Source organism: Sitophilus oryzae, unplaced genomic scaffold (assembly GCF_002938485.1).
Source record: "Sitophilus oryzae breed Bouriz unplaced genomic scaffold, Soryzae_2.0 scaffold_172_pilon_pilon, whole genome shotgun sequence".
NCBI lineage: Eukaryota > Metazoa > Arthropoda > Insecta > Coleoptera > Curculionidae > Sitophilus > Sitophilus oryzae.
The window spans coordinates 5061003-5182898 of record NW_022146424.1 but is presented as its reverse complement, the minus strand read 5'-3'; the positions used below and the strand labels follow the sequence as shown (position 1 = coordinate 5182898).

The 121896-nt window shown below is 32.9% G+C and overlaps 3 protein-coding genes across 5 annotated transcripts; 1 reads left to right on the top strand and 2 right to left on the bottom strand.

Moving 5' to 3' along the window:
• The first annotated feature begins 1262 nt into the window (after positions 1 to 1262).
• LOC115881573 (rabphilin-3A) lies at positions 1263 to 93684 on the top strand. Of its 2 annotated transcripts, none has more exons than XM_030899116.1 (13): positions 1263 to 1416; positions 6227 to 6322; positions 28539 to 28689; positions 35499 to 35683; positions 37577 to 37815; positions 63981 to 64029; positions 75032 to 75168; positions 75271 to 75386; positions 83944 to 84176; positions 84905 to 85070; positions 87372 to 87589; positions 91426 to 91634; positions 93292 to 93684. In XM_030899116.1, exons 2-13 carry the CDS (start codon positions 6234 to 6236, stop codon positions 93381 to 93383), a joined length of 1884 nt encoding a protein of 627 aa, XP_030754976.1. In that variant the 5' UTR covers positions 1263 to 1416; positions 6227 to 6233; the 3' UTR covers positions 93384 to 93684. The 2 variants fall into 2 exon arrangements, with proteins under 2 accessions (XP_030754976.1, XP_030754975.1); XM_030899115.1 differs by having other exon boundaries at positions 6222 to 6322.
• On the bottom strand, positions 67989 to 71671 carry LOC115881574 (acylphosphatase-2-like). Its single transcript, XM_030899117.1, has 5 exons — positions 71567 to 71671; positions 69376 to 69517; positions 69294 to 69310; positions 68220 to 68329; positions 67989 to 68152 (listed from the first exon to the last, which is right to left on the bottom strand). The coding sequence occupies exons 2-5, from the start codon at positions 69419 to 69421 to the stop codon at positions 68038 to 68040; spliced, it is 288 nt and encodes a 95-aa protein (XP_030754977.1). The 5' UTR covers positions 69422 to 69517; positions 71567 to 71671; the 3' UTR covers positions 67989 to 68037.
• A 13378-nt stretch (positions 93685 to 107062) lies between the features above and the next one.
• LOC115881683 lies at positions 107063 to 117190 on the bottom strand. Of its 2 annotated transcripts, none has more exons than XM_030899273.1 (15): positions 116930 to 117190; positions 116403 to 116553; positions 115918 to 116234; positions 115538 to 115860; positions 115238 to 115481; positions 114955 to 115183; positions 113963 to 114197; positions 113649 to 113903; positions 113334 to 113596; positions 111455 to 111595; positions 111195 to 111314; positions 110685 to 110933; positions 110322 to 110630; positions 109891 to 110104; positions 107063 to 107756 (listed from the first exon to the last, which is right to left on the bottom strand). In XM_030899273.1, the coding sequence occupies exons 1-15, from the start codon at positions 117140 to 117142 to the stop codon at positions 107474 to 107476; spliced, it is 3546 nt and encodes a 1181-aa protein (XP_030755133.1). In that variant the 5' UTR covers positions 117143 to 117190; the 3' UTR covers positions 107063 to 107473. The 2 variants fall into 2 exon arrangements, with proteins under 2 accessions (XP_030755133.1, XP_030755134.1); XM_030899274.1 differs by having other exon boundaries at positions 113984 to 114197.
• Positions 117191 to 121896: the final 4706 nt, after the last annotated feature.

Below are 121896 nucleotides of genomic sequence, written 5' to 3'. Positions count from 1 at the left end.
AACAAGCCCTATAACATAGGATACAACATTTTAATGAACAGTTCTTTCCATAAAATCAATAAAATGAAAAATATACGAAATAATATACATGTACTGATTTCTTTCGAAAATCGACAACGATGAAACTATGAACCCTTTCCGGACACAAACGGTACATTGTGAGACAGGCAATTGTAGAGAGAAACAAGCCCTATAACATAGGATACATTTTAATGAACAGTGCTTTCCATAAAATCAATAAAATGAAAAATATACGAAGTAATATATATGTACTGATGATTTCTTTCGAAAATCGACAACTATGAAACTATGATCCCTTCCCGGACACAAACAGTACATTGTGAAGCAGGAAATTGTAGAGAGAAACAAGCCCTATAACATAGTATACAACATTTTAATGAACAGTTCTTTCCATAAAATCAATAAAATGAAAAATATACGAAATAATATACATGTACTGATTTCTTTCGAAAATCGACAACGATGAAACTATGAACCCTTCCCGGACACAAACGGTACATTGTGAGACAGGCAATTGTAGAGAGAAACAAGCCCTATAACATAGGATACATTTTAATGAACAGTACTTTCCATAAAATCAATATAATGAAAAATATACGAAATAATATACATGTACTGGTTTCTTTCGAAAATCGACAACTATGAAACTATGAACCCTTCCCGGACACAAACGGTACATTGTGAAACAGGAAATTGTAGAGAGAAACAAGCCCTATAGAGGGGCGTATATACGGGAGGGGTAATGGGTGTAATTACCCCTCCCAGAAAGATATTAATTAATAAGATAAAATTTGGTATAAAATAAAATTGTTACAAAAAAGTTAATAATACAAATTAAAACAGAATATCCAAAGCAATCCAAGTAGATTTTTTCCACATTTACAATACCTTCCAGCAAGAATTTAATTCAAATTTAGTACTTTTTTGAATATTCACACTACCCCTCCCAGACTCAATCTCTAGATGCGCCACTGACTGTTACTAGAAATAATAAATAATTAGGGAATTTTTTAAATAATTTTCTGTATATTTTGTTTATGAGGCGCAATAGTCACTGTTTTATTTTTTTATTATATTATATATCTGTCACAGATAATAAGATTGGAACTATGAGCCAGCTCTTAACCGCAATCTTACTGTAAAACAGCATCCGTTACGGACCTGTGTAATCGTTCCGACGCCCCGCGTCCTTACATTCAACAGGCGTTTCGACGCTGAGCGTCTGTCTGCGTCCGGTTACCACGCTGGATCGCTCGTCGTGTCCGTGGTTTTCCAGCCAACATCTGGAAAGCACGCGTGTTAATCGTTCTTTTTCTCGCCGAAAGCGCCAAAACAGCAACATATTGACCACAGCTTTTTTTATAATTTTGCTGCCCTTTTTTGAAATTGGATAAGGTAAAACTATGTCATAGTTTCTCGATGTTGTATGTTTGGCTTGTTTTTATTAATGTTACGGCAGTTTTTTAACTAAGACATATACTATTGTTTTATTGGATTCAAAAATTATATTTTTTGCTACAAATGTAAATTATTTTTTTCTATATGTAAGGTATAGTGGAGTGCCCAGAGACTTTTACCTCGGAATTCAATTACTGTCAATGTATTAATGTGAAACCTTCTGTATTGTGTTTTATAGATAAAATACTAAAATGTTTACCCATTTTTTTTCGTTGCTTTTAATTTTTTATTTTAGTAATTTTAGTAAATTCTTAATTATTTCCTTCTTAATGTTTTGATTCCTTTAATTCTATTTCCAAGTAAATTTATTGAAGTAAATAAATCTAATGCATAAGCTATACCTTTCTGCTTATATTCTAATCATTGAAATTTTAATTGAAATCGAATTATACAGGGTGGCGCGTCATATACGACGCGGTTTTTGCAAGGAGAACAAAAGTTTGTATTGAAGTGAAATTTTGTGAGCTTATGTAAGTTATTAAAGCATTTTCTAAAATTATGTAGAGTTCTACAGGGTGTCCCCAAAAAAAGTTACACATCAAAGTTATATTTTTTGTAAGGGAACAACCTATACATTAATTGATTTTTGGATTCTAGTAAACAAATAATGGTTTGTTTTATTAGGAAAGTATATGACTAAAATGTATAGTTTTTGAAATACATTCACAGGCACGAAAAATGGGCACCTTAAAACTTTGATGTATTTTAAAGGTTAATATATTTTGTTTTAATGGGCCGATTTTGATAATTTTTTAAGCAGTGTGTAGCCAAATTATTTTACTTTTTAGTATTTTTTTTCTAAATTAAAAATGAAACTGTTCTGTTAATTATACGAGGGAAAACAAGATGTCGATATTTTGGTGAAAGTTTGAAACACTCTGTAGAATATGTTAAAACAGCAAGAAATTTAAAAATTATTTTATCATCTAGAGACATCTTTTCTCCATGGTTTGTTTTTTGGTTCATCTCATCAGCTTTACTTTTGTTGGAAATATTCGCTTTTGAAGAAGACACTAACATTTTTTCGTATTTTTTACATTAAGACCATGCCTTTGCTTTTGGACCTAGTCAACACATCTAGTAAATTCTGGTCCCAAAGCAGGCCTTCTTGACATAAGATTTGCTTCATTTAATCTTTTTCTTATAGTCCGTTAGTTAATATGTACGTTCCTTAAGTGCAATTCATTATCAATTTCAAAAGCTGGCAAACCGCGGTTTCTTAGCGATAAACTTACAATAAGTCGATCGTTAAAGTTAAGTTATCATACGAAGGTTCCTGGACGTCTAAATTGACGTCCTCATGGACTTGGTTATAATTCAAAAACCACTTAATATACTCTATATGGTATTAAGATATTTTTGAACCGGAATTTTATAGCAAATTCACTGAACTAAACAAATATAGATATATATTTGACTCACCCTGTATATCTATAAAATATTTTTGAAATGTGAACTACCATTAAACCCATATTTTGTAAAAAGTTTGAAGTGAAAATCTCAAACAGGAATCCTGATACAGAGCTTTTCCGGAATGTGGAGCCATCTTGTATGTATGCATTTGTATATGTGTGTTTATTTGAATTCTAAAGTGAAAGCAACCAATTTAAATGGGTAAACTTTGTAATATATTTTATTAACAATACAATGCAAAAAGTTTTATAAAAATTCGTTCACAGTAAATGAATTCGGAGGTTTGTATCCCATAAGGGCTTAAAGCACTCCACTAGTAGATTATATGGAGATTTTCATGAATCACTGGTTAATTTCATTATTTTTGGGTCATCTTGGATGTTGTTATAAGTTAAACTTTTTATTATTTTTAGGGTTTGGTTTTGGTACCTTTAAAAATGGAACCCTTATGGGATCACATTGTTGTTCGTCCATCATTTTAAAACAGCAAAAAATATGCAAAAATTTTACGTTAATTAAAATTCTATCAACAGCAATCTATCATGAATCTATCAAAGAATGATAACCAGGGGCGGGAAAGTGAAATAGCAAAAGCGATTCCACCGTTTCCACGGAAATCTCAAATAAAATAGTTCCAGCCCTAGCCACTAGGTGGTAGTGCAATTAATTTTTAGGTTAAGAAGTTGCTACTAGTTATTGCCAGATGGCGTTAAATCAGAATTTTTTTGTAGTTTCCATAGTTTCCAACGGCCATATTATTGTCAAATTCTCAAAAAATATTGTCGCTGTCATAGCGCCAATCATAATATTATCAAATAAATGATTACCAAAACGTTTTTCAAACTATAATTTGTTATATGTGTTTTAATTAGACAATTCCTTAATGATTCCTTTTGTTTGTGGCCCTAAAAATATAATGTAAGTCTTTTATTTTTACCATCATTTAAGTACCTATTTATATTTACTCCATTTACAAAACTTTGGGCGTATTACGTTGGTCGTGTTTTATTATAATAAACGATGTTTAAATATTTGACTTATAAATAAAAACTTTAAATAATAAATAATATTCCACATGTTTGGCTTTAATTTTATTTAATAATTGTATAAATTATAGTGTTAAATCTTATTTTCTACACATCACAACGATACTTGTTATTAGTATTGTTGAATTTGTGTAAAAAATAAGATTTAATAATCAAATTTAATTATTTTAGTCAACATAGTATACATAAGTCAATAAAATGGAGAGATTAGAAAAAAAAGGTCCATTTTCAAAGTAATTATTGCTATTTTGTAAGTTTAATTTAGGTTTTATGTACTCCAACCCGTGATAATTGTGAAAAAGTGCCATTAAAAACTTAAGAAGCTGTGCTGTGACCTGTGAACTGCAAAAACCATCGTGTATCGTGACATAACGTCGGTTTCCAATGTTTCATATTTATTTCATACATGTCCTTATATAAAATAAAGTTTCTTGTATGCAACACACTGTATTTTACTTAGAAAATTAAAAGAAAATAGGGGAAAACATGATAAGCGCCATTTTACTAATTTTGCAGGAGAGCACTGGACGGCTGGTTAGTTATCAGGTTCTTTAAGTGCATATATTATATATTTTTACTAAGCACATATCATAGGATTTATCAACTTATTGCCCTGCAGAGTTTATACATTTTGTAGAGATCAGTTAGATCTACTATAAGATTGTAAAATCCTAAAATTAAGAAATTGCCGCTTATTAAGTTTTGCCCATGGACCCTTCAATTCTAATATCCATGAAATTTTTGGTAATAATAACTTTTTCGATACTAAATTGTTTAAATTTGTTATTTTAAACTTTATTAGTTTTTCTGTTTTTATGATTCAGTATCAGTAGACCTTAAAAAATCTAGACAAAATAGTCCCATACTCACACTTCGCTCCTTCGTCCCTTCGTCGCGTTACTTCACTTCGTCACTTCACTTCGTTCCTTCGTCGATGCTTGGAAATTAGTTGATTATGCAACAACACACCAAAAATATTTTTAATATAACAGCTACATGTTTATTACGAAATATCTAGTAATCTGTAAAAATTTTAAAAAATCCGAAAGGCGCATAATTTTTATTTTATAAAACTGCAATTCTTTGTCGTGTCAAAAATAATAAATCCGAATATTTCAGTATCATGTACAAGGTATATCAGTATGAGTGTACAAGGCGAGTCAACAATAAAGTTTATTATGTCATTTATATGGAAACCATGAAATATGACATACTAATTAAACGTTGATGTCAATCCCCATTTCTTCAGATATTTTTGTAAAGGCATCATGCACACTATTTCTATTTTTTTATTTTTGTCGCTACGATTACATAAATATCGACATGTATTTCTTCACGAATATGAAGACAATATTGTCTTTTCCTTCCATTTTTAAGACTATTGTGTGTGATATCTATTTTTATATCGACTGGTGATTGCCAGATGTACAGGGTGTCCCATTTTTGTGTGTTAATAAAGATGTCGCTTTCACATCATTGTTCTACTTATTATGAAACTAAATATGCTACACACAGATTTATCCTAGCCTTCTTAGTTCAAATTTATTTCTTATTTCTTTCTTTTATACTTTTTATTTTTTAATTAGTAGAAATTTTTACATTTTTCGATAACCTTTGTATTTCGATTATCTTATAACTTATCGAAAAGGTGAAAAGGATCAGTGATGGGCGGTGGGTAAATACCCAATTTGTAGATAAATAAAATCTGGGTTTTGACGACCGCATAGTAAATAACCGGTATAATACCGGGAATAGGAATATACCAAGCTATATTAGGAATATTGTAGATATATTCCTGATATTACTGGTATATTTCTGGTATTATACCGGCTATTTACTATACTGTCGTTAGAAATACCTTTTATAAAATTAGACTGTTCATCTAAATTTACAGGTATACAGGGCGGTGACAATTTTGCATCTCAGAAACTACGAGAGATACGAATTCGGTTAAATGGGACAGAAGTTGTGTAATTAGAAGTTTGACAAACGTAACTGTTATATTAAAAATATTTTGTGGTGTGTTGTTGCATAATTGACTAATTTCCAAGCATCGAATGGATGAAGGAACGAAGTGAAGTGACGAAGTGAAGTAATGCGGCGAAGGGACGAAGGAGCGAAGTGTGAGTGGCTGTAACATATGGGCTTTAAACTTTATTAGTTTTTCTATTTTTATGATTCTGTATCAGTAGACCTTAAAAAATCTAGACAAAAAAGTCGAAAAATACATTTTTGTTTGATGCAATTGAAATAATCTCTTTAACTTTAATGTATTTCTTTCAGAATAGACTGAAAATGGTTGATTTGGGTTCATCCAGCTCATCGTCAGGCTCACCGAACAGATTCGTTTGCCCTAACGACCGCCAGTTAGCTCTAAGGGCCAAGTAAGTCAAACAATGATTGTTAAAGGTTAACAATTAGCGGAAGTTCTCTACCTGAACGGAATATCTAAGTTAATAAGCCGTGTTTAAATTGGTTAAGTGAAAATCAAATATGTTTACGTTAACGAGATCATCAAAGAGACAAGGGTTTCGTTTGACAACAATAATTATTATCCTTTCTTGTTTCAAGATATTTATTAGTTTTGACCTATATACACCTCTCATACACCTCTCATATACATCTCATACACCTCTCATACACCTCTCATACACCTCATACACAAGGAGAACGGCAGTTTGTATTGAAATGAAATTTTGTGAGCATATATAGGTTAATTCAGCACTTTTTAAAAATCTAGAGAGTTCTGCAGGGTGTCCTCAAAAAAAGTTACATATCAAAGTTGTATTTTTTGTAATGGAACACCCTATACAGGGTCTAAAATGTCAATATTCCATGGATATATTGATAAATGAGGTCTAAATTATAAGAAAATGCATTTTCTACGAAAACTTGAAGGGATAGGTAAAAAAATGGTATAATACAATTTGATAGACAATTTAATTGTGCATCTGATTCTCCTAAAATATACAGGGCATTCCATATGAGAGAATATGGAATGGAGATATATTTAATAAAAGAGAATACCATTAATTAAATATATCTCCAGTATTTCCTGTATTAATTGGTTCTCTTTAACAAATATTTAAACAGTTTTTTTTTATTTTTAATGAAATAAACGATCTATATCGACAATATTAGTATCTGTGCTCTTTAAAAATTTGGTACCTCTTTAAAAATAATCTAAAATGTCAGTATTCCATGGGTATATTGATAAATGAGTTCTAAATTACAAGAAAATAATAGATAGGTAAAAAATGGCATAATAATTTGATAGTTAAATTGTGCATCTGATTCTCATAAAATATAAAGGGTGTTCCATTTAAATTAAAGAAGTTATTGCCGTTTGAAGCTAATAATTATTTAAAATAAATTTTTAGACACTCTGTATAAGGTAGTATTATTTGTATTATTGCAACACAATAACTGATCAATAAATAAAGTTCATTAAATATTTAGTATTAAAACATTGATACCCTTGGAGAAATGAAGCTTTAAAATTTTTACTGCAATTTCACAAAATTGAAAATATTTCAAAAACGGTAAGGTTTAAGTATAATAAACCTTAATCAAATTTACCTTTATTTTAATCGTAGAAACTAAAAATGTAATAATATACAGGGTGTTCCATTTAAAAAAATACAATTTTGATATTTTTTATTTATTTGGGACACTCTGTATTTTGTAAAAATATTTTTAAATTGTAGCTCTAATAGTCCTTCAACGAACCCCAAACTTACAATTTGTAAAAATCTCATCGTTTAGCTACAATACTCCGTGTCGTATGTGGTGAACAACCCTGTATAGTCAAAGTAACATTTACTAAAGGTTGCCAGTAAAAGTTATTCTATTGTACAGGGTGAGTTTGGTGAGGAAGAGTATTGGTGGAAGTTAGAACAAATAAAACTTTTAAGAATATTGGATCGCTTCAATATTCAAGCTGATCCACATATCTTAAAATTACAATTTACTTCTTTAGTATATTTATTAAAAATTATAGAAAATATCGATATAACCTTCTAAATATTAAAAGGGAAAACATAGTAAACATTTTAAAGCGTACAAAACAATTAAAAAAACATTCATATTGGTTCAAGGTTTGTTTAATAAAGTTATTCAACGTGGACACTACGAACAATACGTTTAATAAGTTCATAGTCACTAGGTTCCTTAATATCTTTTTCTCCTGCACGCTTAACTTTTGCTGTGCCATTATAGGCACCTATTGCAAAAATGAAAAACAAGCACTATTACATTCTTGCGACTCCCTAGTTTACCTTAATTTTTCACAGGAAATTTCTTCTATAGGGAAAATACCGCACAGCAGTTTTTACAATAATCATAGACAATAACAAAACAATTATACATAACCACAAAAAACAAAGCGAATTTACGCCAGATGTCTGTCAACGTTGCCAACGTTTAGCCCAATTTAATGTTGTCCTTATATTGGCTATTATTCAACTTATCCTTATTTATCCTTATATTTTGCAACATGTGTCAACCGCGCTAAATGAATCTTTCAAACTCAGTACCACAATAGAAATCAACCAGAACGCCGACTCTGCCGAATTTGATGACGTTTCACGAATCGCGACGCCATATTAGCAGCGGGTAACTCTCAGGGCCGGATTAAAACGCTTTCGCAGGCTGTTGTCAGAGTTATATTGAATAAGTATTTTTATTATCTGATATGTGATTACAGACTGAGCGTAATACGTTATTTCGAAAGGTAAAGTTTGTATAGATAACTCAATGGACTCGACGCTACGAACAGCTGCTGTCTTCTGCGATAGTCAGAATTCAACTAAATCCTGACCTGCCCTGACTAAACCGATAACGCCGCTACATTGACAGATGTTACCCGCTCATAATGGAATTTTTAGGTTAGCCACCGTTTCGCGCGCATTTTGGGAGTCAACCTTCTGGTTGATTTCTATTTTGTGCTCAGTACTATCGTCCAGGGAATGCTAGCATACTCTAGTAAAAGTTCAAACATAGCTGGCGGACTTTTACCGGGGATGGCGTGGCGTAATCTTAGCAAATCAGTGAATGTTAGCTTTTACTAGTAATTGTTAACAATCACTGATTTCCAACTTTTATTGTAACATATAATTGGAGTAACGGAACGATGAACGACGCACGGACGCAGATGCATATGAATTCGACTTAAGATTTTACTTTGCAATTTGTCAAACTTTTGTTCACTTAAAGGTTATCAAATATAAATAATTCAAAAATTATAACAACAAATTATTACAAATTATAACTGTTAAATCGGTTGGTATTGTTACGGATTCCGTGGGTCCACTAATTTAAACTCACGATAAAATACTTAACGAATTTATTTTCTCACTTTATACACAATTACTAACTTATAACACACAACAAACTAACTATTTATAAGATTCCTTCACCAAATTGTCCGATTTTCAATTTCCACGCGGTATATTCAAATTTCAAAAACTCTTAAACTTCTCCAACTGTCGTAAGCGCTCCTTTATATAGCTGTGGTGAGTGTTTCGCGAACAATCTAAAATTATCGGGACGGGTCCGCCATCTACTAGTACATTCTATTGTCTGCTTCGCTTACTTGTCGACTTGATTAAGAGATGGCGCTACAACAAAATATTGTCTTCAGGTTTCTGGACACGTTGCGGTTTTAGTTGCTCGCTTCTCCGACAGATGGCGCCACATACACCTTGACATTGCCCCCTTCTCAAATTTGATCGTCCCGATCAAGGTTTCCTGTCTGGTATCTCTTCAATCGATCCAGATGAACTACTTTCATCTTACTTCTAGGGCTGCGTTGAATCCGGTACACTACATCATTTATCCTCTTGATGACTGTATAAGGACCTTCCCATGCTGGAGTTAACTTTGGGGACCTTCCTTTCTTGCGCTGTGGATTATACAACCATACTCTATCGTCCTGTTGAAATCCCGTAGAATTAGCTCTGAGGTCGTAACGAGCTTTCATCCGGTCACTGGCTAGCGTAATCTTACTTCTCACGGCCTTATGAATTCCCAATAATCTTTCCTTCCTAACGACTCTTTCGAACGACCGTCCAACGTTATCTTGTTCCATTTTTCCTCCAGATCGAGTACTTGGTCCTTGTCTAGCTGCGCAAATCTTACAACGTTGACACCATTTCTTAACATCTTCACAATAATCCACCCAGTAAAAACGGTCTCTCAGCTTGCTCAGGGTCTTGTTTACCCCAAGATGGGCTCCAGTTTTACACCATGAATTTCTTCCAATACCTGGGTGACTTTCTTCCTTGGTACCAGTAACTGAGTTGTTACGGTCCTGCCATCCGCACTTTCCCACGTGCGCTTTAACAATCCATTCTCAATCACCAGTGAATTCCACTGAGCCCAGAGAGCTTTGAAAACCAGCCCTCTGTCCGCAATATCCTGCGACGGTGGTCTCTCGCCGTTACCTTCCTTGAGGTAACGGTAGTAGTATTGCTCCGATGCTCCGTAGTATTGCTCCGATGTCTGGATCTTCCATTTGATCTTTCCTCAATTGTAACGTCGTCCATTGTTCGTCAGTTCTCAGTTTAAAATTCTTTACTCTGATAGTGCTTTCGCGATGTTGCATTTTCTTGTCCAAGGTAGCTCGTCGTCGATCTAGGTCGTTGTCGATAATTTGTACCCGTCCTACACGGCACCCAGCGGTTTTCTCTAGTTTCCCGAACATAGTCTTCTTGGTATCACCAGGTATCATCACAATTTTCGATGATCTTTCTTCCATATTTCCTGGTCTCTTCTCTTTAGATACAGAAAATTCCTCATTTCCGATTTTCAGGATGTTTCTATGGTGATCAAACGTTTTCGTCAAACCATGTTGACTGATGAACCAAACCAAACCACATCCATACCCATGATAAAATCATCTTCAATGTCTGCCACTAAAACGCTATGCCGAAACTTCAAATTCCCTAACTCCAATTCCATGGAAGCCTCTCCCCGTACAACGGCCATTTCCCCCGTAACTGTACGTAAATACACTCTTCTTCTAAGAGGCATCATCTTCAATCCTTGCACTGAGTTAGTCCGCACCAACGATACCATAGCGCCTGTGTCCACAGTCATTCGAATTCTTCTACCATTGACCTTCCCGTTGATCACCAAACTGTCAGCGGTTTTTCCTAGACTCCTAACGGAAAACATCCTAGGGGCTCTGTTTTCTTCAGCCAATACTCGCTCATTAGTGTTGATTTCCTGGTGCCTATGTTCTCTCGATGGTAAACGGAATCGCATTTGGACGCGGCAATCCCGTTTGATGTGGCCATTCCTGCCACATCTATAGCACCTTATGTCCTGGGATCTTCCGATGTGCCGATGTTCTCTGGATAGTAAATGGAATCGCATTTGGATGCGACAATCCCGTTTGATGTGGCCATTTCTGCCACATCTATAGCAACTTATGTCCTGGAATCTTCTTTGGTTCTCTGTCTGGGTGTTGTTGACTCCCTTGTTTATTAGTAACTCACATAGTTTGTCGAATTTTCTACACATCTCCTCCAAACTTCTGTGGGTACTCTCGGGCTGTTCCTCTACCGTTACCGGTCTTATCTTCGGTCTAGGGATGGCGCTAAAAGCAGCTTCGATTTCCAGCGCCCTGACCAGTGCTTCGCTGCTGGTAGAAAATCGGGATATTTGCAGCGCCCTCTGTAATTCGTTGTCCCTCAGTCCGCTGATAAAGCACTGAGCAGCGAGTTCCTCCCTAAATCCTTCCGGTGCTTCTGGATATGCCAGGTGTACCAGCCGACGTAAGTCTGCTTCAAATTCCTGCAGACTCTCTCCGGACCTCTGCAGGCGTGTCTTGATTTGGGCCTGGTAAAGTTGACGTCGATGTTGGTCGCCATATCTTCTGTCCAGTGCAGCAACCAATGTTTCGTATTCCTGCTGTTGGGCTGCAGGAATAGTTTGCAGGAGTTCCAGGGCAGGGCCACGCAGCGCGATGACAAGTGCCGCTGCTTTCTCCTGGTCAGTCCATCCATTGGCAGCAGCCGCTGCTTCAAACTGGCGGTGGTACATCGTCCAGGTGGTTTGCCCATCGTAGGTCGGGGCCTTGAGGTTCGCAGTTCCATGAACGCCAGGTGTCCTTACTTGTACCTTGGTCTTCTGTAGGTCCATCTCTAATTTTTCCATTTTCTGCTGAAGGCGTTCCTCCAGATCTTCTACGGCTTCTTGGAAGTGATTCTGCTGTTCCTGGCAACGCATTTCCAACATTGCTTCTTGCTTTTTTTCCATGTCTCCGAAGCTTTTCTGAAGTCGAATTTCCTGATTTTCTAAGATTTTCTGAAGCCGGTCCTGTTCTTCTTGCTTTTCTCTCTGACGTCGCTCCTCCAAACGAATTTCCAAATTACCCAATATTTTCTCAAGCCGGTCCTGTTCTTCTTGTTTCTCTTGTTGTCGTTGGATTTTCAAATCTTCGAAAATTTTGTCTTGATTTTCTAGAATTTTCAGTAAGCGGTCCTGTTCTTCTGCTTTCTCTTTTTCTAGTCGGGCTCGCTCTTCTTCTCGTTCTTTACGGAGTCTTTCTTGATCTTCTGCTTTTTCTTTTCGCAGCCTCTCTTGTTCTTCTGCCTTTTCTCTTCTCATATTCTCCATAAAATCGCCCAATAATTTGCTTACTTCCTCCATTTTCTTCGCTTGCTGTCTCGTACCAACCATAAAAATTCCCAAATTCGGTGTAAAAATCGTCCAATCCACTTAATTTTTCTTAAAATCCTCTTGAATCGCACTTCCGACACCAATTGTTACGGATTCCGTGGGTCCACTAATTTAAACTCACGATAAAATACTTAACGAATTTATTTTCTCACTTTATACACAATTACTAACTTATAACACACAACAAACTAACTATTTATAAGATTCCTTCACCAAATTGTCCGATTTTCAATTTCCACGCGGTATATTCAAATTTCAAAAACTCTTAAACTTCTCCAACTGTCGTAAGCGCTCCTTTTATATAGCTGTGGTGAGTGTTTCGCGAACAATCTAAAATTATCGGGACGGGTCCGCCATCTACTAGTACATTCTATTGTCTGCTTCGCTTACTTGTCGACTTGATTAAGAGATGGCGCTACAACAAAATATTGTCTTCAGGTTTCTGGACACGTTGCGGTTTTAGTTGCTCGCTTCTCCGACAGATGGCGCCACATACATCTTGACAGTATCAATGTCTCAATCATTCCAGACCATTAAATCAATGAGTTATCCTTACCACAAGCTTGCCAAACACTTTTTCCACTATAAGGTGGTACAGGGGCAACGGCCCAGCTACGTCGAAACACTGGTTCCCATTAGAACACCGAAGTTAAGCGACGTAAGGCGATACTAGTAGATGGACCGGTGACCGGTTCGAAACTCTGTATCGTGCTGTTGTCCAATAAAAGCAAAAGTGTAAAATCTATTGACACACACTGCTCATTCACGCCGCACGGTGGGGTATTAGCATGAAAAAGGTGATCGAAATTCGAAAAAGCAAATGTGTTTAAGATTTCCCAAAAAAAGATAAATGATAATTTAAATCATCTCTGCCATGAATGGCGTTGCTATGGGTGTGTTTAGTTGCATTCATTTGTTTCAACGAAACGTCAAAGTTGTTACTTCTCACAGATAAGAGGTAAATGGCTAAATTTTATGTTTAAAATTATAAATTGTTGTTGTTCTTGTGCTCTTTTTACGTCTATATTATTGTTTTGATTGAAAATGGCTCAGCAAGCTGCAGGTATGTATTCTACAAAAACGTATTATTTATTTTGATATTCTCTATACTAACGATTTTTTTTGCAACTAAAAGTTAGGCGTTCAGAAAATTTGATTAAATTTGTGACATTTTTATTATACTTAGAGATTTCAGTTGCGCATTTCGAAGAATTCAGCATATTGTCTATATACGTTTTACTTAGTAAACATTGGGCTTTCATACAGTAAAATAAAATACTGCGACTTTTTGCGATTTTGCTGATAAAATGAGAAAAACATTCTTGGTTTCCTCTAATTTGCAATCAGTGATATACTAATGCGAGGTGTAAACCGCGATGGCATTGTTGTGTACAAAGCGATCGCATTAGTGCCATTAGCAGTATAGCACAATTTGGCATTAGTAGCGACTTTAGTGGTATGGGCATTGCTCGCGGATCAGTCGTAGCATTAGTAGTAGTAGTTGCGATATTACTACTGGCACTGACCATGGAAACACTTGATTTTTCTTTCTTTTTTTAGAATCGACGAATTATCCTTTATTTTGTTCATATTATTTTCTCTTTAATTGAAAATAGCAATAATTTATATAAGGTCTACATAAAAAAAATTCGATCAACTATCAGTGTCAAATACCCCACTGTGCGCCGGTTCGAGGCCGGATGAGATCGGATATCTCGTGAGTAAGAGTCGATTTAGACACTGGCCAAGTCGGTAGGTCATTGACCATGATATGGCCGAGGACCGCGGTTCGGATTCCGCGTAAACAAAGTAGGCCCCGTCCAGATTAGCCCTGGCAGCAAAAAGGAGACGTTAACTGAAATCTTTACTTCTTTTATAAGGTGGTAGGTACGTATTTAGCCGGATCAACTAGTTTAAAATTCTTTCAAATGAAAATAAATAATTTCAGTTAAATTTTTTACTCGTCACTTTGAATCAATTAAAACTTGTATTAAGACAAAGTTTAGATTGAATTTATTGGTTATGTTATAATAATTCCACGAATAAGGAAGGAGCATAATTATAATAGTGCATTCAACTTGTTTAGAACACGCCATGAGCAGAACAAAAGTCTAAAAGCTCTTTATGGAAAAGTTTAAGCTATGAGCGGTCTATTAAATTATTTGAATTCGGTAAGTTTAGTTTGCTAACAAAACTTATATAGTGGCTTAATACAAAACTATTTTTCGAACTTTCAAAAGAATATAGTAAAAATATAAAAGTATGCAAAAGCTGAAAAATGTTGTTTTTAAAGATAATTTAATTTTTTGTATATTTTCGATAGAAAATTCATAAATTTCTTTATTTATGCATCTTAACTTTAATGTTTTTGGCATTATACTGGGTGTTTTTCGAAAGTGACTCACCCCTATCTTTTTTTATTTTTTTAGATAAAAAAAACGAGATTTGGTACAAAAATTAGGATTGATAGACGTATTCAGTTGGTTTCGCTCACTTCCTGTTTTACCAGAAATAACTACAACTTTTGATTTTTAATTGGTACCCTAGGTATTTATTTACTTTTTTTTATAGAAAATGACACAAATGAATAGAATGACATATAAAATTAAAAAATTAAATTCATGATAATATGAAAATCAAAAAACCTGTATAAAACGATTTCGGTACCGGATTTTGTGCAAACCTGATGATCGAAAAAAAGAATGCGTCAGCGATGGATATGAAATAAAGATCGCTGTCATTTTATATCTAAAATTATATGGGGAATGTAATCGATGTTCATTTCCAGGCCAACCGGACGCCGTTTTTTTTCGATCATTCGGTATAATACGGCCAGGAACATGCAATGTAATTTATTTTGATGTATGTTTAAGGCATTGCTAGTCTAGTTTAGTCTAGTAATCTAGTCTTCTTTTTTAGTACATCTAAAATTCAAGTAAAGCATCTTACTCATGGATCACTCATGTACCTATAATATACAGGGTGGTCCGAACTGTATTCCGGAAACTTCGGCAGCATATTCTTCACATTAAAATAAGTAACAAAGTTTGTATAAATGTATGTCCTAAAATGCTTAGTTTCGCAGATACAGGGTGTAGAAGTTTCATTTTTATTTCGATTTTTTTCAAATAATTTCTGAAGTAACGTCAATATTTAGATGAAGATTGATGTCTGAGAGTTTTTTGACATGAGAAATTTGATTTTGATGTCAATATGACTCATAATTGTAGAGGGAGCCACCTACGTATTTTTTAACTGGTTTAAAGAGTAATACATTTTCGTCCGTACCTGTATAAAACAACTGGGTACAAGAATATACATGTATGACGTTTTTTACGTAGAATAGGTCCATAGATAAAAGAAAATAATTTTCTATTAAGATAGATATGAAACTTAATAGTAAAATTTTGGGCCAAAGCGCCCCTCCGTGTTCTTAGTAGAGACTACGTTTAACCCAGCGCCTTCGCCTTTTCTGCTGTAAATATTTTTTATGTTTATATTTGATTTCAAAGGATTTAGTTTTAAAGTTACATTGATATATTAGTATATCAGAGTAACTTTAATAAAACATAAGAATATATATATTTTACAGTTTATTAAATATAAATTTTGACTACAAGGTAGAAAGTAAATCACAATATTTGATAAAAGTTATAAGTATACCATTTTACAGTTAATAAATAATAAAACTATTTCTGACTATGATATTTAAAATTTATAAGATAGATAGAATATTAAAAAACATACCGGTATTTGCAGACGCAGGCCCAAATTCAATAAAAACCAAAATTTTTCCTGCGAAAATCGGGCTTTTTTCACAGAAAAGGTATTTTTTGATTTATCAACAATCATTGTCAAGTTGACATTATACAGGGTGTTTTCTAATTAGTCTAAAAAATTGTGGTGTGATTCCTCATGTCGTGTTCTTAAAACAATTTTTATATAACCATTGGGTCTAAAGTACTTCCTTTCTGATCTACAGGGTGTTAAAAATAAAAAAAAACGATATTTTGCTTAACATAAATGGTACACTACTGTTTTTTTAAAGAAAATATATTTTTTTCTTGACTGACCATCCTTTTTCAACAAAATTGATCTTTTAAGTTTTTCTTGTTCATCAAACGGTTGCCGAGAAAAAAATAAATATACTTATTAAGAGCCGGCCTTAAGCCGTTTTCTAACGATTTTTTATTTTTTAGATTAATTAGGAAACACCCTGTATATGCATATCACAGGCAACCAAATAAACAGTAACCTCTAAAAATTATTTTTCCTACCACTAGCGACATATCGTGTTTTTAGTGAGTACTAAATTATTTTATCAAAATTTTACCATATAAGTTTCCAGGCAATGAATAGGTCCCTTGGAAAAAGTCGTTCCGAGTAATGGTTTTGGAAATATTTGGAATAGAAATTATCAATACCTGTCATCATTGACATAAATTAAACATGTTGACTAAATATTTATTAGACTGAAATCATAAACTTGAAATGTTTTTGTGTCGAAAGTTCCTCAGAAATTTTATTTATGTTTATTTGTTGTTAATAATGGCATGTATTGACTATTTCCATTCTAAATATCTTAAGAACGGTTGCTTGTAGCGATTTTTACCAAAGGACATTGTTTACGTAAAAAGTCACGGATATATATTTTTTCACTCAGTAGTTTTCTACAGGTACGGATGAAAATATATTACTCTTCAAAACAGTTCAAACACATGTAGGTGGCGCCCCCTACAAATGGGACTCATAGTGAGATCAAAATCAAATTTCTCATGTCAAAAAACTCTTAGACACCAATTTTCATCCAAATAGTGACGTTACTTCAAAAATTATTTGGAAAAAGTCGAAATAAAAATGCAATTTCTACACCGTGTATCTCCGAAACTAAGTATTTTAGGACATACATTTATACGAACTTTTTTACTAACTGTTATCTGTAGAATATGCTGCCGAAGTTTCGGAATACAGTTCGGACCACCCTGTATAAATTAAAATAATCACCCTGTATAATAAAATATCCGTAAAATTCACCAAACCGAACCTAACTACTCTATTATTCAAAATATGTAAAGTAGCATTTTATTTCCGCTCCATTTATATCTCCAAGAACAGGAGCTTCAAGTACTTTTTCCAGTTTTCATAAGTAAAGAGAATGTTGGACAAGAAATCAAGAATATGCCGGAAATGTGAACATAAACAATGATAATCTTAAGTTAGATCAGTAAGGTTATAACGGTAACGGATAAATTTAAGATATATTCCGAGAAATCTAATTTATCCCTCAAAATACCGTATTTATGACGTTACCGTATCTACTTAACGTTACAGGCACGAAAACTTGATAACTATTTACATTTTTTAATCATGAGGTATATGCTCACTGGCACAACAACCAAACTGTTTTTCAGTCTTTCCGATATTCCGGTTCATCCGGTTTTCCGGTATTCCGGTCCAACTGGTCTTTCGGTCCAGCCGGTATGCCGGTTCAGTATCGGTCCCACCGATCTAATTGTTGGAACCTGTATACCAGCATATACTGCGGTTTCAACAATATTGATACCGGTAGTGAAATCTTATAGGACCGAACATTCCTCATGCAGATTTTGTGGGGAAAATGGGAAAACACCAGGACACCTCATTCATACCAAAGACTGATATTGGAAATGGAGAACTACCCTCTGTAAAACCGTCCCAGATACGGACTTTTGTCAAAGCTCTGAGACTGTATGATGACTTATAACTTAAGAAAAAGAGACACAATAGATCTATAAGCTTGCGATGATTATCTTTTATCTACATTTGCTGTCTAGCGTTATTATAGTTAATTTTCATAGAAAACGGGGTAATTTTCATAGAAAATAATCGTCCTGAAAATAAAACGCTACGCTCTTGTACCGACGTCGGTCGGCGTCGGGCTAAGCGTCGCGACGACCTCGATTCCTCGGCGACGGCACGACAATAATTAAAAACAATGCCGGCGCCGGACGTCGCCACTCCATGGGGGCGCGACGCCCCAAATTCCGCGGCGCTTGAGGAAATTCCTAATGAGACTCGGGCGTAAACAGAATTATGAAAATGAGGCAGTGTCAATTGATGTTCTTGTTAAACGGATTCTCTCATTTGAAAAAAAAATACCCTGATAATAAAATAATTACACTTAGATCCCGTTCAACAGTATATGAAAAACTTAAAGTACTTGCAGAACAGTCAGGACAATTTGACACTCTATACCTAACATTAGACGAAAAAAAACTGCTACTCAAACAAATTTGTATAGCCTAAATATCAAATTTAGTGATTACCACCGCATTATTGCGGCATATAGAGAGTCACTGCGGCATACTGAGAAGACATGTGTGTATCTATTTCAAATATCCAATTGTTCGAATGTCATATAATATTGGCCGTAGCTGTCATGAAGTTAAGCTATCGATAAATTATCATAAATCATTTGTTTCAAATGGAAACCCATTTTTTATTTCGCTGGCGAAAAGGTTTTTCAATTCGATATTTTTTGATTTGGTTTGGTTAGGTATTTTAAGTATAGGAACATGTATAAATCATTTGTTTCAAATGGAAACCCATTTTTTATTTCGCTGGCGAAGAGGTTTTTCAATTCGATATTTTTTGATTTGGTTTGGTTAGGTATTTTAAGTATAGGAACATGTATAGAGTAGTACTTAAAATAAATCGTTTTTAACTTATTCATACTTTTAAAGAGCATATTTTTCTTGACCTTAACCAGTAGACTTTAAACATCAAGTGACGCGAAACAACAATTTACCTGGCCATGTCATATTGTGACACTTTGTTAAAAAATCAGTTTGTCATCAGTCATCATTTCCAGTTGGCTTGGAAACCAACTTTGCCCTGTTTCTTTTATTTATAGGGTATAACCAAAGAATATACCTAGCTAGAAAAAGAATGGACTATGCCATACTGAAAAATGGTCCTACAGAAGAGGCGCCATCTATTGAGTAGGGCTTGTTTTAAATGGATCGAAGCGCGGGCTTTTTAAATGAGCGTATTTATTGAATTTTACTCTAAAATAATTAAATTTGATTATTAAATCTTAATTTTTACACAAATTCAACAATACTAATAACAAGTATCGTTGTGATGTGTAAAAAATAAGATTTAACAGTATAAATTTATACAATTATTAAATAGAATTAAAGCCAAACATGTGAAATATTATTTATTATTTAAAGTTTTTATTTAAAAGTCAAATATTTAAACATCGTTTATTATAATAAAACAAGACCAACGTAATACGCCCAAAGTTTTGTAAATGGAGTAAATATAAATAGGTACTTAAATGATGGCAAAAATAAAAGACTTACATTATATTTTTAGGGCCACAAACAAAAGGAATTGTCTAATTAAAACACATATAACAAATTATAGTTTGAAAAACATTTTGATAATCATTTATTTGATAATATTATGATTGGACGCTATGACAACGACAATATTTTTTGAGAATTTGACAATAATATGACAATGGCCGTTGGAAATTATGGAAACTACAAAAAAATTCTGATTTAACGCCATCTGGCAATAACTAGTAGCAACTTCTTAACCTAAAAATTAATTGCACTACCACCTAGTGGCTAGGGCTGGAACTATTTTATTTCAGATTTCCGTGGAAACGGTGGAACCGCTTTTGCTATTTCACTTTCCCTCGCCTGAGTATAACCTAAGGGTATAACGGATGCGTCTCAAAAGTTTCTCACCACTGCAACTTTTTAATTTTTTAGATAAAAAAACGAGATTTGGTATGTTAGTATATGACATAAATTAGAATTGATTGACGTATTCAATTGTTTTGGGTCACTACCTGTTTCACCGGAAATTACTACAACTTTTGATTTTTAAACGGTATTTTTTTACTTTATTTGATAGAAAATGTCACTCTGAATATATGTCAACTTTTGACATTTGAGTTTCAAATTTTGTGTTAAAAACACTAATTTTTAATCAAGGAGCCTTGGAAAAATAAATCGTTTAATGTTTTAATGTCTTGTTCTGGCCGGTTAAAACATGCCCGAATCGTATTTTTAATCATATCTCAATTTTTTTCAAATGGAAAGAGGGTGGCTCATTAGCATATTTGGAAAAAGCATTTTTTACGAATAATTTGGTACCACACACTCGGTATTTCGAGTTAAATTGTCGTTATGAACCGCATGTTATAATTTCAAAAAACCACTTCCGAAAATGTCAAAAGTTGACATATGATATGTCATTCTATTCAGAGTGTCATTTTCTATCAAATAAAGCAAAAAAATACCAAGGGTGACATGTAAAAATTAAAATTTGTAGTTATTTCCGATGAAGCAGGAAGTGACCGAAAACAACTGAATACGTCAATCAAACTTAATTTATGTCATGTACTAACACACCATATGTCGCTTTTTTATTTGAAAAAATAAATAAGTTATAAGGGTGAGCCACTCTTGAGACGCCAAAATCTCGATTCATACCATTATCATCGATTGCCATTTTCCAGCCGTCTTTGACGCCGTTTTTTTTTATCTTATTGTATTATTTTCCACCACAATCGCTTTAAGTAACTAATTTCCAAACCTAAGTCAGAGGCTTGGTTAAAACTATTGTAACAAGGGCAAGAACTCGTTCCATTTATTGCAAAATACCTTTTTAACGTTTTGAAAAATTGATCGGTAACATGCAAACTTCTCAAAAGCTTAAATGAAATTAGACTAAGTGCCTCGCTCGCTAAGACATCGTAAAAGTCGTTTCCTGTTTGTTTATAGATACTCAACATTGTCGCGTTTCCAGTAATTTGAAAACCGAAAATGCAATTTTCTTCTTAATGTTTCATGTAATGTCTTTTCTTTCGCTGTAGCTTTTTTATTTGAGACCCATTGGGAAACTGTTTTATTGCGGTTTTATTTCTGGGCTCAAGTTATATTCTTAGGAAATAGATAATACCTACATTGTTTTTAGGTATATTTTCTTGATAGAGTTTTTTTTTATTAATTTCTATAGCTTAATTTTTATTGGAGATATTCGCTTTTGAAGAAGATAGAAAATAATTTAGAGCAATTTTAGCGTTAAAAGCATGCGTTTTCTTTTAATCCACATCAACATACCTATGAAATAGTGGTTACCTACTGTTTTTGCAATGTCACTGTCATTGGAAATTCTTCATAAAATTTTCATGTATTTTAAAGTTTTATATACAGAATGAGTCTTAAATATGTGCAAATATTTTCAGGGCTGATAGATCTCCATAAAAGAAACATATAATTTCTCTTTATCATTTTTCAAATAAATCCAAAATAAGGGAGTTATTTTACTTTCAAAATTTCCAAAAAAAAATTGTTTAAATTTTGAGAACCACTGGATCTTTCCTGGATTTTATTTCTTGTAAATATAATCTATTATAGCCGGAGAGCTGGCGACATATTTAGAGAACATATTTTAGGCAAGTTAGAATAACAAAAAAAAATAAAGTTTAATAACTTGTTAACCCAGAATCCTAAGTCTGACTGGGGGGTTGGGGGTATTTCGCTACTGCGCAACCCATAACATTTGCAAAAAAATAAATCCAAAAAACATTCTTTAGTCAACTTGAAATTTGTTTATTCTTAAATTTTAGCATCTATTTAACCTAGAAATAAGTAAAATAAAAACACTAAATCACCACAATACACCAAAACACTTTTACTTTTACACTGGACGCGCGTTTCGCTAACCATGTTAGCATCATCAGCAGATGATTATAAACTAACTTAAATAACATGGTTAGCAAAACGCGCATCCAGTGTAAAAGTAAAAGTGTTTTGGTCTATTGTGGAGATTTAGTGTTTTTATTTTGCTGTGTAACACCAAAGGTTCCAACCCTCAACTGTAATCTAGAAATAAGTGTGCCAGACTTTTTTTTCGGGTTTAAAGTGTAACCAGACCATTCCAAATATGTTTAAATATTATACCTGGAAAACATACTTTACGCACTCTAAAATTTTTACAGCGTGTTTACTAGATGATATTAAAAAATATGTGTTAATTGCCAGACGAATTCAATGGGATTTAATATTTACCGGACGCGAATGAAGATTTTAAATGAGCGCGACAAAAAAGTCTTATGAGTATCTATAAGCGCGAGAAAGATAGTTTATTGAGACCCGTCGGCAGCTGATGCGGCTGACGTAACAGTATTTTGGAGTACTTCAAATTTTCATAAAAACAATTTTTTTTTCGGTTTCATTTCAATTATTTGCAGGCTTTTAATTCAGAGATTATTTTGTTGGAATTAAGTTACCATGTACAAATATGTATTTATAAATTAAATATTGACGTGCATAGTGCAAATAGTTTAGAATAATTACTGCAAATAATTATTTTAGTAACTACTAATTTAATAACTACTAAATCACCGTTCTCAAGATATTTAGAATGAAAATAGTCAATACATGTCATTATTAAAAAAAAAATAAACACGTTGAGTAGATAGTTATTTGACTGAAATAATAAATTTGGAAAATTTTAATTTTTTTAAATTACTCAAAATTTTCTACGAAAAAATGATGATAAAACAGTTTCTGTTGAACTTTTGGCAGAAAAACATTTCAAATTTATAATTTCAGTTTAAAAATAATTGTTGATAATAACAGTGATGATAGGTCTTGATAATTTCGATTCCAAATATCTCGAGAACCATTCCTTGTAGCGATTTTTACCAAGATTGATCTTGATCTTTTTTACGTAAAAAATGTCGTAAATTTATATTTTTTTACTAGTTAATTTTATACAGGTACGGACGAAAAGTTATTACTCTTCAAACCAGTTAAAAAATATGTAGGTGGCGCCCTCTACAAGTAGGAGTCATATTGACATCAGAATCAAATTTCTCATGTCAAAAAACTCCTAGACACCAATTTTAATCCAAATATTGACGTTACAGAAAATTCAGAAATTATTTGAAAAAAATCGAAATAAAAATGAAACTTCCACATCCTGTATCTCGAAAACTAAGCATTTTCGGACATACATTTATACGAACCTTTTTACTTATTTTTATCTGCAGAATATACTCCTGAAGTTTCCGGAATACAGTTCGGACCACCCTGTATATGACTATAAAAAACGAATATTGGGTGGCATATATTCACTTCAAAAATGATTTCGTAACTCCTTTTTTCAGGAAAAGAGGGGGAAGCTGTTGTACCCTGACCTATATGAAGACGAACGATGTCTAAAAATAAACCGGTATAATAGAGGAAGATGCAATCGGAATCGAAACGACCGAGAAAGAATCTTTTTAAAGGCAAATAAAACGAATTACACTCCAACGAAATTGTATTCCGTTCATTTAAAGCCATGATTGTCGCATAAAACTTGCCTCATAAATATGTATAGAAACTGAAATTGTTTGTTATATGGGGAAGGTGGATAGAGAAGATGATATTTGAAAAGTATTATTAGTTTATTATGTAATAATTCATTTGAATTATAATTAGATTTACTTATCTACAAAGAAGTTTTTAACTAACTTGGTAGTAGAATGTAGAATGTTTAGGAGGGGAGTTAATCACCGCAACCTTACAGCTCTATTGTGTGTTCCTCTTTCTTGAGACATAACGAGTTATTACTCATCATAGAGTATCAAGGCTTTAACAAAAGCCAGTATCTGAGACGGCTCCACAGAGCTCAAGTTCATCCATCAAAGTTCATGGCACGAATTGTCGTCGTCTCGGCGCACTCAGTAATAAAGTGTTCTGGTGTTTCCCCATCTTCTCCACGGAATCTGCATTCGCCGTTGTTTCTCAGCTTCAGTCTACTTAGGTGTTCGTTGAGGAGACAGTGTCCTGTTAGAAACCCCGTGACAATCCGGAGATTGTTTTTACTTAAATCAAGGAAAACCTTTGATTTTTCTCGGTCGTAAGTTCTGAGGAACTTTTTCGAGTGTCTTAGACCGTTGGAGGATACCCAGTCCAAGTTACGGATGGAGTCTTCCAGATTCTTCAGTTCGGTTGGTTCCCGTTTGGAAAACAGAACGGTTCTGGTTCAGTTAGTGGAGTGTTCGGTCCTTTTCTAGGTAGATTATTTGATTTTTCATTGCCTTTTATCCCTTGGTGAGCAGGCATCCAGAGTAGGAGGACTTTATTTTCTTTGCCTAACTTGTTGAGCTTCTCTAGGCATTCTTTGACCAACTTCGAATTGATGGTTACTGAGTCGATCGCGTTTAGTGCTGCTTGACCATCAGATAGGATGGCAATTTCCTGTTTTCGATGGTTCCTAGCTAAGATAAATTGTACGCATCTTTCGATACCGTAAATTTCTGCCTGAAGGATACTGGGGTGCTCATTGGTTCGGAGTATTTGGTTTTCGGCTCAAATACCCCTATCCCTGTCCCTGCTTTGGTTTTGGAAGCATCAGTATACCACGTTATGGTACGGTCTTTTATATGCTGAGTAAGCGTTTCTTTCCTTCCAATACTTTTTATTACTCAATACTACAGTGAGGGGTTTCTCAAAGTTGTAAATTCTTGGTATGTCATCCACTGGGAGTTGGAGAAGTGGAATTTTCTTTTTGGGGGTGTTCCAAGCCCCTGACCTGAAAATTCTCCCAGTACTGTTACCGTCAATGACCATTCTAATCATTGTCGCATTGGCATAACTACCGACGACTATATGCAGTGGTGTTAGGTCAAAAAAGACCTCCATTGCTGCTGTTGGACATGTTCTCATGGCACCTGTGATACATGCCAGTCTCTGTACTTTGCACAGGTTTTGCCTTGCTGTACGTTGCTCTAGTTTTGTATACCAAGCAACTGCTCCATAGGTAATCCTGGGTCTTACTATCATGGCATACATCCAGCGCAGAATGTTAGGGGCGCAGCCCCACCTATTTCCTGCCAGTTTTCTGCATATCATGAGAGCCTTTGTGGCTTTGCTGGTAATGTTCTTAATATGCTTGTTCCAGAAAAGTTTACTATCCAGAGTTATTCCCTGCAGATATTTTACTTCTTGTGATGGCAGTATTTCCTTTCCATCTAGATGGATTCTTTTCAAGTTTTTCAAACTTCGCTTTCTGGTGAATGCGAGGGTGAATGGCACTACCGCGGTTTTATCTGAGTTGATACTCAGCCCGACAGTCCTGCACCATCTCTCAGCGATGCGGAGTCCTCTTTGGATAATATCACACAGGGTTTTTGGTAAGCCGAGGACGCACCTGACGAATGTGACTTCTGACCAATCGTTCGCAGTTTTCATCTTTTCAACATACCGTATGGTGCATCGGAACACGATAGAAAATCCCATGTAAATGTTGAAAAGGTTAAATATTATCTCTTCAGATGATTTTAGGCAAAAATTTTATTTGACTTTTTGAAGAGGCGTTAAAGTTGTACTTTCGTCTAGAATTTTCTTATTATTTGGAATATGCATCTAAAAGTTATTTGTAAAAATCTGCCTTCAAATTACTAAAAATATAGAGGGTGTTTCAAAAAACAAATGCCAAGATTTCTTACGTAAAAATAAGACTTATTTTTCATAGCAACATAGGTCCGATTCTGCTTTGTTTCGTAGCTACAGGGTGTTAAAGTTTTAATATTTTTTCGATTTATTATAATTTTTGTCAAAGTACTTTTAGCGTTTCGAATGAAATTTTGAGGGTAAAAGTTACTATAAACGCGACATATTTTAAAGCTAAAAAAGTGTCGACATATTCACCAGGGACGTGCATATGGGTTATCACTGGAATATTTTTCTAAAAAAAGCATGCACGCCACTGACTTTTTTCTCATGTTAGCGAAATAGTGTAAGCAGTTCAATGTCGATTCAAAGTTGACTCTTGATATTTTGTGAATTTCGGCCTCCTTGATGAGATAAACGCAATTTTATTAATTTTCCTTGATCCAATTCTAAAAGCAACTTTTAAAAAAAATTAATAGGTATCATTAACTTGCGAAAGTTTTAAATAAGTACTCATTGATTCCTCATCAAAAATATGAAAAAAATTTCCTATAAACATGGGTATGGAAATGCATAATTTTAGAATTACAGGATGTTAAAACTTTATAAAATTAGTTTTTTTGTTATTACCTTAAATACCATTATTTTTTTATTTGAAATTGCTGTAGGATGGACTAATAGTAATAGTAACTAATACTAATAATATTTATTAATAAATTAGGTAAAATATGTGTATAAAATATTAATTTTACTTTTATTTTAATTTTATTAACTGTAATTAATAAAATTACGTTTATCTCATCAAGGAGGCTGAATTTGACAAAATAACAAGAGATAACTATTAATTGGCATTAAACGGCCTACACAATTCTGATATTGAAAGAAAAAGTCTTGACCAAACCAAACCAAACCAAACTAACATAATCCCCCATTCACAGTCAAACAATACCCCAAATGATTGTAAAATTCACGACTCACATTACAAAATAGTTAAGGGGAGAATCTTTAGCATTCCACAGAGATGTTTTTAGTAATATAATATAATTTCGATTTCATTCTTTGATAGATGGCTATTATTAATTTTGATTAACGTCATATTTTTTGCTATTGTTGAAGTATAACATTTTCCGATAGAACGGAAACGAAATTATATTACCATAGAAACGCGTTTTGGTTTTTGGAAAATGCAACTATATTTTCATGTTTTTTTTATTACCTTAAAACGGTATGGAAATTTGGGAAAATATAAAAGGGAACAAAAAATTTTATATGAAGAATGCATTTTTCTTAATAAATATCACCAATAAAAAACATAATCGGGGGACATACTGTATATTTTTACTAAAAATTAAAAGACAGTACGACATTCTGTATACATTTTCATTGCATTGATATACATATACAGGGTCGCTGATATGTATAGGAGCGGTCGATTATTAGGTAAAATATAAGATGTACCGCAAAAAGTTAAATATAAAAGTTATAGGGTTGTTAAATATCTATTAGCGGGAAATAAATTTAAGTATACAGGGTCGGTCATAATGTCGTGGAACGTCAAAGTTTCATTTTTTTAAATGGAACCACCTGCATATTATTGAATATATCGGTTCCTCCTTCAATTCTAAGCAAAAATCGAGATACACACAACGTACCTCAAACCAACCGTTTCCGAGTTTTGACAATGGCATGCTGCGGAAACTATCATACTAAATAATATTTGACATTAGTTTTCAAGTTAGCATTTATAGATATATAAAATGAGATTATAATATCTGTCCAAGATTATATTAAGTTTGAAGATTACAAAACTTTAGTTTAATATTTCAAAACCAAGACTTGGTGAATTTTGGTACAATAAAATTGTTAAATTTAGGCATATAATCGTAATACACATAATGTACCTAAATTCAACAATTTCCGACATTATTGTAAACGGTGCTATCTGCACGCTGTGGAATTTCTAACAGAACAAGCTAGAATACGACATATCGCGTTGTGCTCGGATGTAGTTTGTATATTAAATTTGGTTTATTGTTATTAATATTTGGAGTTTTTATTACTAGTTTAAAAACAAAGCTACTTAATGAGATGGAGGACGGGTTTACTAGAAAGCGATAACAAACAACACTTGGTTTTTGACAATACAAAATTATTGAATTTTTGAGCTGTCAGAGGCCCGTATTTAGGAGGAGGGGGCCAAATTTTAAATTTTAATTATCATATTAAACTGAAAATTTACATGCGTATATAGAAGCTAAGACAATGTAAAATTATCGTATTGTTGATCTGATACAGGGCCGTATTAAAGAGAATGAACCAAATCTTGAAAATTTTCCCTAATAATCTACCGTTCTCATATATAACAGCGACCCTGTATATTTATAATCTTTTAATCACTAAAACAATACATCAAAACAACAACAACTAGGAATAATTTATAACTACAAACGGCCCGTTTGTCTTGCTTCAGGTTGAGAACTGGATGGAGCGTCAAAACCGACAGTTTGAGTGGTTTCAGCTCCGCACCTACCGTCAACGAACCGCTCGCAGAACAGGAACAGAGAGCTATAGTTCAAGTTATCCAGAGGGCAGAGAAAATAGACGTGACAGAACAGGAACGGGTAGGTGAAATAGTAAAGCCTTTACAATTTTGCTTTGATATGGAATAGAACTTGTTAATTTACATTTTTTAGGTATAAAGTTTCATTCAGAACCGCGCAATTAGTGGAATAAATAGTGGTTTCCATTAGCATAGGAGTTTAGCATTCAGATTTAAATGCTCTTTCAAACTATATTAGAGTTTCCTATACCTACCAGGCTCAGATTTTGAATAAAAAGCGATTTTTCAATAAAATTGCAATCAAGATGGCTGGTGTTGCCATGGCAATTTGTTAGTGTCAGTTAGTAGCTATTTTCAAAATCGACATTAGTTTATGGACTTTATTTAAATTTATAGTAGTTTATTTTTATTTAATTTACCTACAATAGTGTAACGTTTTTAGTTCGTTACAGGTCTTTTTTATATATAATATATGATGTCTGGCCTATCATCACCGGATTCCCTCTCGTTCAGGCCGGATAGTTATTTGGCACGCTTGGTGTAATTTTTACGTTCCCTAGTCGCCAACCCTGCTATCGTTTCACTGTTCTGTGGAGGCGCGATCTGTCAAGATCCTTGTCACATGCCAATGCGCCTCTCTGCGTTTTAACCTCACTTTGTTTTTGGCCACGGTTGCAAATCCTGCTTTTAGAAATGGCAATTTAAATCTTGCTGCAAAATCTGAATCAGCTGCCATTTCGAAGCAACAGGTAAAGATGAGATATTATCTTTATTAGATTCGTTATTATTATTGAATATTTTTAGGGTAGAGTTTTGGATTGACCCACCTTAACTCGTATTTGTATTTTGCTGGCACATTGTTGTTCTTTTGCTTTTGTCCTCCTGAATGTTACATGGAAGAAAGGACAGTTTCTTTGTTTATTATTGAGCCCTCGGAAGTAATTCGAGGTAGGTTTATTTTGTTTATTAGACCTTGTTTAGTTTTGAACAAGAGTTTTATATTTTTAGGGTCCAAAGTACGGGCATTATCCAAGGTCCCAGTAGTATCCAAGGTACGGGTAGTGTTCCCCTGTACCGTTATCTTATGGACGGACTGTGTCCAAGGTATGGGCAGGTGTCCAATATCTATGTATTGATTCCAAGGTTCGGGCAGTATCCAAGGTCCTAGTAGTGTTCCAAGGTACGGGTAGTGTCCCCATATTACCACAGTATGGATGTAGCGTAAGCCCCATGCTGCTTCGTTCCCATCCATAAGCTAGTTAGTAGTTACGGCTGTTCCAATTCATGGTGTCCTCATTCTGGCCCCTTTTGTTGTATTGGATGGCTGAGTACAGAGATGCGAGACCACCTCACGCTGTTACTGTTTTAAGCAAGATTACATAAAGAACAGCTAAGTGTAGATTTAAGTTCTAGTTTTACATTTAACATCTAAAACATTTTCAGTCTTAAACAATAACGTACATCTTAAGTAATATCGTACAGACTATGTTTAGTGGTTAGATTGTTACGAACATTCATGTCGATTTAATATTTAAAATATGATTTAGATCTTAGGTTTCATTACATTACGTCTTGTAATGGTATTGTTTCTATAGATATTTAGTACAATTCTTAACACTACTTTCGTTGATAACCACTATAATAATTATTAAAATTGTACAATGCTATTTACCATCACAGTCCATCTTGAATAAATATAGCCATTAGTTTTAAGTAATATACAACTGTGTTTTCTTTCTCTGTACATGCCTGGCGCCCAATATCTATTTTTTTTTTTGTTTATTGTTATTAATTAGTTTTCTTTCCAGTGAAATACCTTATTCACGACTGCTCTCCGATGAAAAGCTGCCGTTCGCAGTGGTAATGTTTATAAAAAACGCTACACTTTATTTGGCGCCCAACGTGGGGCCTTGAGAAATTTTTACTCGTAACATTTCACTGGAGTCTGACAATTTTTCTAAGTAATTTTCTGACATTAATTTTTGTAGTTTTATCTTTTTTGGCATGATACAGAGGAGGAAACAGTTGCAGTTTTTCTTGGTACGATTTAAGACTGAAATTTTTATTTTATTATTTTTGATACATATTTCTATTTATTATTATTTGGGTCTATAGAATTTAGACAATTTCATATAACGGAGATATATCAGCTGTGTGTTTTGATATTTTTGATATTTTGATATATTTTTGAACCTGGTATACAGGGTGGCCAAGATTTAATGCTTGGACCTGATTTTTATTTTGAGGTTAAAATTTTTAATAGTTTAAAATTTTTATCTTGGTAGATAAACTTGAAAGATTATCTATTGTTGGAACTTCCTTATACAGGGTGGTCAATACCTTTTTGTGACTTTGAATTTTTTTTAATTTCAAGGTGTTTGACATTTGATAAAGTTTGAAACTTTATATTTACAGACATTTTGGTTTGTATTTTCCCCTATACAGGGTGGACAAGCATTAAATTTTTGACTTTGATTTTTTTATATCAAATTTCAAATTTTTTGTTTATTAATAAGTATTTATTATTTTATCAAAAGAAGTAGTTCTTTTAGAAAAATAAAAAGTAGTTCTTTGATTTATATTACGATGACTTTTAGATATATTGGATTCTCTATAAAAGAACCAATTAAGGCCAATAAAATCTTAACCAATTAAATCTTCTTCACTTCCAACAACAGGTTTCTGCCTAATAAGTTTTTCATATACCACAGTATCAGCTCTGCGGAATAGGAAAAGTAGTATTTCAAAGGAACTCTTATCAAAAAAAATCCTATTCGGATATATTTGCGCATAAACCCTTCAGCAGCCAACAAGCAATTGTCCTCATAAAATAACTAGTAACATATCCATTCCTTCCGCCAGCAGATACTGCTTCATTTTTCTTGATAAAATAATAAATACTTACTTATTAACCTTATTGTAGGTAAATTAAATAAAAGTAACCTCTTATAAATTTAAATAAAGTCCACAAACTATGTCGACCTCGAAAATAGCTACTAAGTGTCACTAGAAAGTTGCCATGGCCACACCAGCCATCTTGATTACAATTTTATTGAAAAAACGATTTTTATTCAAAATCTGAGCCAGAGCAGCATATGAGACCCTAATATAGTTTGAAAGAGCATTTAAATCTGCTTCGATTTATTTAAAAAAATACATAGTATTGCATTTAAAATAACGAAGTTTTTATGTAAAATAAATACTTAAAATAGACCAGCAATTTTTGATACCCCTGTATACATTTAAGAAAGCAATCAATTTTTTTTATTAAAGTCCGGCTTGAAAGTCAGCACAAGAATTAAATCCGAAAAGTAATGTACGAGGTGATGACAAACTTTTTTTTTATATCATGCATATTTAAATATCTTTAAATATCTCAAAAACCGAAGCTTTTAAACATATTAAACCCTTATTATAAATGTCTTATTTTATGTTCAAGAATCCAAAAATGAAATAAAATACCGGGTGCTCCATAAGAAAAGACATAACTTTGGTATGGATCTTAGTTCAGACACACCCTGTACATTTCAAAATAGTTTAAATTATGCACATTGCCTTCCCACATATACACATAAAATATTTTGTTTCTATATCTTTTCGTTTTCGTATAATCAACCGAGGCGAATGAGGTGCGCCACCCTGTATAAACCTACTATATCCATTAAACGATTAAACAGCCTTATACATTTTTAGATTGTAAACATCAATCTATAAGTATGTTTTCATTTCAGTGTTACTTAAAGAAACTTTTATATTTTTCGATCCAAATTTAAATAAGAATATCGCTGAAGATCAAAACATGTATTTTCCGATAGACAGGAATGCAATAAAAATTGGAATAAACCAACTCTTCTCTCTGTATCAAAAGGTCACATCGTGGAACAGAGAGTTTCGTCCAAATAACGATCCAGTAGAATATGTTAAAGATTCGTTTATAGAAAACTAGTGTGTACTAGTATATCCGACGCGACTTCGTTCGCGTCGGATTAATCATTTGTAATGGTGATGATCAAGCAAAGCAAGAATTTCCATTAACATACAAACTAAGATAAAATTTTCTTACATTTATGTCAGCATGAGAAAAAACAATATGGCGATATTATTATATAACTTGGTATAATATTTGAGGGGTAGTTTCATCTCGTTGGAATTTGACTTTCGAAAATCCGTTTGCCAAAAATAAGCTTTTTACGTCAAGCAGTTTAAGCAGAATCGTGATTAATCAATTACCCAACTTTTGGAACACCTGTATGATTTTTTAAAAATTTTAAAATATGTAAAAAAACAAAATCAATTATGCGTGTCCAAGTGTTTTCCCGAAAGGCTCGCCGTATTTAAATAACATATATTGTAATATTTGTGGGTCGTTTTCATCCGCTTGGAATTTGAAATTCGAAAAACCCCTCCTTATCGAACCTCTACACCCCACAGTAAATCCGTTTGCCAAAAATCAGCTTTAAAAGTCAAACAGTTTAAGTAGAATCGTGATTACTCAATGGTTATATTTTATGAAACACCCTGTATAAATTTTTAAAAAATCTTAAAATATGTAAAACAACGAAATAAAATATACATGTTTAAGAATTTTTCCGAAAAACTCACCGGTTTTTAAATAAAAAATATTCTAATATTTGAGGGGTGGTTTCACACCCTCAGAATTCGAGTTTCGAAAAATCCCTTCTTATCGAACCTCTACACCCTAAAGTCAATCCGTTTTCCAAAAATCAGCTTTTTACGTCAAGCGCTTTAAGCAGGATCGTGATTAATCAATGACCAATTAATCAATTTTTCGAAACACCCTGTATACATTTTTAAAAAATCTTAAAATATGTAAAAAAAGAAAATAAAATATACGTGTTCAAGCGTTTTTTCGAAAGCTTGACCGTTTTTTAAATAAAAATATTCTAATATTTGAGGGGCGGTTTCACCCCCTTAGAATTCGAGTTTCGAAAAATCCCTTCTTATCGAACCTCTACACCCTAAAGTCAATCCGTTTTCCAAAAATCAGCTTTTTACGTCAAGCGCTTTAAGCAGGATCGTGATTAATCAATGACCAGATTTTTCGAAACACCCTGTATACATTTTTAAAAAATCTTAAAATATGTAAAAAAAGAAAATAAAATATACGTGTTTAAGCGTTTTTTTCGGAAACTTGACCGTTTTTTAAATAAAAAATATTCTAATATTTGAGGGGCGGTTTCACCCCCTTAGAATTCGAGTTTCGAAAAATCCCTTCTTATCGAACCTCTACACCCTAAAGTCAATCCGTTTTCCAAAAATCAGCTTTTTACGTCAAGCGCTTTAAGCAGGATCGTGATTAATCAATGACCAGATTTTTCGAAACACCCTGTATACATTTTTAAAAATCTGAAAATATGTAAAAAAAGAAAATAAAATATGCGTGTTTCAGCGTTTTTCGGAAACTTGACCGTTTTTAAATAAAAAATATTGTAATATTCCACCCCCCTTTTTACCCCCTTAGGGGATGAATTTTTAAAAATCCTTTCTTATCTTACGTAAACATCATAAAAGGAACCCCTGTGCAAAATTTCAGCTTTCTAGGGTCAAGGGTTTGGTCTGGGCGTTGATGAGTCAGTATCAGTCAGGACAGTCAGATTTATATATATAGATATTCAAAATATCCAATGCCTTTATAGTCTAAATTAGAAAATGTTTTAGAGATAAGGGAAATGCCATTCGTTTCTTTTGTTTGAACTGTTTACTTATTACTACTTATATACTGTGTTGTTTACTTATATTTACTTATATACTATTACTGTTATTTTATTATGTTGTATTAAACATTTAATAACTTATAATAAATGCATATCTGTATGCATATAATAATTATAATGCATATATTTAAGAAGCAAACTATATTAAGTCACAAAACATTGTTTTGAGAAAAACGAATTTAAAGTTATTTCTTAATTACTCTGTATATTTTTAAACCTATGATTGTAATATTTGGTGGTTGGTTGTAATTGTTTTGAAGAAGTGTAAAAATGTGTTATTAATATTTATAATAATTAGTAGTAGGAATTTGTATCAAAAATTAATATATTTAGGTGATCGTAGTTGTTTTTTATTATAAAAACTAGTTGTGTTATAGATTCATAACACTACTATAATAGTTGTGTTATAAATCTCATAACGTAACTGAAATACTAAAAAATAGTGATGTAAAAACGTTATAACTAAACGGTTGTAGATAAAATAGATTACCAATACTATTACAAATAATACCAACAATTTTTTGAGTGACTTAAAAAAATTTGTATAGGTACTAGTAAGTCGGAGAGAGCAAAAATTTGAAGTATTTAGTACATAACCACTTAATTCGACGCTACATTTCATGCGCTTGGAAAAATACTTGCTCTTCTGTCTTTGTTCAGTATTAATTAAGATTAACTTATATTAAGATTAACTTATAAGTCATCATTTATACCAAAATGAATAAAGCTAAATCACTTTAAGTCCAAATAAAAGTATATTAATGGTATAATAAAAAAGCATTTAACAGAAAATTGTAAAACAGGTATGTATGTTGCAACTTGGAACCAATGTACTATCTTTATTAAGTTTAAATTAACTACCCTATTGTAGCAAAACAGTCCAAATCAATTTTCGTCACTGTGGACCCGTGGACATAACATACTAAACTAACCAAAGATGTTTGTGTCAAACTGCGTTTACGTGATTTAAACTCATTTAGTCCAGGGCCAACATTACCCAACATTAGGCTGACAAGTCACTGGTTTTAAAAGTAAAAATGCGTATACATAAACATGCCGCGTAAAACTACTATTTGTACTTCTAGTATTTACATGTTATCATGTATTAATATAAATTCTTGTTTTTCTTTTGAAGGTGGGAAAATTAGTGGATAGGCTGGAACATATGCGAAGAAACGCTTTGGGAAGAGGGCCTAACCAATGCTTGTTATGTGGTGAAAATTTTAGACTTTTGGGACCCCAAAGAATCAGATGCATAGACTGCTTACGATGGGCTTGCCAAAAATGTGCCATAGATACGAATAATGCTAAAAATATAAGGTATAATAATATTTATATTATTTTTTTAATATACAATATATACAGGGTTTCTCACCGTAGCCGTTCGTTAGAAGTTTTTGAGGTCAGGAAAAACTTAGAAGTTTGAAATTTTGAAACTTAGGGTTATTTAAAATTTCCTTTCATTTAAAAACATTTTCAAGGTCACACCACTTCCGGTTACACCGGAAGTCGCCATTAACTTCCTTATTTTAAATGGAACACCGTATATATTATTTTATTTTTGGATTTCTAAGAAAATTTTATGACGAGTTTCATTAGGTTTCCCTATACCTATTTTCAACTGTTTCTCAGATATCTTGATTTATTTGAAAATTTTTACAGATTACCCTATTTTTAATAGTGCGTCTTTTACTAATTTTGAATCGGAGATAAAAGCTTCTGCGGTAAACGGAAGCAGAGGACTAATATTTACATTCGATGTCCATATTGACAACTAATTTATTACATACAGGGTGTCCAAAATTTGATAACCGATTAGATTATTTTCAAACTCAAAAAAGTTCATTTTTTCAAATGAGACACCCTGTATATTTTTCGATAGTTGGATGCAGAATTCAATTCTGCATCGATTTGCTATAACTTTCCCTATACCCATTTTCAACGGTTTTCTTGTTAATCCGTATTTTTTACTTTAATTCAATTTTTGGCAGAATTGACAATATGCACAAGCAGTTGACATTAATGTTTCAAGATCGCTGGACTGGTCCACAAGGACCCTGGAACTGGCCGCCACGGTCACCCGATTTAACGCCCCTCGATTTTTACCTCTGGAGGCGTATAAAAGAGTTGGTGTATTCTACGCCTGTACGTACTAGGGATGAGTTATTAAACCGTGTTAACCATGCGTTTACTTAATCTATGCCCAAAAAAAATCCGGAGTAGAGCTTTCAATGTTTCAACCAAAATAGCAGTCACTTCGAACAATAATTTTTGTAATTATTATGTTTACTTTTTTATGACGGTAGGGATACACTAATGTCTAGTGTTAATAATTAATGCCTCACCGTTACTGTTATACGATTGTTTTGTTATGTTCTATTATATTTTATATGATTTCACTTTTGTTTTGTTCCTGTTTTGTTCGTATGTTCTAATTACATTCAATTTTGTTACTTTAACATAACTATTTTTTTAAAAAAACACAAACGATATTGTCGATTCCGCCAAAAATTGAATTAAAATAAAAAATAAGGATTAACAAGAAAACCGCTGAAAGGGGGTATAGGCAAAGTTATAGCAAATCAATGCAGAATTGAATTCTGCATCCAACTATCGAAAATATACAGGGTGTCTCATTTAAAAAAATGAACTTTTTTGAGTTTGAAAATAATCTAATCAGTTATAAAATTTTGGATACCCTGTATGCGATAAATTAGTTGTCAATATGGACTTCGAAAGTATTAGTCCTCTGCTTCAGTTTCCCGCAGAAGCGTTTATCACCAATTCAAAATGAGTAAAATACCCACTGTTAAAAATAGGGGTAAATCTGTAAAAATTTTCAAATAAATCAAGATATCTGAGAAACAGTTGAAAATAGGTATAGGGAAATCTAATAAAACTCATCATTAAATTCCCTTAGAAATCCAAAAATAAAAGAATATACAGGGTGTTCCATTTAAAATAAGGAAGTTAATGGCGACTTCCGGTGTAACCGGAAGTGGTATGACCTTGAAAGTATTTTTAAATAAAAGGAAATTTTAAAATACCCAAACTCTCAAAATTTCAAACTTCCAAGTTTTTCCTAACCTCAAAAACTTCTAACGAACGGTTACGGTGAGAAACCCTGTATTTTCCCGTACCACAAGAGTGATCATAATAAATAAAAATGACATCATAATTTTAATTGATTAATTTTTCCTTCTTTATTAATAGTACTGCGTCCAGAGAACACTACTTGTGCATGATTTGTGCCGAAACAAGGGAGATCTGGAAGAAATCAGGAGCGTGGTTCTTCAAAAGCATGCCCAAGTATATCTTACCGGGCGATTCCAAGTTCAAAAGGAACAAGAGCATGCGAATGTCCAGGAAGTACCGGGACGAGGACAGCAGTTCCGATGAAGATCGGAAATGGAACAGGCAGCGGAGGAATTCTGGAACAGAGAGCACATTCGGTAAGACATTTGATGGGATCAGTAAATGTCCATGATACAAAGAATACAAGGTATGATATTGCGCAGGTTGGTCACTACGTCACAGGTGATAAACGGCACCATTGGTCGGCAAGCTCTGCGCGCCAATTTCAAATTGTCAAACAGATTGTGTCATCTGTGAAATTTGATTGTGTCAAAATGTGAAAATAATTTTTCAAATGTCAAGCTCGATGTCAAAACATAACTTTTGGGGTTATGTCCTAATTCTTCCCTATTTTAGGTCTTTTTTTATTAGTGGCAATGGAACAATATGGATATTTTTTTGTATGGCGTATGACGTCACAGGTGGTATGCGTAAACTTAACGAAAGTAGAGCCGCTATCGATCATACCTTGTTTTCTTTGTACCATGGTAAATGTCATACCTAATTTGTTACATTTTTTCAATAACAGTCAGTGTCATGTAGTACGAGAGCTAGCAACGTCGGAAAAACAAGTATTTTAACGTCTGGCTCTTTGATATGTATATCTTTTACTATGCTCTTCTAGAACAGCATGCGGCCCGTCTGGCTGCCGGTAAACGTTGCGTTCCCTACTGCGCATTGAAAGAAGATTCTATATTTTTATTAGTGCTTTAAATTAAAGTATTGAATATAAACCGACCTAGTCTCCATAGCTCAGCGCGTAGAGGTTTCGCCTATCAAGCGAGGAGTCAGAGTTCGAATCCGGGTGCAGGGCAAAACCTTTTTTATTTTATTTTTGTTTATATTCTGATAGTAAAGTATTAAATTATTTATTTGTTTTTTTTTGAATCACCAGAATTATTTAATACTTTACTATCAGACTATTACTACCACTCAGACAAAGATTTTCCTAGATATTTTAATTTTTATGATTTTGCGTCAATAGATCTTTATTATTTGGAACAATCTAGGAGGGGGGGATGACTGTGATATACCTTTTGTTAATTTAACAAAAGTTAAAGATTGTGGAGTAAAATACTCAATGGTAATAAAAAGATACATGTTTAAAACATATTTTAATTATTACACAGAATTAAAAATAGATATAAACATATAATCATGTGACAAAAATTATCTAAATGAAATCAAATGCTCAAAATACTTCCTTTCCTGTTAACTGCATAAAATGATTGTCTTTTCAAAAGGATCTTTCCATTTTAAAAGGCATGTAAAGTTCTACCTCGAAAAACCGCTACAATAATTTCTCTCATGTTGTCTCTTCTAGTTTGCCCAACATATTTCTGATTACAATCTTTACAAGAAATTTCATAAATACCCGACCTTTCCAGTGGAGGTGTTTTATCTTTTGGATTACCTAATAATTGTTGTAATTTATTATTAGCACTATACACAAGTTTATAATTGACATTCTTAAAAATTCCTTTTAGACCACGGGATAATTCTCTATCAAACGGCATTGAAAAATATTTAGACGTATCTTTCTTCACTTGAAAAGTCGAATTTTCAGAAATCATTAACCTATACCTACGTTTTCTAATTAATTTATCAACTAGTGAAGGAGAATATCCATTGCACTCAGCTACATTCCTAATGTAATCTCTTTCTATTTTATATCTTTCGTTGGAAAGTGGGAAACTAAGTAATCTATGAACTAAGAAATTTAAACTAGCCATTTTATGTTCAACACTATGATGTGATTCATTAGGAATATATCTGCGTGTGGTGGTATTTTTCCTATAGATATCAAATTCCAGGCAATTATTTGTATTTCTAATAACTAATACATCTAGAAATGGTAATCTGTCGTTGTTCTCAATTTCATGCGTAAATTTAATGGAAGGAAAACGATTATTTAACTGTCCAATTTAATTATCCAATTCCTTCAAGTTCTTTGTTACTACTACTCTAGTGGCGGAAATTAACTGTTACGCTCAGTTGGCTCTGACTCTTTATAATGTCTTTGGCTCTGACTCGGTTGGCTAGATTTTGCCACGCCCACTCGGTACCTACTGGGGAGTATATAAACGCTCAACTTGTAGATTGTACTTGAGTTTATAATCATCTGCTGATGATGCTAACATGGTTAGCAAAACGCGCGTCCAGTGTAAAAGTAAAAGTGTTTTGGTGTATTGTGGTGATTTAGTGTAATTTTATTTTGCAGTGTTTGTAATTTTGGACATGTAGAATTTTTTACTTTTTTTAACCTAATATTTTTGAAAAAACTTTTTAAATGAGTTTTATTATTTTACAAAAAACTTTTCCACAGTTTTTTTACATACATCTATCTGATCATATCTTGCTATCTTACAGTTTATGTTGATATGCATTAAAATAATATTGAAATCGTGGCTTTGTGATTTAAGCTCAGATTTAAGTATTTTAGTTTTTGCTAGTGCAGTTATTGAAACTATAAAACACTTTTAATAAAAAATCAATTTTTTTCAAAGGGGTATATCTCGACAATCGAAATCTTTCAAATTAAATATCTCGGAAACTGTGCATTTTTGAAACACAGTTTAAATGGGGCGAATATAGAGCTCCACTCATCCGTAGAGGCCTCACTGGTCGTTTAGCTACTTATTACCGCGTTTCCGAGAGGATACATCTTATTTTTATTTACACCTTTTTTTTTTTTTGCTGGTATAATTTAATATAGTGATCAAACGCCAAAATTTTCGAAGTGACTTCCACGCTTAATATCAACGTTAACACCTTAACAATAATATCTTAACCAGACTATATTGTCATGTTTTTTTTTATTTCCTCCTGTTGAGGTTGCGATTTCACTAGAGCGCGTCACTCAGTCAGAGCTAAGGGCGGAGGGGGCGATAGCCCCCCCGTGCCCCCTGTATTTAAAAACAATGTAGCTGAATCTATTGATTAAGTTTCCAGATCCCTTTTTTATGGGTTAGTCAACTTTTAAAAACAACAAAAAAAATATTCCTACATACAATTTTACGAGGATTAAATTCTAAATCCTATTTTTAATAACTCTGTCAAGTCCTGTTCAGCTATGCTGGAAATGTTTTGTGTAGAAGTCCTTTTCTGGAAATGTGTCGATATTTATTAATCGAGAACGAAAACTGCCAATAAAACACAGTTTTAAAATTAAAATTGTTCGTTCCAGAAAATATTCGAAAATTTCAAATAATTTGAAATAAAATTACTGCTAAATACGTTCGACATTTAATAAAGCATAAAGCCTGGGCAGAGAAAAAGTTATTTCAAAAATGTATTTTATTATTCATTAATTAAATATTTCGTGCTATAACAAAAATACACTTTCAATAAAATCTTTTGTTTGATTTTAATTTTTTTAATCGTTTTTTTTAAACCATTTCTATTACAAAATGTTGATTTTAAAATATATGTATTTATGTTTTTTTTGAGGAATTGCATTACTAATTTTTAGATATTAAAAAAATAAAGGTTTCTTCATAATGTGAGATCAGAAAGAAAACAGAAACATCTGTGATGGCTTTTAATTCGTTTTGGTTTGAATTAAAATTATTAGAATGAATGAAGAATTAATTATATTAATTAATAGAATATCCTAGCAACAGCTTGCGTTAGTCAGTTGTATCCATAGAGAAAGCCTAATATTTAGATTATAAAACAAATAAACTTTTGATTTCTAACCACGATCTTGATGGAAGATAATAGGTTTGTTCCAACCAGAATTTCGGAATCGTTTCTAGAGGTGGGTTGTGAAATCGCAGTCCGCTACTTTGTCACAGCTCCACCAACGTCGCAGTATGTGACTGCTCCAGTTCCAAGAAAATCGCAGTGACATTTCGGAGCAGTTTACCAGTTTAGGACATCTGCGCTCGTGAGTAGCAATAGGAGCAATAGCAGGCAATAGTGTAAATTCTGAAAATGCTCCTAGCCCCGTCGCCCGGTCAGACTGTTCCAGTCACAGTCGTCGCAGGTCGCAGTCGACTGGAGCTTAGTATATTGAGTATATTCTGTGTACTGGAGCTGTTGGGAGTTTGGGAACGGGAAACGTAGCAGCGTTCGCTTTTTGAAGAGTTTTTTGACAAAGATGTACAGATGTTTTTGACAAAGGTAATTTTTAACTTGTTAGTATGTTTATTTGTTAGTTAATTTTGTATCTGTGTTTTGTTGTATATCCTAAATCTTTTATTTGATCTTATACATTCATATAAGTTTTATTATTTATATCTATTTTTAAGGTCTGATGATGGCTAAATAGCCGAAACCGGTCACTAATAAACCTTTTTTTGAGAGTTTCGACTTTGAATTGAATATAACATTAAGTTTTTACCATGGGCCACCACTCTGTGAAAATGAACAGACTCTTTAAGATATTTATAGCAAAGTGCTTGGTACTTAGAAACACTCAAATTCTTCTGAATAGACAAAAAATATAGCAACATCTATCAAACTAAGACATCAGTATAGTACCGTACAGCCGCGATTTTAAGAGCTCTAGGGGCCCGTAGTTCGGAAAAGTTCGAATCTTGTACGTAAGGGCCCGGGAGGCTTGGGGCCCGTCGGTGACTTACCCCGATTGCACAGACGTTAAAATCGCCACTACTGATCGAAATAAAAAACGGCGTCCAGTTGGCTTGGAAATGACAATCGATAACATTCCCCATAAATTTTACATATAAAATGCCAGCAATCTTCATTTCATAGCTATCGCTGACGCCGTTTTTTCGATCATACGATATAAATAAATAAAAACTAGACGATGATGTTGCCTATCATAATCACACCTATAGTCCTGTACTTTTTTAGTAATGCAACGAACGGTGCCAACACCGAGTGTGATTTTTCGGAGCAATTAATTAAAATAAAACTACATTTTTAATTTATAGGTTAATTGTATCCATAAAATCGCCTAATATTTAGATCACAGTGCTTTTATTGGAGCAGTCGCAGAGCGTAGCAGCTCCACAAAAATCGCAGACTGGCCCACCTCTAATCGTTTCGAAATCGTACTCGAATCGGTTTTCTTGCACTTTGTCAGCATGCGCGGATTTCGAATAGTTTCGTGACGGTGCAAAAAGTATCAACGTTGGAACGCTTCGTAGATTGTTGTCGGGACTGTCAAAAGTGTATCGATCGGTTTTTTGTTTTTGTTTAGAATTTCATAACATAACCCTATTATTTTTGTTTGCAATTTGCAATAATAATAATTATTATTCTTGAAATGGAGAATCAGAATCCAGTAATTGTTGGTAAGTGTTGTTTCAACTGTTTACACACTAAATCACTTACCTATCCTCTCTTTTATGATCCTGTTATGCGTAGTTTCCTGTTATTTCATTGCAGTGGTAGAATCTTTGAACATTATTCTATAAATAAAAAATTATTTAAAATTTCTGAACGATTTACTCCACACAAACTCACAAGCAAAAGTATTACGCATACGTATTCGAATTTGTAAAAAATAACCAAGTCAGAAGCATCAGCCGGACGCCGGACGCCGGACCAGAATCAGCTGTTAAAAATCGATAATCCCTGCCAATATCCTTTTATGCGCAAGTCAACCCAAACAGTTCTCAATAGCTTTTTTCGTTTTCCTGTTATTACCGATTCTGAACCGTCCTAGAATTGTGATGCGTATGCGCAGAAGGAAATATGAAGACATTATTTCATTTGCGCATGCGCTGGAGAGTTCTAGGACGATTCAGAATCGATAATAACAGGAAAACGAATAGACCTAATACTTGCATCTATATCTAAACGTGACTCCGCATACTACGCAAGCGCTATCCCGCACGTCGTTTTACGATTTCGTCTTGGCGCCTTCTGATTATAGTTTAATGAACGAAAATAATAACAATATTCCACCTAATGAGCATGAAATAATTTCCGAATCATTTATTGGACCGGAAGGCTTTAAGGGACTCAAAGGAACTTGAAAAATAATATATGTATACTCTAATGATGTATGTATGCCCTTCGTTTTTGTTTAAACATAATATTATTAAAAAAGAGTTTTATTTCATTTTCTTAGTCTATTAGACAAAAATATATATATTTTATTATTTATTTGTTATGTTTTATTTGTGATACTAAAAGTTATAACTACATTGCTCAACAATTGCTGAGGATCAACATTAGGATTTTTCCGGGTTTTCGGTCATTTCAGGATTCAGGCTTAACTTAAAAACGTTTAAAACTATTATTCAAGCACGTGTAATAAAGTGAAATGTGTGTTGAATGTCACTTGGAAATGCATCACAAAGACATAACAATGCATTTCATATGCAACAAATTATTCATTAAAAAAAAAAATTGATTTAACTGGAAATAGGTGAACATTTTGATTTTTCATACATTTTTTTTAAATAAATTCGTTTTTTTTTCCCGGACTAGTTTTTAACCCGACTATTTCTAAAAAAATCAAACGTTACACATTTAAAAAAATGGAACTAAAAATATAACGCGATATAAGTTTGTGATCCTTATCAATTGTTGATCAGTGTATTTACAAATGACACATTTTGATTTTTATGTATTATGTCCAATGTTCCTTAATATTAACGTGAATATAATAATTGAGTTAATGAAATAATTACCTATTATGTGTCTTATTTAATAGAGAATTTTAATTCACATCAAAATGTACATACATATTGTATTTCAGCCACAAAACACAAGAAGTATGATTCACAACTAAAATAATACCCACTACATAACAAAACTTTAATTCATAACTTGCGCGAAAATATATTGGCGCTTGCGTGGTATGCGGAGTCACGTTAAGATATAGATGCAAGTGTTCTCAATTTGGACCATGTGCCGAAATTACCGTTCTGAAATCGTAACTAAACGATCCCAAGGTAGGTTGGTACGCAAACAGGATCGTCCGATAACCGTCAAATTTCGGTTGGAACACATTTGAATTACTGCGCACAATCGTGATCGTTTGGTGACGGTTCTGCGGCGGGTTGGAACAAACCTAATGAAAGGCCAAAATATCATTTCTCGCAAATTTTGAAGTATATATAATTAGTGGAAAAGTTTGATAACTTTTTCTACTAATTGAAAATGTCTTCCACTAATTTTAACGTTCTGAATGCTTACATTAAAATTAAAGGAATAAACTTCTACGCTAATTGAAACCACTAATTTATTCCACTAATTACGTGTCTACGGATAGTGATATTTAGAGTCATCTTTTCATGGCCAATCTGGGTTTTGCCCGATAATTTCTTTTTTCTTTTCTTTTATACTAAAAGAAATAGAGCCCCAACATTCAATTAAAGTCAGTCAAATAATTAGTGAATTTAGTTTTTATTAATTATAATATATATGTAAGAAACAGTACAAAAGAACAATCATTTCAGGCAAAAACTAAAAATATAAAAAGGACGAAAAAATATATAAAATTATATTTTTCTCTTCTTTAAATGTTCTTTATACATTTTACGTCTTCTTATTTACATTTTAAAGCCATCTAAATATATTTTTTTTCTCGTTTTACCAATTTTTTCCCCATTTTTCTTATAACACGCAATTTATAAATAACAAATTTACTTCCAGTAAACATCCCTCACAAAACAGACCTTGCCTCGTTTTTATACGCAGGAAAATCATAGATGTGCTGAAAAAGTTTACGTATATAGTCTTTCCCCTCAACAATGTCCTCTCTTTGTTCTTTTGTATAAAGTTTTTTTTGTTTCCTACCGTGATCAAAGAAAGTCTGTTGTTGATTTTGGTTTCGGGCGACTCCTAAAGGTTGATGGAATTATAACGAACCATTTATCCAAGATGTAATAATATAGATAATACATTATTCTATATAAATGTTATTCTATATAAATGTTTTTTACTCAGGCCAGTTCTCTAAATGTAAATAAATAATATAATAATATAAATAATATCTGAGTTTTCAAGATAAAAAAATAAAATTGACAAAAACATGATCCTGAATAATCAATGGTTAAATCATAAGCATTTAGCCTAAGAGCTGACGACATATTTAGAGAACATATTTTAGGCAAGCTAGAATAACTAAAAATGTATAGTTTATTAACTGGTGAACCCAGAATCCTAAGTCGGGCAGAGGAGTTGCGGGTATTTCGCTACTGCGCAACCCATGACATTTGCAAAAAAATAAATCCAAAAAAACATTCCTTTAGGCAACTTTCTCAAATTTTAGCATCTATTTAACTCAGAAATAAGTACGCCAGCCTTTTTTCGGGTTTAAAGTATAACCCGACCATCGCAAATATGTTTAATACTAATTATACCTACACTGAGAGAAAAAACGTTGTAAAATCAAAAATAATGCTAATGAATCAAATAAAATCAAACATGTTTTGGCCTCATTAATGGTCATAATTGAATTAATAAGATATCTATTGATTTTATGCATATACTCGTATATAAAACATACATGATCATTGTCATTGTTAGTGGTATATCAGATTTAGAATAAAAATGCTGCCTATTTGATTTAAAGAAATATATATTTGTTTATTAGTGTTTTCCTTTTGTTTTTCAAATACATTCCTTTTATTTCAAGCTTTTCTCTTTATATTTTCAAATGCAATGCTTAATGATTTATTAATATGTCACTTTGTTTAAAACTTGAGTTGATTTTAATCGAACAGGATCAGTACTAACAATTTAAATGAAATAAATATCAAATTTATTAGGAAAATAATTTTATTTCGGAATTAATCTTGTGGTGATAAGTAGGTAAATACAATTGTATTGAATGTCTTCCAAAATCAAAAAAAAAATAATAGATATAAGGGTATCCTGGTGAATTTTGTCTAGTGACGAATGGTTTTTGTAATGTCCTGGAATTGATATGTCTTTATTAGATTCCTTCAAAGGTCACAGAGATTCTAAAAAAGAAAGCAACGTTTAGTTAAATATATGATATAATTTTCTCCATCTTAAAACTGGAGTTAACCTGAAACAGAAATGTTTATATACAGGGTATAGAGGATTTGCAGGTTTTCTGAATCATATAATTGCAAAAAACAGTATTTTTTAGGTTCCTAACGCCACTATAGATGATAAAACCGCGCTATGTTGAATTTAAAAAGTGGTGTTCTTAAATTTCTTGAAAAAGAAAATTCTTCATTCTTTCGCGAAAAGATATTGTCGTTACCACCCTGTACAAATTTCTGTTCTGTACAGGATGAGGCAACGATAGAGTAGTCCATTATCTCAATAATTGTTTGGAGGTTTACAAATAAATGTTAAATACAAAAGTTATAGGGAAGGTTAAGATACACGTTTTAAATTATTGTAGAATATATTTGTATTGTATATCTTTTTGTATTATTGTATATTTTTTTGTATTGTATATTATTTGTATTGTTATATTGTAGAATATACTGGGTGCTTCATAAAGTAAAAAAAAATAAGGAAGGTTGGAAAAAATATATTTTTTATTTATTTATTAATATCTCTGATATTATCGAAATATATTTACTCATATATAATATATTATGTAAAGTGGTCCAAAAGGAAGCCAAAAATGCAATAATATACAGGGTGTTCCATTTAAAAAAAACATACCGATCCACTTACACATTTTTGAGCCACCCTATAGAAGTCGAAATATTTTCCTGAAATACATCCTCGTACATACTTTAGGTTTGAACTTAAACAAAATTGTGAAGTTTATTATTCTAGGAGCTACAGATGCCCGACGCACTACTGCCGAACCCTGTATATTATAAAAAAATATTATTAGATAAAAAAGTTATAGAATTTTACGTAGAATTTAAAAAATAAAATAAAAAATAGGGTGTTGCATTTAACAAGTTATATCCGCAACACTTTTTTGAAGCACTCTGTATATTCTGCAATAATTTTAAAATGTGTATCCTAACCCTCCCTATAACTTTTTAATTTAACATTTTTTGTAAATCTCAAAACAAAGGAGATATTGACCTTACTCTATCGTTGACTCACCCTGTACATTCTGTAATGTTCATCAATATATTTTTTTACTTTTTATACTGGTACGAGCTGTAGTAAGTTCCACCTTTTTAACAATTTTGCTAGCTTGACTTCGTATTCCTTTACGTCTGAATTTTCATCATCTAGTGAAATATTACTTTGCAAATTTGAATTGTTGAATTCGTCCAGCGTTAAATTCAAAATCACAATGCATCATTTCGGCCGGCGTCGGTCGTTTCCATCACTTTTCAAGAAAACCTTTGGCCGCCATAATGCTACTGAAATAATATTAACGTTTGATCATTCTAAACAACTACTTAAACAACACATTACCTGTGAACGGTACAATTCTCCTTTTTGTCACTAACAACTGTCAAATACAATAAATATCATTGTACTATTCAAAATCATGGAACGCGACAAAAATCATACAACAACGTGTGGCCTAATCGAGCTTATCCCGTCAATACCGCCAAACACTAGAGATGGGCGAAAGTAACCGGTTTTTTGAATAACCGGTATTTTCCTCTAAAATAACCGGTTATTTAAAGGTAGTTTTTTTTCACCAGTTAACCTAATAACCTTGCATTACGTCCAATAACCTATAGCCGGTTATTTGTAAAAAAAATCGTACTTGTTTAAAACAAGTAACAATTAAATATTAGCTGTTTGAATCGTAAATTTCGAAGAAGCGAACGGCACGGATCTTCCCGATATTTTGACGATAATGGGAGATCCCGCTCCCGCTCCCAAAACGAAAATATATGACATCAAACATCAAATGTCAAAATTAAATCAGGCATCAGGCGAACCCTGATAATAATCAAAACAACGGCCAAATGGCCCTGACAGGTCAGGCCGTAAAACAAAGTACTAATGGCATAGACTACTACTAGCCACCAGCTAGCCAAGTGATACGAACCTAACTTCAAATAGATTCTCTAAATTCTATATTTAAATTTTAACCGACTTTAACGGATTTTCAACGGTTCTTCAAAAGTTTTCCATGGTTTCGCCCAGTTTCACCCACGTTTCACCGTAAATATATTTTATTTGTAGTTTGAAGTCTCTCTTGAAGCTTAGACTAAGAATACAAAATTGAAGTTCAAGTAATGAATGAAGATAATCTTTCATTATTTATTCATTTTAATCTCTTTATTTTTCTTTGGTATTTGATTAAAATAAATTGGTTGTAGATTGTAGAACTTGTGAGTTGTGTGGTTTATTTGAACGTTAAGTAATTACTAGTTTTAATATCATATCCATGTCTAGTCAAAAAAGTGAGGTTAGCATTTTTATTTAAACTCATTTTGTACATATACATACTTACATTGCTACAATCTCTATTTAATCATGCGATTTAACTAAGTTTATTATCTAAATTTGAAGTAGACCTATGGAGTGTAGAGGTAAGTAAACCTATAGGAAAACTAAATATTTAGTTTTGCTAGGTTAGGTTATTTGAATAACCGGTTAATTTGTGTCGGTTAATTTTGTCAAGTTATTATTTTTTAAAGATAATTCCGGTTAACCTGTAACCGGTTTTTTACCAATAACCGCCCATCTCTACCAAACACCATCTTTCGATGTCCACCTCAAATGCATGACTTTCTATTGGCAAATATTAATCACGTGGCAAAAGCCTAACAGAAATGTTAGCAATTCTTATAGAAATAAAATACTCTCGTGCTTAAAATACATTTATTATAAGGATGTCTTATTGGAATGAATAGACAAGCAACACTTTTCAAAAATAATAAGGCAATGCCAGTTTATTTTAAACGTGGTTCTTTTGAAACATATAGAGTAATAATTACTTTAAAAGGACTAAATATTAGATATCCGATAAAACAGTATTCACTTTATTTCGAATGCTTTAATTTTTATTATGTATATAAAACAATATTATATTATCAGGAATCGTTATTAAAACAAATAATTAGGTAAATCGAATTCCATACAACGAGTTAATTATTTTAACGTGATTTATTGTGCATTTTAAAATACATTTTTTTTCTGCGTGTAGAAAATGTACTTTAGGCATTTTAAATTTTTTACAGCATGTTTATTAGATAATATTAAAGAATATGTGTTAATTGCCAGATGAATTCAACGGTTTTTAATACTTGCCTGACGCGAATAAAGATTTTAAATGAGCGCGACAAAAAATGAGTATCTATATAAGCGCGAGAAAGATAGTTTATTGAGACTGGCGGAATGACTAGTGATTTTATTTTGTGAGGAAAACTGCTTTTTGGCCTCAGGGGCTTATGTTCAAAGATATCCAAATAGGAATGCTGATAAGCGTTGGAAATGAAGAAAATGAATTTGCCGTAATGGCTCTTTTATAGGAAATCGATATATCTACAAGTCATCGTAAAATAAGTCTAAGAACTATTTCTCCGTTTTTCTTGATAAACTAATAAATACATATTTAATAAATATTATTTATTAAACTAGTGTGGGTAAATTAAATAAAAGTACAAATTTTAAAAAAGTCCATAAACTAAATTTAGATTTTGAAAATAGCTACCAACTGTTACTAGAAACTTGCCATGATGACACTAGCCCTCTTGGTTGCCACCACGGATGTGTCACTTGTATGGGAAAACAGGCAACAGTCAAATTTAAACGTGCCAGGACCAACGACAAAGAAAGCAACATCTGCCAGGCATTGGCTTTCTTTGTCACTCACATTGCTTAAATCATGATACCGCGGCCATTTTGCCAACAAAGAAGCTGACCGGGCTGTCCTGGCAAGTGATTTAAAACAATTTTGCTTTTTACAATATTAAATTACCATTTGGATGTATTTAATGCGATTATTCAATTAACTGGTAAGTCAGAAATTACACACAAATACTTTATTCGTAAATACAACTAAGATGTAAACGTAGTTTTGTATTTTTAGATTTCAACTTTTGCAAAGACCCGCCGATAGAACTTGCCTGGCAGCGTACCTGTTTAACTAAACGTATTATTTCCTGATAATAATATCAAAACACGTAAGTACCTCTATAATTTATGATGACAAATGATTTTGATTATGTTTTATGTTATTTAAATACTTTCTAACCTCAAATAATAGTAAGATCCTTGTTTATATCGCACAGCCCGTTCAAAACTGTATTGTCTTCAAAAAATGTTTACAAAACAAACAATTATTACAAAAACAATGTCCTTTTAATCTGATTTATACCTCAGAAGGATGCCAGTAAAATTTTATTAAATCAACATTATATTATTTGGCCATTAATATCCAAAAAGGAGCATATTGCCTTAACTTAAATTTTCTTTTACTTCTCTTGACAATGTTCTCTATATTCTCTATTTTGAGTTAGTAAACTTTTGAACGGGATGTGCGATATATAAAATACATAATATATCCAAGGGTATGATCTGATAAAAGTATTTTTTGATGCATTTTTTGGTTGTTTATGCACGTTGGCTTGGTTTATGTTTTATTCAGCTTATATTTATTTGGTATAACAGTTTTTTTGCCTTTGGAATGGCATGCATTGAGGCTAGATAGTAGATAGTGTTTCATTAGATCATTAAAGGAATTTAAATTAGCATATATTTTTTGTGATTGTGTGTTATCATGATACAGGTAGTTGTATCATAGTGCCTTATGCATGTTATTTACCTATTATATACTTATGTATTATCAGTAAATAGATGATAACATAGTACTAAAATGTCTTTTTAATAGTATGTTTATCTTTCCAATTCACTAGGTATTTGCAAAATGTATTTTGAACTAATTTAAGTCATTAATTGATCATCTTTCTTTTTCAGGTTCCGGGATATTCTTTTCATTGTTAAAAAAAAAATATATATATTTCAATATTATTGTAATATAAATCGCAGCTCTAAAAATAAATGATATTGATTACTAATGTGTAATTTATTTACTATGAATTTTCTCTGAAAATAATAAGTCTTTAATAATATCATTGATTTGCTGTGTAAAGTTAATAGACATATTTTTTAATACATTAAATTATATTAAAGTAATAAAAAATATGTTTATTAACTTTAAACAGTAAGTCAGTGAGACTTATAAAAATATTTTTCTTAAAATTTCCCCTCTTTTAAGCCCCGCCCCTCCAATTCCCCTCAATTTAGCTAGTACTGTCAGGCGACACCAGGTGGCGTCTGTTTCCATTTTTTAACATGAAGTTAGCATTTCTTTAATGTACCTATTCCCTGGTTGCCACTTTATTGAAAAATTGCTCTTTATTCAAAATCTAAGCTAGATAGATATAGAATAGACCAGCAATTTTTGATGCCCCTGTATACAATAAACAAAGCAATCAAATTTTTTAGTAAAGTTTATTTCTTTGGCATAAAAGTCAGCACAAGTATTAATTCTGAAAAGCAATTGACAGGGTGTTGACAATCTTTTTTATTATAGCATGCATGTTTAAATATCTTTAAATATCTCAAAAACCAAAGCTTATAAACATATTTAACCCTTATAATAAATGCCTTATTTTGTGTCCAAGGATCCAAATATGTCATAAAATACCGGGTGTTCCATAAGAAAAATATAACTTTGGTGTGGATCTTAGTTCTGACATACCCTGTACATTTCAAAATAATTTTAAATTATGCACATTGCCTTCCCACTTATACCCATAAAAATCCCCTTTTAATCCCCTTTTAAATTAAGCCCATAAAAATCCCCTTTTAAATTATAACATTGCCTAAATTATAACATTTCGTATAATCAACCAAGGTGAATGAAGCGCACCACCGTGTGAATAATATAGGATGCAATATAGGGTTAGGTGAATAAAAACAAGGAAATACTTACAAGAGTTTACTCTCGACTAAAGTATCTGCTCGCCCAACATGCGCATAAGAGAGTGCTTTTACTTCTGAGAGTTTACTTTTGTTGCCGCGACTTTACTCGCAAGTATTTACTCGTTACATCGTTATTCACGTGGAATGTTTATGTTTACGGTCAAACGATTTATCAAGTCCGTTTGCAGAGTTAGTTTGAAACCCTTCAAATTCTTTTGTCAGATATTTTTATTCTTCTCAAGAACAAAATATATGATAATGACGATGATTGCACAAACAAAGTGAGTAGCGATAGTAGAGCGGTCTTAGCAAATATAATAAAAACCAATACAGTTGTCCTAGACAAGTCTGTGATACCACAAGTGGTGAAACGCAAAGAAAAAGCCATGGATAGCTATAAAAAAAGAATACATACAACATACTGGAAAGGAAATAACTGTCAGTCAACTGAAAAAGTTATTAAATAACATGAAGTCATCCGTAAAAAAAAAGACTGATATACAAGCAACTGGGAATAAACCAATTAAATTACTGGATTGGGAAAAAGCATTTCTTCGTCTGATGAGAATCCTGTTTTTGTAAAAGTACCCGGTAGTGTTAACATTGGAACAGAATGTTTTAAAGGCAATCGAGATTCCGTGGAAAATACAGTTCAATCCGTGCCTGTTACTCCTGACGCAACCAAAAATTGGTCAAAAAGCACACAGAAAAAAAGAAAATTACAGAATGAAACTGAAGAAACAGCACAGCTATCAACATCCGAGTTACAGCGCTTAGTTTTAGTGGAGAAGTTACGACTGACTCGTCTCCAAATTATGCGTGAAGAATTATTGTTGAAAAGGCTTAGGGAATCAGACACTAGCACCAGTAGCACGCAAAAAGAACGGGTAACATTTGCTGATACTGATGGTGCTTTAAAGGAGTTTTTGATTTTGAATTAAACGAATTTCTAGATTTCTTATTTGTACTGGTGAATCGTAATAACTTTTTACAAGCATTGTGGCTTATATTTTTACATTCTCTATAAGTTTTTCTCGCACGTACATGCATAAAAGCAGCCATTATGCTTAAAATTCATATGTCAAGTATGGCACGGACCTACCTTACATAAAAACAAGAACTTGCTTACAAGTGGGGGCCTTTACTTTATTTTATTCACCGAATTTTAAGTATTTACTTGCTATTAACGTGAGCTAGAGTATTTACTTTCGAGCATGAGTAAGTACTTTTATTATTCAATTCCCAACGAGTAATAACTTAAAAACTTTAAAGTAAAAGCGTTTACTTGACTTTATTCACCTGACCATAATATGTAGAGTATTTTAGTAGAATTTGTATTGAAAATAGACGCCATATATTTCATACAGCACCAATGCTGATTAATGCTATTCATAGGTCCAGACCCTTCTGCGGTACTGCAAATGTTATTACAGTACGTCTGTCCGTTCTATAGCTACGGGCAATCCGTGAAAGGGGAAACGATATTCTCTCGATGTTTTTCGTAAAAAATTAGACGACGCGTCTCATCAATACAAATTCGACAAATTTGCAAGTAGCCAATAAAATGAGTGGGCGGAGCGATTTGCGGTGACGAACTCGTCAAGTCGACGAATAAAATATATTGTTGTTTATTTAAATGTTTTTTGTCCGCATTCCTTTCATAGACACAGATCCAGCAGACGCACTTTACAAATATATGTCTATCAAACTCTTCCCTGACTCATTGAATAGACTCTAGTTTTGTAGATATACTACCTAATGCAAGCTCAGCTCAGAATACCCTGTATATCTACTACTATTTTATTACAATATATCAATTATCAACATGCGTCAAATATACATTGTAAGGGTGTTCAAAGTAATGTTTCTTTTATTAGGAAATGCGTCAGAGAGAGAAAAAACGATGGTATATTATTACCTCCTACCGATTTAATGTTTTCAATTTCCTGTTTCTGTCAACGTAAGAATTCCCTTTTATTATGTAGGAGTTCCTCAGTCTCCGGACCTTGTTATTTTCACATTTATTTTTACTTCGTTGACAGTGCACAAAATAATTGTCTTTATTGTATAGGAAGGGCCATTTTCACTTAATTATGAGGCAAATACAGTTTATTTATTTATTATAATTCGTCCAAGGAAATTTGTGGCATCTTTGGATAGGCTTACGGGAAAAGCCCCGTGATGTACACGTGTTTCACTTGTGTACATTTTCTTGACAGTCACTGGCAGTCGTTGGCATCAGTCGACTATAATAATTACAGTACGTCTATCCGTTCTGTAGCTACGGGGCATCCGTAAGGGGGGAAACGATATTCTCTATTAGCCGGTAATTCATGGGCGTGCTATAAATATTTTAGATATCATTACTTACTTATACAAAAGTTTAAAAAATACCCAATCAGTTTTATTTTTTTATTTTTTTTCAAATAAATGAGACACTATCTTTATAAAAATTAAAATATTAAGAAGAATAAATTTTAAGAAAAAAAAACAAGTTTTTAAATACACTAAGAAAAAAATAAACTTTTTCTTTAAAACTTTTGTTATGAACTTATAACGTCATTACACAATTTTAAAATATTATATACAAGCTTGTCGCGAGATTTGAGTGTACAGTTGCACTCATAAAAATCTGGTACGACAACTTTATCTTGTAATTCCTGGCCTAGTGGTCTATCATAACACAAACTTTCAAAATGAGACAGGGTAGACACAGGTTTTAGATTGTCATTGTATACTGTATACCCAAGCAGCATTTGGACGTCGGGACAAAGTTGTGTCACGCGACCAAACGTCGGGGCGCAATGTCGGCACAACCTCGTGCCAACTCTAGTCTGCACTAGTTTGGAGAATAATTTTTAGGTCGAAACGCGACGTTGGAAACCTACGTTGGCTAGAAGCCTAATTTAGTACAAACTGCAACGTTGTTTAAAATCCTAATTCACAGAAATACAAAACTAATATGGCGTATAAGTCGCCTTTTATCCTAAATTGGGATAATAATAGTAAAAATATTATTTTTATGATTTAGTTAGAGACATATGTCAGATGGCAGTGAAGGAAAACAAAACAAAAGTATTTAAGTGTGGGGGATGTTTAAAAATCATAATTATTGAAACACTTTAACCGACTCTGTAACTCGTTATCCAAGGTAAAAAAGTTAAACGCAAACAACTTTATTGATAAATGTATTGTTTCTACTTTGAAAAATACTAATGGGCCTTAAAATTAAAGAAGTTTTAAAAATTTTCTTGAATTTTTTTTTAGTAAAATGAGAATAATTTATTCGCAGTCGAAAAAATTGTTTCCGCGTGTTTTTTAGGGTCAAATATTTCAAGTTAATGTATTCAAAAAGCAGGAATTGCTATTTTAGAAACGAAACATTTTCTTATTTAACAACGTGGCGGCTTTCACTTTGTTGTTTTGGAGATTAAGATGGAGTAGTTTGAGTAGTCGCATACTGGACTAATAAAGTCGCAGTTCGGTAGGTAGTATACTAGTCGCAAGATTGCCTAATTTAGTCATCCTAGAGTCTAGCTTGTGCCGGCCTCTATAATCTAAATAAACGAGGGAGTGGATAACCTATCGGTAATATATATCGATGTATATTTAAATTTAGTTTTATATGTACCTTTCTTATGTCCCATTTTTATTACGTTTTTTTTTATAAAAATAAAAACACCACTGAACTGTCTGACTGAACAGAACAATGAAGTGGAAATTTAAGATTTAGAGTTATGGTTCAATATAGTTGCAAAAAGGTAGTGACTCGACGTCCTACCAACGTAAGAATAAGGAAATCTAAACTACGTTGGAATTAGTAAAACAGACGACGTTTGCATAACGTTAGAATAGGTTCTGAAACTGACGTCGGAAAACTCTATATTGTCCAACGTTGTAACTACGTTGTCCGAATCACCTAAAGATCACTCAAGCAAAAAAGTTTACAAGACAACGTTGATTCGACGTCGCAGAAGCTTCTACTTTGCTGTAGTACTAGTCCAACGTCGGCACAACGTTATAAAAACGTTTAAATTTATGTTAATATCCAAGGTAGGGAGCTAACTATTTTTTGTAACTAATCCAACGTTGTGTTTAGTAAACATGTGGTCGCAAGTCGTGAAAATGCTACTTGGGTATACTTCAGGTATATTATTTATGTCACACATCAATCAAAACACATCTAAGAGATGAGTATTTTTTAGCTTTGTACACTGACAAGCATTAATAACTCAGACAATTTGTGGATGTAAACGTACCAAAATTGTTGTTAGTTTTAATGCATTTAAAATATGGTATGTCAAAATTGTGTACTTACTCGTATGTATTTATTTAGTTTGAAAAGTTTCCAATTAACATCAAATAGATCCAGTAATTTAATTTACTTGTTTATCGATGTAGAGAAATCTCGCGACAAGCTTTTCTATAATATTAAAATTGTGTAATGACGTTATAAGTTCATAATAAAAGTTTTAAAGAAAAAGTTTATTTTTTTTAGTGTATTTAGATAAAAGCTTGTTTTTAAAAAAGTTTTTTTTCTTAAAATTTATTTTTTACTTTTTAGTTATGCTTGTTTCTCAGTATCTAGCACACATATTAAAAAAAAATAATTAAAATGGGACGTAAGAAAGGTAAATATAAAACTAAATTTAAATATACATCGACATATTACCGATACTTTATCCACTCCCTCGTTTATTTAGAATATAGAGGGCGGCACAAGCTAGACTCTAGGATGACTAAATTAGGCAATCTTGCGACTAGTATACTACCTGTTAAGGCTGAACTGCGACTTTATTAGTCCAGTAGGCGACTACTCGAACTACTCTATCTTAATCTCCAAAACAACAAAGTGAAAGCCGCCATGTTGTTGATAAGAAAATGTTTCGTTCCTAAAATAGCAATTCCTGCTTTTTGAATACATTAACTTGAAATATTTGACCCTAAACAACACGCAGAAACAATTTTTTTTTCGACTGCGAATAAATTATTCTCATTTTACTAAAAAAAAATTCAATAAATCTTTTAAAAATTCTTTAATTTTAAAGCCCATTAGTATTTTTTAAAGTAGAAACAATACATTTATCAATAAAGTTGTTTGCGTTTAACTTTTTTGCCTTGGGTAACGAGTTACAGAGTTGGTTAAGTGTTATGATCTTCAAACATGCTCCACACTTAAATACTATTGTTTTGTTTTCCTTTACTGCCATCTGGCATATGTCTCTAACTTAATCATAAAAATAATATGTTTGCTATAATTATCCCAATTTAGGATAAAACGCGACTTAGACGCCATATTATTATAGTTTTGTATTCCTGTGAATTAGGATTTTAAACAACGTTGCAGTTTGTACTAAATTAGGCTGCTAGCCAACGTAGGTATCCAACGTCGTTTCGACCCAAAAATTATTCTCCAAACTTGTGCAGACTAGGGTTGGCACGAGGTTGTGCCGACGTTGCGCCCTGACGTTTGGTCGCGTGACACAACGTTGTCCCGACGTCCAAATGCTGCTTGGGTAGCATAGGCTAGACAAGAAATTTCTTGCTGCGGAGCTTACAGAATCCCACTGCAGCTTTCTTAAAATTCTCTCTCTAAAACGTTGCTATAGTCTGTCCAACGAGAAGATCCTTGACAGTGATAGATGTGTCTGTCATTTTAATTTCAAAGTAGTGTATTTTATTTTACAAAGAAATAAGTTGGTACAACTGGAACGCATTGTAGCTTCATTGCAGGATATATTTAAAATTTGATTGACAAGATGACAAGTGATTACTTCAAAATATTGTGAAAAAAACTGTATAAAACTGAAAAAATGTAATCGAGTTATTTTATTTAATAAAAACGGTATGTGTTAAATACAAAACAAACAAGAACAAGACACTACATACTAAAAAAATATAAAAAAGAACTATTATTTACTTTCAAGCTTTATGAAACTACCCGCATTTATGATTATATTTATCAATATAACTTATGTACAAATACAAATTTGTAATATTCCACAGGAATAAATAAAACAACATAGGTAAATAAAACAAACTATTTTATTAATAATAACACCTACCAAATTTTATACCTTAAAGGTTGAATAATTAACTTTAATCTTAATTTTTTTAAACCAGTACCTTTTGACATTATTTTTCTGCAGTACTAAAATCCATTATTTACCTATCGTGTGATGTCGATATTTTACAGCTACTCCAGTTTTTAGTATGTGTTTGGTTTGATCCTTCTACCATATACGAGATGCACTTATCTACGACGAAATGGTATACAAACTTTATCGATGGCAACTTCATTGGTGTATAAGACAAGACTTTCTGCCTGGGCAGCGAATATTAACCATAAACTGTGCTCTGGGTCTACAGTTAATTTTCACTCGATTTATCCTCCACTTGACTTCAAAAGACACAAAACACACCTAATAATACGAATCAAAATGCATCATCTTCCAAAACACAGGGTATTTAACAAAAGTTGACACAAAATTATAACCTATAATTTGGCAAGACTTTGACAAGCGTCAAAAATGACAAAAATCTAAAGGCGAGTTCATACGCATCGGCGTCCGTTTGTCGTTCATCGTTGCGTCAAACCAATAAAATTGAAATACGTTCTGTCATTTTTTAAGTAAACCAATAAAACTGGTTAAAAACAACAAGACACGACGCATGACGGATTTATATTTAAACCCATCCATAGATAACTTAAAAATTATTAGAAACTTTTTTTAGTAAAATAAATAGATTGGTATGGGACGTCATCTGCTTTTCTTTTGTCATCGTCTGTCGAAATCTTACCTGAGAAGAAAAAACAGAGTATAGCTCTTAGACTATAAGTAAAACAGCGAAATCGTTATGGAGTCATGAAAATGCAATAAATTTAAAAACTGCGTAATTTTCTAAACAACCGAAATCTTTAAATTCAACCAATAGAAGGTAAAAGGTAAGTATCTTGTATCATCGTATCGCCGGATAACAGATGTATGAAAATCAAGCTTAACTCTTGAAATTATGTCCACGTTAATTCTGATAAACAGCCGTTTAAATTTTATAATTAGATTATTATCGACATTTGTTGACATAATTGTCATTATTACCTGATATTCAGTTATAGCACATAAACCAAAGCTCCGGAAATAATTCGTTATTAATTATATTTGTGTGAAAACACGTAGGCACAGTCAAAATAGAGACAACTCTGTATATCGATTTTATTTCGGCCCCTTCAGGACTTTGTTCTGCTTTGTTTCATCCCTTTACGGGATTTATTTAATATTTTATTAGTCAAAAAGGATGGTCTTAGAGATTTACTTGGCATAGGGTGAAACGTTTTTGAAAGGTTTTGTTAAAAGTTTCAAAGAATTTTGAATTTTACAACATTTAATTTAATTTTTTACTTGGGAAAGATTAAAATAATACTGTCAAAGTAGCGTATTTAAATTTGAATTATGAACCGAAATAACAGTATAATCGAAAAAAACGGCGTCAGCGACAAGGGCGGTTTTATAAAAAAGTTAAAAACTTCTAGATGGGGGGTTTAATTTTAAACAAAAATATGTGTGTGCACTACTTGCGTATATTTGAAATGAAACGTCTTACTAACAGCTATTAAATTAAAGGATTTGAAGAACATGTTTAAAAAATGTAGTTTAAAATGCTGAAAAAGTAATAAATTAAGAAATATTTTTTTTGCGCGTAAAAAAATAGTTATAACAAACATATCTTTGCGTGTAACAGTATTTGTTACACATAAAAAACTATTTTTTACGGGTTAAAAACTTATTTTTTTGAAGTTTGATCTGTTCGGGGGGGGGGGGGTAATTACCCCCATTGCCCCTCCCCTAAAACTGCGCATTGTCAGCGATGGCTATGAAATGAAATCGCTGTCATTTTATATGTAAAATTATATGGGGAATGTGTGTCATATAGATCGTCATTTCCAAGCCAACTGGACACCGTTTTCTTTTCGATCATACGGTATTTGTAATTACTCTTCACAAATTCGATTCGTGAAGAATTCGATATAATAGATCTCACAAGGCAGCTGCTTTAACATAGAAACGGTTTGAACTCTACTTAAATAATTTATTGGCTCTAGAGCAAGTGTGGCGTTTCCCAAAGCCAATTTTAATGAGACAAGAATAAAATATAAGGCTGATTAGAGGACACGACATACTGATACATCAGTATATAGCAAGACTTCGCCGTATTCACAAGATACACTATTGTTTTAATTGTGGTAAAATAATTAATTTTAACTTAGTAGTTACACCGCACTTTATCAAAAAAATGATATTCAATAAAATGTTTAGTCACTATTATACTTCATGATTGATTGGTTTACTACACGTATGTACTTAATGTATATTGTATAGTTACTTACCACAAAACTTATAAAATACCTCATGAACACTGTACAGGGTGAGTCAACGATAGAGTAAAGTCCATTATCTCATTTGTTTCGAGGTTTACAAAAAAATGTTAAATACAAAAGTTATAGGGAAGGTTAAGATACATATTTTAAGATTATTATAGAGTATACAGGGTCCTTGAAAAATGTGTGGCGGATATAACATATGTTTTTTTTAAATGTAACACCCTATTTTTCATTTTATTTTTAGATTCTGCGTAAAATTCTATAACTTTTTTATATATAATGTTATATACCTAAAATTAATGGTTTTTGTAATATTTAAATTTGTTTATACAAATGTTAAATTGCAGTGTGGTAAAAAATTGTCAGTTGTACCATTGTTTCTGAAGTACATATTAATACCAAAATTTGGTATGATAGTTCTATAGAGATTAAAAAGAAGATATATGTTAAGATAATTTAGTTAAATGCTACAGGGTGTTTAAAATATATTTATGAATTTCAACTACTTAAAATTAAAAAATCTCAAATTTTTTAAATGGTACAGCCTATATATTTTCATTTTTTCTGAGAGATTTTGCAAAGCTCATCAACTTTTATTAAGTATGTCATATACCTATTTTTAATAGTTTGTGATTTATTCCAATTTTTTTCTATTTTTACCTTAATTTTTAATACAATTACGCTATAACATCATAGTTGCCGTGACAAAACAAACATATTTATTACTTATTTTTAACAAGTAGTTTAATAATTAGTTACAATTGTTATTATTAGTCAAAATTAACTAACTTTACTCAAATAAACTAAAATCCTAGTCGTGAATTTCTTGGTGTATTTCTATATTAAAAAAAGAAAGATGACATTTGGATTTTCCGTCGGGCCGAATAGCCGCAGATTAGGGTAATACTAACTAGATTACCTAATTATTGACGACGACTGATATTGAAATTTTCTCCGACATACAGTAATTTTTTTTTTCTCGTAGTAATTCTGGTTTATAATTCATTTCGTAAACCCAATATTACTACTGCCACAAAACCGTCCCATTACACACTGAAAATATTATAATATAATATAATATGAAAATGTTTTCTAGATAATCTACATCTATATTCTTATAGTACTTAGCAAAGTACTATATAATATATAGTACTGAACCAAAACATATGTTTATTTTGGCTTGTTCGTGTATATCAGTCACATTGACTAATCCATTTTTAGGAAAATCTGAAACTATTACCTCTCCCTCTACCATTTATACAAATTAAACTAAAATTCACTTTTTGTTCTTAACTTGCTTAACAGACATATGAAATTTTGATAATATTTTTTTTTTGTCATGGTAACTATGATGTTATAGCGTAATTGTATTAAAGATATGGGTAAAAATAGAAAAAATTGGAATAAATCGCAAATTATTAAAAATAGGTATATGGCATACTTAATAAAAGTTGAAGAGCTTTAAGAAATAATTTTTTTTAAGAAATATGAAAGGTTTGAGGTGAGGTAAAAGATAAGTAAAAGCTTTAGAAAATACATAGGTATAAATATATTTGAGAAAACAGAAGAAATATAGCTTTAAATATAATATTCACATCTTATTATTAGACCCCTCATAAAACGGAAAATTATTAAACTGATGACCATATTATAAATCAGGTTGAAAAATACCATATGATTGAAAAAAAACGGCGTCTAGTTGGCTTGGAAATGATGATCGATAACATTCCCCATATAATTTTACATAAAAAATGACAGCGATCTTCATTTCATAGCCATCATTGACGCCGTTTTTTTTTTCGATCATATTGTACTTTCTACAAAGTCTTGACAAAGATTACTAACTAGGTGATTATCTTATAGATATTAAAATGTTTTGAGTTTTCATATTTTATAATAATTTTAATATATTATGTTAACCATTATATTCTGTTTTTTTATGAATGTATAAACAATTCTTTACTTAAATAAAAAGCCATATGCATTACATTATTTCTATCAAAATTAACCTACAGGATATTTTTTTCGTAATATCAATACGTAGTTTATTAAAGTAGTTTTTATGTAGTTAACGAACGGGAAAAAGGCAGTTTTTGAAGAAGAACTACACGTACTTAATCAGGTAAATTACGTCTTAATTAACTACTTCCGAACCCTGATTACTATTAGCTTTGTAAAATAAGTGAATCAAGTAATAAACTATCAATTTCATTTATAATAAATCTTTCAAATGGTGTTTTTAGTTCATTTACGTGGACTGTAGTATTTTGGCCATATAAATAAATTTCTAATTTCAGATCTAAATGTATGTATGTAATAATTAAAAAAAGCCGGATTTTTCATCTGTATATGTGATAAACCAAAGTATACTTTCCTTTTATATTATTGTGAACTTAAAATAAATATTCCTTTATTAAATTTGATTGCTAAAAAGTGAGAGATAAACATTTATTGACTGGTATGATTTTTTCCGTATTCTATTAAAACTATTTTTATATATTATAATATTTTTAAAAACTCGGAAAAAGACATTTTAAAACTTCGAAATATATCTGGTGAGTGAAAAAAGATCCACAATTTGAACTTTTATCGGGTAATTATCAACGCTGCTAAATAGAGTTGGGCCTCCAGTTGGTGACGTCACGAGATTTTTACGTCACAGCAGTCGGGCCTTGTTATTACGCTGGTTACGGTAGGATGCATCGCGGCTACCATCCTGGCGAGCAGCGCGGCCAGCATCTTGGCGAGCATCGCATCGAGATGCCTCACTATGTTAGTGCCCTTACATATGTACCTATGTTGTTTAATATTTTTTCGAGTATCTTTTATATTTTTAAAGGAATGACATCGTTTAAATCATGTCTGGATTTTGATTTACGAATATGTATATTACCACATAAAGATTATATCAAATTATTTTCTGTTTTATAAAAGTTTCCATGACGTTTTTCTTTAAATATGTTATTTGCTTGACATTTTCTACTTTTCTTTGAAGATATCAGATATCTGCGCGTATTCATAAACCTTGCAAAACTTTCCAAATAACATTTTATGTTTTTAAAAATGAAAATACATACCTACTTATTCGATAATTATTTTATTTCTTTGTTTCAGATATCACAGATCAGGAATCATGCAACAATTCCATGACATATAATTTCAGGTAAGGTACTCATCTTTATTATCTATACTTGCGCTTATTATGTAAATAACTCTACAAAGCTAATTTTCATGCCAGATTTGACGTACCATATAATATTTTTATTAATAATTATTTTTATCTTTTAGCCGAGCATAAGCCGATAAAATTTCTCGTATAATCTTTTAATAAACTAGCTAAATTACCGCCGGTAGACAATTTGCGAGAGAAATACCGCCGGTAGGCGGTATAATTGTTAAAAAAAGTTTTTCATTTTTAAAATCAAAAAAGCGTGTTTTTATTGCTTCGGTTTCATTCTTCTATATATACAGGGTGGCGCGAATTTAAAGGTAGAGAAATAAACTTTACAGAAAAATGTTATTTCTTCCTTAAATATATACAGGGGTATCAAAAATTGCTGGTTTATTTTAAACATTTATTTTACATAAAAACTTCGTTATTTCCAATATAACACTATGTATTTTTTTAAACAAGTCGAAGCAGATTTAAATGCTCTTTCAAACTATATTAGGGTTTCCTATACCTATCTGGCTCAGATTTTGAATAAAAAGCGATTTTTCAATAAAACTGTAATCAAGATGGCTAGTGTTGTCATGGCAAGCTTTTAGTGACAGTTAGTAGTTATTTTCAAAATCGAAATTAGTTTATGGACTTATTTAAATTTATACCAGTATACTTTTATTTAATTTACCTAAAATAGTTTAATAAATAATATTTATTAAATATGTGTTTATTATTCTATCTAGAAAAACGAAGAAGTAGTTCTTTGAATTATTTTACGATGACTTGTAGAGATATGGATTTTCTATAAAAGAGCCAATTACGGCAAATTCATTTTCTTCACTTCCAACGACAGGTTTCTGCCTAATAGGTTTTTTATAAACCACACTACCAGCTCTGTGAAATAGGACACGAAGTTTAGCAAAGAAACATAGCTTATCAGGAAGATTCTTATTTGGATATCTTTGAGCATAAGCCCTTGGGGCCAAGAAGCAATTTCCCTCACAAAATAATATCACTAGCAACATATCTATTCGTTCCGCCAGGAGATACTGCTTTATTTTGATAAAGTAATGAATATAAGTAAGTATTCATTAAACTCTTGTAGGTAAATTTAAGTAAACTGTTATAAATTATAAATAATAATGTCCATAAACTAATGTCGACTTTAAAAATAGTTACTAACTGTCACTAGAAAATTGCCATTGCGACACCAGCCATCTTGACTACAATTTTATTTGAAAATCGCTTTTTGTTCAAAATCTGGGCTAGATAGGTATAGGAAAGCCTAATATAGTTTGAAAGAGCATTTGAATCTACTTCGATTTATTTTAAAAAATATAGGGTGTTGCATTTGAAATAACGCAGTTTTTATATAAAATATATCCTTAAAATAGATCAGCAACTTTTGATAGCCCTGTATAAATTTAAGGAACCAATACCATTTTTCAGTAAAGTTTATTTCTCTATCTTTAAACTCAGCATAAGAATTAATTCTGAAAAGTAATGTACAGGGTGTTAATAGTTTATTCTATTGTAGCATGCAAATATAAATATCTTTAAATATCTCAAAAACTGAAGATTTTAAAAATATTTAACCCCTATAATAAATACCTTTTTTGGGCCCAAGAACCCAAAAATAAAATAAAATACCGGGTGTTCCATAAGAAAAAATATAACTTATGGATCTTAGTTCTGAAACACCCTGTATATTTCAAAATAATTTTAAATTGTGCACATTGTCTCCCCACATATACCCATAAAATATTTTGTTTCTACATCTTTCCGTTTTTGTATAATCAACCGAGGCGAATGAGGTGCGCCGTATATTTTATTTTCTTTTTTTACATATTTTAAGATTTTTTAAAAATGTATACAGGGTGTTTCGAAAAATCTGGTCATCAAAAAAAAATCACGATCCTGCTTAAAGCGCTTGACGTAAAAAGCTGATTTTTGGAAAACAGATTGACTTTAGGGTGTAGAGGTTCGATGAGAAGGGATTTTTCGAAACTCGAGTTCTAAGGGGGTGACACCACCTCTCAAATATTAGAATACTTTTTATTTAAAAACCGGTGAGTTTTTCGGAAAAACTCTTAAACACGAATATTTTATTTTGTTGCTTTACATATTTTAAGATTTTTTAAAAATGTATACAGGGTGTTTCGAAAAATCTGGTCATTGATTAATCACGATCCTGCTTAAAGCGCTTGACGTAAAAAGCTGATTTTTGGAAAACGGATTTCCTTTAGGGTATAGAGGTTCGATAAGAAGGGATATTTCGAAACTGAAATTCTAAGGGGGTGACACCACCTCTCAAATATTAGAATACTTTTTATTTAAAAAACGGTCAAGTTTCCGAAAAACGCTTAAACACCTATATTTTATTTTCTTTTTTACATATTTTAAGATTTTTAAAAATGTATACAGGGTGTTTCGAAAAATCTGGTCATTGATTAATCACGATCCTGCTTAAAGCGCTTGACGTAAAAAAGCTGATTTTTGGAAAACGGATTGACTTTTAGGGTGTAGAGGTTCGATAAGAAGGGATTTTTCGAAACTCGAATTCTAAGGGGTGAAACCGCCCCTCAAATATATTAGAATATTTTTATTTAAAAAACGGTCAAGTTTCCGAAAAAACGCTTGAACACGTATATTTTATTTTCTTTTTTACATATTTTAAGATTTTTTAAAAATGTATACAGGGTGTTTCGAAAAATTGATTAATTGGTCATTGATTAATCACGATCCTGCTTAAAGCGCTTGACGTAAAAAAAGCTGATTTTTGGAAAACGGATTGACTTTAGGGTGTAGAGGTTCGATAAGAAGGGATTTTTCGAAACTCGAATTCTAAGGGGGTGAAACCACCCCTCAAATATTAGAATATTTTTTATTTAAAAACCGGTGAGTTTTTCGGAAAAACTCTTAAACATGTATATTTTATTTTGTTGTTTTATATATTTTAAGGTTTTTTAAAAATTTATACAGGGTGTTTCATAAAATATAACCATTGAGTTTTGGCAAACGGATTGACTGTGGGGTGTAGAGGTTCGATAAAGAGGGGGTTTTCGAATTTCAAATTCCAAGCGGGTGAAAACGACCCACAAATATTACAATATTTGTTTTTTAAATACGGCGAGCCTTTCGGGAAAACACTTGGACACGCATAATTGATTTTGTTTTTTTACATATTTTGAAATTTTTAAAAAATCATACAGGGTGTTTCAAAAAGTTGGGTAATTGATTAATCACGATTCTGCTTAAACTGCTTGACGTAAAAAGCTTATTTTTGGCAAACGGATTTTCGAAAGTCAAATTCCAACGAGATGAAACTACCCCTCAAATATTATACCAAGTTATATAATAATATCGCCATATTGTTTTTCTCATGCTGACATAAATGTAAGAAAATTTTATCTTAGTTTGTATGTTAATGGAAATTCTTGCTTTGCTTTGATCATCACCATTACAAATGATTAATCCGACGCGAACGAAGTCTATATATATATATATATATATACTATATATATATATATATATATATATTTTATTTTTCTCTGATTAATGCGCCATCTTATTACTTTTGATTTTAGAATTAATTAATTTGTTACAATAATTCTTTACAATTATAAAATATCAACGCCAGCTCAATGCAAGTCTTGTTTTATGATGGCTCTGCTACAAGGCAATCGCCAAAAATAGCAAGTCAAAAAATGAAAATGCAAAGATATTAGGTTATATCACAAACTAAATTAGATTAGTTCAGCGGTATTTGGTGTTTAAACTACCGTATGCCACTGTTGGACGTCTTTTGCCTGATGCCAGGTTAAGACGTCAAATATCATACCGCCGGATGACGGTATTTTTTTGTATACCGCCGGCGGCTGTTTGGCTAATTAGCTATGTGTTAAACCTCTGAAATAAGGAAAATTTAAATAACTTGGTAACAAAAAAAACAATTAATACTATTTGTTTAATAAAAATACTGCTTGATACATTAATTACTACAATTTATTATCGTTTAATTGAAAAGTCATAATACGTGTGTTCGGGTATTTCATGTTCGTTTTGGAAAGCAGCTTTTGAAATCTCACTACTAGGACTTCCTACTTTCTCTAACCAATCTTTCCTGAAAAAATAGTACAGGATATTAAATTATTATTTATTTATTGTAGGAAAAAATACCCAGCACATACATTTTATTAATTGATTCCGGTTCACCTTCCAATACACCCTTCACAGTGAGATCTTTAGTGTTCATGCACCATCCTTTTAATCCTAACTTAGTAGCTTCTTTTTGAGTATACTACAACATAATACATCACATACAAGCCTTATAAAATAGCAGAAATAAAATACTTGATTGTTATAAGTATATGCAGATAAAAATCTTACTAACTTTTGTCTAAGTTTTGTCTAATATACAGGGTGAGTTTAAAAAAGTGCAAATATTTTCAGGGCTGGTAGATCTCGATAAAAGGAACATATTTTCTCTTTACCGTTTTTCAATTAAGGCGAAAATATACGATATAGTTTACTTTGCAAATTAAAAAAATGGGTGTGCACTATGTGCGCATATTTGAAGTGAAACTTCTTAATTTCGTCTTTCTGTCTGTCTGTCCGTCTGAGGACGCCATTCGGGTACCTCTATCCACGTGTCAAGATTGGTTCCAATCGACCCATAATTAAGAAAAATCCTGATCATTTGGTCCATTTAGAGGCATCGGTTCGAAACGTCGACGGCGTTATCCTATAGTTCGTCTCCAAGTATGCTGAAATCGACCCACATTTTTCTTCAATATCAAATCGTTAGTCCCACCTTGATGAAGATGTAAACGAAACGTCGTATCAAATTTTGCAGGGTGAAACCGTGTGGACCGTCGCTCATATAACCTACCCACATAATTTGGTCGCGATCGGACATCAACTTTTGACGTTTCTTACGTCAAAACTGTCACAGTGACACGTGTCATACACGGTCAAGTTGGTCCAATCTATCGACATACCAAATTTTTTGCTTAAATTTTGAGAACCACAGGATTTTTTCTGGGTTCTATTTCTTGTAAATTTAAGCTGCTGTCTATGTTGCCATTTAAAAAAATTACCTATGTTTTTAACTAAAACTTTTTCAAAAAATTTCAAATTTTCAAATTGTTTTTCTTCGCGAAAAAAACCTCATAATCACTTATTGAAGATTCGCTCATACACTTATTGAAGATTCGCCCTGTATATTTATTTAGCTTTTTTTGTCCAGTCAAACCTTTAATTACCTTTCTGAAAAAGACTCCTGCAAAATAAAAAGGATTTAATTTAATTTAAAAATAAACTAATGTAAAAATTAATTTATTTTACCTTGTACACGACCCCAAACTTCAAAATCTACCGACCGTAGCGGCATACCAAAAATCCAGAATTCAGTGATAAAATTAGAAAATTTGCAAAATGACTGACAAGCTTTCAAGGAAGACTACTGTGACAGTTTTGATTGGTTACTCTAGAAACGAGAATATTGATAAAATATTAATAAGTATCCATGGCTCTGAAAAAATACAAGATGTAATAATATGAAGAATTACGAAAAATATTACGCATTAATACAATATTAGACAATGAACAATTAGTCATTATCTTTTAGTCCTACCATCAGTTCAGTGAATTTGCTATAAAATTTCGGTTCCAAAAATACATTAATACCATAGAGTATACTAAATGGTCTTTGAATTATGACCACGTCCACGAGGACGTCAATCTAGACGTCGAGGAACCTTCATATGACAACTTCTAATCGAGACGATCGACTTATTGTTAAGTTTGTTTCTAAGAAACCGCCGTTTGCCAGCTTTTCAAATTGATACTGAATTGCACTTAAGGACCGTACATATTAACTAACAGACTACAAGAAGAAGATTAAATGAAGCAAATCTTATGTGAAGAAAGCCTGCTTCGGGACCAGAACTTACTAGATGTGTTGACTAGGCCCAAAAACAAAGACATGGTGTTAATGTAAAAATTACGAAAAAATGTTAGTGTCTTCTTTAAAACCGAATATTTCCAACAAAAATAAAGCTAATGAGATTAAACAAAAAACAAACCATTGAGAAAGGGTGTATCTAGATGATAAAATGATTTTTAAATTTCTTGCTGTTTTAACATATTTCACAGGGTGTTTCAAACTTTCACCAAAATATCAACATTTTGTTTTCCCTCGTATAATTAACAGATGGGGAGTTTCATTTTTAATTTAGAAAAAGATACTGAAAAGTCAGATAATTTGGCAACACACTGCTTAAAAAATCATCAAAATCGGTCCATCAAAATAAAATATATTAACGTTTAAAATACATCAAAGTTTTAAGGTGCCCATTTTTCGTACCGGTGAATGTATTTCAAAAACTATACATTTTAGTGATATACTTTTCTAATAAACAAACTTTTATTTTTTTACAAGAATCCAAAAATCAATTAATATATAGGGTGTTCCATTATAAAAAACATAACATTGATCTGTAACTTTTTTTGGGGACACCCTGTAGAACTCTACATAATTTTAGAAAATGCTTTAAATTGACTTACATCAGCTCTCAAAATTTCACTTCAATACAAACTTTTGTTCTCCTTGCAAAAACCGCGTCGTATATGACGCGCCACCCTGTATAATTCGATTTCAATCAAAATTTCAATGATTAGAATATAAGCAGAATAGGTATATTTTATGTATTAGATTTATTTATTTCAATAAATTTACTTAGAAAAAGAATAAAAAAAATCAAAATATTAAGAAGGAAATAATTACTAAGAATTTAATAAAATTAATGGGTAAACAATAAAAGGTAATAAAAAAATGGGTAAACATTTTAGTATTTCACCTATAAAACACAATACAGAAGGTTTCACTTTAATACATTCACAGTAATTATAATAATTTAGGAATTTATTTTATAATATAGTAAATTATAAAATAAATTCCGAGATAAAAGTCTCTGGGCACTCCACTACAGTAAATCTGGAGATATCTAAATATACTGATACTATATTATACTACCCTGTATTACGTAAACATAATGTGGTGTATAATTACCACGTATTTTTGGAATTAAAATAAGTTAATTTTATTTCTATTTTTTATTATTTGTTTAGAGGTAAATTGTGCCAAATTAACTTATCTAGGTTTTAAAAATATTCTTCTATATTCACGGGATAGTTGGACACCCTGTATAAGCTGTGGTATAAGGAACTGACTTTATTTTCAAATCATCCTAATTTTTGGCAATATTTTTAAATCCTAAATCCTGAATCCTATCAATTATAAATTATTATTTTTTTTATTTTCTTAGAAAGGTATATTTTACTCAAAATCCTTGAGAGTTTTAGAATTGTATCAATATTTTAATACATAAAGTTAGTTGGCCAAAACGGACAATAACAAATAGAACTATTCCTAACCTAAGATATTTTATTTATTTTAAATTGCTGTATTTATAGCAGTTGAAATGCACTATTAGTTATTATTAAAATTTAAGCTTAGGACTTGTTAAATACTTACATTAATCAAGTTTTATTCGATGATTTAACTGGTTTAATAATATCTCTTCGTCAATAATATCTCATCGTCAAAATAATTCTGCAAGGCCGCAGGACGCACATTATAGATTGTATTGGTTGTATTGAGTTAAAGTGTATTACTGGTTACCTAAGTTTTGTTGTAGGAATTGATAAAATTTAAAATAAAATATTGTGTATATTTTTTGGTTTGAGCATTTTATTTTTTGCATCGTAATCATAAATAGAAGAGATAATTTTTAAGTATAAAATAAAGGACCTAAAATCCAATAGCTGGCTTTGCTTTTGTTTTGAGCTAAGGTTCGTTTTGAGCTTTGATATTTTTTAAAACGTAACTCGCTATGGAAAAAACGATTCAGAAATTATTATTTCAAGGAATTTATTAGGAGTAGAAAAAATATTGTGCTGTGTTGGCGTTGGTTTCCATGTAATTTGACAAATAAATAAAGCTGTCTCTTTAGTTGTCAGTTTTGAGTCAATATTTTTTAATTCTCTTTCCTGTCGATTGCTGATTGAATTGGAGCCAGAAATGGCTCAAAACGAAATAAGTAAATTACCAACAGATATTCAGGCTGAGGCGACAAACGCCATATCCAAACTACTTCCATTTAAATCCCGAATAACTTATGAAAAGGAATACAAAAAATTTCAAAATTGGAAGCAATTAAAAAACGTGCGAGAAGAAATAAAGTTTTTAACCTATCCTTGCTGTTAAAGTCCTGTTAAAGTATCATTTAATCTACTCTTGCGGTTAAAGTACTATTTTATCTACTATTTTTGATAGATATAAGGCAATTTTAACATTTGCTATGGGAAAAAAATAAAAAACATAATTATAAGCTCTACAACGAGAGAATACATGACGTTGACAAATAATGTGTTTGTCTCAGTTCACAAATATATAATATTTTCTGTCAGTTTTTTTATGTCTTCTGTCGAAATCTTCTCTGACTCGTTGGGCAGACCCTAGTTAACTTTAAATATATTTTATAATTGACTGGTTTACACTATGTTTACACTACTTGTAACATAAATTATTATAGTACGTCCTGTGATATATTTAAATTATAGCCAAATAAACTTTTATGTTTTTTGTATATAGGTATAGGATTGATAAATATTTCTTATAGTTGTACAGTGTAAAATAAACAGCTTTCAGAGCAACATAGTGTTCGTTTGATTCTTCCTAAAGTATTTAAATTAATAATTTACTGGACAGAACATTTGGCGACGAGGATGGGATAGCGAGAGACAGATATATTCGATTTTCTTTCATACTTTTGATATCGTCTGTCCAAATCTTCTCTCTGGCTCTTTGGATAGGGTTTGGATACGATAACTCTCCAACACTAATTGAATAATTTTATCTTTGAGGCTCAATAATTTAAAGTTAAATAATTATTTGTGTAACTAGTGCAAAAAGGCCATATTGTTGCACGACACATTATAGTTTGGTGAGTGCAACAAATATGCTTTTTGTACATGTTGCACACAACATTTTTTCTACGATCAAATTGAAATTCTTATTTAAATGTTTATTAAAAAGTTTTTACAGTAATTCACAGGATAATATTACCACTATTTTTTTCAATTCATTTCAATTTTAATATCGCAGTTTGAAAAATTCACTATGGTAATTGAATTGATGGATAAATTTAATTTTCAGTAGTCTTTTGAATTTTATTTTGATTTCTGCTCGTGGAGGTCTCGGGTTCTTGTTCTTTACTTAAAACTCTTTTCCGGAATATTGCTGCGAGGTGTCCAGCACTGGTACTTGGTTTATTTTCCTGGATTTGACAATTTTTTACAAAAATTTACAAATTCTTTCTCTTTAGTTAAAATCGTCATTAATAATGCCAAAGTGTTTTTTTGCGCCAGCGCAAATAATAGGTTATTTTTTGCACTAGTGTAAAAAATTTGACTTTTAAGTAGATAGTGTAAAAATACTTTTCGCACCGATCGCGATCGTAGAAAAAAAGTTTTTGTACTATTATTGTGGTTGATTTGTATAATATCAAATCGTTTACCTATCTACAGGGTGTCCCAGGCTGAGCATTAGACTGTCCCGTGCATTAGAAGTTTCTGGAGAACTACAATATCTAGATCGGAGATTTTTTGTACATCATTGTTTCACAACGAGATCTATCGATTAAAAATATTTTCAATATGGCGGCACTTCCGGAAATACCGGAAGTTGACAGCAACTTTGATATTAATACTCTATACCTAACGTTAACCATTTTTGAGGAAAACAAAATATTTTAAATTTTTGGACGAAAAAAAACCGCCTGTCAAAAATATGTGTATAGCCTATACGTCAAATTTAGTGATTACCACAGCCACTGTGACATAAAAGAAGATATGTGGCTAGCTATTTCAAAAATTAAATTGTTCAAATGTCATAATAGAATAATGGCGGTATATAGCTGTCATGGAATTGGACAAGCCATTAAAAATTATCATAAATAATTTTTTTCAAATGGAGAAACCCACTTTTTTTATTTCACTAGTAAAAAGGCTTTTCAATTCGTTACTTTTTGACTATACATGTTCCTATACCTAAATCGTTTTTAAATTATTTCAGATTTAGTTTGAAAACGTATATTTTTTTTATATTTTATATCTAACTTTCTTTGACATTAAGTGTCAAACAGTCAGACGATTTATTTCCATCTGCCAGAAACGAATCATTTGAGTTTCCTATATTATAAATACAGCCTGCCTTAAGAGTTTAAAAAGTGTATTTATAAAAATATATCTCGTATTTTTGCTCTTTAGTGATATCGTGATGTCTAATAATTGATATTACTCATAATATACCGTATGATCGAATTTTTAATCGCTCAATTCCATGACAGCTACCGCCATTATTATATGACATTTAAACAATTTAATTTTTGAAATAGATAGCCACATATGTCTACTCTTTATGTCACACTCGCTGTGGTAATCACTAAATTTGACGTTTAGGCTATACACATATTTCTAACAGGCGGTTTCTTTGCCCAAAAATGTTTTTTTTCTCAAAAAAGGTTAATGTTAGGGATAGAGTGTTTAATATTAATATTCCTAAAACTTTACAGTGAATTTAAGTATGTAATAAAAATATTTTTAATCGATAGATCTCGTCGTGAAACAATAATGTGCAAAAAATCTCCAATCTAGATATTGTAGTTCTCTAGAAACTTCTAATGCACGATCACCCTGGGACACCCTGTATATTATGTACTATTTTCGAAGATATATTGATTTCAAACAGAATAACACAAATCAGAGTTAAAACGACTTTGTACTATTTTTGCTTTTAATCTATTTAATATTTAATTGTATCGATTTTTTTTTCTTATACCATGTATATTGATTTTGAGACAAACCTAAACAAAACAACATGACCCGTATATTTTATTCATTAACTTCTATTAATAACAACAATTTTCTTATATTTTAGTCGTCAACAGAGTTGTAGCGATTCTCAGCTCTCCAAAGAACTAGAGCCTCTCCGAAATTATATGGGATCGATGAATCTAACGAGCGAATCGAAAAATTGGGAAGAATCATCTTCTGGAGATAACAAAGCTGATATAGGTAAAATTTAAAAACAGTAATAAATTGTTAGACGCAATTGACTATAACTAGAAGTAAATGTATATTAATTTCATAATAAATTGATAGGTTTTTATGTTGCAGATAGTCTAGAAGCTTCTAGAAGAGAGTCGATGGCTTCTAAATCTGTCACAGATTGGACTTGGAGCGATTCTAGGAGTCTGGACGAGAAGCTTTCGCCTAGTACTTGTAGCGTCAAGGTAAGAAAATTATTAATTGTGAATTTAGAATCGTTATTGTGATCGCTTTTAATTATTCGCTTTAACTGAAAGTTACAGCTGGATATATTTTTTAATTCCCATAAACGCAGTCAGCAAGGATTCATCTGCATCAAAGATTTTATTGGATTTTAACTTATTTCTAGTTTAACTACAGCTTATGTTTAGAACAGGGGCGTAGATAGGTGTATGCTATGGGGGTGGTACTATGATTAAGTCGCAAAAAAAATCACCGTCGGAATTTTTTTGTCGAATTAAAACGACGGCGATTTTTTTGTCTTCAAAAAGATAAAAACATAACACAAAAATTAAAATATAGATTTGTAAATAACATAAAAAAAATGAAACAACGACGTTTATTAGTTAATTTTCTATAAACTATAAATAAAAAAATCTAAACTATCAAAAAAAACTCTAAGAACTATAAATAAAACTACAAAACAAAATCAAGTTTTCTAGTACGCTGTTTGGAAAACCTATCAATAACAGCATCAACATTTATTTCAATATCTTTATGGATATTGATTAGAGTTAACCCCACTAATCTGTCCTGGCCAATAAGAACACTTTGTGTGCTTTTAATTAGGTCGAACATATTATAAACGATAAATCAACATAATTAAAAGCATAAAAGTGTTCTTATGTCGGATTTTAATTAAAAAAATCCTTTCATAGTCAATGACTATTTCTATTCTCGTATCTCGTCAAGCGTCAGGGGGGGGGGGGGTACTGTCCCCCAGTACCCCCCCCCCTTATCTACGCCCTTGGTTTAGAACCAGCTGGTTATATTCGCTTGTTGTTGAAGTGGCTAACAAATCTCTAGAAAGGTCTAGAAATTCCACAGGGCAGAAGACGGACGAAAGAGTTCATTGTAGAACATTTGTCAAAATTTATGGAAGACCTGATAAGCATTAGCGTAATTAGCGTTTAATACTGGGGGGGGGAGCTGGGGGGGGAGCTGGGGTTGAGCCCAGGGGGGACCTAGGTCTTTCATTCTTTAAAAAATGAAGAATAATATTAAAAATACATTTATTGAATAAAACGTTTACAGGAATTTCTCTATCAATAAATTTCATAGACTTGGTAATCAAACCGTGTTCCTGTAGATTACTTAAATACCTACAAATTTTCTAAAAAAATAAAAATAAAATAAAAATTAACACATTTTGTGAACACCAAAAAATAATTTTAACTAAACAAAACTAGAAAACGCGATTTTTAATACATCACAAGCAAATAAAAATTAATATGTAGCCAAGAGTCGTAATTCAAGATTTCTCTGGGGGGCGCCCAGCAGTACCGGGGGTGCCCGGCATCTCCGGGCACCGCTGCAGTTACGCCAATGCTGATAAATAAAGACAGAAAGGCTGTCAAAATAGGCTAATAAGTGAGGATAAAAATAGGGTATTACCTCCGAATTCTTGACACCCGCACCGATTGACGTGAACTTTTAACCGTGAATAGATGGTAAAAACAAAAGTCACATAGTAGCGATGTGTGCTTTTACCCTTGGGGCGAGTGCTACCCCTTCTCGGGGGGTGGAAAATAAATCACCCATTTTAATTGCAAAAATCAATAAAGGGATCATTTCTAAGCAAAAAAATGTTCTATAACATTTTTTCAGAAAATTAATATTTTCCCAGTTATTTAGGATTGAAAATGTTGATTTTTCATCTAAAAACTGCATATTTTTTTTAAAAATAACGCGAAAACCTTGCGTTTTATCGCAAAATTAATATATAAATCAAAAATAAAGCTTTTGGAATAACGAACCAACGTTTTTTGCTAATTACCGTAGGTGTAATAATAGCCGAGTTATCACTCTGTAAAGGTGATTTTTTTTATTTTTCGAACACTAAATTGCAACCTTTTATCGTAAAATAATGGCAAAAGAACACATTTTTCGAAGAAAATCAATAAAACCGTTTTTAAAGTGGTTGAAAAGACCTTTTAAATGCTTTTTTAAAAAATTTCGTGGCTGAAAAACCCTGAGTTATGATAAAAATAAAATGATCACAACCTCGGTCACAACTTTATTTTTTCGGAAAAAAATTAACAAGAAAATCTATGATTAAAATCATAAAACCAATAAAAACTATCAGTTTGTAGGAAATTACACGAGCTACAAATTAACCTCTATTGTTCAACCAGAGAAGAACAAACGTAGAGAAGCGACAAAACGAATCCCGCCTAAAAATTTGGAGTGCAAATTGCGTTGCCATTGTTAATGATAAGTCCTGAAATCTTACTAATTTTTTATTTGTGTAAATAATCTTTTTTTGAATTAATTAATCTATATTTTATTCTTACCTTATAATAGTACTCCCAAGCAGCATTTGGACGTCGGGACAACGTTGTGTCACGCGACCAAACGTCGGGGCGCAACGTCGACACAACCTCGTGCCAACCCTAGTCTGCACTAGTTTGGAGAATAATTTTTGGGTCGAAACGACGTTGGATACCGACGTTGGCTAGAAGCCTAATTTAGTACAAACTGCAACGTTGTTTAAAATCCTAATTCACAGAAATACAAAACTAATATGGTTTCTAAGTCGCGTTTTATCCTAAATTGGGATAATTATAGTAAAAATATTATTTTTATGATTTAGTTAGAGATATATGTCAGATGGCAGTGAAGGAAAATAAAACAAAAGTATTTAAGTGTGGAGGATGTTTGAAGATCATAATTATTGAAACACTTTAACCGACTCTGTAACTCGTTACCCAAGGGAAAAAGTTAAACGCAAACAACTTTGTTAATAAATGTATTGTTTCTACTTTGAAAAATACTAATGGGCCTTAAAATTAAAGAAGTTTTAAAAAAAAATTTGAAGTTTTTTTTAGTAAAATGAGAATAATTTATTCGCAGTCGAAAAAATTGTTTCCGCGTGTTTTTTAGGGTCAAATATTTCAAGTTAATGTATTCAAAAAGCAGGAATTGCTATTTTAGGAAAATGGATGATGAAACATTTTCTTATTTAACAACATGGCGGCTTTCACTTTGTTGTTTTGGAGATTAAGATGGAGTAGTTCGAGTAGTCGCATACTGGACTAATAAAGTCGCAGTTCGGCCTTAACAGGTAGTATATTAGTCGCAAGATTGCCTAATTTAGTCATCTTAGAGTCTAGCTTGTGCCGCCCTCTATAATCTAAATAAACGAGGGAGTGGATAAACATCGGTAATATATGTCGATGTATATTTAAATTTAGTTTTATATGTACCTTTCTTATGTCCCATTTTAATTAAGTTTTTTTATAAAAAACAAAAACAGCACTGAACTGTCTGACTGAACAGAACAATGAAGTGAAAATTTAAGATTTAAGGTTATGGTTCAATACAGTTGCAAAAAGGTAGTGACTCGACGTCCTACCAACGTAAGAATAAGGAAATCTAAACAACGTTGGAATTAGTAAAACAGACGGCGTTTGCATAACGTTGGAATAGGTCCTGAAACTGACGTCGGAAAACTCTATGTTGTCCAACGTTGTAACTACGTTGTCCGAATCACCTAAAGATCACTTAAGCAAAAAAGGTTACAAGACAACGTTCATTCGACGTCGCAGAAACTTCTACTTTGCTGTAGTACTAGTCCAACGTCGGCACAACGTTATAAAAACGTTTAAATTTATTTTAATACTCAAGGTAGGGAGCTAAGTATTTTTTGTAACTAATCCAACGTTGTGTTTAGTAAACATGTGGTCGCAAGTCGTGAAAATGCTACTTGGGCTTAAAGAAAGAAACTAACTTTCAGGACTAAATATTATTAAAACTTAAAATAGATGCAGGTTTTTAGCGTTTCATTACTAAAAACTGCCTTTTGCAAAATTAATAAATTGCCCCCTTGTGAAAAGGGGGTTTAAATTAAAAGCGAAATGGATAAATGAATTAGAAAAAATATTTACTTAATTCTAATTTTGAGAATATTAGTGCTGGGCCATCAATTTCACAAAAACTGTATAGTCTAATGAACAAAGAACATTTGGAACACGCATGTCCTCAATTTCCAAAAGACTGTGCTCTAAAACTCTTTATCAGGCTGAAAATATTCTATACTATAAAATATACGAATGGGGACCTCAAAATAAAACAAAAAGATAAGAAAACTATTAGAAAATTAAATATTTTATCGCATATATTATAATTTAATAGCGGCGCTAATTTGAGTTATGTTATCTTTAAATGTAGTATGGATTTTATGTAAAATATGATTTTTTAATATATAGAGTGAGTCTTAAGTAAGTGCAAATATTTTCAGGGCTGGTAGACCTCGATAAATGAAGCATATTTTCTCTTTACCGTTTTTCAAACAAGTCCAGAATAGCCGAGATACTTTGAAAATTAAAAAAAAAACAATTTTGGTTACATTTTTAGAACCGCTGAATCTTTTCTGGGTTTTCTTTCTTGTAAATTTAATCTACCACCTCTGTTCTCATATTATAAAGATATTATGTTTTTTAATCATCTGCTGATGCACTGATGTAAAGTGTTTTAGTGTATTGTGGTGAATTAGTGTTTTATTTTGCTGTTTTAATACCCCAGTTCCAACCCTCAACTGTAATCATGTTATTTACTTTTTAGTTTGGTTTAACGCTTGTGATAACAGCTGATAAATATTCGAATTTTTCTTAAAATTGTTTTACTTAAAAACACACTTTCAAATATTAATTTCGAAACAAACAATATTATCAGATACGATTTGAATATGTCTCTCTAAAAGGAATATGTTTGAAAGAAAATGGTTAGAACGCGGTAAATCCACAAATCGCGGAAAATCGTTAAATCTTAAAAAATAATTACTATTCAATATGATTCCTAAATATTTCTAATATACTTTTTACTGAACACATGTTTTTTCAGTTGTGTGTTCACAACTTTTCTTATTTTTTTTTCCTTCATTGAATTTCTCTCAGTGTAGCTATAAACATAAACTACTATAAACATGCTATCTGTCACGTACGCCAATTTGAAGGTCACAAAACTTGGTCCCCCGTACTTCAATAGTGCCGACGTTTTTTGTCGCTTCTCTACGTTTGTTCTTCTCTGGTTCAACAGTCTTGAATGGAACTCTTTATTTTTACGATATTTTTGGTTTTAAGGGATCAAAGAAGGTAAAAAAACGTAATCTACAAAATAAAAAGATCTGCAGAAAAATTAAAAGAGAGCAAAAATATTAAAAAAAGACCTTCAATTTTACCCTGTTGCATTTTTTACGTATCTTGCTTAGTTTTTGAGATATGTTAAAAAATTTAAAATTTTTAAAAAATAAAAAATATTTTTTTTTTCATTATTTTCGACTTTTCTCCAAATTTAGGCATTCTAAACCGCTAGAACTTGCAGAGCCCATTGTTAGTACCTAAATATAGCCATCTGTACAGGTATTACGCTTAGTTTTAATTTTTATGATTTTAGTCAGATTTTGTTCCGAAAAAATGAGATGACCATTTTATTTTTTGTCATAACTCCGCGAGTTTTTAAGCTACGAACTTTTTTAAAAAAGCATTTAAAATGACTTTTCTAGCGCTTTAAAAACGGTCATATTCATTTTCTTCGTAAAATGTGTTCTTTTGCCATTATTTTACGGTAAAAGGTTGCAATTTAGTGTTCAAAAAATAAAAAAATCATCTGTAAAGAGTGATAACTCGGCTATTATTACACCTACGGTAATCAACAAAAAAATGAGTCGTTTAGTTCCAAAAGCTCCATTTTTGATTTATATGAGTTTTGCAATAAAACGCAAGGTTTTCGAGTTATTTATAAAGAATGGAAGAAAAATATGCAGTTTTTTGATGAAAAATCAACATTTTCAATCCTAAATAACTAGGAAAATATTAATTTTCTGAAAAAATGTTATAGAGCATTTTTTGCTTATAATTCATCCCTTTATCGATTTTTGCAATTAGAATAGGTAATTTATTTTTCACCCCCGAGAAGGGGTGGACTTCCTCATTTCATCCCCAGGGTAAAAGCACACATCGCTACCATGTAACTTTTGTTTCTTACATATATCTCTATTCACTGTTAAAATTTCACGTCAATCTGTTCAGGTGTTCAGAATTCGGACCCTAAAACCCTCGCTTACTGGCCTAAAGCTGTAGTGGATCTATAGTATAATAGATCTAAGGCGATTAGAATGAATTTTAGAATGAGTGGGAGGGGGGTTAATCACTTCGACCTTACAGATCCATTGTGTCCCCCTTTCTTGAATCATAACTCATCATACAGTCCCAGGGCTTTGACAAAAGCCAGTATCTGGGACGGTTTTATAGAGGGTAGTTCTCCATCTCCAATATCAGTCGTACCAAAATTCATGGCACGAATGGTTGTCGTCTCGGCGCACTCAGTGATGAGGTGTACTGGTGTTTCACCATCTTCCCCACAGAATCTGCATTCGCCGTTTCTTCTTAGTTTCAATCTACTGAGGTGTTCATTGAGGAGACAGTGTCCTGTTAAAACCCCGTGACAATCCGAAGATTGTTCTTACTCAGACCCAGGAAGATCTGTGATTTTTCTGATCATAAGCCCTCAGAAACTTCTTCGAGTGTCTTAGACCATTGCAAGATTTCCATTCCAGGTTGCGGATGGAATCTTCCAAGTTCTTGAGTTCCGCCTTGAGTTGGTTACCACTGGAAAGCAGAACGGTTCTGGTCCAGTTAGTGGAGTGTTCGCTCCTTTCCTAGCTAGATTATTTGCTTTTTCATTGCCTTCTATCCCTTGGTGAGCAGGCACCCAGTGTAGGAGGACTTTGTTTTCTTTGCCTAATTTATTCAGCTTCTCTATGCATTCTTTGACCAATTTCAAATCGATTGATACTGAGTTGATCGCCTTTAACGCTGCTTGACTATCAGATAAGATGGCTATTTCTTGTTTCCGATAGTTCCTATCTAAGATAAGTTGTACGCATCTCTCGATAGCGTAGATTTCTGCCTGTAGGATACTAGGGTAAGTGCCCATTGGTTCGGAGTAATTAGCTCTCGGCGCAAACACTCCGATCCCTGTTCCCGTATTGGTTTTGGAAGCATCAGTATACCAAGTTATGGTATGGTCTTTTAACTGCTGGGCAAGCGTTTCGCTCTTCCAATCCTTCTTATTGCTCAATACTACATTGACATGTTTGTCAAAGTTGTACGTTCTTGGCATATCGTCCACTGGGAGTTGCAGGAGTGGTATTTCCTTTTTGAGGGTGTTCCAAGCCCCTGATCTGACAATTCTCCCAGTACTAATTCCGTTAGTGACCATTCTAATCATTGTCGCATTGGCATATCTACCAATGACAATGTGCAGTGGTGTTAGATCTAGAATGACCTCCATTGCTGCTGTTGGACAGGTTTTCATGGCTCCTGTGATGCAAACACATGCTAGTCTCTGGACTTTGCATAGGTTTAGCCTTGCCGTCCGTTGCTCTAGTTTTGTGTACCAGGCAACTACTCCATAAGTAATCATGGGTCTTACTATCATGGTATACATCCAGCGCAAAATGTTAGGGGAGCAGCCCCATCTATTTCCGGCCAGTCTTCTGCATATCATGAGAGCCTTTATGGCTTTGCTGGTAGTGTTCTTAATATGCCTGTTCCACAGGAGTTTCCTGTCCAGGGTTATTCCCAGGTATTTAACTTCCTGTGTTGGCAGTATTTCCTTTCCACCTAGTTGGATTCTTTTCAAGTTTTTCAGACTTCGCCTTCTGGTGAATGGCACTATCGCGGTTTTGTCTGAGTTGATACTCAGCCCGACAGTCCTACACCATCTCTCAGTGATACGGAATCCTCTTTGGATAATATCACACAAGGTGCCTTCATGTTTCCCCCGAGCGATCATGACTATGTCATCTGCATACCCAATGCAGTGTATTCCCGCTAGAGTTAATTCATCTAGTAGTTCATCCACCACCAAGCTCCACAGCAAAGGGGAGGTTACTCCACCTTGTGGAGTTCCTTGCGTTGTTTTAACAGCTACAGTTTTGGTGCCCATCTGAGCCTCTGCTGTTCGTGTTGACAGCATTTCCCAAAACTAAGGCGATACAGATATATAATACAGGTCTATCGACGCTTCCTTGAATTATAACTCATCATACAGTCTCAGGGCTTTGACCAAAGCCAGCTGAAGCTAGTATCTGAGACGGTTTTATAGAGGTTAGTTCTCTATCTTCAAAAACAGTTGTAAAAGAAAGTAAAAAAAAAGTTTATAGCACGACTGATTATTGTCATCTCGGCTCACGTAGTGATGAGGTGTTCTATTTTTCCAGTGTCTCTTGTTTCTTAGCTTCAATCTAGTGTGGTGTTCATTGAGAAGATAGTGTCCCGTTAAGAACCCCCGTGACAATCCAAATATTGTTCTTTCTTAAATCTAGGAAAATCTTTGATTTTTGTCTTGTCTGAGAAATTTCATCGAATGTCTTAGACCGTTGAAGGATTCTCATTCCAGGTTACTGAAGGAGTCTTCCAGGTTCTTCAAATAAGGTTTATAACCTATTTGATTTACATTTTTTGGAAGTTATAGTATATTTTACAGTAATATAAACTTTTTCTCATAATTTTTTTTCAGAGCTCTGGAGGCACGAGTGATTCTAAACAAATGGTTGATACCTCAATGGGAATCATCGAGTTATCATTGAATTATGACCAACTCTCAAGTATTCTCCATTGTACGGTGTATAGGGCAAAGAACCTTATACCCATGGATATAGGAGGCTTGTCAGACCCTTTTTGTAAACTGAATATCTTACCCAACGCCAAAGTATCAACGAGACTGAGAACCAAAACTGTCCATAAAACACGGTGAGTAAAATTTATACAGGATTGGCAAGAGAGAGTCTTGGATCAGGATTTACATGTTTACACGGAAAAAATAAATTATAATAAACTCCACAATTGTAAAATAGTAAGCACTGCTGGATTCTGCGTCTAAAATGGTTCTAGGCATTACGTTGTTTTAACTGCGTTTCTATCAATTTATAGATGTTCAAAATAGTTAAATCTGCTTGATTTTATACGAAAATAGCGAACAAGTGTGGTAGTACAGAGAATATTTAGATTGCACTCGTTGAAATTTAAATGAAAATAATTATTACAAATTGTAGCACTAAGTACTAACTCTATTTTTTTGACACAATTTGCTGTTACTAGGCACTGTCGTAAACGTAAACTGAGTTGAGGAAGAATATTAACTTAGTTAATACAACAATTGTGTGTGTGTGTGTGTGGCATAAGTACTAAGTGTTTGTGATTGCCAACAGTGTTTGTGACAGTATTGCCAACTAGTTCAAGTTGTCGTTCGTGTATTGCGCTTTATTAAATAAATAACGAATCTGATAATTACAAATAATTGCAGCTAATACGTACACAACTAATTAAAATATTTATAATGAATAGATTTTGAGCGGTATATTCAAACAGAATCAATATCTAAACCTGATTTTAGTAAATTCTACATGGAAATTTATAATATGTTTCAATGCACCTTTTCAAAAGTAAATAACGTTAAATTTTCGTTCTGTTTTTTGTAGTAATCCAGAATTCAACGAAAATCTCACGTTCTATGACATAACGGAGGACGACCTAGCGAAAAAATCGTTACATGTTCTGGTGGTTGATGATGACAAATACGGACACGATTACATGGGAGAAGTCAGAATAAAGTTGGCCAAGTTACGTGTCCAGAACACAATATACGTTAGTACTTTTATGATTTACAGTGGAGTATTAAATATATTTATTTCTTACTGAATTATTATAGGCTTATACCGTCTTGGTTACGCTAACCATAGAGTCAAAACACTCTTGGGGGCATTATTAAGTTCTAACTTTTATAGGTAACAACCATGAAATACAATAGAGAGATTTTGAATAATAATAAAAATTAAAAATGGACACTCATCTAACTACTCTAATATTAATTATTTACATCATTAATGTCACATATAATAAATATACAAAAGAGTAGTTTCATCGATATCTCCTGCTACAATATTTTTCTGTCCTACCCACTAAAGGCATTCTTTATATTCCTTTTAGTAAATGTATTCACTTTCGTGCTTCTTAATATAGAGGACTTTATTTCAGATTTTTTTTAATATTCCCTCCATTTTAATGGAAACGTACTCGAAAGTGTGCCGAATTCGTGCAAAAGGCGTTTTTATTTGTCAAAAAACTGAACTCGATTGACAACATCCCTCAATTTCCAAACAGGTCATTTAATGTAATAGTAACAATAGATACTAACCTGGTAACAAATAAAGTTTCTACCAGTATAACATATGCAATATTTGTTTCGTTTAAAACTGGCAAAATGTACTAAATTCAGTTTATAACGCAAACAAGGCAAGGAACTCTACAAAGTGGAGTGACCTCCCTCCTATTGTGAAGCTTGGTAGTGGATGAACTACTAGAAGAATTAACTCTAGCGAGAATATACTGCATATAGGGTATGCAGATGACATAGTCATGATTGGACGGGGGAAACTTGAAGGCGCCCTGTGTGATATTATCCAAAGAGGACTCCGCATCACTGAGAGATGGTGCAGGACTGTCGGGCTGAGCATCAACTCAGATAAAACCGGTAGTAGCTTGGTTAGTTTACTTGAAAAGAATCCATCTAAATGGAAATAAAATACTGCCATCACAGGAAGTGAAATATCTAGGAATAACCCTGGACAGTAAACTTTTCTGGAACAGGCATATTAAGAACATTACCAGCAAAGCCACAAAGGCTCTCATGATATGCAGAAGACTGGCGGGAAATAGGTGATGCTGCGCCCCTAACATTTTACGTTGGATGTAGGTATACCATGATAGTAAGACCCATGATTATCTATGGATCAGTTGCTTGGTACACATAACTAGAGCAACGTACAGCAAGGCAAAACCTCTGCAAAGTAAAGAGGCTGGCATGTATCTGCATCACAGGTGCCATGAGAACCTGTCCAGCAGCAGCAAATAGAGGTCATTTTAGACCTAACACTACTGCACAAGGTCGTCGATAGTTATGCCAATGTGACAATGATTAGAATGGTCATTGTCGGAAACAGTACTGGGAGAATTTTCAGGTCAGGGGCTTCGAACACCCTCAAAAAGAATATTCCACTTCTCCAACTCCCAGTGGATGACATACCAAGAATTTACAACTTTGAGACAACAACTCACTGTAGTATTGAGTAATAAAAATAAAGTCCTCCTACTCTGGTGCCTGTTCACCAAGGGATAAAAGGCAATGGAAAAACAAATGATCTAGCTAGAAAAGGAGCGAACACTCCCCACTAACTGGACCAGAACCGTTATATTTTCCAAGCGGGAACCAACTGAAAGCGGAACTGAAGAATCTGGAAGACTCCATCCGTAACCTGGAATGGGCTAAGACATTCGAAAAAGTTCCTCAGAACTTAATACGGAGAGAAATCAAAGGTTTTTCTTGATTTAAGTAAAAACAATCTTCAGATTGTCACGGGGTTCGTTCCTAACAGGACACTGTCTCCTCAACGAACACCTCAGTAGGCTGAAGCTGAGAAACTACGGCGAATGCAGATTCTGTGGGGAAAATGGGGAAACACCAGAACCTTATCACTGAGTACGCCGAGACGACGACCGTTCGTGCCATGAAATTCGGTAAGGCTGCCGAGGATGGAGAGCTGGCTTCTGCAGAGCCGTCTCAGATACTGGCTTTTGTTAAAGCTCTGAGACTGTATGATGACTTATAATTCGTTATAACTCAAGAAAGGGGAACATACAATAGATCTGTAAAGTCGCGGTGATTAACTCCCCTCCTAAACAATCTACATTCTACTAAATTCAGTAAGAAATAAAATTATCTAAGTACCAGGGAATTATAAAGTGTTAACTTATAACCTCGGGCAATAATTATTGTCAGAAATGTTGCCATTGGTGATTAACACCTTTATCATTCTCTTGATATATAAATAACTATTTTGTTAGAGTGGTTTAATAAACAAGTATTTTATTATTGTTTATTAATTTTAGCTGACAGTTCCATTAGAAAACCTGCGTCCAGAACAGAAAGGGCCACTGCCAGCTCCCGAGCTTAACCAGTGGTTCGACTTCGATCTGTGGTCCAGAGGTCAAATCTTGCTTTCGTTGTGTTATTCTACTAAAAAGAGAGCTTTGTTAGTAACGGTCGTTAGATGCGCTAATCTCCTGCCAATGGATAACAACGGATTTTCAGATCCGTTTGTTAAACTGTGAGTATTCTCAGTATATAACAAAAATCAAAAAATACAAAAATGTATAAAAAATATATAAATAGACTCAAATTAAAAAAAGGCACATACATTTATAAAAAAACATAGTCAAAATCAAAATAAATAGAAACAAAACTGTTCAGAATATGGATAAACTACAAAAGTATATATGCACATAGCGGTTATATACAGGACATCCAATACTTGGCATACTCCAGAGCCTTGCTATTTCCCTCCGCCAGATCACTCTGATTGCATATGTTTGGAAGATTTGGGCATACAAGAAGATGCCTCATATTTTGTTCCTCTCCGAAATCGCAGGATACGGTTCCGTCAAGGTTCCACTGGTTCATGTTTGTCTTGCATCTGCCAACCTGAGTAGGCAAACGGTTCAGACTTCTCCACACCGGCCATGCCTGTTCAGCACCAAGTGGTAGGCTCTCTTTGGCCTTAGCGCAAATTTATTTAGAGTTGTTGTCGTTGCTGGTCACAACTCCAGTCTTGTTGCAGATGCCGTGCTGTTATCAAGTGACTGGACCGCAGAAAGAAAGCTTTTTGGGGATATCAATCTGGGTCCAGTGGCGTGTTTTCCGAAGAACGGGTGCCGGGTATCGGAGAGAGCTTGCTGTTTCTGTTTCATGCTGGAAACACGTCTCATGAGGTGGAGCTATCCCGCTGAGGAGGTGTAGTTGTTGGGTCGATGTGAGTTTTAGGCATCCGGTGATTAGACAGCACAATTGGTTCAGCATCGGGTCTATCTTTTTGGCATGGCAGGAGCGTTCCCACATTGGTGTGGCATATTCGGCAACCGAATAGCACAGTGCACGAGCAGTAGTGCTTAGTGTGTGTGGATTAGTCCCCCAGGTGGAGCTTATCAGCTTACCAAACAGGTTGTTCCTTGTAGATATTTTGGCCCCAGTCTTCTCGACATGATGTTTAAATGACAGTGTGCGGTCTAATGTGACATCGAAATAAGTTGGCCGTGGGCAAAATCTGAGTTGCTGGTCTTTCCAATTGACATTTATTGCTCTGTTAGTTTCCATATTATTTAGATGGAACAAGCCAGTGACAGTTTTCGAGGCGTTTGGTTTAATGCTATTATTTCTGTAATATTAGGTTAGCGCAGTTAGGTGTAATGTTAACTTATCTTCAATTTTATAGAAATCCTTATCTTGGTAAACTATTGCTAAATCATCTGTGCAAATGAAGCTGAAAAAATCTGGTTATGAATTTCTGGAAAAATATTCTAATATTGATTCTAATTTAAATATTATACTTATTACTGCTTTATTTCCTTGCTTTTAGATTATATTTTTGAGATGGTTATTGGCCTATTCTTTGTAAATTTTCATAGATTCCTGTGTAAATTTACAGATCTATCGTGATCCTTTTCTTACCTCCTCGTCCTTTTTAACATATTTACTATCTTAGAGACTGATCCTTCTATGTAGCTCATTGCCATGACTTATCATTGCCTAATACAAAGAACGCACATTTGCTGGACTATGACTCTGAGATATAATCGATACTAGCGATGGGAACTATCGAATGAATTAGACTATCGAATGGTTACTGAATGAATGATTTCAACTATCGAATGGTTTTATTCGAATAAAATCATTAATTCATTTGTATACTAAAGCATATGTGACAACCTCGCCGTACGACTAAATGGTTATCGTTGCGCCACGAATATCGAATGTTTTTGATAAATGAAATTTAGTATTCGTTTGATTTTTGTGTACGTCAGTGCATTATTAGTTCTTCCAAATTTTTATAACTTCGCCTTCTAAATACTATGCTATTTTTGCGTTTATTAAAATATTTAAAATACTAAAATAGTAGGTTTTTTTTAATTGACGATTGTGTGCGAAGTGGTCAAAATTTTTCCGAAAATTTGTGTGATTTTCCGTAGCCCGATCTTTCAATTATATAATTTTATATGGTATATTATAGTTAGGTTATAGATTGCATTTTTTTTAATGGGAAATTTTTAAGAGAGATGTGATGAACTTTAATTTTATAAATACACATTTGTATTTTAGATGTTTTAATAATATGAATTAGTTGAACTTAATAATCATATTTAAGTAATGTGGTTAAGTAAATGGTTATCGAACTCAAATTTTGGGGTGAGAACAATGTTTGTATTTTGTTTATGCTAATTCTCTTACATGTAGTTTTTTGCGAAGAAATATTTCATTTATTTTTTAAAGTAAATGCCAGCAAAAGTAAATATTATTTTTAAATAGTAATATAAAGTAATAAAAAGTAATATAAATAATTTTGATTTCTAATTTTTTATTTATATTTTCCTTCCATTACACTGCATGCTTAGAAAATTAATAAATTTTTGTATTTCATGATTTTAAAATTTGTTGTTAATATAACAAATTAGTTCTGTAATTATTATTATTAAATAAACCAACATTGCCATTTAGAGACTATATTATTTTTAAATAGGATCTAATATAAATACTTTTGACTTCTATTTGTTGTTTATATTTTGCTACTACTTAAAAAAAATGTTTATATTATTAAATGATTGTAAATTTTGTTGTTAATAGGTATAACAAATTATTACTGTTATTATTATTTATTAAACCAGTCTTTGCTTAAAAACATTAAAAATAATTTTCCTACATCCAAAATAAAAAGTATTATTGCAGTGTAACAACAGAATATTAATAAAAAAAATGCAAAACATATAGACATACTATCCCTAACTAACTAATGCTAAAGAATAATATTCTTTGCTAATACCAACTAATACGAATATATGGCAACAGCGCCCTTCATAATATATTTTCTGTGTAAATACTATACTAGCACCTCAATAAAAAAAATAATGTGTCCTTATCTTTATTTGACTCCGCAAAAAATCAAAGATGCCGGCTTCTTTTATAGCATTGCCACCGACCGCTGTCGGGTTTCTAGGAAAGAAACCTACGTCGCCGGACGACAACTAAAATCCAGTTTATATTATTAAAATCGATCCTGACGAATAAATGAATTTGTTAAATGAATGAATTTTATAAATGAATGGTTTTTGCTGCCGAATTACTAGAATACAATATTTCAAGGCAGATGACGCATCTATTCGATAATTTTTATTCGAATAGTTTTCGACGAATGTTTTCTTACTAGCTATCGAATTATTCGAATGAATTGCAACTATCGAATGTTTCGATAGTATTCATTCGATAGTTCCCACTACTAATCGATACCAAATAAACTTTTAGTTACGTCATCGAGGGCGCGAATATTAAATTCATTGTTGCCAGTAGGTAGCTCTGCTGTAAAAAATGTCAAGTTGCCACATTTATTTATTTATTTCCTGACGTTTGGGTACTTTATTTTAAGTAAGCAGTCGAAATTGTTCTCTTTAGATAGAGAACATAGAACCGCTTGTAGTGTGAAGTGTACAATAAAATGCCGAAGCAGCTTAACAGCCGTTGCAAAGAACGCATCGCAACCTTATTCAAATATTTTGGACGGAAAATATTTAATAATGATCCTTTATGCGCCTTAAGTGCCGTTAAGGAGGTGAGTTTTATTGATGTAAATAATAACTGTTTTTATATTTCAAATTAATTCATTTTTGTTTTCTAAAATATTTTGATTAAAAGAAAATATATAAAGACGGCAACGTTGTGCCGGTGAAGCTTAATCACGAGACTAGAAGTTTATTTCGTTTGATCTATAGAATATGTTCTATCGTTCTACCATATATCTTTGGTTGTTCCTGTTCGTAAAGGAGTTTTTCTTAAAATCCTTGTTCTCTGTTTAATCTAGACGCTAAATTATGACTTAGTTCTGAGATGATATGTTTTTAGTCAGCTGAAACCAGATCCATGTCATAGAAAACACAAGACTTCAGTAAAATGGAAGAATCTCAATCCAGTGTTCAACGAGGAATTTGCTTTCGAAACTAGACCTACCGAGTTGTATATGCAGAGCCTCTATATCACAGTTTTTGATAAAGATTATGGGAAGAGCAACGATTACTTGGGAGGCTTAATACTGGGAGGATCTGGATCAAAAGGTCAGTCATTTCTGCTTTTTTTATTGTGCATAGTTTGGATATCCATAGAATATATACTGACTCCTAAATACACACACCGGAAAAGTCTAGGGATATTACAATTTTATCCAGCCATCGTCAGTAATTTTATTATTTGCATTTCTGATATAATAAAATTAAAATAAACAAATAGTTTACAGGACGTATTGGAAATAAAAATGCGAAATTTACCGAATTTTTCAAATTTACCTTGATTTTTATTGAACTCAAAAAAATACACACATTTTTTTTTATTCTAAACTGTGAATTAAAAAAAAAGATAAAACCATTTTTACTTAATAAAGGATATGGCCTCCTCTACTGTTCATTACAGCCCTACATCGTCTCTCCATGCTCCTGATCAGGTTGTCGATCTCTTCTTGAGGTACAGCCTGCCACGCTGCATTCACGGCCCGAACCAGATCCCTACGAGTTTCATGAGGCATACCTATTCTCAAAATTCTTCTTTGGACCGCGTCCCATACGTGCTCGATGGAGTTGAGGTCAGGAGATTGTGCCGGCCAGGGTAAGATGTTTAATTGAAGAGCATTGATAAACACATTTACCACTCTGGCTGTATGAGGCCGTGCATTGTCATGCATGAGAATGAAGTTTCTCCCAAAATCATTGGCATATGGTAACACGACAGGCTCTAGAATTAAATCACGATATGTGGTTCCTGTTAGAAACCTTTCAAGAAAAACGAGATCGGTTTTTCGGCCTAACTGGACTCCTCCCCAGACCATAACTGTTCCACCTTGATAAGGGTGTACTTCTTGAACATGATCCAACCGAATAAGATTTCCCGGTTCTCTCCATACCCTAAGCCTTCTCGAATCCGGATGAATTCCAAAGCGTGACTCATCCGCGAAGAGAACATTGGCCCATTGTTCATTCGACCACTGAACATGGTTTTGAGCCCACAAATATCGTACCTCTCGATTTCCTCTCGTTAAGGGTTGAGCTCTCCAGGGGCGTCTGCTTCTTAAGTTGACCTCTCTTAATCTATTGCGAACAGTGTCAGGACTAACGGTTACATTATGTGTTTCCTGGAGAATTAAACTAAGCTCTGGTGCTGTAAGAGTCGGTCGGCGTCGACCATTTAATTGTAAAAAATTATCTTGCTGAGGGGTAGTAATGCGATGTCGCCCTGTGTGCCTTTCAGCAACATCACCACTTTCACGGTAGCGTGCACTTAATCGCGATATTACACTTTGCGTTGTATTTAATGCTCTAGCTACGTCGATTTGGTGCATTCTAGCTTCGAGCATACCCATGGCCCTTAGCATTGCGTCTCTGTTAAAATGTCTACGCTCCATAATGGCGTTTAATACTAAACAGAGTGTTTTGAATGAATTCTGGCCAATTATCATAAAAACATAGCCAGTACAGATTAAATTCGAACAATTGATGCTAGTGCTTTTTATACATTTGACAAAACATGCACAAACACTTCTGCAAATATCCCAAATTTAGAAATAACTAGTGTGACTACTTCGTTTCAATCGAAGTAGAAAGAATCGGCCTACAAATATGTGGTTGTTTATTCAAAACATTTATTTTTAACTTTAATAAAATGTTATCCCTAGATTTTTCCGGTGTGTGTAGTACCTCTTCAAAATTTTTCGATCTTTTTTAGGTCAGAGGCTGAAACATTGGCTGGATATGATCAGATATCCTGATCATCGACACGAACAGTGGCATAATTTAACAGAAGATCTGTTGGAGTAAAAGTGAAATCGGTGACGTCTTATAGGAATAGTTAATATTACACATTCTAAAGTTAAAATAAATGTATGGCTTTTTATATAAGAGATCATAGTCTAAGAGCTAGCAACGTTTTCGAGAAAGTATTTTAAGACGTCTGGCTCTTTGATATATCTTTTACTATGCTCTCTGGAACAGCATGCGGCCCGTCTGCGTTTACTACTGCGCATCGGAAGAAGATCCTATATTTTTTATTAATTTAGTCGTATAAATTCTAGTATTGAATATAAATCCAACATGTCTCCATGGTGCAGTGCCTAGAGTTTCCCACTACGAACCGAAAATTCAGAGTTCAAATCCGGGTCAGGTCAAAGACTTTTTTATTTTATTTTTGTTTATATTCTGATAGTAAAGTATTAAATAATTCTGGTAATAAAAAAAAACAAATATTTAATGCTTTACAATCTGAATATAAACGAAAATAAAAATAAAAAAGTCTTTGACCTGACCCGGATTTGAACTCTGAATCTTCGGTTCGTGGTCGGAAACTCTACGCACTGCGCTATGGGGACACGTTCGATTTATATTCAATACTAGAATTTAAAAGACTAATAAAAATATAGGATCTTCTTTCAATGTGCAGTAGGGAACGCAACGTTTGCCGGCAGCCAGACGGGCCGCATGCTGTTCTAGAGAGCAGAGTAAAAGATGTATCAAAGACCCAGACGTCTTAAAATACTTGTTTTCCCGACGTTGCCAGCTCTCGTACTATCAGGGGGTCAGAAACCAATAAGAAATCAAAATTTTTAGAATCTCTACAAGTAGTAATACTGCCAAAATATTTAAATTATAATAAATCAATCACAAAGTTATTATACCGTATGATCGAAAAAAAAACGGCGTCAGCGATGGCTATGAAATGAAGATCGCCGTCATTTTATATGTCAAATTATATGGGAAATGTCATCGATCGTCATTTCCCAGCCAACTTGACGCAGTTCGCAACCTCTTTTAGTGTGAAGTTTACAAGATAACTTAATAGCTGTAAAAAACTCATCGCAGCTTTATTTGAATATTTTGAACGGGAAAGCGGTAGTAAAGTAATGACCCCTTATGGCCCTATGATAAATAATAACTGTTTATCCTAAAATATTTTGATTAAAAGAAAATATGTAAAAGCGGTCAACACTGTGCCGATCAAGCTTAATCACGTGGCTAAAAGTTTATACCGGGTGCGTCTCAAAAGTGGCTCACCCCTATAATTTTATTATTTTTTTGGTTAAAAAAACGGGATTTGGTATGTTAGTAAATGACATAAATTAGGATTGATTGACGTATTCAAATGTTTTTGGTCACTTCCGGTTTCACCGGAAATGACTACAAGTTTTGATTTTTAAATGGCATCCCCGGAATTTTATTACTTTATTCCAAATACGTTTAAATAAAATATACGGAGGGTACCGCTTAAATTCCTGTCCCGATATTGAAGGATGGCTATAGAATTTCAATGCATTTCCTACATAAGTCTATCCTTGTGTTGTAGGAGGTTTGACTAAACATGGATGAACTTATGTCCTGAAACCATTCAGACTCGATTTTCTGTCCTTCATTACTGGGACGTAAATCCTCTTATTGCTCTTATGGGGAGGCCGTCGTATATTTTATTTAAACGTATTTGCTTTATTCGATAGAACATGTCACTCTGAATCGAATGACATATTATATGTCAACTTTTGACCTTTTCGCATATGGCATAGATAAATGCAACAAGTTTAGATTGGAAAGCCCGTAAAAATTTCGTGTCGCGAAATTATTTTGGGTCGCGACCGTTATACGCGATCTGGCGTTGCCCTAGCGGTCGCTAAGAACAACGGCAAACAAAAACAGAAATAATTTTCTCTTGTCAAAGTCAGAATCTTCAAAAATCATAATAATCTTTCAAAATCTAAACCGCTCTCATTAAAGAAATTGTTTGAAAGTGTTCATAGCGTCCATTTTCAAAGTAATTATTGCTAACTTGTGAGTTTAATTCAAGTTTTATTTACTCCAACCGGTGATAATTGTGAAAAAGTGGCATTAAAGACTTAAAACGCTGTGCTGTGAACTGTGAACTGCAAAAACCATCGTGCATAACATCGGTTTCCAATGTTTCATAGGTATTTCTTACATGCGTCCTTATATAAAATAAAGTTTCTTTTATGCAACACACTGTATTTTATTTATAAAATTAAACGAAAATAATAATAAATTTGAATAAACAATATTTGGCGATATAGTTCCGGAAAAAGCCGAACCGCTCCGAAATTTTCAAAAGTTTTGGGTCGCGACCGGTGCAAGAATAGCGCCAAATAGTGTTTACATTGTCCTTATGGGCACTTTCCAATCTAAACTTGTTTCATTTATCTATGGCATATGGTTTATTTCAAATTATAACTTGAGGTTTGTAACGAAAATTTGACTCAAAATACCAAGTGTGTGGTATCAAATTATTCTTAAAAAAATGCTTTTTCCAAATATGCTAATGAGCCAGTCTTGTTCCATTTGAAAACATTGAGATATGATTAAAAATACGATTATTCGTATTATTATTCAATACGAGCATTTTCTAACTGGCCAGGACAAGACACTAAAAACATTAGACGATCAAATCTATTTTTCCAATGCTTCTTGATTAAGAATTAGTGTTTTTAACATATATTTTTTTAAGCAAGAATGTCAAAAGTTGATATATGTATGTCATTCTATTCTGAATGCCATTTTCTATCGAATAAAGTAAAAAATAAATTAAGCCATTTAAAAATCAAAATTTGTAGTTATTTCCGGTGAAACAGGAAGTGACCAAAAACAATTGAATATGTCAAATCAATCCTAATTTATGTCATATACTAACATACCAAATCTCGTTTTTTTATCTGAAGAAATAAAAAAAGTTATAGGGGTGAGCCACTTTTGAGACGCACCCGGTATAAAAGATATGAACTATACAGACAGGATATATTATATGATATATTTCGTGGGGTATAAAAAATTGAAGATATACGACAATATTAAACAGAATTGATGTCAAAAATTTATCTATTTTACTGTCGAGAAACTGTTAAAAGCTCTGGAGATCTTTTAAATAAGAATTTATTTTAGGTAATATTTTTATATAACTGAATAACAATGAAATAAATATTAAGTATTATAATTCATATTTTTACATAAGATTTAAATATTATAATAATGCGTATATTATTAAAAAATAGCGTGTTTTGCAAGCGAATATATTTTTTGTTGTCATAAGACTTTATAGAGCTTTATTGAATGTTGTTGCAAAATCAAGAAACTAATTGATGTTTATAAATAAATGTTAATAAATTTATTCTGTGTTTTATTTACTAGAGGTGTCTTAAGTCAAGAAATCAAGAAAATCAAGAAAATGCAAACGACCCGTTCGTGGACCTACTATTATTTATGTAGGAAGTAGAAAAGTAAAGATTTGAAGTTAACGTCTCCTTTTTGCTGCCAGGGCTGATCTGGACGGGGCCTACTTTGTTTACGCGGAATCCGAACCGCGGTCCTCAGCCATATCATGGTCAATGGCCTACCGACTTGGTAAGTGTCTAAATCGACTCTTACTCTCGAGATATCCGATCTCATCCGACCTCGAACCGGCGTGAATGAGCAGTGTGTGTCAATAGATTTTACACTTTTGCCTTTATTGGACAACAGCACGATACAGAGTTTCGAATCGGTCACCCGTCCATCCACTAGTATCGCCTTACGTCGCTTAACTTCGGTGTTATAATGGGAACCGGTGTTTCGACGTAGCTGGGCCGTTGCCTGTAGAAAGTAGAGTTCGGGACGCTTCCGCATCGAGTTTGAGACGACCCGTGTGTGCACGAGATCTCCGATCTCATCCGGCCTCGAGCCAGCGTGAATGAGTAGTAGGTACGACACGTACCTACTACTCATTCACGCTTCTATATTTTATTTTAAGTCTATGGTTGACACAACCATAGACTTAAAATAAAATATAGACTGAGCATCTCATTCATAAATAGCTGGAACATGCGGTCAGACACTGTCTTGTTATTGTTGTGTTATTGTTTTAGGTTATAACGAGTGCGACACGAGCGATAGATAGGTTGTCTCTGTCGTAACGGTCGTTCCCTGACGACTCTGCCGAGAAACACAACACTGTCATTCGTTTCTCAAGTACACCTGAACTCTCCGTATCATAGCCGGGTAATTTTTTTATTTTAATGAAGCTATAATTAAATTAAAAATATATCGTATTTAAACTTTTTTATATTTTATTAAGATTTAGGACAGGTTTTTTAAATAAAAGTTTAGAAAAAACAATTTAGTAGCAAAAAGGATAAAAATAATAAAATACACGTTATAGAAGAAATTTTATAATCAAAATTAGGCAATTTTTGAAATTAATAATAAATTATTAATTTTAGTCAAACATTTACAACCCCTAATATTAATCAAAACAGGATCTATTCCACAGATATAATAGAATCGGCGACAGGGAGAGAAAAAAAAATATGATTGTTGTAATTTTTTTTCTGGTTAAGTGATGTCTTATTATGTAAATTAGAGAAAACATAAATCTGTTCCATTAAAGCAAGGAAGGTGATAGAAGTGGATAAAATAAAACTACATTTATTTAACTCGGTACTGTCTTTATTATACCGGGTGCGTCTCAAAAGTGGCTCATCCCCATAATTTTTTTATATTTTCAAATAAAAAAACAAGATTTAGTATGTTAGTATATGAAATAAATTAGGATTGATTGACGCATTCAATTGTTTTTGGTCACTTCCTGTTTCACCGGAAATGACTATAACTTTTAATTTTTAAACGGCACCCTCGGTATATTTCTACTTTATTCGATAGAAAATGACACTCTGAATAGAATGAAGAATGATATATCATATGTCAACTTTTGACATTTTCGCATATGGTTTAATTGTTGCCATACCATGAAAAATGCTTTTTCCAAATATGCTAATGAGTCACCCTTGTTCCATTTGAAAAAATTGACATATGTATGATTAAAAATACGATTTGTACATCTTTTAACCGGCCTAGACAAGACACGAAACCTATTAGACGATCAAAACTATTTTTCCAAGGCTCCTTGATTAAAACTTAGTGGATTGAAAAAAACTGGATTGAAATTTAAACTAGGATATGTTTTTAAGCGACAATGTCAAAAGTTGACATATGATATGTCATTCTATTCAGAGTGTCATTTTTTATCGAATAAAGTAGCAATATACTGAGGGTGCCTTTAAAAATCAAAAGATGTAATCATTTCGGTGAAACAGGAAGAGACCAAAAACAATTGCATAGGTCAATAAATCCTAATTTATGTCATATACCTACTAACATACAAATCTGTGTTTTTTATCTGAAAAAAAAAAAAAGTTATAGGGTTGAGCCACTTTGAGACGACCCGGTATATTAAAAAATATTGTTTCATAATGTAATATCATTTTAAAATTCTTGTATGTTATTTTAGATTCTGAAGATAATTTTAGAATAAACCGGAATATATTTTTAATAAAAACATTATTTATTATTAACAGGGTTATAATTATGATTTTGTTACAATGTAAGTAAGTAAATAATGTAATGTAAGAGAAAAAAATCAGATTTTACATTTTACTAAAATATTATCTAAATAAGCGCCTTTCTACAACAACGCCACTGACTCCCAATGGGTAAATTGAGAGTTGCCTACCGGTCAAAAGTCGTTTCAAGACTTAAATGGATTATTAAAGTCAAATTTCTTGCAAATTTGGCACTGGCGAACCATATTTTATAGTTTTTGAACAGAAAAAGTCAATAAAATAAACAATTAAGGACTACAAGCTAAGAAAATGCGTTAATACAGCCGCGGAGATAGCGGCAACAAAGCTTTACCGCACACGTGCGACACGTACTACAAGGTAATAAATGAATGAATAGGCTCCCTCGCCTCTAATCGGTGTTGTCATATTGTAAAGAACTTATCCTTATTAAACAGTATCCGACTTATAATTTAGTAGAATAAGGACTATTTAATACATCTATGGAATATAAAACCTACTTTATTAAACTGTAGTATTAATATCTCAATATATGTGTATAACAAGAAAAAAAATATTGATAATATTAAAGACGTGACAACATAGGCTGGATGAGGAAGGCTCGGTCGACTGTACCCAGAAGTAAACATGTGTACAAAAAAGGTTGTTTGTCCGCGTTGAGATGTAAATAGTGTAGTCTATATTTTATTTTAAGTCTATGGTGTCAACATATTTTACACTCTTGCCATGGAACAACAGCACGACAGCATTTCGAGACGGTCACCCGTCCATCCATTCGCATCGTTTAACGTTGCTTAACTTTTGTAATTTATCGTAAATTGGCGTTTTTATCGTAATTTAGACGTGGCTGGGCCATTTAAATTATATTTAAATGAACTTGTGGGTATCCAAAAATATAATTAATGTTATTTTAAATATTCATAAAGATTAATCATTTTCATAGGCAGTTTTTATTTATAGGAATACTATGTCAATTTCAAATTAATAAATATATATAAACGATAATTTATTTTTAGTAGACACGCATATCATTGTGATAATTAATTAATAGACAAAATTAATTAATAAAATTGAAATTAAAATACTAAAATGTATTTAATAACCCATTGTCACGATAAAATCAGGGCACCTTAAAAATGCTATATATTTTAAGGTGAACAAAATATACTATACCTTGTATATTTTGTTCTAGCTGGCCGATTTTGATGATTTTTTAAGCAATTTGTAGTTAAATTATTGAACTTTTTAGTATCTCTTTCTAAATTAAAAATTAAAGTTTCCGTCTGTCAATTATACGAGGAAAAACAAAATTTTGATATTTTGGTGAAAGTTTGAAACGCCCTGTGGAATATGTTAACAAAGCAAGAAATTTAAAACTAATTTTATCACCTAGGTACGTCATTTCTCGATAATTTGTTTTTTGATTCTCAATAATTGATTCTCAATGAATCTCAATAGCTTTATTTTTATTGGACATATTAGCTTTTGAATAAGACAGTAACGATTTACAAATATTTTATTTAGCATTGGTTTTGAGTCTTCATGGACACACTTATACAGGGTGTCCCAGAAATAAGTGCAAATATTTTAACTGGTAGTATAGTTCAACCCCAGTAACACGTCTATGAGGTTTTTTTCGCCAAAAAAAAATGTTGAAAATCTGGAATTTTTTGAAAAAAATTTTGGAATTTTTTTTTTGGTTTTTTTTGTTATTTTTGACTTATTTGAAAAACGATAAAGAGAAAATATGTTTCTTTTATCGAGATCTACCACCCCTTAAAATACTCGCACGTATTTCTGGGACACCCTGTATAATAGTTTTTATGTATATTATGTTTCTATAATCTCACTGTCATTGATAAGTCGCATTATTGTTTATTGAAGTTTACTCTAAAATGACTCTACTAGTTGAAGCCTGGCGCATCCGCCATGACCTCAGGAAAAAATACTTTTTATATTTTTAATTAAATAAAAAACAAAAAATCCGGCCACGACAGTTTTTAGAAGAGCCAATTAGCTATCTTTTAGGTTAGGTTAGGTTAGGTTGCTGGGGTTTAGGATCATATTTGATCCCTCACTCGGAGGCCTTGGGCCCATTGCGATACCTCTGTATTGTTTTACCAAACCTTCCTCTCATTCTTTCTTTGCGTTAAAGCATTTCCAGCTCTTTGCAAAGCTCCCGATGTCGCTGATGTTGGCTTCTGCTGCTTCCTCTAGTCCCTCCAAAAAACCTTGCCCTAAAGTTTTAAAGCGTCGGTATTCCAGTGCCGGACAGTGGCACAGCAGGTGCTCTATGGTTTTTTCTTCCTCTCCGCATTCTCTGCAGTAGTCGTCGTCGGAAACTTTCCATCTTACGAGGTTGACCCCCGTGAGACAGTTTCCAGTGACGACACCTACAATTATTCCTACCAGGTCCTTTTTGTGCTCTAGTAGTTGTTTTGTCTTTTTGCTATCTACCGCTGGCCATAGTCTTCGAACTGTAGCGCAGTCCTCACGGTGTTGCCACATCTCTTGCTGCTTGGCTTTGATCCAGTATAGCCTCCTTCAGTATGTTGATCGTCACAAGTTGTGGGTCATCTGCCATGACCTCTCCCTTGGCTCCGTCTTTGGCGAGTCTGTCTGCTTCCTGATTATATTCCTGATATCCCTACCTACCACATTGCTGTGGCCTGACATCCAGCACAGAGTAGCCCCGCCCCGACGCAGTCAGGACAGTGCTTCTCGGCATTCCATCACAGTTTTCGATCTCACTGATTGCATGGTGATGCTTCTTAAAGCGGCCAAGCTGTCAGATTATATCACTATATCCCCTATTGGTCTATCAGCAATTTTCTCTCGTATACATCTAGACGCTTTCTTTATGGCGTAAACCTCTGCTTGTAGAACATTACAGCCATCCGATAACCTCAAAGATCGTCGGATGTCTAGTTTCTCTGAGAAAATGCCTACACCTGTGCCCCTGGAATTTGCGGAAGCATCTGTGTAGACTGATATCTCTTGAGTGTTCATTACTCGGTTGCTTTCCCATTCTTCTCTTGTCGGGATGCGAATCCTTATCTTTTCTCCAAAATCATGTTTAGTGAGCATATAGTCCGTTTTCTGGTCTAGCAGATGTGGACTCGTGTTCACCATGATTTTTCCTATCACTGGCAATATCCTCGAGTGACCGTAGTTGGTCTGGTTCCACAGATTGGATTCCCTTAATCTAAGGGCACCCTTAGCGGCCAGATCCTTCACGAGCCAGTCGATTGATTGCAAGTCCAGAATTGCTTCTAGCGCAGCTTGCGCTGTGTTACTCCTTGGTCCACTTGTACCTAGAGCTGCTAACCGCTGTACTTTTGTGAGGCTTTTTCTATTAGTCTCTTTAAGTACCGTTTCCCACCATACTAGTGCTCCATAAGTGATGATTGGTCTAACTATAGCAGTGTACATCCAGTGTATAATGTACGGTAGCAGACTCCATCTCCTTCCAAATAGTTTTTACATGCATAGAATGCATTTATTCCCTTTATCATCCTTTCCTCCGTGTTCCGAGCTATCTTTTAGTAAAAAAGCAACTTTCTAGAGGAAGTCGTTACTTCAGTAGAGACGCCACAGATAAACATTAGCATTTTATATATGTAGATTAGCGATGTTTTCTTAGTCAGAAGTATCGACTATCGCTGCTTTAATTGATATGGTAGAGATCGATTTTTGGACTTAAAACCATATCTATTAGAGTAACTGCCCAAACGACAATAATAATATAATTTTTCAAAGACAGTGATATTATCTATACCAATATATAAAATCATTAAGTGACAGACATACTGATTAATCACGATCCTACTCAAACCACTCAAAGTAAGAAGCTCAATTTTGGCATACAGGTTGATTCTAAGGTGTAGAGATTCGATAAGAAGGCATTTTTCGAAATTCTAGTTCCAAGAGGGTGAAACCACCCCTCAAATATTACAATATTTTTTATTTAAAAAACGGCCAAGTTTCCGAAAAAACGCTTAAACACGTATATTTTATTTTGTTTTTTTATATATTTTAAGATTTTTTAAAAATGTATACAGGGTGTTGCGAAAAATATGGTCATTGATTAATCACCATCCTGCTTAAAGCGCTTGACGTAAAAAACTGGTTTGAAAAACGGATTGACTTTAGGATGTAGAGGTTCGATAAGAAGGGATTTTTCGAAACTCAAATTCTAAGGGGGTGAAACTATCCCTTAAATATTAAAATTTTTTTATTTAAAAACCGGTGAGTTTTTCGGAAAAACTCTTAAACACGTATATTTTAATTTGTTGTTTTACATATTTTAAGATTTTTTATAAATTTATACAGGGTGTTTCATAAAATATGACCATTGAGTAATCACGATTCTGCTTAAACTGATTGACGTTTAAAGCTGATTTTTGGCAAGCGGATTGACTGTGGGGTGTAGAGGTTCGATAAGGAGGGGTTTCTCGAATCTCAAATTCCAAGAGGGTGAAACCGCCTCTCAAATATTACAATATTGGTTATTTAAAAAACGGTTAGTCTTTCGGGAAAACGCTTGGACAAGCATCATTTATTTGGATTTTTTTTACATATTTTGAAATTTTTTAAAAAATCATACAGGGTGTTCCAAAAAGTTGGGTAATTTCTTAACCACGATACTGCTTAAACTGCTTGACGTAAAAAGCTTATTTTTGGCAAACGGATTTTTCGAAAGTCAAATTCCAACGAGATGAAACTACCCCTCAAATATTACCAAGTTATATAATAATATCGCCATATTGTTTTTTCTCATGCTGACATAAATGTGAGAAAATTTTATCCAGTTTGTATGTTAATGGAAATTCTTGCTTTGCTTTATCATCAGCATTACAAATTAATTATTAACATGATTAATTCGACGCGAACGAAGTCGCTGGTACATGCTAGTATAAATCATAAACATAATTTTATAGGTCTATTGACTAGGACCAAAAGCAAAGGCATGGTTTGGTTTTAATGTAAAAAATACGAAAAAATGTTAATGTCTTCTTCAAAAGGGAATATCTCCAAAAAAAAAGCTATTGAGATGAATAAAAAAACAAACCATCGAGAAAAGATACACCTAGATGATAAAATGATTCTTAAATTATTTGCTTTGTTCTCTCTTACTCCACATGGCATTTCGAACTTTCACCAAAATATCAACATTTTGTTTTCCCTCGTATAATTGACAGATGACATCTTTCATTTTTGACTTAGAAAGAAATACTACAAAGTCAAATAATTTAGCTACAAATTGTTTAAAATTATCAAAATTGGTCCACTAGAAAACAATACTATATAAAACTATAAAATACATGAAAATTTTAAGGTGCCTGTTTTTCGTCATCAAAATAACCATTTTACATTTCTTTTTGTTGGATATTCTTTAAGAGATATAAATAAGAATAAGTACATTCATTAATAATATAAAATTTATTAAGTAATTAAACCACAAAATATTGCACTAATTTATCTAATAATTAAGGAAAACTAATTGCACTTCCCTAATAATCCCAGCTTAGAAAACTAAATATGGCAGGTTTAGTTTTTACACAGAATTAAACTTTTAAGCAATTATTGTAAGAAAATGCACTACATATTATTATTACAATTCTACTGTAAAAAATATCATAGTAAAAAATAAACAATACTTATATGTATTTAAATATAGAAACTCATTAAATAGGACATATACCTTATGATCAAATAAATTAGGGTCACGTGTATTCATTCTTGACAGGAGTTTCTTATTGTCATTTATATTCGATCATAAGATACATTTAAAGTTCACAATCGATTTCCCCATATTGCACCTTTCCCTTTTTACTAAATCCCATAAAACACTACCTGTATACAGGGTGAGTTTCCTAGGATCTCTATGGGTATCTCGGAAACTACTGGAGATAGAGAGTCAGTTAAATGGGGAAAGAATTGCAGTTTTGTGGGGTCATAAATATGCACCTTTCAGATTTTCAAAAAAGTTCATGGCTTACTAGATATTTCGAAAAAACAAATTTTGACTATTTTAAAAATTTTCCTTAATTCCATTATAATTTATTTTAGACAAAAAGTTTTCAAATAAAAGTTGTAGATAATCACATCCCTAATGAGGTTGTGCTCTCCGATTTTTTCTAAAGCCTGTCATTTTTGACATATGACACAAACATATGTTTTTTTAAATGGAAACCATAGTTGGCCATGACGTCATAAATAGCGTCATTTTTTAAGCTTTTCAGCGATATAAGCTATAATATGTTTCTTTCACAAAATTACTGAGTTATAGCCAATTCTTATCTTTCTTGACTAATTTCACTTAGTTAGCCATGGAAACAAGTTCAATCGTCGTTGCTCTCACAAATGTGAAATTGTCACATCCAATCTTTGTAAATTAAAATAAACAAAAATTGTAAATACGAGTTTTTCAAATGAATAAAAGCGTGTAGGATTATTGGTTCAACTTTTCTTGGCCATACAGTTTCGAGGATACGTTGACCGGTGAACGTTACTTACGTTTTTTAGAGAACGGTTTTCAAGACATGTTAGAAAACTTAAATTTAGATACTCGCGCATTAATAGAGTGGTTCCAATATGACTTTCATTATGACACACCAAACCCCTCTCCCACATTGTAAGAAATGTTAAAAATTATTTCATTATCATAATTATGTAGACTCAGGGATAGAAAGAGGTGGACCAATTGCATGGGTCTCCTCGGCGTCCTCGGTCATCTGACCTATCCATTTTAGATTTTTTTATACGGTATGGTTAACAACAAGGTTTACTAAAGGACTTATGAACTTATGAAAGGCACTCGAAGAGGCGAAACAGGAGAAGTTTAATTAAGTCGACCGGTCGTTCTGTGACAATAGCTAGAAATTCAGTTTTAAAAAGATGCATTTATGTACTCAAAACAATTGCGGATTTTTTGAACATTTCCTAAATTAACTTAAAGTGTATGTATTGATTATTTTTTTAACTTTTAGTTTGTGTAATGTAAATTGTAAAGAGCCGTTTAATAAAATATTTTGTCTTTTTATAAGTTATAAATCATAACAAAATTAGAACACCGTTCTCTAAAAAACGTAAGTAACTTTCACTGGTCAACGTATCTTGTATGGTCAAGAAAAGTTGAACCAATAGCCACTACACGCTTTTCTTCATTTAAAAAAAAATATTTTCAATTTTTGTTTATTTTAATTTACAAAGATTGGATGGCTAACTAAGTGAAATTAGTCAAGAAAGATAAGAATTGGCTATAACTCAGTAATTTTGTAAAAGAAACATATTATAGCTTATATCGCTGAAAAGCTTAAAAAATGGCGCTTTTTATGAAGTCATGGCCAACTATGGTTTCCATTTAAAAAAACATATGTTTGTGTCATATGTCAAAAATGACAGGCTTTAGAAAAAATCGGAGAACACAATCTCATTAGGAATGTGATTATCTACAACTTTTATCTGAACACTTTTTGTCTAAAATAGATTATAATGGAATTAGGGACAATTTTTAAAATAGCCAAAATTTGTTTTTTTCGAAATATCTCGTAAGCCATGAACTTTTTCAAAAATCTGAAAGGCGCATATTTATGACCTCACAAAACTGCAATTCTTTCCCCATTTAACCGACTCTCTATCTCCAGCAGTTTCCGAGATGCCCATAGAGAACATCGTAGGAAACTCACCCTGTATAATTTAAAAATCACAGTATTAACAAAATCTACAGCTACTAATATTAACAATATAAAGTAGAATATTTGTATACCATTTTAACAAAGAATACATCTGAGATGTTATTTATAACAGGGTTTAAAATATTTAAAGAATTATGACACATATATTACAAAGTTAAATTAGCAGTTCGTGCCGGTGAGTGTAGTTGAAAAAAAAAATATACTGGAAGTTATACTCACCGGCAAAAAAAACCGGCCTCTAAAAACTAGTCCCAATTTCAGAGTTGGGAAATCCAACTTTGAAATTGGAACTAGTTTTCAGTGGCCGTTTTTTTTGCTGGTGAGTTTATATTAATTTATAAATAAAAATTAGATACTTTGAATAAAAACAGAACAAAACTTATAATAAATTAAATAAATAAAAATGTGGTTACTAAAATGGAAAAAATAATAAATCTCAACATAAAACAAACTTTCTTTCATGAAAAAAAAATTTTGAACTGGTTATTTCAGAAATAACTACAAATAAAAAAGAACACTATTTTATACCTAGTATGTGTACATGATAATCAGAGGGTTAATATACTTGACGTCACATATTTTTTGGTAGAGAAGGTAAAGACATTTTATATACAGAGTGCTCAAATTTTTGTTGCAGACATATGAACTCTAAACAGTTGATAGAACACATGTTATAATTAGCATATTTTTATAATTTTTCAGTTACTATAAAATCTAGACCATCAAGTACATTTATAGTAACTATAAACCTAATTATTTCAATAAAAAATAATTTACTTTATTTTTTATTCTTACTTAAACAATTAAACTAGTAGTGCAGGTATTACTATGGTAGATATCCTAAAGAATTTTCAATATTTGAACTGACATTTCTTCTGTGACTGTACGCCATGCTATTTTCCCTTTTCCTTCTACCTTCACCGCTGACACTGCTTGCTCTGCTCTCGTCTGACTGACTTTGGATAGTATACAGTCCGTTTTTAGCCGAATACAGTTTGGATTTGTTCTTGGTCAAGCCTGTAGGTCTCGCGTATGCTGGTGGTGGTAAAGGTGGTTTGGGTAACGAAATAGCTTTGGAATCCGGTCTTGGAGGACCTTTTATAGGTTTACTATAAAGAGAAATATTATTATAAATGTTTTCGATAGTAATTACCCAAGTGCATCAAAATTACCGATAATTTTTCATAGAAGCATGTTATCTAAAAACTGCATGAGTTTATATTCATATTTTACCATAAGAAAATCAAGTCTTCAAATAAAAAAAAAGTCTTCCAAAATATGAATATAAATGGATGCTGTTTTTTTATTGACAATATGCTTAAATGAAAAATTATCACTAGTAATACCACTAGAGGTCAAATTATTTCCGGAAATTTTTTCGAGTTCATGATATTTTGAAAATTATCCCGAGTCGAAGACGATCTGAGATAGATTTTAGAAGAGAATTTTAGAGAATTCAGCTTTAATCATTTGCTGATGATACAAACATGGTTAGCGAAACGTGCGTTCGGTGCAAAAGTTAAGTGTTTTGGTGTATTTTGGTTAATTAGTGTTTTATTTTTTAACTGTAATCTGAGATATAACCTTGATATTAGAAATTTAGCCTGCATAGCCAACAATAGACATTTATGAGCCCAATTACAAAGAGATTATTTAATCAGGTGAGGAAGGTGGTTCAAGGCCCTCTAAGACTCTGCGGTGTTGAGATTCCTCTCTCGGGGGAGGTCAAGTATCTAGGAATCACGCTTGATACCAAACTGACCTGGAACCGACATTTGGAAAATGTCACAAGGAGGGCGGTGACTACACTAGCGGTAGTCAGACGACTTCATGGAAAAATCTGGAGCCTCAGACCACAGATGTGCACTGGTTGTACACTGGAGACGCCTTCAGTAACATATGCATCCTTGGTATGGTGGCCTAAGGTAATGCAACAAACAACAATGCTCAGTCTCAGCAAGGTGCAAAGACTTGCTTGTCTGAGCATAACAGGGGCGATGAAATCAACGCCCAGTGCATCAATGAAGGGGCTTCTGGACCTACCGCCTCTTCACATAGTGATCCAGGCGGAGGCAAGAATGGGACTCTATCGACAACAAAGTGTCTTGTCTCTGGGAAATAGGACAGAAACAGGACACTCAAAGTTGGGAAATTCTATCGAGAGACCTCTACTCCAAATGAGATCGGACCAAATGACCCCTCTTTATCACTACCACAAACCATTCGAGGTGAACAAAATGGATCGAGGAATGTGGACAGATATAACATTCCTTCAGGATGGACTAACCTGGTATACAGACGGGTCAAAGACCGCTGAAGGAACAGCAGCTAGAGTATTTGGGGAAAGACCAAGGGTAAGTTTATCCTTCAACACTCAACCGTATTCCAGGCAGAAATCTTCGCCATTCTACAATGTGCGAGAGAAAACAATAGAAGAGCTTATTCAGATAAGCTCATCAATATATGCTCAGACAGTCAGGCGGCACTTGGGGCGCTTATAAACCTAAAGGTATCGTCGAGACTCGTCTGGGAATGTTTAGGTGAACTGGGAGCTCTGGCTCGAAAGAACAGAATTAAATAATTCTGGCTGCCGGGCCGCAGCGGCATCCAAGGCAACGAAAAAGCCGATGAGCTAGCTAGGCAAGGATCATCGGCATCCTATCTTGGTCCAGAGTCAGTACTGGGAATACCCAAATGTATGGCTCGTAGTGCACTAAAACTCTGGATCAGGGAAAAGCAGAATGTCCACTGGAGAAACAGACAGGGGCACAGCAAGGCTTTTATCCAAGGACCTAGCTCTAAAACCGAAAAAAGAAATGTTAATGCTTAGCAGGAATAAATTGCGGATTAAAACAGGCCTCTTGACAGGTCATATGGCTGTCAAGCGTTACCTGAACAAGCTCAACCTGTATCAAGGAAGTCTTTGCTGCAGACTCTGCGATAAAGATCCTGAAACAGCGGAGCACATAATATGTCACTGAGAGGCTCTGGATCGCAAGCGACACTTTTTATTTGGGAAAGCTAGGCTAGAACCGGAGGAACTATGCTCCCATCCTATCAAGGACCTGCATAAGTTAGTGCAGGGCACAGGGATAGGAGAATTGGTGCAGATATAGAAAGGGGATAAACACAATAGGCCTCACAGGTCGCAGTGTTTCCGGCAGAGGACGGCCCCTTTTGGTGAAAAAAAGGCTATACAATTATTGGAAATGGTTGAATAAGCTGAAAATCATGATGATTTACCTGTACTTCGCCAATAATGACTGTTCACTATTATACAAATTCTTAGACTCGGTCATGTTGTTCATGTCAAAACCTTGCGGTGCCAAATGAGTGATGTCAGTTGTCTGAGTGAGTTTCATATCGGCGAACAAAGCAGCTATTTCTGCTGATTTTTTAACGGATAATGCTTCAGTACATGCTCCAGTAGTTATTGCTGACTGGATTCGTTGACCTCCTGACAAACAAAATAAATTAAAACACAATTTATAGATTAAAGAACACTATTATTTTAATCTTTAACCACACTACAATTAGATAAATACTTCTTGTTACCATACTTTTTCTTATTTCACTAATATTACTGAGTTTTGATCAATAAAGATAAAGTAGTTAGAAGAATATTTAGATTGGTAACAAAGTAATTGATTGTAGGGTAGTGATAATATCCTTACTTGGATCTATACCACTGTTTCCTCTGCAATAATCTTTAAAACTCTCACTGAAAGCTCCTCGGTATAAAGCCTCTTCTATATCTCTCTTCGACATTTTCAACACATCGTAGTTCAAGGCGGTTAGGTTTCCGCCAACCATACCCATTTGGACATTTTGGTGGGTGATCATGCTGAATTCCCCATCAATTATATGACCTCCAATACCAGAATGGCTGTTTCTTCGTTTCTTCAAGTCATTTTTGGAAGCATAGTGCGAGATTATTCTTTCACTGCCAAATTTCTGTTTGCTTTTGAGTTTTTCGTAGTATCCTTAAATTGGGTACACACTTAGAGTTATTTTTATTATTATATTAAGTATCTTACCTTCACTGGGGTTTGACATGTATTCTAAGCTTCTACTACTTTTAGTGTTTGAATTTTTCTTGCACAATTTTTTATGTTTTTGAGAGTGTTTGACCATACAATTGGAATGGTGATGAGAAGTATTTCTATTATTTTGGATGATGGGTCTGTTTCCATAATGACAGTAGCATTTGTTGGATTCAGCACAAGAATCGGTATCACAGTCACAATATATTAATGTAGGATCAGCTGCACATGTAATTTCCTCTTCTAAAACCATCAACGTTATGTCAGCAATATTAAAGAAACATTTTTAAGCTTATAATGTCACATTTATTAGAAATTGTAAGGAGTAACAGATCATGTTTGCTAGAATATTCTGAATGAAATATAGAGATGATTTTAGACTATAGATATCTACTATAGATAGCACACAGCTTACAGGTTAAAATATAGATATATACTAAAATAGTATCTATAAGAGTAAATTAAATATGACTATGTAGCATAGTAAATTTATTAGATACTCACGAAGACTACCCCTTCTACCATTTCCGATATTGCGCTGTCCCAAACTGCAGTAGCACTTGTCTGCTGATACGCAGGTGCAAGTGTCCGAGTCGTAGCTACATTCAGAGCATGAAACATAACCTAGACATAGAAGGGTATCTTAGTCAAGCATAGACATCAATATGGCGAAAGAAAAGAAGTACATAGACTACAAATTACAAATTTAAAGCAACTATATTTTCCTGTTTCAGGAAATTTTTGAACGAGTTTAATATCTATACCTGATGAGGAGTTTCGATTATGATTCAAAGTAAGAAGATTGGAGTTCTGATTTTTGTATTTATTTTGCCTTTTCAAAGACATGAAGTCCGATTCTTCACTGGTACTAGCTCGATCTCTTCTTCTATTTTTACTGTAATCACCTAAAATATTTAAAGAATGTCAGATAGAGCACGAAGAAAGTTAGCTAACTAATGTTTATACAGACCGGACCACCGTAGTAGTAACATAGGCAGAACCGGGCGAATTAGCGTATACCCGTCCGCTGCGGCGCCGGATAAAAAGCAAGCGAAAAAATGCGATAAAATAAAAATAGGTAGATATGTGATAAGAATGTTTCAGAATTTGTATTTATTTGTGTTTTAATAGCCAAAACGAGTACATAGATTCTCGCGACAGCTCTGGTGTAAAATTTATTTTTTAAGTAAAATAATGGATGTTTACGAAGTTCGTGAGAAAATTCAAATTGTAAAATGGTATTTCCAAAATAGATCTTATCGGGATATACAAACAATTTTTCCACAAACTTTTGTAAACAGGCCAATTCCATCTTTACCTACTATATCAAGAGTTATTAATAATTTTGAAACACATGTGTGCGTGTCCCCACAAAAACACAAAAAGCCTGATGTGTTGATTAATGAACAACAGAAGTTAAAGCAAGTGTTCATCTGTGCTACCGCGGATCAAAATCCCACGTTTTCAAGTAATCAAATTGTGGTAACAGATTCCTCACCTAGCACGGTTAAAAGAGTCCTTAAAAAGAATGGATACCGATCGTATAAAGCGCGCAAAACTCAAGAAATTTTCCATGGAGACCAATTTCGGCGTATGGCGTTTTGTGAATCTGTAATGGAAAAGGCCAATTTAGATGAAAACTTTATTCGGCGTATAGTTTTCACCGACGAATCAAGTTTTCATGTATTGAGTCGTCATAACCCTACACAAGTGCGATATTGGTCTCGGGGAAAATTTGCACAGATATTTTGAGATGCGCACGCAATATCCTCAAAAGCTAAATGTTTGGGGTGGTTTTGTAGGGGAGCATATGATTGGTCCATTTTTTATAGAGGGTAATTTAACTGTTGCAAAATATTTGGACTTGTTACAGCAGCAGATTGTGCCTAGAATTCGTGAGTTATTGGGAGAAAGATTCCACAATGTCTGGTTTCAACCGTATTGTTCAAGAATATTTGAACAATACTTTTCCCAACCGTTTAATTAATGGATATGGAACTATTTTGTGGTCCGCTAGATCACCAGATCTTTCTCTCAATGATTTCTTTTTGTGGGGTTATGTAAAATCCAAAGTGTACGGTCATAATAGGGCTAATAATCTGGATGAGCTTCAAGTAAAAATACGCGAGGCTTTCCAAACTATTAGCCCTGATTTTACGACCACCTAGGCTTCTGTCTAGCACAAGAAGGTGGTCTTTTTGAACACTTGTTATAACTATTTTTATTTAGAGTAATATTTAATTTTTTTTTATTTTATTGATGCATTTTTTAATTTTGGAAATGAGTTTTGGGTTTAGAGAATTTATTTATTTTTAGTTTTGGCTTGTAAACACACTCAAATAATAAATATTTAAGTATTTTAATTTTAAATGTTACCTTAAGTGAAGGTAAACACTTAAAATGAAAATAATAAATACTCGGCACTCCTCGCGTCGTATTCCTAGTCTGTCACGACCGACCCGTCCAAGCACAACTGCAACTGCGTACTGCCTAACCAGTTGACTAGCCGGCAGTGAATCTCAAGTACGAACGCAATCGGGTAAGCGTAAATTCGTCCGGCAAGTTGCTATGTTACTAGTAGCCTGGTCTTCTCTGTATGTTTCCTAAGTTACTAAAAACATAAAGCATGTCACTTTTACGAACCATGAGATTTTTTCCTGTATGCAGATTTTTTTCCAGCCAATTCTTCCTTAGTTCTAAATTGCCTTGTGTCGTAAGAAGAAGTACTAATACTACTTTCAGGCAATTTCGATTCGCCACATCCAGAACTTACAATATTTTTCAACTTACTATTTTCCATCAGTTTCTTATTTTGCTTTTCTCTAAAACTCTTTTGGAAAATATGCTTCAACCTCTTGAATTTTCCAGATATCAACGTGTGAGAAGCTTTCTTCACGCTAGCTGATCTAGAAGTTTACAAATGTTAGCTAAAAAGTGAAGAAAAAAACACTGCTTTACCTTTTAATCTGTTTCTTTTTTTGCCTCCTCATGATGCTTTTACTTTTCATATATAACTCGTCTTTTGTGAGAGTAAGTGCAAGTTTCAACAAAAATTCTTTGTAAATTGGTTTCAGGTCATTAAAAGACATTCCGTCTGGGTCGATAATGACCGAAAGGATGTCATCCATGGAATGTAATCCTTCTTGTAACGATAGCTCGTTAAATATTTCTTTAAAGCCTAAAGGAGATCCTCCACTAGCTGTCTCATTGTTTCTACAGTAAAAATATTATTAATTATAACATTCTTTCGTTTATTTTAATTTATGTTTTACCTAGAAACCTTATTTTTATACCTGGTTAAACCAGCAGTATTCAGGAAACTCCCTGATCGAGGAATGGTAACTTTGGTAAAAATATCACCGGAATGCTCCTTCTTTCTGATGGTATCATCGTTTTGTTTTCTGAAGCTTTGCACCCTTTTTAGTCCTTTATTTGAATCAGTTACCATTTGTTTCAGTTCTTCAGCAATTTGTTTTTGTTCCTTGCTCATAAACGTACTGAGTTTATCTAAAATTTAAACAGTTTAAATACTATGACTTACAGCATCTGAACAAATTATTCAAAGAAAATAAAGTCCTCCTACTCTGGATACCAGCCCACCAAGGGATAGACGGTAATAAAGAACCAAACGATCTAGCTAGAAAAAGAGCGAACCGTCCACTAGCTGAACCAGAACCGTTCTGCTTCCCAAGTGGAGACATACAGACAGCTTAAAGAGACAACTTAAGCGGAACTCAAGAACCTTGGAAAACTTCATGGGTAATCTGTAACGATAAGACACTCGAAGAAGTTTTCCAGGACTAACAACCGAGAAAAATCAAAGATGATCCTGAAAGATTGTGAGTTTTTTGAGTCCCCTAACCCTCGTCAGAGGTTTTACATAGATACATATGTACTCACACTGGGTTGGAGAACGTTTAGTTGGTAAATCAAAGATGATTTATTTATTTAAGAACAATCGTAGGATTGTCACAAGGTGTTTAACAGGACACTGAAATCTTCTCAATGAACACCTCAGTAGATTGAAGCTAAGAAACAACGACAAATGCAGATTCTGTGAGGAAAATGTGGAAATACCAGAACACCTCATCACTGAGTGCCTCGAGGCGACAACCATTCATACCATAAACTTTGGTACGCCTGATAGCGGATATAAATAACTAACCTCTGTAAAACCGTTTGTCAAAGCCCTGAAACTGTATGATGAGTTTATAACTCAAGAAAAAGGGACACAATAGATCTCTATAGCTCTTTATATCCTTACCAGAAAAAGATTTTGGTTTAATTTCTTGAACTCCTTGTTCATCTTCATTTGAAGGCTTTATTTCGCTAACCTCAGCACTTTTAACATCGATAGGCTCCTCGTACGGTACTATGGCATCTAAATCTTCTTGCTTGAATTGGTTAGGAACTTCAGGAGCTCTCTTAGCTTTTGTACTTTTCTTCGGAGCTGAAGGAAGATCTGAAGATAGAAGAGGTTGAGTATCTGAGACCTACAACAGAAACAACATTAAAAATAATACAGAAAATAAATAGTTAGTAGTTACATTGGCTATAGAATTCGTGTCACTACAAACTGAAGAGGTTGCACTACTTCTTTTTCTTCTGGGAGGTCTGACAGGGACAGACGCTCCAGTTTTATCAACGATTGTACTTGAAGTGGTGGACATGCAGGTGGTGACACCATTTTTGTTTTCGAAGCGCTTTTCTTTGTGCTTCATATGGTGTACGAGGGATTTATACAACGTGGCAGCAATAACTATGGCATCTTCTGACGTTTGGCAGACAAACCTATTTTATTTTAGACAGATTAGGAAAGTGGGGATATATTTTGAATTATCTTTTACCCATGGCATTCCAGCTGTTTTTGCACTCCAATCTTCCTCATTACTACAGCAAATAGAGGAGAGTGTTCTTCCTTGGTGATATACTTCTTTTCGTTATCTTCTAAATTCTTAAAGAGAGCCTGCTTGTCCATATTATCTGGATCAGTAATGAGAGGTAGAAAAGCGTAAGATAAACAATTTCCGGTTGTTTCTTGGATGACAAATTTAACTGCTGACCAGACAGCAATTGAAGGATACGAATTCATCTGTTCCAAGTCTCCTGATTGGCCTTGGTACTGAACTTTTAGACCTTGGGGAGATATCTCTAATCGACCTGATAATGTCTAAGAAATAATTCGAGTCAGTTATTAATATAATAATATTTAACAGTTATAGCAAACCTTTTTATTTTTAACTAATTTCTTATACGAAAAATATAGTTTTCTTAAAGGTTTTTGCAAACCACTTAAACTATTGACTTTATCTTGTAACGGAATGCTGCCTAAATAATCTACTGAGAATGTATGGACTCCTATTTGAGTGGGTAATAAACCGCTATCTTTAGCGACATCACTAAACATTTTTTCTATTTTAGCCTGGACACTGTTATGACTAGTGCTGGAATCTGACTCGAACATGCTGTCGATTTTTTGCTTGTAAATGCTGTATATCGATCCTGCATCGTCGTTGTTCATATTATTTGGAGAGTTGTTGTGCCCTGTAATCATCAGAATAATGATTTCAGATGACGCATTTTATAAATATTCAACTGAAAAAAGTGTAAATCACAGCAGAATAATAAAAAAAGAAAACTACAAATTTTATTGTAAATATATGCTAGGATAACTTGCAACTTATTATATTTGTTGCGCTTTTTCATTCTTACCATTTTCTCTTAATCTAAAACCATTGGACTTTTGTGATGTCACGCTTCTACTGCTTATCTTACTTCTGGTACTTTCGTTCCTTGTAATTTTTTTGTCCACCATTTTTTGTATTATTCGTCGTTCTTCAAAAACAGTTCTTTCTTCACATACCTATAGTAAATGCATAAAAAATATAAATATTATATTTTACTCTAATATAAACTTAGTGATTGAAATAAAAATTACTCTTATTAGAGTATTTTATACCCCATGTTTATATCGGACCTTTCTTTATATTTTTTGATGAGAAATCAATGAGTATCAACTTATTTAATAGTTTGGCCAGTTATTGACATTGGATTAAGGTATTAAATTTTGGTATTTAAGATAATTACAAAAAAAATTATTTAAATTATTCGAATCGCACTTGGAAGAAAATTACAATAAATCTAAAAAAATAAAGACTAACCCCCTGTATATTGTAAGTATAAAGATGAAAAACATACAAAGGCTAATAATAATTTGTATATACATATGTAGTATTTACCTTTTTATCACCTACCTCCTGATTCCTCGTTACATGAACACTAGATGACTCCTTTTCTTCAGTTTGCACCAATTGATTGTGTTGAGGTTTTGGAGGAGGCGGTGGTGGGGGCAGTGAAGTACCTTTTAAGGGGAAGGTAGGGACCAAAGGCCCCAGAGGTAGTGCAGGGGGTCTGGGTATCACGACGCTATCCATGGCACTGCACATTACCATGATGCTCAATTGTTAATTCATCCTATTCCACTTCATGGAAATGCTTGGGGTCAGGTTTGTCTCATGGCTGAAGTGTTTGTCTGAAAAGAAAAGAAAACTATCGGTTATTAGTGATTTGAATATTATATGTAAAGTACGTCTACAGGATCTGTGTCTACGAAAGGAATTTCAAGAATGCGGACACAATATTGGTGTATGATCAATTTACTACAAAATACATTTAAATAAATAGCAATATATTTTATAGGTCGTTACCTACATACAAGCAGCATAGAATACACGTGGACTTGACGAGTATGTCACCGCAAAACACACTCATTACATTGGCTACTTGCAAATTTGTTGATTTTTTATTGACGCGATAGTCTATTTTTTACGAGATACATCGATTAAAACAGTAGCAGCCCGAGCTTGGAGAACAGGGCAGTGGTTATCGGTAAAATAGATTTGTGATTTTATTGAAAATTGTTTTTCTTCTTAATGTTTTTGATTTTTAAATGGCTTTTGACTTTATGGCAACCTAAGTATTTTTTTTTATTTTATTTGATACACAATTATATGTCAACTTCTGACATTTTTGATTAAAAAATTGTATTTTAAATTTCAATCTAGTTAAAATCATCTCATGGCTAAGTTAAAAAGAGTAATTTTTAACCGTTGGAAAAAAAGATTTAATCGTCTAATATTTTTAGTGTCTTGTCATGGTCAGTTAATATGTGTAATTCGTATTTTTAAACATAACTCATTTTTTTTCTAAATAGAACAAGGGTGACTCATTAGCATATTTGAAAAAAGCATTTACTAATAATTTAGTAAAAAATGTCTATACCTATGTGGCGGATTCATTTATCTAAAAAATTCCTATGGGCATTTCGCCACTGGAAAAGTAAAGTCTGGTTCTCTTTCCTTCGTAAGCAAAAAATACAAATATTTAGTACCACACATTGGTATTTCGAGTCAAATTTTCCTTACATTTATGGCCAAGACACTCTAAATTGAAATTGAAAATGTCGAATATTTTGCAATTTCCAGTTAAACAAGAGGTAGGTAACCGAAATCAATTGAATACGTCAATTAATCCCAATTTATGTCAAATATTAATGTACCAAATCTTGTTTTTTATACGAAAAAATAAAAGAGCTCTAATAGGAGTCAGCCACTTTTGAGAAATATCCGGTTTAAATTTTCAAATTTTTGTTTATTTATGCTTAATTGAATTTTGATATATCATTGTTACTATGGCCTCTGTGAAGCCATCTGGCCTGTGTGGAGCCGTCTGGTTTCTGTGGAGTCGTCTCACCTGAGATGACCAGTACCTACTGGCTTTTGTGTCAAAGCCCTGGGATTGTATGATGAGTTATAACTCGTTATAACTTAAAAAAGGAGGACAAACAATAGATCTGAAAGGTCGCGGTAATTAACTCCCCTTCTAAACATTCTACACTCTACTATGTGTACTAGAACAAAGACTAGAATCACAGAATATCTAGCTACGCAACAGAAGCCTCGTTACATGTATAAAATCGTAGGTCTCCAAATCAGATATTTTGTTGCGGTAGTTTCACTACTACATAACAGAGGGCGATAAATTTAAAAGAAAACAGTTTTCTACAAACGAAATTTAAAAGAATTTTATGCAGTGTTGCCATTGTGTAATTTATATTGTAATATTTCCTGATAAAGCTTAGCTTCAAATTTGCTACATCATTTAAACATATTAAAATAGATTAGAGCTCTTTTTTCAAACGTTTAAGTATTTTCGCCATGTTAGTTGGAGTTAAATCTTACGAGCTGAATTAAAATCACTTCCTGACGTTTGATTCTAACTGAATCCTGAATTTTGATTGTAATTCGGCGACAATATAATTAGTATTGTTCTACTATTACGACACCATTTCCTGACGTTCGATTGTGCTCATACCGTATGATTGGGAAAAAACGGCGTTAGCGATGGCTATGAAATGAAAATCGCTGTCATTTTATGTGTAAATTTATATGGGAAATGTCATCGATCGTCTTTTTCCAGCCAACTGGACGCCGTTTTTTTCGGTATCGTACGGTATTTGATATATACTTGCGTATTTTTCATGAAATTGCAATATTATGGTACCATGAAGCATATCAAGTGATACCGTAATATAGTACCATATTACGATACATGGCGTTCGATTGGGCTTAAACTTGGTATATTACGTATCTTCAGTGACATTGTAATATTATGGTTTGGTTTGGTTTGAAGCATATCAAGAGGTGCCATAATAGTACATAGAGGTACCATATACGATAGAGGTACCATATACGATACCATTTCCTGGCGTGCGATTGGACTTATACTTGATATAGTAAGTATCTTCGGTGTGATGTAATATGATGGTACTATGATGCATATAAAGTGGTACCTTAATATAGTACCATATTACGATACCACTTCCTGACGTTCGATTGGGCTCATATTTGATAATACTTGCGTATTTTTAATGACATTACAATATTATGGTACCATGAAGCATATCAAGGGGTATCATAATGTAGTACCATATTAGGATACCATTTCCTGGCGTTCGATTGAGCTTAAACTTTGTATACTAGGTATTTTCGGTAACATCGTAATATGATGGCACCATGGAGCATATAAATTGGTACCTTCTATAGTACCATATTATGATACCACTTCCTGACGGGCTCATATTTGATATATACCTGCATATTTTTGATGACATTGCAATATTATGGTACCATGAAGCATATCAAGAGGTACCATAATAGTACCATATACCATACCATTTCCTGGCGTTCGATTGGGCTTAACTTGGTATAGTAAGTATCTTCGGTGACATTGTAATATGATGGAACTATGATGCATCTACTATTATGCATATATAAAGTGGTACCTTAATATAGTACCATATTACGATACCACTTCGTGACATTCGATTGGGCTCATATTTGATTAGACTTGCGTATTTTTGATGACATTGCAATATTATGGTACCATGAAGCATATCAAGGGGTACCATAATGTAGTACCATATTACGATACCATTTCCTGGCGTAGCTAGATATTCTGTGCTAGAATCATTGACATTGGCGTGTTCCTGGGGTCGAAACATATCTAATACCAATGAATTAAATTGAATGCACTTTAATTTACTAACATAGAATCTTAAATATTCCACATCCTTCTACGAAAAAAAAATGTTAGTAGTTCAGCACAGTATCCAATAAAATGATTTTGGTAGATTTCACAGACGATTATTTCCAAACAAACAAATTTACACGCCTAATAAAGCGATTAGCGCTAAAACAAGAGCGCGCAATTAAGAAACGTAATGCTTTTAATATGCCCATTTGTGTTGTTTTATTGTGTAAATGACCTGCAGCTATCTCCGTAATTCAATACTATCTGCTGAAATTGATCTGAATACGTCAGCGATAGCCTGAAAGCTGGAAACACACAACACCGTCAAAGGCAAACGCTAAATTAGCATATGTAAATTGGAAATGATACATTTCCTTGTTGAAGATTGAATTAAAAAGCATGGGCACGCGTTTGTGGAACGTTGTTTTATTTTGGTTCGGAGCAGGAATGTTTTATGCCGAACTTATCTTTTTTGAACCTGTGAGAATTCTAGGGGAGTGCCCATACATACCTCTATTACGTTATGTGTATACTGGGTGACTTTAAATTATGACATAACAGAAAAAGCTTTTCTAGAACTGTAAAAAAGTTTTAATTTTTTGTCAAGTGCGTAGTAAGTATACTCTGTTTTTTTTCTCAGGTAAGATTTCGACAGACGATGACAGAAGAAAAGCAGATGACGACCCATACCTATCTATTTATTTTACTAAAAAAAGTTTCTAATAATTTTTAAGTTAACTATGGATGGGTTTAAATATAAATTCGTCATGCGTCGTCACTTGTTGTTTTTAACCAGTTTTATTGGTTTATTTCAAAAAGGAACAGATCGTATTTCAATTTAATTGGTTTGACGGAACGATGAATGACAAACGGACGCCGATGCGTATGAACTCGCCTTTGGATTTTTGACGTTTGTCAAAGTCTTGCCAAATTATAGGTTATAATTTTGTTGCAACTTTTGTCAAATACCCTGCGTTTTGGAAGATGATGCATTTTGATTCGTGTTATTACGTGTGTTTTGTGTCTTTTGAAGTCAAGGAGGAAAAATCGAGTGAAAATTAACTGTAGAACCCAGAGCACAGTTTATGGTTAATACTCGCTGCCCAGGCAGAACGTCTTATACAGATACACCAATAAAGTTACTATCAATAAAGTTCGTATACCATCTCGTCGTAGATAAGTGCATCTCGAATATGGTAGAAGGACCATACTCTAAACACATACTAAAAACTGGAGTAGCTGTAAAATATCGACATCGCACGATAGGTAAATAATGGATTTTAGTACTGCAGAAAAATAATGTCAAAAGGTACTGGTTTAAAAAATTAAGATTAAAGTTAATTAATCAACCTGTGAGGTATAAAATTTGGTAAGTGTTATTATTAATAAAATAGTTTGTTTTATTTATGTTGTTTTATTTATTCCTGCGGAATATTACATATTTGTATTTATACATAACTTACCTATATTGATAAATATAATCATAAATGCGGGAAGTTTCATAAAGCTTGAAAGTAAGAAATAGTTCTTTTTTATATTTTTTGGTATGTGGTGTCTTGTTTTTGTTTGTTTTGTATTAACACATACCGTTTTTTATTAAATAAAATAACTCGAT

Coding starts and splice junctions, on each gene's coding strand:
- LOC115881573 (XM_030899116.1), top strand. CDS start 6,234: ATGGTTGATTTGGGTTCATCCAGCTCATCGTCAGGCTCACCGAACAGA. Junction 64,030..75,031: donor TCCATGACATATAATTTCAG/GTAAGGTACTCA, acceptor CTTATATTTTAG/TCGTCAACAGAGTTGTAGCG. Junction 91,635..93,291: donor GGGAGGATCTGGATCAAAAG/GTCAGTCATTTC, acceptor GATCTTTTTTAG/GTCAGAGGCTGAAACATTGG.
- LOC115881683 (XM_030899273.1), bottom strand. CDS start 117,142: ATGGTAATGTGCAGTGCCATGGATAGCGTCGTGATACCCAGACCCCCT. Junction 115,861..115,917: donor AATTAGTTAAAAATAAAAAG/GTTTGCTATAAC, acceptor ATTATTTCTTAG/ACATTATCAGGTCGATTAGA. Junction 110,105..110,321: donor AAACAGTGGTATAGATCCAA/GTAAGGATATTA, acceptor TTTGTTTGTCAG/GAGGTCAACGAATCCAGTCA.
- LOC115881574 (XM_030899117.1), bottom strand. CDS start 69,421: ATGCCGCTACGGTCGGTAGATTTTGAAGTTTGGGGTCGTGTACAAG. Junction 68,153..68,219: donor CCGGAATCAATTAATAAAAT/GTATGTGCTGGG, acceptor CTATTTTTTCAG/GAAAGATTGGTTAGAGAAAG.